This window comes from Molossus molossus, unplaced genomic scaffold, assembly GCF_014108415.1.
Source record: "Molossus molossus isolate mMolMol1 unplaced genomic scaffold, mMolMol1.p scaffold_m16_p_5, whole genome shotgun sequence".
Lineage (NCBI taxonomy): Eukaryota > Metazoa > Chordata > Mammalia > Chiroptera > Molossidae > Molossus > Molossus molossus.
In genome coordinates, this window is record NW_023425388.1 from 71,926,801 (window position 1) to 72,034,964 (window position 108,164).

General features: G+C 39.1%; 2 protein-coding genes and 1 pseudogene across 5 annotated transcripts; all 3 read right to left on the reverse strand.

Moving 5' to 3' along the window:
- Positions 1-1,683: 1,683 nt before the first annotated feature.
- On the reverse strand, positions 1,684-9,595 carry ZDHHC23 (zinc finger DHHC-type palmitoyltransferase 23). Of its 2 annotated transcripts, XM_036243315.1 has the most exons (5): positions 9,477-9,595; positions 8,702-8,896; positions 6,006-6,713; positions 4,165-4,332; positions 1,684-1,951 (listed from the first exon to the last, which is right to left on the reverse strand). In XM_036243315.1, the coding sequence occupies exons 2-5, from the start codon at positions 8,860-8,862 to the stop codon at positions 1,684-1,686; spliced, it is 1,305 nt and encodes a 434-aa protein (XP_036099208.1). In that variant the 5' UTR covers positions 8,863-8,896; positions 9,477-9,595. The 2 variants fall into 2 exon arrangements, with proteins under 2 accessions (XP_036099208.1, XP_036099209.1); XM_036243316.1 differs by lacking the exon at positions 9,477-9,595 and having other exon boundaries at positions 4,165-4,323; positions 8,702-9,098.
- Positions 9,596-10,471: 876 nt separating this feature from the next.
- Positions 10,472-85,730, reverse strand: GRAMD1C (GRAM domain containing 1C). Of its 3 annotated transcripts, none has more exons than XM_036243459.1 (16): positions 77,262-77,293; positions 74,878-74,958; positions 56,001-56,042; positions 53,173-53,291; positions 44,033-44,165; positions 40,576-40,738; positions 32,495-32,632; positions 28,836-28,907; positions 28,513-28,631; positions 26,317-26,459; positions 25,464-25,567; positions 23,946-24,122; positions 22,794-22,851; positions 17,983-18,093; positions 17,653-17,758; positions 10,472-11,977 (listed from the first exon to the last, which is right to left on the reverse strand). In XM_036243459.1, exons 4-16 carry the CDS (start codon positions 53,214-53,216, stop codon positions 11,897-11,899), a joined length of 1,449 nt encoding a protein of 482 aa, XP_036099352.1. In that variant the 5' UTR covers positions 53,217-53,291; positions 56,001-56,042; positions 74,878-74,958; positions 77,262-77,293; the 3' UTR covers positions 10,472-11,896. The 3 variants fall into 3 exon arrangements, with proteins under 3 accessions (XP_036099352.1, XP_036099353.1, XP_036099354.1); XM_036243461.1 differs by lacking the exons at positions 28,836-28,907; positions 56,001-56,042 and adding exons at positions 77,921-78,024; positions 85,647-85,730 and having other exon boundaries at positions 10,493-11,977; positions 77,262-77,357; XM_036243460.1 differs by lacking the exons at positions 74,878-74,958; positions 77,262-77,293 and adding an exon at positions 57,786-57,808.
- LOC118617497 lies at positions 47,237-47,722 on the reverse strand (annotated as a pseudogene).
- Positions 85,731-108,164: the final 22,434 nt, after the last annotated feature.

Here is a 108,164-nt window from a genome sequence, read left to right on the forward strand (position 1 = left end):
ATTTTATTAACCAATGTCACCCCAATAAATTCAATTTTAAAAGAAATACAGGTACAAAACCAAATATTTCAGGATAGTTTTTTCTCCCCATCTGAAATTGCCTCATCTTAATTCTGTGGCAGAATAAACCCATTACACATTAATATTTAATCCTTTATACATTTTCATTTTGGGGATAGGATTAAAACAACTTGCTATTTTAGGAAGAACTAGGGAAGAACAGTAATCCTTTAGTGGAAACTACATATACCCTGTTTTTTCTCTCTTGGTGAGATACTTTTATCTAGGGAAAGGTGAATGAGAAGAAATGTCAATCAACCCCTTAAAGAGAGTCCATGCCCCAACAATGTGAACACCGGAAGACAGATGATTGCAACTTGGTGCTGGAGCTGACATGTTTGAATCACACAGACAAAAACATCAAGCCCTTGCCCTGGCCAGTTTGGCTCAGCGGTTAGAGCATCGGCCTGCGGTCCCGAGAGACCCGGGTTCGGTTCCCGCTAAGGGCACGTACTTCGGTTGCAGTTTGTCCCCGGCCCTGGTTGGTCGTGCGGGTGGCAGCCACTCGATGTGTCCCTTCACATCGATGTTTCTCTCTCTCTCTCTCTTCCTCTCTCTCCCTCCCACTCTATAAAAACAAAAACAAAACAAAAAAAAAAAACATCAAGCCCTTGATATTAACCAGCAGCCCTCCCCAGGAAAGAGAGTCACGTATTCCCTGGAGGAGCGTCTGCTCTCCTCTTCCAGCCATCGTCAGGAGTGTGGCTAGCACCTCACCAGGTGAGACATGGAAAGAGGAAAAATATTAATGCCTATTGGAGTGATTTAGAGTAAATCTAAACAATAAATATCTAAGAAATAAGATACATATAAGAACTCATCACCCAAACTCTTGACCATTATACATTACACCAGCGATAACTATTTTCATAATTGGTATCAACTCTCCTTTCAAGACTGGATGACAGTGTAGATCCACCTGGCCGTCTGCTACCCTGTCTTGAATTAGTTACTAAGACTTCTGAAAGAGAGGTTCCCATAACTGTACACACAGTTTTTGGGGATCTTTTTTTCACTCTGAAATGCCTTAAGAGGTTACTCAAATAATATTGGCTTCAATATTCTGACCTACAAACATTTTTTTTCAGGCTAGGATTTCCCTAATTATACTTCATACCTCTCTCTGGTGCTTTAGTTATTTCCCAGTGCTTCGCACATACCTCACCTGCCATGTGACCCCTACGACCACTGGGAGGCAGCCAGGGCAGGCGTCAGAACCCCACTTTACAGATGAACCTGAGACCTGGGGAAGTGACTCGACAAAGGCTCACATGGCTATTAGGAGTGAACAGAGGACCAGATCCCGAACTCTCCCTCCAGTAAGGGACGGAACTGCTTCGATCAGTTTGTGCATCAGCAATCCACATCCTCCTCAACTTCTGGTGACTGAGTTAGCTAACAAGGTGACTGGAAAGGAATGGCTCTGCTTTTACTGCTTCAATATAAAAATCTTAAATTGTGAAGTCAGAAAAACTCACTTCTCCAGTCCAGTCTAAACCTGAGCGTGGCCCTATGATGCCTGTAAGAACTAGGGATGAAAGCGAACATCCCGCGTGGACACTGGAGTGCACAATGGAAGGAAGCGGAGGGAGGCGCCGCCCTCACAGCCGCACAGAAGGCACTTCAGACGATGTCCTCGGCAGGGTGCTGGGAGGGGGCCGTGCCCAGGGTGGAGAACTGGTGCCAGTTCCGCAGGAAGCCCCTATTGTACTGGCCCGTGTCCACGATGAGCCCACAGAGGAGCCGGCGCCCCGTCTTCCGGCGAAGGGCCTGCTGCACTTCCCTCTCGGTCACGTTGTAGCTGATGTTCAGCAGCTGGATGAGGAAGATGTAGGCCATGCCCGCTGTGATGATGGCAGAGTACCACACGCAGGTGAAGGACAGCGCCGAGCTGGGGGGGGAGGGTGGGTCAGGGCTGCCATGTTTCACGCTCAGAGAGCTGTCCCTCTGCTAGCATGGTACACGAGGAGTACTTATTCCCAGGACGAGGGCACCTTCCCCAGTCATCCCACTGGAAGACACTCGCCTATCCTCAAAACACCAATAACCTGCCTAAATGATGACTGTCAATGAACACGTTCTGTTCTGGGTTTTAATTATCGGTGCCTCTTCCTCCAGCCCTTTTTCACTGGAACAGCAAGGACTGTTTTCTGCATTCTGTATGCCCCACAACCAACACAGTGCCTGACGTAACAGGGTTCGAGGGCTGTTTGTTGAATGAGTGAATAATTCCTAATTTGTTCTTAACTCAGGAGAAAATGAAGGCAATAAACATCCTCAAGGAAGCTGTGGGTGGGAAGTTTCTTAATTTCCATTCTTTTTCAGTCCAGTGCTGCTGAGCACAGAGACAGAGACAACGCCCAGCACCAGAAGCCCTCCCCGTGAGGGTGTGTGAGGGTGTGTAGGGGCACCGTCACTTTTCAGATTCTGCTTCCTAAAGCCAGACAGCCACACAGGACGAGAAAGCTCCTTTCAGCTTATTCACAGGCTGGAGAAGAGGCTACGGATCCGTGTCCGCCCCTTGATTATTTTCATTCAAACATTTGCAAATGGGTTAAGGGGAAATAAATTCATTCAGAATCTTCATTTGTTAAACTGAAAGGACCTTAGAGATGATTAAATCACCACAAAGAGAAGGAAAACCGAGGCCCAACTGGGAGATGTGAACTGCCTGTCCAGGGCAGGGAGGACCCATGGCAGGATATTTTGTTTAAGTGGCCCCCCAGGAAAGTCTCCAGAACTCATGCTTTGCAATATACAGACATGCTCTGCTTTAGGACATTTGTCACACCTGCTAAGAATAGTAGTTCCTGAAGAATTTCAGTGTTACTGAAGAATTTCACAACCTACTAAGACTCTCAACATGGGAAGAAATAAAGAGGAATCTATTACCCCCACGGAGGAGGACCGATCTATTCTAATAATGCCCTTAAAGGTCTAGCTCTCTAATGGCAATGGGGAGATCTGTCCACAGACCTGCACTAATGCCTGCACAGGGGCACTATGTAGAGAAAGCGGGGACTGTTCTGAAAACAGAAGAAAGGAAAGGACCATGGGGCAGAGCTGCCCCAGCTCACAGACCAGACACCACAGACACCCACGTCACAGAAAATGGTGGAGGGAACAAAGAACAGAGGCAGGGGTGGGAGAGAAAAATGTAACCTTCAGTGGCTCAGGCCAAAGCTGAAAAATCCCAGCTTCTTCAAAGCATGGAAATCTTCACAATCTAGAAAGGTGCCCAAATGAACAACGCTGGAGGAAAATTTGACCTAGATACCACAGTGATCATGAGTGGTAATTAAAAAAAAAAAAAAAAAAAAAAAAAAAAAGTAGAACGGGAAAAACCAACAGAGGTTAAATAGAAAAGGAAGGTCATAGAGATTGCAAGCACTTCACAAAAGGGTCAGAAGCAATGAATTAAGACTGGACTGAGCCCTGGCCAGTTTGGCTCAGCGGTTAGAGCGTCGGCCTGCGGTCCGCAGAGACCCGGGTTCGGTTCCCGCTAAGGGCACGTACTTCGGTTGCAGTTTGTCCCCGGCCCTGGTTGGTCGTGCGGGTGGCAGCCACTCGATGTGTCCCTTCACATCGATGTTTCTCTCTCTCTCTCCCTTCCTCTCTCTCCCTCCCACTCTATCTGTACAAAAAATGGAAAAATGTCCTCAGGTGAGGATAAAAAAAAAAAAAAAAAAAAAAAAAAAAAAAAAAAAAAAAGACTGGACTGAAAAGCGCCAGAAAGCAGCAATACAGTGAGGAGTTCGCTGGTTATGACGAAATGGACCACATACATACCCTGGGACTGCTAGTTAGTTTCAGTTTCATTGTCACTTGCTTGGGCATGTGAGTGGTCATTTGACCCTGGAAGTCCCTGATCAAGCCAGTTGGTCCTACTTACATAGTACTAGTTCTCACTTTAAAGGGTCAATGATCCTTTTGACAGCACCCTAGAAAAATCACCTACCCACTGCACAATTTTCTTGGCAATTTCAGAGATACCCCAAAGCCCCATAACCTGTCCTAACCTAGTAGCAAACCATAGCCCCTCACAGTTATGACAACATCCTTCTCCTCTTCCTGGGCCTCCATGCTGGGGTATTCGCATCTCACCTGTAATCTGCATAAACTCCAGGACAATAGAAGAGAGCGATGAAGACACTTCTATCTCTGCAAATGGTGTCCAAGGTCAGCGTGATCCCATACACCGAGGTGAGCAAGAAGATCAAAAGGGCAAGTATAAATGCTTGATGATTTGATTCTCCGACACAGCTATTTATCCTCAAAGCAGCACAGGGGGGAGAAAAAGAAAACACGTTTTAAAAAGTTCTCTATATAACTCAGACACTAAACAAAAAAGGAATAGTGTGAACTTTGGTTTTTAAAAAGTTCTCTTATTTTTCAATTTTAGAGAAGTAAAAACGTGTCCACTGAGAGATGTAGTCTTATAGTCTCTGCTCTTTATGAAGTGAAATCATATCATTGGTTTAAGTACAAGACGAAGTAAAAAGCAGAATCTGGCTAACAAATCTTTACCCAACTATGAAGAGTTAATATTATAATCACCACGATATGGAAAGGGTGATAGCAGAGTTATGAAAACTTAAAAATGCTAAATCAGAAGTTTTACACAGGCCCTGGCAGGGTCACTCAGTTGGTTGGAGGGTTGTCCTGCTACACCAAGGTTGTAGGCTCGATCCCCGGTCAGGGCACATAGAAGAATCAACCAATGAATGCATAAATAACTGGAACAACAAATCCATGTTTCTCTCTCTCTGAAAAAAAAAATCAAAAAAAAATCAAGAAGTGTTACACAGTATCGAAAAATATATGTTAAAAACATATTAATAAAAAGATCCGATTAGAAACATGGTGTGGGATGAAGAACAACTCAGTGATATGCAGAGAGTGTGTCACAGCCATCTGTAGAGCATGTATGGTGGGGTGTGCAGGAACACCTGGATGCCCTGTTGGTAGAGATCCCCTTTTGGGCGAGATTGTCGAGCCTTCTGCACTTGTAAATGGGCCAAACGCTCAGAGAGAGAGAGAGAGAGAACAAAGTGGAAAATCTAAAAATGAAACACCTGTCTACTCCGAAAGACAAAGCCCCAGAAAGAGCTGTGCTGTGCTTGAGCCCACACCTGATGCCCTTCTGGCCTTTCTGCACCTCACCCTCTCTGACATCCCCTCCGAGAGGGAGCCATGCTACATAACCAGAACCCTAGTCCTAAAAAGGGGTAATTCATTGACCTCGACTGCCTTAAGAGCAATAAAGTTGCAAACATGCTACTTATAGCAGTCACATCTGAATTAATTATATCCCCTTTAGAATGAGTTTAAGATTTACTCAATAAAGCTGCAACCTTAACTTTAACAGTTTCACTTTACATCTTATAGGCCTTAGGTGTCCTCATTTGTCACTGGCCAGAGGGTAGGTACCCAAAAAGCCTCTCTCTCCGCCAATAACCAACTAGGGAGTTATCTGGCAAGACCTTACCTCAATGATGTAGACTAGAATCATCAGTAGCATCAACATGATTGAGGACAGATAGTGAGAGGACAAAAGAGTCACCTAAAAATACAGGAACACTTGCTTGAACTGTGTCCAAAAGGAAATATGCCTATACTGATTTTGATGAATTCTTTAAAAAAAAAAAATCATTCAACTGGAGATGTTTTCCTCTTAGAAAGAAGATAAATGAGGGGCAGCTCAAAAGAATAGCAAAAAAAAGGAAAAAGAAAAAAACACCTTCAGGAAATGACTGTGAAAGAACTAAATTTGTGAAACTCGGAAAATCTGATGACTAAGTGGGAACATCCTAACAGCCCACAAATATCCACAAGATGTAAGTCTGGGAAGGAGAGAGATTTAGGATGATACAAAGGAAGATTAAACACGGCTGGAGTCTCACGTGAATTTACACTTTGCAAGCCTCCAAATTTTTCCCACATACCAGACACAGTGATGATCCATTCTCCTCACACAGATGCCACATATTCGGCAATGCCATGCCCGGGCTGGTCGCACCAGCTGGCACTGGGCACACCAGTCCTCCTTCACCTTGGTGGGACTTCCAGCCAACAACCTGGAAGAGCCCTTCTGATCATCCCTCAGCGAGCGGTTGTTGAGAATGCCCGACATATCCGCACTGGGGAGCCCTTTGGTCTTCTGCCCTTTTCTGGTCAGGCACTCAACTTGGCTGCTGCCTAGAGAGGTATCCTCACTTGCTGGATTTCTGAGGTAGCCTGGATTCTTCTTGGCTCTGTACAAAGCTAAGAGGATCAGAAATAACCCGCAGGTAAGAAGAGCCAGCTGAGTGGGCCCCACATGCCCTTTGGGGACTACTTCCTGCAGGAACACATAGTACATGTAGCCCAGAGAGAACAGCCCGAGGCTCAGGAAGAACAGAGTCTGTTCTTTCCTTCTGTGAGTGAGGTAGTAGTACCACAGAGCCAGCACAGGAAGGGAGGTCAAAACCACCACCCCCAGGAGGAAATGCCAGGAAGCCACTCGGAGGAAGACGGGCAGGAGGATGAGCGGGGGAATGATGCTAATGTTAACTTTTTTGGCTCCTCTAAGCCAAGGAATTCGGAGGCGATCAGAGATTGTTTCCATGATTCTTTCACAAGTCTCTGGCTGCACGGATTTACACGTAATCCATCTATTCAGAAAGAGCACAAAGAGAAGGCATTTCATATGGATTTGCTGAACTAAAAACCACTGAACACTGTAGGCCAAACAGCAGGATAAATGATAAAAGAGGCCAAAGGCCAAATCTATCTACTTCCTGACTACTAAACATGCTATTTTCAAAACTGTGTATCATTTTTTAGTATGAACCAGAAGATAATGTTTAGATATTTAAGTTAAAATGCTTTCTCCATGAAACAAATACATATAAATACACTCATTCCATACAAGTACCGTTTAGACTTGGGTGGGTGTAGACATAAAAGTCTCAAAAAAAATTCACAATGTAGTTGTGAAGACAACATAGGAACTCAAGAATTATTGGGTAAGTGACAAAGCAGCAAAACCACCCAATGAACGGTCACAGTCAAACATCATAAGGAGTACTCAAAGGAGAGAGACTTCTGGGCGGAGTCATTGCAGTCTTAGTGGAAAAGGTAGGATCTGTGCTTGACCCTGACAGCTTGCTAGCATTTGTACTTGTGGAGAAGAAGGTGGGTAGTGGTCCAGTGGACAAATCCATGTATGGCACCAAACCTGTCCTGGGCCCAGGGAGTGAACCAGTTTAGTGGGGGCAGGGATCTGCATGGGGGAGAATGGAGATCAAACTGGTGTGAGTCAAATGACTGAGCATCATTGACTTTTTTTGCATCCTTCAGCTAGGAACAGTTTAAGGAATGATCATAGTGATTTGAAACCATTAAAAAAAGTAGGGCTAGAACTTGAAAGTGGGAGATAACCATATGGGAGTCATCTCGAGCCTCGGGAGAGTGGAAATGCAGGGATCTCCAGAGAAGGGTATGGAGACAGCAGAGGAGAGAACTCTGGGACAGCGTGGGTCTCAAGGGCTGGGAGGGAAGAAGAGTTAGAAGGTTAATGGAAGAGCTGCAGTCTTGAGTGATGATTATGGAAACAGTATCCTTTCTCCATTCATTAGCACAAAGTGCTCCATTTTCTCATGGATTTTAGACTAAGTCTAAAGAATCTATATTTAAAGACACCTGGGAAAAAGACTATAGACACTGTCAAGTAAGAATTACAAAAGGGTTACGGGATATTCAGGTGTCTAGGTTGGTACTAGACCACAATGGTCCCCAAAAATGCTTTTCATGCTAAATTAATGCACCAAGCTCTAAGTCAGCAATTTGTCATTGCAATGACTTTTTAAGCAGAAGTAGTTATTAATGGGAAAAGCAAGTTTCCAACATCCTTACTCTTCCCACATTATGCTTTCCATATGGCAACAATGGTTAAATATATTACTTAGAAAATGGGTAAAAGCCTGGCTATTACTGTTTGATACCAAAAATTTTCAGTGATGTTAAAAATGATCTTTCTGGATAGTAATTTCCATCACTTGGATTAATAGAGAAAATAAAAGCCAAATATAATAGCATTGAACAAAACAGTGTTGCCACGCATGTTGAAAACAGCCAGTCTGGGAGAGGAATGTGTTTCCTAGCTGGATTTACTCCCCTAGAAACAAGGGGTGAAACCAGTGCCAACAGTAGGAAAATGATCTTTCAACCCTCAAGGCCCTTTGTGGCCAGGTGCAGTCTAGTCCCAGGTAGTCAGTCTCTAAATGCTGAGATCACTGAGAACATAGGAATTTTCTGGTACTGTGTTCATTCGAAAATTAGATTCTGCTGGGCTGCATTTTATTTTTTCACACATTTAATTTGCCTACTATCCCTTTATCTGCCTGTTCTCTCCATGCATCTTCTCCCTTTTAATGAAAAATTAGGTCCTAGAAAACTGAGCTGAACAGACAGTTGTGCACGACAGAGTAATTCATCTTTATAAAATCCTTACTCTTGACATAGAAGACAACTCTCAATTTTCAATCCTTGGAAATAGAATCACCAGTAAAGTCCAGAGTTCCGGAAGGCTAAGGTGAAAGTATACATGGCAGTTCTCAAAAGGACCAATGGGGTCAGCATCAAGAAACACTGCTCTTACCTCTCACACCCTTCATCCAGATCTTGGCAATCGCACAAAAAGGCAGCCACGTGGTTCTTTTCCCCATTTCTATCTATGTACTCGCAGCAGCACAGGGGCTCCAATTCAGGTTCTTCCGCTTTGTTGTTCTTCGCTGACTTCAAACTGCCCTTCTGTGTCATGATTCCCACCTGTCACCATAAGGCTTAAGAAGCCCTCAAAGGATAAAGGAGGGAAAAACACAACTCACATCTTGTAAACACATTCACGCCTCTCTCTGCTCAACCGCCAACGCCTGAGAAATAAAAAATGAGAAGAGGGGGCGGGGGTCCCATTTTCATCAGAGCTGCCCAGGCGGGGAGCACCGGCGCTCTAGGGGCTTTGAGCCGCCTTCACCGCCCCATCCCACCCAGTGGGGCTCCTGGGCACCGGCCGTTCCCATGGCGACAGCCGACCACGCTGCCCGGGACAGCCGGGAAGCGGGTGGCGGTGCGCCCCTGCTGGTGCGGGCTGAGCGGTCCCCACCCGAACCTGGGCGCGGATGGAAACTCACCCTCCGGGCTGCGAGCAGAGACACAGCGTATATCCGCTGCAGCCGGCGACCACTCCGGCTGCAGGGGCCGACGACCCGGCTCTGGGAAAGCCACCAACTGCCCGGCCAGCGCTCCGGGTGGCCGTCCAGCCCGCTTCTCCAGCCCCGCGCAGGGCTTGCCTCTTCCGCCGCCACCAATCGTGAGGACGCGGGCGGGACGCGAGCACCGCCCCGCCATGAGAATGACCTTGGAAGGGAAGTTACCTGCGCTCCGGGCGGAGGTGCGGCTGCAGCCAAGGAAGCCAAGGCGGAGGGAAAAGGGTCGGCTCCGCCAGCGACGCGGACGCGTCCCCCGTCTCTGCTCTGCAGGACTCCCAGCGTGACAGCTGGAGTCCCGGGCACTCCGGCTCCGCTTCGCTGCGTCCTCGCCGCCGCCCACCTGTGACCACAGCGCCGCGGCCGGGCGGTGAGCCCACCTCCCCACGCCGTCCTCGCAGCCTCCCGCCAGCCCGGCTCGGGCCGCAAGTCCGCGCGCTTCCGGGTGCCCCGCCCCCGGCGCCGGGAACCCCGCCCGCCGGCACGTGCACCGCCCACCGCCCCGCGGAGCCCGCCGGCGAGACCCCTCCCTCGCCCGGCTCTCGGAGCGAGTCCCGACGGCGGGAGCCTGGCTGGCTTGCACCTCCGCCCCGCCCGCCCGAGGCGACTGCGGAGACCCTGCCCAGCCCCGCCGTTGCCTGCGGGTGGCGCGTGGGCAAGGCTGCCTCCAAAGCCTTGGCCAGGGGAGGGGCCGAGACGGAAACCTGGGAAACCCGAGAGCCCCAAGGCTTTCCAAGTACGAGAAACCCGTGGGTCCGCCCGCCGTCATTCAGACGCCCGCCACAGGCGTTGCGGGAGATCTCCACCGCCAGAGGTTACCGAGATACCGCTCCAAATTCGCTAACCTTCCCGTAAAGGCCGCAACTGTCCCCGATCTGCTAATGACCCAACCTACTCATTTTTTTAATTTCTGAGAGCAGTCTCCACCTTACACCCGCAGGCCTAGCTAGTGTTTTTGTTCCAGCAGTATGCATACAGTATTTGAAATGAAATTGATCTGAGAGTCCTCTTTGATTTTTACACAAAATTTTACAAAGAGTGTAAGCCCATGCACATGTTTTCACTACAGTCGGCTATTCTTTTTTGGGTGTCTCCCCAACCCCATCCCCCCAACAGAAAAGGAAGAAAAACAACAACTCAGATTTTGGGTTTTACAGATACTCAATTTATTTAACACTCAAATACAATAGGCTGAATTCGGCATACATAAATATTTAGTCGTAATTTATCAAGCAACTTTGGTCATTTTCTTTGAGGTATGTAATGAAGTACATTGATCATTTTTGTGAATTTAAGAGAACAAGGTTTCACGTTTATAATCCAGTCACTCTTGCTCACAGCCAGACACTTCATAAACCCTTATTTAAAAACAAACAAGCAAAAAAACCCAGGTAGGTACACTGGTTCCCCAAAGTAGGTAAGTTGGGAGTCACTCAGAGAAACCCATTTTCCCTCTAATCAAGTCAATGCTTTCTCTACAGGCATCTCAAAAACAACTTTAGCAATCTCATGTGGCTGTGGTGACTCTAGGGAGAAAAAAAGAAATTTAAAGGCAATAGTTGTTAAAACAGTCCGAATATACACCAGTTATTTTGCACTGTCTTTCTCTTTTTCCAGAGACATCACCTGTACTGAGATATACATGCCTAAAACCCAAAGAACTAAAGTTTGTGTCTTACAACTTTTAATGAGTAAAACCAGCCACACACATGAAGGAATAAATGAAGCTATAGGTGGCTACTGAAAATTAATCCACAAATTAGACTGCTAAGCTGAAGTAACGCTTAGTTCAAGTATTTATTTGATCACTAAATGCCCAGATTTTAACCTGATCTTCTAGTATTTAAAACTCAGAGCATGGTTCTTCATTTTGAGTGCTGATATCCTATGTATTTCCTTTTCTGAAATTGACTCAATTCATTTGATGTATTAAGAGGCAAGATAATCTCACCTCTGATAGCTACCTGAAAAAGAAAACTGTCATGAAGGTGAACATGGCTGAAGAACCTTTCAGATAATTATCATCAATGTGCAGAGTCAAAAGTCTATTACATTTGCATGCTAAATAAATGAAGACATTGTAATATTTACAGTATGCAAATCTAGAAATGTAATATGCCTAAAACTGATCCTTCAAAATTCATAATGGTTTAGAGGTTTCTTCTTATATTGATTGTCTTTAGCATCTAGAATGTATCTCAACTGTGAAAGCAGCCAACTGGATACACACTGATTCTGTGCTAACAGATAAAGCATCAAACTTCAAACCTCACTGTAAAAACGAGGCCAAGGTGTCATTTTCTTTTCATATCACAGAAATTCAATTCCACAATATAGTTCATGCTTCACTGGAGAAATTCACAGCTTAGATTTATGTATAAGAAGCAAAAGGATGGAGTCTTAAGGCCATCGAAGCCTAATTACGAAATAAATGTTATTAAAAAGAATGTTTAAAAAAAAAAAGAATGTTCAATAATGAGAAAATATGGAAATGTTCCTATTACAAATAGAATCCTTCATTCTCTGGTTTTCTCCAAGATGTTTTCTGTTAGTTTCAAGGATCTCTCCAATTTCAATCGTTTAGATCACTAGCTCTCCACAGCCATGCCAGTCTTGTTCTTATTTAGTAGATCAAATGTTCTCTGAAGCATAATGAGTGAGCTCTTCAACTGCAAACAAAATAATTTTCAAGACAGACTGTTTAAATTTTTCTGATCATTTTTATGCCATAGTTCACATTTACATTTAATATAATTTCATTTATACCAAATGCCCAAATAAAAGACTGAATATAAAACAACTGGTTCTTTGGGGTACTTGTCAGGATTGCTACAGCGTCCTTCCCATTTGCTCGAGGATTGCTCGTCTTCCTACAATGTATTGCTATGCATTCTACCTCCCATCCGGTCCATAATCAAATTATCCAAAGGGAAAGGCTGGCTTGTTTTCTTAAATGGTTTCTGAAGTTGCAGTGGTCTCACTATCTCCTAAACAACTCAGGTTTCACTTCCAGGCCTGTGCTTGCTATTATGTTCATGTTTGTCTACATCCATCTAAAACTGACCCATCCCACTGTCTCCATGTAGTTTTCCCTAATCATCCTGCCTCTAGACTCCCAAAGCATTACTACTTACTTTGACACTTGATTTTGTATTTTTTTACAGTCTTTAACAGTACACATGGACATCTGACTTCTCCAATAAAATTGTAGGCAACTTGAAAGAAGAACTGCATTTTATTCTTCTTTGTATTCATCACTCAAATATGTTTTGCTTATCTGTTACATGCACTGTACGAAGCACTGGATGCTCAATGGTGAACCAAGGAGCCACTATCTCTGCCTTCACAGAGCTTACAGACTAGTAAGCAATACAGAACTAAAACACATCATCACACACATAAATATAGTCAGTTAAGTATATATGTTTGTTACTTAAGCAACTGGAGGATGGTAATATTGTTTTCTAAAATGAGGTCAACTAGAGGAGAATTGGGTTTGGCGTAGGATGAAAACGGAATTCTGTTTTGGACATGATCAGTTTGGGATGCCTGCTATCATGCAGGTGAAGATGCCAAGTGGGCAAGTGACTGTATGAGTCTGGAGCTCAGGAAAGAGGTCAGGGTAAAGATGGATCTGGGAGTCACTGGCACATGTGGAATTCCAAGTTAGGGCAGTGGGTGTAATCACCCAAAGGGAAGCAGAGGAGAAGGGAAGAGAATCTAACAGAGCCCGGAGCACTGGGCCAGGAAGAGGTCAGGTACGGGAGATGGTTTTAAAGCAAAAAGGAGTTTCCCGTTATGCTATGTGAAAGAGGCCAGTCACAAAAGATTGCATTTATAGGAAATGTCCAAAATAGGCAAGTTTATAGAACTAGATAATAGTAGATTAGTGACTGCCAGGAGCAGAGAGAGTGAGGGATGGGAGTGACTATTAATGAGAATGGGGTTTCTTTTGGGGGTGATGAAACTCTGGAATTAGTGGTGATGGTTGCATAACCTTATAAATATACCAAAATCCTCTTAAGGGCTGAATTTTATAATACATGAATCAATTCACAATAAAGCTGGGGTTTTTTTTAGATACATTTTAAGAAAAGAGTGGTCAGTTCTGTCAAAATGTTGACAGATGAAAACTAAAAAAAGGTGCATTTAGGTTAAAAGCTAAGGTCACTGGGGATCTGAGCTCAAGGAGTATCGGTGGAAGGTAGAGAAGAAAACAAGGCAGGGGAGCTACAGTGAGGAAGTAGATTAAATACATGCATCCAGTTTTGCTCCCTCCTGAAACCCCACTAGGGGATTTTTTTTTTTTTTTAATCCTCACCCAAGGACATTTTTCCATATTTTGTTCAGATAGAGTGGGAGGGAGAGAGAGGAAGAGACAGAGAAATATCGATGTGAAAGGGACACATCAAGTGGTTGCCACCCACAGGACCCAACCAGGGCCGGGGACAAACTGCCGAGGTACGTGCCCTTAGCGAGAACCGAACCCAGGTCTCTCTGGACCGCAGTCCGATGCTCTAACCATTGAGAAAACCGGCCAGGGTGGAGATTTTTTTTTTTTAATCCTCACTGAGAATATGTTTGTTTGTTGTTTTTTTAATTGATTTTTTAGAGATTGAGGAAGGGAAAGAGAGAGAAACATCAATCAGTTGCTTCCCATATGTGCCCCATCTGGGGATCAAACCCACAACCTAGGTATGTGCCCTGACTAGAAATTGAACCCACAACCTTTTGGTACACTGGATGACGTTCCCACCGGCCAGGGCAGGATTTTTTTTTTTTTTTTTTAAATACATAAACCACAAGGGGAGGACAGAAAAAGTGAATAGCAACACAACTTGGGAGACTAGAAAGCAGATGGATGACTCCGCAGACCTGAAAAAGCTGAATCCTAAGCTAACAGCAGAGAAAGCTGAGAACCAACTGAATTTATCCTGAAGAATCCCCAAAGCCTCAGGAATTCATGGCCAGGGACCTCTGGAAGTGGGCATTAAGAAGAAGGGGCTAAAATAAGAAGTGGATGAACCTTTGGGCATCTGACCTCTCCTACTCCCTGGGCAGAAGTCTAAAATTTTATTTTCTGGAGAGGATGAAACAGAGGGGCTCTGGCTCTCTGGCTCAGAGGTACCATACCAAAAGTGGGGGGATTATACAAACAATGTATACTGAATGCTGAGACTATCCCCTCTGCTCTGACCTCCCCATCCCTCTTTCACTCAGCTCCTGAAATGCTGGCAGCCAGTCCTCAAATCCTTCAGATAGGAGACCGGGAGAGTCTTCTCTGTGGAAACTGACCCATCCAAGAGGAAACACCTAAAGGTACTAAGATCAAGATTTCTCAACCAACAGCCCAGCCAAATCTAAGGAGAATTTCAGGAGAGACCAGTCTGACCCACATGGTAAGAGCTTCTGATCCACACAAGCAGACAACCAAGGACTACAGACATCTAAAGAAATTCTCGGGATAGAAATCAAAACAAAAGGGAAAGGATTTTCATGGAAAGTGAGTGTGCAAGAAGAAAAAAAATTGTTTAACTATCAGTAATATGGTCAGAGAGATAAAGATATAGCTATTTAAAAATACCACAATGTCATAAAAAATTCAGAGGAATAAGCTCTTTGAAATTAAAAATTTGCAAAAACTGAGAAACTCAATAGAAGAATTTAAAGAATAAGTTGAAGAAATTGCTAAGGAAGCAAAACAACAAGAAAAAAAAAAGCAAAAGAGATGGAAGTTGGAAAAAAAAACATTAGGCAACCTGTCCAATTGATTGAAAGCCAACATCTGAGTTTTAGGAGCTGTAGAAAGTGGAGGGAAGAAAACCATCAATTGTATAATTCAATACTTCCCAGAACTAAAGGGCATGAGTTTCCACATTAAGGGATTAGGAATGATAACATCCTCCAGAATTCTCAATAGTAACACTGGAAGTCAAAAGACAATGGAGCAATGACTGAAACATCCTGAAGAAACACTATTTCCAAGTTAGAATTCTACCCCCAGCCAAACTATTAACCAAAGAACAGAATAAAAAATTTCCAGACAGGTGAAATCTTAAAATAATTACCTCTGTACTCTCTTAGGAGGCTACTAAAGGATATGCTCCATTAAAAAGAGGAAGTAGCTCAAGAAAGCAGGAAACATGGGATATAGGAAAGAGTAGATGGGCAACAGGAACCCCGTGGATGACAGCTGTACACCCACACTGAGGGCCACAGGACCTGACAAGCCAGTCAGAGGCTACATTGGTGGAATGCCTGAGGCAAATGACGATAAGAGATTTACACAACAGACAGAGGATGAAATACTTATAAATAATATGGATCAACTAATCAACCATAATGAAATTCAGGGATAAGAAAAAGCACAGAAAAGAAAAAGTCATGGTTAATTCTATGATGCAGCTCAGAATAGCAAACTTGGTCAAAACAAAGCCAATGCTAATATTGATCTAACCAAAATTGTAACTTTATTTGGGAGAATGGATTAGAAATGGGGGCAGGATGAGGTCAAAGGAAAGAAAACAAAATCCCTGTTTCTTTTTGTCTTCCCTGGGGTCCTAGGATTGCTGCTTTCTGAACAAACCTTATAAAACAAGTTAACTCATGAAACTACGTGAACAAGTGATTTTGGAGAAAATAAAACTTAAACAACTGAACAGGTTATGAAGGATAAAGCAGTGATAGCCAGAGTAGGCAAGTGTAAAAGAGCTCACTGTGAAAGGGAGTAGAGAGATGATGAGTAGATAGAGAAAGGATGCGGATGGTGTAGGTTTTTTAATGTAGGAGATAACAAGAGCAGGGTCAAGTGCTGACGGTAAAGATTCAACTGAATGAGGGAGACTGAAAATGGGGAAGCTAGGAGGGGGATGTGTGGAGTCTCCTGCTAACATGTGCTGGGACACTGGCTGAGGAGGGTGTTTAATCGGAATGGAGAAAACAGGGTGCAGCTATTGGAGGGTCTGTAGACCTGGTTACAGAAGGAAAGGGAAAGTCTCTTGACACAGAATCATCAGTTGAGAGTGAGGGGCATGTGGGAGGAGATGAGGAGGAGAAAAGTGAGAATATAATCCACTCCTTGCAGAGAGTGGGAGGAGAAAGTCACTGAGGAACTGCAGGTACTGTGCATCTGAAGAGCGCCTAGTTGAAGTGTAACCTTCAGTGTCCCACCTGATATCCTAAGAAATGCTCAATAGTTGAATCTTCTAAAAAACAAACATAGAAGAAAAGAATGAAAAGAAATAAAAGATTAACAGTGATTATGTCTGAATTCTAGAACTATAGGTCTTCTATTCTCTATTTTTCAATTTTGAAAAGCAAGCATATATATATTATAATGGAAATATTAATCTCTATTTTTCAAAGGGAATCCTAAGTTTTGGTTCATGGAACTAAGTGGCACATAATGATAATACTGTGTTCAAGAGATAATGTGTAGCCCTGGCCAGTGTGGCTCAGTGGTGAGGGCATCAGCCTGAGCACCAAAGGGTCTCGGGTTCAATTCCCGGTCAAGGGCAGTACCTGGTTTGCAGGTATGATCCCCTGAGGCATGTTTGGGAGGCAACCAATCGATGTCTCTCTATCTCTCTTTTCTCTCTCTCCACCCCCTTCCACTCTTTCTAAAAATCAATGGAAAAAATATCCTTGGGTGAGGATTAACAAACAAAAAGATAATGTTTATAGCAAAACACTGAAATAACCTAAATGTTCATTCTTCAGTGGAGAACTGGTAAAAATAATTAGGCATGTTCATATAGTTGAATTCTATGCAGCTATTAAAAGAATAGGAAGTTCTTTATATACTGAAATGGAAGTTTCTCCAAGACATATGGTCAATAGAAAAAAAAATAATAATGAACAGTGTATACAGTATCTGTTAACCAAGAGTTAATATTAAGCATAAAATTTCATATAGAAGGATCAATAAAAAGAATGAGGCAGGAGGGATTAGTTAAAAAAAAAACAACAACACAGAGAACTCATGGACGTGGACAACAGTGTGGTGATTGCAGGGGGGAGGGTGTGGGGGAGGTGGAAGAGGGCATGAAGGGGATAAATGGTGATGGAAAAAATAAAATAATATATAAAAAAGAATGAGGTAAATGTTTATATGATGATACGGAAACATCTTCAAAATACATTACTAATTGAAAATGAAGACATGCAATGGTGTGTGCAGTACATTTCCATTTTGTAAAAAAAAAGTACAAGTGACTATATACATAATATACATAATACAGAAACTGGCAAGGGTAGTGGTTTCTTCAAATAATGGTATACAAAATGTTATCTTACAGCCGGAGGAGCACCGGATTCAGGGGTGCGGGCACACACAGCTGCCTACCTCCTCAAGCATCACGATGGAGTCCCGGAGCACGCCTTTCAAACGATGGGCCTGATCCTTATGCTTTTGACTGTTTTCTGCTCGTGACACCACATCAGAGGCTAAGCTGAAAGAAAAATACCATCTTAAAAATCAGGGGAATAGATGCTAATCTTTTATTTTCAGAAATCACCAGTGTTCCATAATTTACAAACAAAACAAAAACTTAAGAAACAAAGAAAGTGTGACTACAAAATAGTTGGCAGAACAAAATCTCCAAAACAGGGATTAAGTTTTCTGCATTAGAGAACTATTGAAATAATAATAGGCTGAAGGGAAATAAAGACTTACTTTAAAGATTTCTCTTCCTGGAGGTGGAGACGGTAAAAGGTCTGAGCAGCATATTCTATCTTTGACAACTTCAGAAACAGTGTCACATTCAACAAAACTAGCAACAGCAAGCTAGGCAGAGCAAATCATACCTGGTTAATCCACTCTTGTCTAGACCTAAAGCACTGCTAATGCAGAATATACATACAAAACCTTCAAAAATGTATATTACTAATTATTATTAGTATTTAAATCAATTATCCCTGTTATATAAAATCATTACTTTTAAGTTTTAAATGGACACAGGAAATAGTTAGCAGGTAACTACAGTGACGGTCAAGTTCTCAAAGAAAGTAGGGTGGGACTGTCCCTGACATATCTCCTCTCTGCACATCCCAGCCAGTGCTGATGTGTGACATCCCCCAGCTTAGACATCTACCAGGCATGCTTTCAATATCTGTTTTTGGATGCTTTTTGGCTTAAGCAGTTATAAACCCATAATGCTGAACTTCAAACAGAAAATGAAGATCAATATGGACTAATCTTAGGTAGATCATGATGTACCTGTTATTCCCAGTAGAAGCCAAAAGAAATTTTTAAAAATTACCATTCAGCCCTGGCCAATTAGGCTCAGTGGTTAGAGCATGGGCCCACAGACCAAAGGGTCTTGGGTTCAATTCCTGGTCAAGGGCACATACCTGGGTTGCAGGTTTGATCCCCAACCCTGGTTGTGGTTGTGCAGGAGGCAATAAATCAATGTTTCTCTCACATTGATGTTTCTCTCTCTCTCCCTCCCTCCCTTCCACTCTGTCTAAAAGTCAATGGAAAAATATCCTCCAGTGAGAATTCAAAAAAAAAAATTACCAGTCAGCAAAAATTTCAAGTTCATCTTGGACAAAGAAAGTATCAAATCCCAAATATACATTAATGGTATCATATATAAAATAGTACATGCTAGCCTGGCTGGTGTAGCTCAGTGGTTGGGCATCGACCCATGCACCAAGGGGTCGCAGTTTGATTCCAGGTCAAGGCACATGCCCAGGTTGTGGGCCAAATCCCCAGTGGGGGGCATGCAGGAGGCAGCCAATCGATGTTCTCTCTCAAATATGTTTCTGTCTCTTTCTCCCTCTCCCTTCCTTTCTCTCTAAAATCAATAAAGGGAAAAAAAAATTTTTTTTAAATAGTACATGCTAAATGAACTTATTCTGTTGGTTCTCACAACAGCCTTTCAAGTGAATGGATATATTTCTTATTACAAATATATGGAAATATATAGGTGGCATCTATATCTCATTTCTTCTGTTAAAATACTGACTTGCCCTTAAAAGTCTACAGTATTCCCCTTTATCCATCCAGAAGAGGATATTTTAAAAAATTAAAACTAATGTAGTAGCAAGAAAATCAAATCTATGAAGTTATTATGGGACTGAAATGGTACATATACAGATAAACATCTCAACATTTGAGTATAAACTTCTTGCGAAGTAATGTAAAAGACCACTGATAATACTTAGTATTCAAAATTGTCACGGTAAACAGATGTAGCCAGAATATGAAGCCCTTTTTATAAAACTCAAAGACAAAACAATCATTTTCTATGTTCTAAAATCTATAATTAGAAAAAAAGCTGATAAAAGAACTTCATTCCAAAAAATTTCTAGACTATATCACCCAGCCAGAACCAATTCAATGGGATCTAAAGGACTACTTCAAGATTCACATACCGCCATGTAGATAATAGTAGTCTAAATATGACTGGCTAAATGGATTCCTCTAGAATACTGAAATTCAGACTAATTGCCCCAGTATTTCTCTTCAGGTGATCCTCAGATAACTTTCATCAGAATAACCTACACAGTGTATTAAAATACTGATTCCTGATCTCTACTCAAGACCTACTGACATCTCTGGAATTGAGGCCGAGAAATTTGCATTTTAGCAAGTGATTCTTATGCATAGTAAAGGGTAAAGACTACTGGTCTAATCAAGAAGAGTAATATAGCATTACTGGAATTTCACCAGTCTGCATATGTAAATACTCTCTTTAAATTTATGGGACATCCCATAAAAATATATGACAGAAGAAATAAATCAAATTAGTTTAAAAAATAAAAACATTTATTGAATATGTACTTGGTATTGCATCTAATTTAATAATTCTTCTGAAAATCATACATAAAAAATTATCAGTCTAACTACAAAGAAAGAAAACTGCAGGCCAATATCCCTGATGAACATAGACGCCAAAATCCTGAATAAAATACTAGCAAATCGGATCCAGCAATACACCAAAAAAATTATCCACCAAGTGGGATTCATCCCGAGGATGCAAGGTTGGTAAAATATTCTCAAATTAATAAACGTGATACACCACATAAATAAAATGAAAAATAAAAACCACATGATCATATCAATAGATGCCAAAAAACCTTTGACAAAATCCAGCATCCATTTCTGATAAAAACGCTCAGCAATGTGGGAATAGAGGGATCATATCTTGACCTAATAAAGGCCATATATGAAAGACCTACAGCCAACATCATACTCAATGGGCAAAAACTAAAAGCATTTTCCTTAAGAATAGGAACAAGGCAAGGATGTCCACTTTCGCCACTCTTATTTAACATAGTACTGGAAGTCTTAGCCATAGCAATCAGACAGGAAGAAAAAATAAAAGGGATCCAAATTGAAAAGGAGGAAGTGAAACTGTCATTATTTGCAGATGACATGATACTACATGTAGAAAACCCCAAAGACTCCATCAAAAATTTACTAGACTTAATAAATGAATTTGGAAAAGTAGCAGGATACAAAATTAACATTAAGAAATCGATGGCATTCTTTTACACCAATGATGAACTCACAGAAAGAGAAACTAAGAAAACAACCCCATTTACCATTGCGGCAGAAAAATTAAGATACCTAGGAATAAACTTAACCAAAGAAATAAATTCGCAGAAAACCACATGTCGTTGAAAAAAGAAATGGAGGAAGATATAAAAAAGTGGAAGCACATACCTTGTTCATGGATTGGAAGAATTAACATCATTAAAATGTTCATATTACCCAAAGCAATCTATAGATTCAATGCAATCACCATCAAAATACCAACAGCATACTTCACAGAATTAGAACAAGTACTTCAAAAGTTCATATGGAACCAAAAAAGACCTCAAATAGCCACAGCAATCTTGAAAAAGAAGAACAAAGTTAGAGGGACCACACTACCAGATTTCAGGTTATAGTACAAAGCCACTATAATCAAAACAGCCTGGTACTGGCACAAGAACAGGCATATAGACCAGTGGAACAGAACAGAGAACCTAGAAATGGACCCAAGGCAATATGCTCAATTAATATTTGACAAAGGTGGCAAGAGCATACAGTGGAGTAAGGACAGCCTCTTTAATAAATGGTGCTGGGAAAATTGGACAGCTACATGCAGAAAAATGAAACTAGACCATCAACTTACACGCTACACAAGAATAAACTCAAAATGGATAAAAGACTTAAATGTGACTCATGAATCCACAAAAATCCTAAAAGAAACTGTAGGCAACAAAATTTCAGACATCATACGCAGCAGAATTTTCACTGATACATCACCTAAGGCAACAGAAACAAAGGAGAAAATGAACACATGGGACTATAGATCAAACTCAAAAGCTTCTGCACAGCGAAAAATACAATCATCAAAACGGAAAGGCTACTCACTGTATGGGAGAGCATAATTGCCAATGATATATCAGATAAGGGGTTAATTTCCAATTCATATAGAGTGCTCATACAACTCCACAAAAGGAAGACAAAGAACCCAATTAAAAAATGGGCAGAGGAACTAGATAGACACCTCTCCAAACAAGACATACAAATGGCTAAGAGACATATGAAGAAATGCTCAACATCACTAATCATCAGAGAGATGCAAATTAAAACAACAATGAGGTATCATCTCACACCTCAGAATGGCCGCCATCAACAAATCATCAAACAACAAGTGTTGGCGAGGGTGTGGAGAAAAGGGGACTCTAGTATACTGCTAGTGGGGATGCAGACTGGTGCAGCCACTATGGAAAACAATATGGTGTTACCTCAAAAAATTAAAAATTGAACTTCCAGTTGACCCAGTGATCCCACTTCTAGAAATATACCCTAAGAAGCCTGAAACACCAATCAGAAAGAATATATGTACCCCCATGTTTGTAGCAGCACTATTTACAATAGCTAAGATCTGGAAACAGCCCAAGTGTCCACCAGTAGACGAATGGATAAAAAAGCAGTGGTACATATATACAATGGAGTACTACGCAGCTGTAAGAAAGAAAGATCTCTTATCCTTTGAGACTACATGGAGGGACCTGGAAAGTATCATCCTAAGTGAAACAAGCCAAACAGAGAAAGACAAGTTATCATATGATCTCACTTATTTGTGGAATATAATGAACATAACAGTCTGAGGAATGGTGTAGTCCCAGAGACGTGGAAGTAGGGTATAGACTGACAATCGCCAGAAGAGGGGTTGGTGGGGGAGAGATAAACCACAGAACTTATATGCATGTATGCATGAACAATGGACATGGACAGCAAAGCTGGGGACAGGGCAGGGAGGGAGGGGGAGGGGGAATCAGTTGGGGGTAAAAGGAGAAACATCTGTAACAAAAATTAATAAAAAAAAATTTATCAGTCTAAAGAATATAAAATTACTGTTTTTGCAGGCCCAAACTGGTCAAATAGTAACAAGTCCTACATAATATACAAATGTATTCAAATCCTTTTGTAAACTGTTAAAAGTAAAAACACAAGCTAAATAAGCATTCAAAACAAATACTTACAAAATACTCATCACCACAATCAGGATGAAGTTATAGCTTTCCATTTCTTTTTTCTTTCCTACAGATTACACACAAAAAAGGCTGCATTAAAATCAGGATTATGATTACAACTGATAAAATTTTAATTTCATTTGAAAAGAACTAGAAAAGAAAAATTTTAAATTATTTGTAAAGACAAAGTGATTTAGGGTGAACTTCCTGCACCTTTTTATGGTTTCTGACATCAAGAGTAATATGAACCAAATCTATAAAAAGAAAAATTACTTCAGTCCTTCAAATTTGGCCCATATTACAAATTAATTTACTCTAAAATTAAATATGCAATTCAATACATCATGTATGATTTCTAGCTAAGTTCTATCTCTGCAAATAATTTTGAGCTAGGTTTATGTATAATACTTCCCTCCTTAAAAAAATGTTTAAGTCATCTTCACCTGTTCTCTATTGCCCACACTTCTAAATTCCAAAATTAGAGCCATTAACTTAAACATATTTGAAGTAAGAAGTAAGGAGGCCAAAGGAGAGGGAGGTAGGGGTGAGTGATGGTGGCAAAGTCAGGGAGAAACAGGGGACACCTGCAATAATGTCAACATTAAAAATTTTTAGTGAAAAAAAAAAAAGGCTTAGAAGGGAATTTTATAAAGTAGAAGGATGAGAAGGTATTACAGCTTTATAGTTCTGAGAGGGAGAGAATAACAGTAGAGGCAGGATGTCTTCAAATTTGAGAGGATAAAAAGTCAAATTCTATCTTTGCGATTTTGCTGAACTGGCCTTAACGGTATATAAGGATTAAAAACAATCATTGTAGTACGATCAAGGGTAGAGATCAACTGTCTGTACATGCTGGGCAGGGAATGAATGAGCGAAGCGTCCAGCAGCCAGGAAAAATGGTGGATACTGGTGGCCTGCGGACTTGGTCTAATGAAGCAGCTACTGTTAAACTCCAACCAACTATTGCTCTGAAAGGATTTGGGTCCAGAGCTATCAGATCTGAATTTATACACAAAAATTTTCACTTTTTAAAATACCACATGGCCCAATAAAATACTTGTATTGACCATAACACCTGCCCTTTTGCAACTGCTAGAGTCATTTCCTGCTTCATATAAGTAAACTAAAATCTTCCATCTCTGTTTGCCAGATGACAGCTACCTGCAATGTCCTCTTTGGCATCTAAACCCCCATCTCCAGAAGAACGCTGGGAAGAAAGTTTAGGAACTGTTTCTGATGTCCGGTTGAATGTACGCCTTCTCCTTCGTAGGCCACTAAGTTTTCCAGGGTCTTCAATGGACTGACTTAATATAGATTCTTCCATTAACAAATCTGATTCTGAGAAGGAAAAAAATCTTTAGGTGTTGGAGAAACCTTCTCAATTGTAAGATACAGGGGGTTTGGTGGTTGTTTCGTGTTCTATTTGTGTTTTTAAGCCTTGGAAACTTTCTTTAATAATTACTTAGGTTCTTATGGCCTAGATTCAAACCTTACTCTTAATGAAACGTTTTGGAGAGTACAGTGATCCCACAATAAGGCTTCATTATTCTAGGAAGAATGAACTGTATTAATAAATGATGGGATCATAAGAGCAAATTTGCCATGTGCTATATTAAATATTAATGATTTCAGTTATAGAAACAACAGGCTACCCACTTATATTGGATCATTAGAAAAATTTCTAAGATAGATTATGGTACTTGATGGTCAATTTCAAAGGAGTAGCATATAACAGTTCTAATTTACAACAAGGGTTTGCAAAAAAGGAAGCCCTAATAAAGAAAATCTGCAAAAACCTTCATTTTTGTCAATTATTTCAACCTTTTCCTTTACCAGATTTTTTCATTAGCAGCTCATTTCCAGTGTCCAAACTAATTTTTTAGTTTCATTTTCTTTGTTCCTGATTAGGAGTTTAATAATGAAATAACCAAAGAGAAAAGCAAGGAAATTAAATAACCAACAATCTGGAGGATGATAGAGAAATTAACCTGAGTTGACTGACCACCAGCTTTTCTTTAACTAAAATTAATAATGCTCATGTAGGTATTTTTTTTTCTCATGTATATTTTAAGGAATATCCAAACAGAACTACTGTAGTACTCCCCGCAGTCTAGTACCCACCTCCACAAAATTCACACATGTACATGATACCACTGCTTAATGGGCCTGCATAAACCTAGGAAAGCTGCATTGGTAAGGCAGGTATGGGCCTGAGGACTCTCCAAATATTAGCAAGCACAGGCGCATATTTATGATCCAGTACGTAGGCCCTCGCTCCAGTCAGCTTCCTTGGCTCCATGCAGAGTCAGGCGAGTGTGATATCTCCTAACTGTGAGGTTGGGCAAATCATTTAACCTCTTTCTCTGTGTTTCAACATTTCTTATTCAGTAAAATGGGAAAAAAAAATATTAATAGCACCTACCTCACAGTTTTGTAATGAGTTAATATTTATAAAGCACATAGAACAATGTCTGGCATATAGTAAAAAATATATAAGTGTTTGTTAGACCAATGAAAATTAAGTTTGAAGTTCCAAGTGGGGTAGTCACAACCACACTTCAGTGTGAGGCATTCTAACATGATCTACCGGTTTCTGCTATGAATCCAAATGAATAATTAGTCCATTTTGTTAATAGATGCCATTTTTACAAAAATAGATACACTGAGAAATTTACAAACCAAGCTGTTTGAAATAGTCTTCCAATGAACTCCAGGAATTCTTCTCAATTACAGATTTGATAATGGCCCATGGTTGTTTTCTGTATTTCAAATCTGTGGAAACTCTAATAGGATAAGAATAATATTTATTTAAAGAACAGAATTTAGTTATATTAACATTGCAATTTAATATAAGATTGTATTCAGTGGGGAGCTTAAAAAATTCAGTCATTTAGATTATAAAAGAAAATTTGTTTACTGATAATGACTTCTTTCAAAAATTACTGTGTGCTACTAAGAACTTCAAATTTTCCTTCTAAGAACTTGACATTTTATTTCTTTTCTTTCTCTAATCCTGAATTTTCTTTATTTAAATAACAGAAACATCTCAAAGTAAATTCTAAATTTGCTAAATACCTTGTATAAAAAATCTCCAGTGGTCACAAATTAGTTGAAAACTACATTAGCTAAGACTAGGCCAAGCATTTGCTGGCCCATCACTCACTTCAATGAACCAACATTTCTTGTTTCCCACTGCAACAGAGTCGCTCCCTGCTCACTGTGTGCCCCTCAAGAACTCCCAGCCCCCTTGCCATTAAACAGGGTCTGGTGACTAGTTCTGGCCTCTGCACTGTGAGCACAGTTCTACAGCCCTCTCTTCCTGCAGCAGCTGAAACGACACATCCGGGATTGTGTGGCTCGAGGATGTCAAAGCATTCGTGGGCTTGGGCCTTGAGGGAGGAGCCCCTTCCCTCTGCTAACCAACGGTGGACGTGTACTTTGGACAAAGTATAAAGCTTTGTTGTTTAAAGCTACCACTAAGATCTTAGGGTTACTAATATGCTGACTAAAGCACTCCTTTGCAGTAGCTCACCTCAGCCGACATTTCTGCTTTGAAGATGGGATGATATAGTATCTGTTCAGAGTGTAGAAGTAGTCGTGGTAGGGGACATCATGTGTCAGCACTTCTGAATCTACCAAATAAAATTGTGCTTCCCGACTTTCTTTATATAGTGTCTGCCAAAATAAGATAATTTTTTTTGCATGTACATGTTTAATATATCAAATTCCTTGCCCATTCAGAACCTATATATTAGAATTTCTTCTCCGAAACAACAAAAGACATGCAAAGCCTACGTTCAAAGCCAGAAGAGCCTCCATGCTGGCTGTGCTGTCTATGAACTGAGAAGAAAGGACCTGCAGAAATGGTATTTGCTGCCTCTCCATCATTTCATAGTATAATTATTTTTCTTTCTTTCTTTTCTTCTTTATTTATTTTAGAAAGAGAAGAAGGCAGAGGGAGAGAGAGAGAGAAACATCGATGAGAGAGAACATCAATTGGCCACCTCATGCACATCCCCTATTGGGGATTTGGCCCACAACCTGGGCATGTGCCCTGACTGGGAATTGAACTGGTGACCTCTTAGTGCATTGGTTGATGCTCAACCACTGAGCCACACTGGCAGGGCTATTTTTCCTTCTTTTAGGGGAGAGGAGGAGAAAGCAACCATATAATAATCTCTTGTGTTTATTATTAGTTTATACAGAATTTTTAATGTTTCTGTTAGGAAACAATTAAAAAATTACATGAATAAATTAAGGACCCCGCCCCAAAATTCATCAAAGTTTCATAAAACCACCCTTCACCAAAACAAAACACTACTTTCCCTAAACAGGATTTGAAGTGGTTGCTGGCCAAACCTTTCTCATTGTAATCATACCTTTTATACCTATCCTCCAAGATTATCAAAGAATCTCATACCAAAATATCAAAGGTTTCTTAATTGTCTGAAAATCTTTTTTAAAAAAAGTAAGTCCTTTTTAACACTGATGGACAAAACTACAACAGCATGATTAGTTCAGATGTTAATAGACACTTTCAAACTTTTTGCACAACAAATAGACTATACTTCTAACACAAATTGGCCAAACACAAGCTCCACTCTAAAACAGTGCCACACTGGCCCAGAGGAAAGCATCAAATCTCTTATCATCTCTTCCCCATGTCTCACAGCAGCCACCTAGTTATTTGACCCAAACCCTTGACATGATTCTGCAAATCCAAATTCCAGTAGCGTTTTTATTTTATTATTATTTTAATGCTCACCAGAGTACATGCTTCGAGAGAGGAAGGGGAAAGAGAGAGAGAGAGAAACATTGATCGGCTGCCTCCCATATGTGCCCCTACCAGGAATCTAACCTGAAACCCAGGCATGTGTCCTGATCAGGAATTGAACCAGTAACCCTTTGGTGCACAGGACAAAACTCAACCAACTAAGCCATTCCAGCTGGGCCAATGGTGTTCTTTTAAAAACCCATTTATTATTTTTTAAAAAGGTTCAAATATACACAAGAACAGAAATAAAGTATAATGACCCCTCATAAGCTCATCAACCAGCTTCAACATTAACTCCTGCCTGGTCCTGTTTCATCTGTACCCCATTCCCACAATCCCTCCCTACACTCTCCTCCACCACCCTCTGCCTGGCTACATTACTTTTGTTGTTATTGTTGTTAATCCTCACTGGAGGATATTTTTTTTGCATTGACTTTTTTCAGAGAGAGTGGAAAGGAAGGGGTGCCTCCCACCGAGCCCTGACTGTGCCCTTGACTAGGAATCAAACCCAAGACCCCCTGGTGCAAGGGAAGGGGAAGGCAACACTGAACCACTGAACCGTGCCAGCCAGGACTTGGCTGGATTACTTTTAAAGGATATCCCAGACATCAATAGAATTTCACCCATAAACACATAAGCATATCTCTTCAAATTCTTCAGTATGTCTCTTTAAAAGATAAATATTCTTTTCTTTAAAATATAGCTACAATACCATTACACAAACAAAAATCAACAATTCCTTAAATCCCACAAATACCTTTTTTACAGTTGGTTTGTTTGAGTTAAGATTGGGTTGATATGCCTTTTAAAGTCTCTTTTAACCTGTAACAGTTTCTCCTCCCTTTTTTCTTGCCATTTATTTGTTGAAATTGTTTTGTAAGTGGTGACTGGGACAGGCACCTTCTCTCCCCCCACATGCACGATTCTTCTGAACACACGGCAGGGGGGACATACCTGCTTTTCAGTGGCAGCGGTGTACTTGCCAGTGAGCGGATTATTAAGAATGATAGTGTAGGTCATGGTTCTCAGCTGATCACCTCCAGGTTCCACATTCCAAGGGGTGGACACTACATCTAATCACAGCAAACATAAAATGAGTTACTTCTAGAAATTTGAAGGGTATAACTTGAAATGGCATCAAAGAGGTAGTTTTCGAATTATTTAAATTTTTATTTTTGACCAGTCCAAAAGTAAAATTAAATGTTAGGCACTCTTCTTATATGTGATATCCCCCATCGCTAATCTATTTACTTTTAAATTATTGTCTATTAATACACTTTTTGCTTTTCTTGAGAAGATAAAAATAAAAGTTGGTTCATCTGCCGGCTTCTTTTTCAAGTCTCCAGTACCTACAAAGAGAAGTAATGGCACCAGCCTTATCAGAGACCAAACAACACTTCAGCATTCTCATCATTGAGGACAAAACCTTGAAAGACATTTGTCATTATACAACAATGTGGCCTTGATCCCAACTTGTGGAGAAAACATGTCACTGAGAAATCATATAATGTTAATGGCTTATCTGCTGAACTCTTTAATTAAGGAGGGGGTGATAGAATATAAATAACTATATAAACCTATATAGCACAAGCTATAGGATAATCTCTCTGTATTTATGGCAAAATCTTGGTCAAAATTTTCTTTCATTTGATTAGCAACAACACAGTGAGTAAAAACCACACTTTGAACAGAAGTATAGCACTTTAGAACATAGTGCTATACAGCAAAGCTCATTTTACAATCCAAAGACTAGGAAAGTATAGGTAACAGCACCATGAACTCTATTCAAAGATCTGACTAAATCATCTAGTGCTGTTAACACAAATGGACTTGGGCGATTAGTATGTCTGGCTGCTATTCATCAGCATCCTTAAATATAGGAGCCCTCATCTAACCCATTACCTATCATCAAAGGAATGAAGCCAGGCATTATGATCTATCCAATTTTACTCCATTTCTGTCATATAACTAGGCCTCGGGATTTAATAAGGGTTCCTAAAGCTGCCTTTTGAGTATCTGGAAAAATCTTACAACTAAATTTAAAAAGCAGCATCACAAACCATGAAATTTATCATCTAGAATTTGCTATACAAATGGTTTATTTACATGAAAGATATAAAATTCTAAAATACTATTCAAAGGTTACTTTGGTCCTATGTCAACCTGTTTTAAACAAATAATCCATTGTGAATCAGCAATAGAATTTAAAGATATTGTTGAATTCTGCTGTTAAAAACTGCACATTATTCAACAAAGCAGTCATCAACAAGGATAAAAGAATTATCTTCCACTAGTAGTATCACCAATGTTATCAACAAGCCTTTTGAACATCATGCACCATGACATCATCCAATTAACAACTTGGAAAAGTCAAGCCCCCCAATACCTGAGTAAAGCTCATCAAGGTATAAAAAATTAGGGATGAAATTTTAAGAAAAATGGCAACAGCATACAAAAAAGACACATGAGCCATTTTGATATATTGAATTGAAATAATAAAAATCAGGAATTTCAGAACAAATGAATAATCCTTTGATGTAATAAAGTTTTAAAACTGGTGAGTCTTCACACCCATTAGGATGGCTATTATCACACACAAAAATGAAAATACCAAGTTGTCAAGGATGTGGAGACACTGGAACCTTTGCATTGCTGGTGGGAATGTAAAATGATGTCACCACTCTGGAAAACAGTATGACAGTTCCTCAAAAAATTAAACACAGAATTACCTTATGATTCAGCAATTCCACTCTTAGGTATATACCCAAAGAAACTGAAGGCAGGTACTCAAACAGATACGTGTACATCAGTGTTCGCAGCGGCATTATTTACAACAACCAAAAAGTGGAAACAACTCAAAACTTCATCAATATAAGAATGGATAAGCAAAATGTGGTCTATACAGACAATGGAATATGACTCGGCCTTAAAAAGGAATGAAATTCTGACGCATGCTCTAACATGGATAAACCTTGAAGACATTATGGTTAAGTAAAACAAGCCAGTAACAAAGGATTCTAGTTATGGGAGGTACACAGAGGAGTCGAATGAAAAGCGAGAGAAAGTAGAAGGGCGGTCGCCAGCAGCTGGGAGGAAGGGACAATGGGTAGTTCTGTTTAAAGGACACAGAGCTTCACTTTGGGAAGATGACAGACTTCTGCAGCTGGTGGTGGTGATGGCCGCACAGCAATGTAAATGTCGGATGCCACTGAATTGTAAACTTCAAAATGGTAAAATGGTATGTCTTATCTTCTGTACATTTTACCACAATTAAAAAAAATTGGTGAATCTACATGATAGGTATATGCGATTTATTATACTATTCATGTACTTTTCTGAAGATTTATACTTTTTTCAAAGTTAAAAAGTTGAATAAAAAGACAAAAGTGAGCTTTGAAGTACAGAAATAGTCATACAACTGTAAAGAAAGAATACCTATTTAAAAGCTCCCTAATTAAAAAATAATAATTAGCCCTGGCCAGTTTGGCTCAGCGGTTAGAACGTTGGCCCTCGGACCAAGGGGTCTTGGGTTCGATTCCAGTGAAGAGCACGTACCTCAGTTGCGGTTTGGTCCCTGGCCCTGGTCAGGGTCATGAGGGAGGCCACCAATTGATGTGTCTCTCTCACATCGATGTCTCTCTCTCTTTCCGCCCTCCCTCACTCCCTCCCACTCTATCTGAAAATCAGTGGATGATGATTAAAAATAAATAAATAAAATTATTAGATCCAGTAGTAACCATATTAGTGCTGAATTAGATTAAATCTACAAATAACTACTGAAAATTTTTTTCACTAAATCCATGATATTTTTTGAAAGAAGCATTTGAAACCCATTGTTGAGAAGTATAACTGATTACCATGTAACAAGTTCAGAAGGCAGCATAATGGTATGCAATCATAAGCACATTATCTCTTTTGGAAGAAACCTTCTGAGTAATTCAGGTCTAAATAACAATATGCCTATAACTGTTTAGATTTATAATTAGCCAGGAGACTTTGCTTCCCAAAGCCACTTATACCACCAGAGAGCACATATATTCATCTACACTGAAGCCAGATGTGATATCGGACACTAAATGCAGTCATGATTCAAAAAGCAAACTTAATTTAGGAATAACATGCTAGCCCCTTGTGAACCTTTGCAGCCATAAAATAGCAGTGCAGTATCAACAGGCTTCATCTTAGAAAATTTAAACAAATAATGTATCCAACTCTTCTGAAATATCAAGTTCCCCAGGTAGACATGAATAGCAAGAAAATACAAAATAGATTCAGAACAGATATAATAAATGATTTTTAACTATGAAGTTCTTAATATAATCACAAGACTATAATAGCTATCAGTAGAAAATGCTTTGCTACTTTACTATGAATAATAAACAATTATTTTTTGTACCGAGAATTGGTGGATATTTGGGCTTTTTTTTTTAGTTTTGGGGCATTATAAATAATGCTGCTCTGAATAATAGTACATATCATTCAGAGTACATATGTACCCATTTGTGAAGGATATATGCCTCGTAGTAGAATTGCTGAGTCAGACAGAATGCATGTGATCAGCTCTAGTATATTCTGCCAAACCATATTGCAAAGCGATTTCACCAATTTACACTCTACTAGCATCCAGCTGTTCCACAGTGCAGCCCTTTACAATGGGTTCAACCCAACTGAACTGCTACATTAATAAATAAATGGAGTTCTAGTTTTCAAAGGGTCTGAACTGAACTGTAGGTAGGATCTGACTAATTGGACAACTATATTGTTTACATGTGAGTTTAACCAAAACACATAAATACTAGTTTATATATCATCAAAATAAAGTCAGAACCTGCTAAACTTTCCTCCTGACAACATAAACCAATTTATATAGGCTCAACCCTCTAAAGATAATAAAATCTTCCCAAATTTGTCATTAGATAAGAATGCAAGAACCAACCTATTATATTTCTAGAATTGGCAAATCTCTGCATAAAGCGTGAACTGGTGAAGAGCAATTCAAACATTTTCTCAGCACTGATGTGAAAAACACGGTTGATATAAAGTCTTCCACGAAGATCTTTCTCAGGAATATTTTCTGGGGGGAAAAAAAAACACAACATAGAACCAAAAGGGAAGAAATCCAGGAAAGGTAATTTCAAGGTTTGGTTTTGTCCACTTGTTTTTGATACAAAATAGTTTTTTAAATGTGATTACAGTGATCAGCACATTCAGGGCACTAATAAAACTCTAAATTGGTGTTACATACATATGTATGATGAATAACTAACTATACATAAGAGGATATAGTTAACTATGATGATCAATATTTCAGTTGTCAATACCCAAAAAGATAAAGAAATATTTAACTTGAATGACATCAAACTCCCATAATGTATCGCTCAAAAGACTACAGTGATACCTCGGTTCTCGAACATAATTCGTTCCAGGAGGACGGTCGAGAACCAAATTGTTCGAGAACCGAAGCAATGAAACCCAATAGGAAATAATGGAAACTGGATTAATTCGTTCCAAGCCCCAGAAAATGCCTATTTACTGGCCTAATTTGTATATAATATGTAGAAAAACATAAGTCTCAACAAGAAATAAAAGTGTACAGTATGTCTAAGGGTTAAATTCAGTGTAAAGCGTGACTCTCTCCACAAAGCGTGACTCTCTCTCTGCACTCACACTGAACACGCAAGCAAGGCGCGCTGGGCCGAATGAACGCCATTCGGCTCAACTCGGCTCATCTCGGAAGTTCGAGTTCCAAATATTTGTTCGGATTCCAAGACAAAAGTTTCTCGAATCCCCTGGTCGAATACTGATTTGGTTGAAATCCGAGGCGTTCGAGAACCGAGGTATCACTGTATTTCAAAGGGGACAAGGGCAGGACTGATGCACAGAACGGCACCCGCCACAGCTCTTAGGCCCACTCTGAATGCTCGTACATTCAGTATGCACACATTCACGAATGGTTCTATCTGCTGCGCTCACTCACTTGCTAGCCTCGAATATGATTTCAAACTTGACTTAAAGCTGCTCCCCAAGGCAAGTAGCATTGTATTCACAACCTATTCTTAATATCACACATTAAAATAATAAATCCTTCTGGAAAGTACGCTTCAAAGCTAAATCATGTTCAGTGGAATATTACATTTTTCTGGGAACCTGATAATGACAAAGAGGTTGAAAACTACTGGCTGCCACTGAAGCAGCAGTGTCTGCCACCTCTCCTCATAGTCCTAGGAAACATTCAATAAAATAGCTCATGCTTGCCCTGGCTGGCTTGGTTCAGTGGTTAGAGCATCAGGCCGTGGACCAAAGAGTCACAGGTTCGATTCTGGTCAAGGGCATGTACCTCCGTTGCAGTTTGTCACTGGCCTGGTCGGGGTCATGTGGGAGGTGACCAATTGATATGTCTCTCTCACATCGATGTCTCTCTCTCTCTCTCCCCCCCCCCCTTCCTCCCTCCCTCCCCCTCTATCTGAAGATAAATGGAAGAATATCCTTGGGTGAGGATGTTTTTAAAAAGCCCATGCTTGTATGGCGCTCACTATATGCCACGCATTGTGCTAAGCACCTTACAAGTATCCACTCACGCTCAGAACAACCCTGAGAGATAAGTGGTGTCACCATCATTTCCACTGTATAGATGAGCACACTGAGGCATGGAGAGACTCGCCAAAGCCCCACGGCTAGTGACTGACAGAATTGGAACTGGAATTCACTCCAGCTTCCAAGCACAGATACTTAAACTCTATTTTATACTTTCAGGAGTTTGACTTAGAAAAATCAAAAAGAAAAGAAAAGATAGCTAGAAATAGGAGCTTAAAGTAAAGAAAACACAGCAAAGCAATCCAATATGAAATTTGAGTGATTTCAGGACTGGGGTTATTTGTTACTTCAAGGATTATGCCCCATCAATACAGAATGGGAACTGTGACCAAGTATTTCAGAAATCAAGCTCTAAGAAGTGTCTGTGCAGAGCGCCTGTCAGTATTACACCAGGGGACGCAGTCTGGGAAAGTAAAGGACTGGTCTAAGAATCAGAAAAACTCTTCTAGCTCTGCCTTCATCCCAACTATTGCTTTTTCTCCCTCATTAAATCATTTGTGTCTCTCTACTTTGCTACGGGTGCACAGAACTTAGAGATATCAAGTAAATATTGATTTACCTTCTTCTTGCAACAAAGCTATTCACCGCAACTTCAAATAGTGGCTCCTTCTGCATAGAAATGAATCACGGAAACTAGGCAATTTGCTGAGGTTTTGTGAGGCAGCTTCCCAATTAGGCTTGATATATAGCTTTTCTGACATAGAAGTACTTATGTTCATTGTAAAGGTAATTCAGATGTTCACAAAGAAAGCAAACAAGTACAAGTGATTTTATTGGTCCTGCTCATTTCTTCACAGAACTTATTCCAACTTATCTATCTATCTATCTATCTATCTATCTATATGTTTATATAATTTTTTTTTTTTTTTTTTTGGTACGTGCCCCTAGTGGGAACCAAACCCGGGACTCTCTGGTCTGCAGGCCAACACTCCAATCACTGAACCAAACCAGCCAGGGCTGTAATTATATTTTTGTCGGCTTATTGACTTGGTCATTGTCTTGCTCCTGCATTGAACTCTAAGTTCCATGTGAGTAGGGACCATATTGATCTTATTTGATTTTATTTATGATTATTATTATTTTGGTTAATCTTCACTCAAGAATGTTTTTTCCACTGATTTCTAGAGACAGTGGAAGGCGAGGGGTCGGGGGGGCGGGCATTGATGTGAGAGAGACACATCAATTGTCTGCCTCCTGATGGCTGCCTCCTGATCATGCCCCACCTGGGGCCAGGTATTGAACCTGCAACCCAGGTATGTGCCCTTGACCAGGAATCAGTCAAATCTGAGACCCTTTGGTCCATGGGCAGACAGTCTAACCACCTAACCACACAAGCCAGGGCGGGTCCATGTTGATTTTAAACACCAATGTATGTATGTGCTTGGCACATAGTAAGTATTAAATAACTATTTTTGATTGAATAAGTGGTTATTATGGTCTATTTTTATTTATATAACTTTGAATTTACAACTATACTTTTTAACATTGGTGAGTAATTTTAGATGTACAATTAACTAAATTAGGCTTTAACCCCACCCCCACCCCGGTAATGTCCTTTTCTGTACTAGGATCCAACCTAAAATATCACGTTGTATTTAGTTATATCTCATTAGTCTCCTCCAATCTATGACTGTCCCTCCTTTCTTTCTTCTTTTTCAAAGGCCTTAACACATTTGAAAAACACTGGTCAGATATTTTATAGCATGTCACTCAATCTGGGTTCATCTGAGTTTTTTTCATGATTAAAACAGGGTTGTGGATTTGGGGTAAGAACACCACAAAGGTGAAGTGCCCTTCACATCAAACTGGGGGTGGGGGTGGGGGTGGGGGTACACATGTCAACATGATTTGTGATGATGCTAACTTTGATCACTTGGTTAGGGTGATGTCTGGCAGGTTTCTCCATTGCAGAGATACTATTTTCCCCTCCCATATTCTGTCTATTAGAAATGAGTCACTAAGTTCAGCCCATACTCAAGGACAGGAGATTTAAAGCTCCAGCTCCTGGAAGGGGTAGTACCTACATACATTGTTTGGAGCACTGTGAGAAAGATTTGTGCTTTATTCAATCATTTATATCAGTATGAACTCAGGAGTAGTTATTTTATTCTCTAGGTTATAATCCAATACTATAATCATTTATTTTGTTGCTCAAACATTTTTACTTGGCTATCAGGAGCTCTTTCAGGTTGACTCCTGTGTCCGTTTGTCATGCACTATATGTTCTGGCACTACAAGACAGCCTAGGCTCATTTCGTATATTCCCCACCCAGCCCTAGAAGCAGCCATTTCTCTGAGGAACCCTGGAAAAGTAAACTTCTTGTTCACATTTAAGAAGGAAACAAATCACACTCAAATAGGTATTTTAATATAATATTTTCATATTTCATTTAAGCTTCCTTATGAAATAAACTATTCTGTATTATAACAGATACAAATAGAATTTGTGGTATCACTAAAGGAAATTAACAATAATACCTCTTGTATGTAAATGTGTTCAAAGAAGTAAGGGTATAAACTAAACTATTTCTACCTGGGATTATTTATGCATGAAATTCATATTTCAAAGCTTCCTATCCAAGTAACATCACCAACAGCACTGCTGTGACATATTAAGCTAGCAGCTGATATTTTAAATGGGGAATGGAACACAGCTCAACGTAGTAGCGGCTACCTTTTCCAATAAAGAAAAAATACCATTTCAAACACATCAGTTTGAAAGTGCCAATGGAAATGGTAGGGGAAGTGAGACAGATACATCTGAAAAGGACGTGGACATAAATAAAACTGAAACAAATGGTGATAGTGTTTTGAAGGTGCTTGGAAAATGTAGTAGGTAGGTTTGCAAGAAAAGCAGGTGATTTGGAGTTTAACCGAGTGACTGAGGACACAGTCTGTTAAATCTTCTTCCTTTTCTAAAAACTGGTGACCAGCTGTCTTCTTGACTCGATTGAGGGCTTTCTTCACACCTGGACAACCACATTCGATTTGAGAGCACTGTTCAGAAACCTGACTTGGGTAACAGTGCCTGGGTTACCCCTGCTCAGCTGCTCCCTGACATGCTAGACTATCTCACGGCTTTTCTCTGGCTTTCCCCAGAGGTCTACTTGTCTTCACCTTTATTAATTAATAAGCACCACTTGATATTCTGATTCCTGTTTCTCTTTGCACGGCTTTGCCTCTAATTCATCTTGTTCTGTCAGATGTAGATCATGGATTCCAATTTTGCTATTTTTAGGCACTCCTCCCCCCACTTAATCTTTGCCTTAGTTTCCATTCTCGGCATAAGTCACTTTGGTTAGGAAACCCTATCACACCAAGTTCTTACCCCAGCTATACAAAACTAAATTTAACTTCCATCACATGACACAGGCCAGGTTTCTCAAGCCATGAGCTAGTTTGTCCCCTTCCACTCAAGGCTCTACCTCCTGGGGCAAATGTTTCACAGACTGCCCTTGGCATGACAGAACAGGGCAGGTAGATGTAAATCCTGATAGCAACAGAAATATTAGATCCTTGGAAACACAACCATAATGTCCTTGTACTTGTGGATGTAGTCACACTGTGTCTACTCATATTCATTTGCCAGGAAACTCCCAGTATCTTCTCAAATGCTCTGAACTCCTCCCCCAAAGTAGGCAAATAGTAAGCTAAGGAAAGTCTATTCAGCAACAACCCTGCGAAACCAAGTTCTGTGGCTTTTTCTGTGAATTATTACATATCAAAGTTTTAAATGAGTAATACGTTTAACACAATGCTTAGCGTTTTGTTCTGCAGCTGGAGGCCCAGAACCCACTTCTGGAAGTACAGAAATATCCCTAAAAAAGGCACCCTTCATTCTTGGTGGGTCTGAACTGCCCAGTGTACACTAACAACAAGAAAAGATAAGCTATGCACAGCAGATTCTCGGCTTTCCCTATCTGGGCTCCAGTTAAACTCCACTTCAAGGGAACTGTGCTAGAAATTACTTCAGGTCCCTCCACGAGGTAGTTCATGGTGCTTTGTTGATTCCTCTCAAGTTTACATGGGTCTAAGAAGTCTCTATATCAAAATAGTCCATTACCTCCCTCCCAAAGATTATAGGCTATATGTAGTAGAAAAGAAATCCTCTCATTTTCTCATTCAACCTGCTCACAATAGTAGATCAAAATACTATTATTTTAAATTAAGTGAGGCTTGGTTTAAAGTAATCTGCCATTTACTTAGCTCCCTCAAATCCCCACACACATTTCCAAATTTCTTGGCATGGTTTACTCCTCTTGACCTTTCCCATCATCTCCTCAGTTCATGGACTTCAAGCATTCTCTTAACCTCATAACTTACAGAAACAAAACAAGAGTTTCATTATAAAACCCACTTAATATGTTTGATAAGCCCGAGATTTTGGAACCTGCTTAGGGAAAGCAACAGGAATACTGGATTTATCAAGTGATGATCTAATAAAAAAAAAATGCCATCCCATACACCTTCATGAAAACCTGTACAAACAGAAGGCTGAATGTTGCTTGGAAGATGTCACTGCTGGAGAGCCCAACGGTATCTTTAAAGAAGCGCCAGCAAGGAGCAAAATGTGATCGGGGTTCACTGTTACTCTTTATTTCTAGATATGAACACAGCTGATACAAATTTTTATGTTATGCTTTATGTAACCTATCATTAATGTTAATTTTATAGGAACTCAATAAGGAAACTACTTTTTTTGTTTTTAATCCTCACCCAAGGATATTTTTTTCTCTTTATCTTCAGATAGAGTGGGAGAAAGAGAGAGGGAGAGAAAGGGAGAGAGAGAAACATCCACATAAGAGGGACACATCGACTGGCTGCCTCCCGCACCACCAGGCCGGGGATGAACTACAACCAAGGTACTTGCCCTTGGCTGGAATCAAACCCACGACTCATTGGTCCACAGGCCAACACTCTAACTGCTGAGCCAAATCAGCCAGGACAAGGAAACTACTTTTGAAGCACTATTGTTATAAAAGAGCAAATGAGAAAGGGAAAAAGAATCCTTGTTTCAGCGTCACTTACCTATCTGGCCACTGGGTGCCAGAGTAGATCTTCCTAAAGTCAGGGGTTCAGCTAGGCAGGGGACAACTAATTCATACCTGCTGTCTACCAAAGCATGAATGGTAAGAACACCAGGAGTCTAGTCATTTCTGGGGCTGGATCCATTTAAAATCCTCTCAACTATCTTTTCAAAAGAACTCAACAACTGTCTTCTTAATGTAGCCTGTGATGTCTAGAAAATAGAGCAGTTTTATTTATGTTTTGAAGAGCATGGATTAATTTTATTACAGATACTTCAGGCCCAGCAGTGTGGCTCAGTGGTTGAGCGTCGACCCATGCACCAAGAGGTAGCTGGTTCCATTCCTGGTCAGGGTATGTGCCCAGATTGTGGGCCCAAACCCCTGTGTGGGGCATGCAGGAGGCGGCCAGTCGACATTCTCTCTTATAGCATGTTTCTCTCTCTCTCTCTCTCTCTCTCTAAAAAATCAATAAAGAAAAAAAAAATTAAAAAAACAAACAAACAGATACTTCACGGTTCCCAAACCAAGGTCTAATCTGATTTGGATTGGGTTTTCATGGACTTAGTATTGGTTTAGTTAAATTTGGATTTGTTTTTAGATTTGGACTTGATTTGGATTGGATCTAGATTTGACTGGGATTCAGTCTAGATTTTCACAGATTTGTTTTTCATGATAGTAAAAGACGTCAGGTCTAACCTGAACCAGGTCTAACCTGAACCAGGTCTAACCTGAACAGCAACTAGACAAGCACATACACCATGTCCCGCAGATCCAAACTGCACTGTCCCCGGTACTATTCTGAGCCCAGCTGGTAGGAAAGCAGGCATGGAAAAAACCCAGACATCGTTCCCATTCCTGAACTTCAAAGTATTTCCCAAAGTATCCCTTCTCCACTGGCTTCAATGTTAATCTTACAGTTAAAAGAAAAAAAAGTCCTTAAAATGCTCCCTTAATAACAAGCCCCTGGTTATTGGTATTAACTTAGAGAAAGTAGAGAGAACATGATTTGCTATAATTCCTTTAAGCAACTGCTTTTTATTTTTATTCTCTACTTTCACACCTCTCTCTCCCTCTCTCTTATTTTGGGTGGTTAAAAGAAAGTATAATCATAATGTAACAGATTTTTATTGAGCTTTGCTTTCCCACTGCCGCTCCACCTACCTCCATTGACGTAAGCCTTGGAATTTAAACAGCTAAATGCGACAGAGATTTTCAAATTCCAGGCTCTGGAAACTGGAGATGAGTGAGATTTCGCAGCCTCTTCCCTTTTTTTAGTTATTTATAGAGAGAGACTGTACCTAATGCAACTAAATTCTCAATCTGCATACAATGAATACAAAGATTAACATTAAAAGACATACTGAAATTTTATTAAACTTTCTAAGAAATTCTTTACCTTCATCAACAGAATCTGAAGTGCTGCTTTTGTCCAGAGAAAGATACTCGTTTTTATTCAAGTCCAGTGATTTTGAAGGCACTCCACTTAACCTCTTTTCTGAAGTTAGTGAAGGACTCTTTTTGGTCTGTTTCTCATTTTGGGCTTCCTCTTTCCCTAACTCCTAAAAGACAAAGAATCTAGTTAAAAAAAATAAAACAAATTATAGCCTTAGATTTTACAGTGAGATCTTTAATAATAAAGACACTTTGAAATACGTTTGAAAATGTATTTGTTATTTTTGCATCACATTTCCAATTCAGTCCATAAAACATTGGCAAATATTATATGTTATTCTAAAGTCATCTTCTTAAACAGTAATGAATAATAAACTTATGAAGAACATCATATAAAAAACTTACAGAGAGTTAACATCATGAGAATCACTTAATCGGAAGGGAAAGAAGGCCAAGAACAAAATAATGGAACTTTCGGTTCTTTGGGGTGGGCAAGGGAGAGGAGTAAAACCCAGTTAGTTTCCCCAGATGATACCTGCCCCATCATCTCAAGAAGAAAACTCACCCATCTCTCAAGACCAGTAACTAAAGGGGAAAGAGAAAGAAAATAGAGAGATAAAAGTCACATAAGGGTACAGTGGGGGAGAGAGGATTAAAAGGAAAAATTAATTTCACTGCAAACTCATAACATGGCTGTCTCTGCTGTGAAGGGACTAAGAGATTGGGCATTAAACTATATTCAAAATATGATGCTATCTACATTTTCTGGGAATGGTTTAATAAAGATATATCATTTCTATAAAAAATTTAATAGTAGGCATTAAAGTATCAATGCTATTGCTAAGTTAGCATTTAAGTAGAATAGTACTACAATCAGGCTTAATAGAACAGTGTAAAAAATATAAACGATACAGCAAAGTATTTTCTTGCATTGTCTGTGTGTAAGCAGGCAAAAGAGAGTAAACACATAGACACGATCCTTCCACTTCCTGCCCATGAGATCTCTGAGCAGCACTGAACAACAGAAGCACCAGGGAGGACACAGGTTTCCATTGACCACTCAGAAAGCAGAATAGCAAGTGGGACTCAGGACACAATTTAATAAAGGATTAGAATACCCTAGTCGTAGGACTGATTCTTCAAGCAGAGGTTAATGCTAAAATCAAGACATGATTTATTTGAGAGTCCTACTCTGCAAAGCAACATGTTTCTTCAGCTGAACCAGGGTGTCTTTAACAGATGCTAAGTAGAGTAACCTTCCACACATTTTTCTTCTGTTGTTTCTAATTAAGATATAGTTCCTATTATAAAGAATATACATAAGATACTTACAGGAAAAGTAACATTCAATATCTTTGAGTGATTAACATCTGGACAACTTTTATTTCTTTGTATATTTGTCTAATTATCTGAATTTTTTACACAGAGTATTAATTTTGTCCTGGCCGAGTGGCTCAGTTGGTTGGAGCATTGTCCTGTGCAGGTTTGATTCCCAGTCAGGGCACATACCTAGGTTGTGGGTTCAATCCCCAGTTGGGGCGTGTTCAGGAGGTAACTGATTGATGTTTCTCTCTCACATCAATGTTTCTTTCTCTCTCTTTCTCCCCCATCCTCTCTCTCTAAAATCAATCAAAACATCCTTGGGTGAGGATTTTAAAAAAGAGAATACTAATTTTATAACTTAAAAAATATATTTTCATTTGGGACAAATGTTATTTCTAACTTTCTATTATTTCTAATTTAGTTGGAAGTGAAAATGAAGTAAAGTGACATATTTGTTGATATCTGAGACTCTCACCATACTGCTCTTAAATGCAAAAGGACCAAACTTCTACACTGTATTCCATAACCTGAAAACATCTACACTAAACATCAATGAATGTATGATCAATCTTAAAACATTAAATTATTCCTCTGCATTCCATTCCCTTTCCTTAGAGAAAATATGACTTCCTTTAGGGACAAAACTAGAAGAAAAAACCAGCGAGTTAACTATTCCAAGAGCAGGTACACAAGACATTGTTAAGGAGCCTATAGGAAACACTCAGGTAAGACTCGTAGTTCTGAGAACAAGCTGTCTAAGTCAGACCTTTGTAAGAGGGTGAAGAAACCATGAGAAATCCCCTGTTCTGTTACCTCCCCCAAATTGAGTGATTTGGTCTCCTCAGTGAAAACATACAAACAAAGCAGTATCCCAAATCACCTCCCTTGTATCAGTAGGAAGTTCCTCATGGTCTCCAGAAGAATCAGTTTTGCAAGAAACCCACAACACAAAATCAGACTGAGATAGATGCCTGAAACAAGTTGATAACTTGGTGGGCTTTCACATAAATATGGTCTGTTTCAATGTTTTCCCAACATTTATTCACAGGAGATGCTGGGACCTCCACAGGAGAAGGTAGAGAAAGTCCACTGCTGGCCACACATAGATTTGCCTTCAATTATCATATCTTATAGTTACTAATACTTAATGTGTGCCAGGGACTGTTCAAAGCACTTTCACATAAATTAATTGATTCAATCCTTATAAATAATAGCTGTATAAGATATTACTGTCCTCATCTTCTAGGAGTTGAGAAAACAAAGAAAGTTTAAATAATTAAATTAACTTAGGTCATACAGCAGATGGCAGAGGTAGGATTCAAAGCCAATGCTCTGCTCTAAACCAAGACAATCAGCTTTGGTCCCACACTGGCATCCGCAATCGGAACAAAAGTTCTACAGTAGGCCCAATGTTAGCATTCAGAATGTGGTCTCTAAATACCATTCTTCACTAACAACTGTAGCTCATTAGGAAAATGACTGATACTAAGTCTAGGACAGAAAGTATACAAAATGCACCTGGGACGTGTTCTTGTACCAGAAAGAAAGGAAGCCATCAGAAATTATTGATCATTTCAAAAGGATAAAGGAGCCAATCTGAAGGACTCAGAAGGGACAAACTGAGTATTAAAAAAAATGACTCCAATTGATAGAAACTCATGGCAAAAATCAATGGGCTTACGATGATACTCAAAAAAACAAAGGAAGAAACTACCTAACTATGAAAACCAGTGACTAACGGGATGTGCCTGTTTTCAGTAGTTAGCTTAAGAAGCATGTCCTAATCATGCTGCTCAGGGTTCTCATCCCCCTTCAAAATAGACTACCACATACACCATCTACTCTGGGAAAAATTCTGCTAACTATGACTTTCTCCACCTTATTATATTTTCAGGGATGTCCTCCCCTATAAACTGATGCTCTGTCTGATAGCTCTGCACCATATCCAGCTCTGAACAGAACCACACGTGTATGTAACCTCTGCTGCTTACAGACCTAAAAATCTTCTCTGAAAATAAAGGAGCAGGCGGACATGTTAAGTTTTTAACATTTTGTATACTGTATTTTTATTTGACCTTATGTTATGATTAACACATAGCAGCATCAAATATGTTTTAAAAGGGGTATCACATACTAACCACTTTTGGTAGATTTCCATCAATTGACTCTGTTTCTGAAACCCGACTAATTGATTCATGGGTAAAACTGATTGACTTGGATACTTTTTCCTCTCTTTCCCCACAGTCATCCAAGCTGCTTCTTTCTGGACTTCTGTAAGAAATACATCATTATGAAAATATAAACAAGGTTGCTGCCATACAAATATGTGATTTAGTCTCCTCACTGAGGGCCTTTTCTATTATAAAGCATTATGACAACAAATGGTTTTTTCTAATATAACAAATAAGCCTCTGCTTATAACACAGCTATCTTCTTAAATCACATGCATATTGGCTTTATTTCTGAAGATAAGATAATGCTCATATGCGATTTTATACATTTCAGAAACCATTAAAATAATTAACCAAGTACAAGTGGCCATAACAGCAACTAATAAAATGAATAAATATTGCTTGTCTGAATTTCATTGTGGACAACCACAAAGCTTCGAAAGGTACAGGGTGGATGTTGGAGTTGGACGCCAGCCAGCGCCTGAACGCAGGTGAAGATGTTCCTTCCCATCCCATCCCAGCTGAGACAGCATCCTCCCTGGAGGTGGAAACTCCTGGTGTCTGAGCACAGAGCCATCAGTAAGTCCATGCCCACTTCTTGCTCTTCTTATTCCTGAGAAGCAGGTTTAAGGAACAGCTTTCAAATGGTCATTGGGACAAGACTACAATAAATGTCCTGGGACCTGCTTTTCATCTCTTAGGGAGCAAAGAGAAAGGAAATCTATTAAATATAAACAGAACACAACTGATCTAATTTCCAGTGCTCGATCTTACTGAGAAATTATCACTCCTGTGTAATCACTGCAACACATAGATTTAGAGCTCTTCTAAAATAAAGTAGCAACCTGACATCTTAAGCCATATTATCCAGAGGAAGGAACAGAAACGTCAAAGGGTCTTTCAACTCTATTCTCCTCCATCCAAATAACGCTTCGGTCTGCTACCAAGTCACCTTTGGCCAGAGGAACGGCAGGGCTCTGAAGGAACCAAACAAGAAAAATGGCTCCTTGAGACATACCCACCACCTGAATGTCTGAACTTAAGGATTTTTTTTTTTAATATTCTCACCCAAGGATATTTTTCCATTTATCTTTGGATAGAGTGGGAGGATGGGAGGAAGAGAGAGAGAGAGAGAGAGAGAGAGATCGATTTGAGAGAAACACATCGATTGGTTGCCTCCCACACGACCCTGACCAGGGCTAGGGACGAAACTGCAACGGAGGTACATGCCCTTGACCAGAATCAAACCCGAGACTCTTTGGTCCATGGGCTGATGCTCTAACCGCTAAGCCAAATTGGCCATGGCTGAACTTAAGGATTTTAAGGATGGAGTTGAGTTGTGGAAACAGAAAGAAAAAAAGGAGGAAGTTCCTCTTAAAGGGGCTGTACAAACTAACTAGGACTTGCTCCCTCCAGGCTCCAGAATGGGGGAGGCAGCTTGAAGGGTGACAGAGACAGCCAGAGCTGTTTGGCATCGGGGCAAGAGCTGGAGAGGCAGCTTTGTCCTGGACAGACGTGCTGGCTGAGACCTTTGTTCCTTTGGTGAGCCCTTCCCCCATAAGGCAGAGATATGGCTGCCATATCTGAGACTCCAACAACCTGGCTCACATTGTTTGCCCTGCCCTGGTGATTCCCTGGGGCCCTGCACCATCCACCTTTCAGCCCATCCAAGCTGTTTCCAGTGGCTTAACCATAGGATTGGCCTGTCTTGGATCCTGCTTCAGAGTTACCTAAATTCTCTCAAACAAACAGCATCTGGCCTCAGAGAGCCTGATACCTCTCGTTAAGTGGCCCCAGGCCCGGCACTGGAAGCAGCCAGCTTTGGTTCACAACTTGGCTTTTCCTGGACACTTCCAAGCCCAGCACAAGCAGCAGCCATCGGCAGATCGCTTTGTAGCTTATGCCTGGTGGTCCCAGTTAGAACACAGGCAGTGGCTGACCTTGCCCCAGACCAGCACACCCAGAGGACAGCTTCAGACCACATCAAAGCACCATCACCCAACCACCTCCACAAGTGAGACACTCAAGGAGTGGACTCAGTGGGTACCAGAGCCCTGATGAAGTAAGCTTTGCTCTGTGTGATGGGCCCTGCACAGCTGATCCTCAAAGGGAATCAGTGGTCAGTGCACACAGCCAGTCCTTGCAGCTAATTAACCTGAGTAAATACCTCCCACTGATGTGCCAACAGCAATCAAGACTGAGTTACAATAGATGGGTGTATAGTCCATATGAGGGGTGCACCTCAAGGGCCCAGTTCAGGTGATCAGGGAGGCTATGCCACTGGACCCTATAGGATACCTACTATAATAGGCCATCCTACGAAGCCTAGAAGACATAGCAACTCTACCTAATACATAGAAACAAGCACAGGGAAGCAGCCAAAATAGGAGACAAAGAAACATGTCCCAAATGAAAGAAAAGAACAAAACTCCAGGAAAAGAACTAACAGAATGGAGATAAGCTATCTAACAGATGCAGAATTCAAAACACTAGTTATAAGGATGCTCAAGGAACTTAGTGAGAACTTCAAGAAACTTAAGGAGGACTTCAAGGAACTTAGTGAGGTCCTCAAGAGCATAATAACGGACCAGTCAGAAATGAAGGATGCATTAAATGAAATAAAGAATAATTTACAGAGATTTAATAGTGGAGTAGGTGAAGCTGAGAAGCAAACCATGGATTTGGAATATAAGGAAACAAAAAACACCCAATCAGAACAGCAAAAACAAAAAAGAACCCAAAAAAATGAGGAGAGTGTAAGGAGCCTCTGGGACAACTTCAAGCGTGCCAACATTCGCATCATGGGGATGCCAGAAGCAGAAGAGAGAGAACAAGAAATCAAAAACCTATTTGAAACAATAATGACAGAAAAATTCCCTAACTTGGTGAAGGAAACACAGAGAGTCCCAAATAAGATGAACCCAAAGAGGCACACACCAAGACACATCATCATCAAAATGCAAAAGGTTGAAGAAAAGAGAGAATCTTAAAAGCAGCAAAGGAAAAGCAGTTAGTTACCAGAAGGGAGCTCCTATAAACTGTCAGCTGATTTCTTTTCTTTTTAGGACACCAAATTTTCTTTAATTATTTTTTGGGGTTAAGGGACATCACACTTCTACTCAATTAAGAGAAACATTTTTGATCAGTACAGCGGTCTTCTTTTTACACTTATCATGCCATGAATTCATAGGGAATGGGTTCTAGCAGCTCAGGCTCCTTTCCATTGGTTCTCACAAAATGTGCTTCTGTGGGTGGAGCAGGCTCATGCTTCAGTTGAACCCAGGTACCTTTCTCTTTGGCTTCCTTCTTTTTCTGATCATTTTCCTTCACACGTTTCAGGAAGCTATCTTGGCTCTTAGAGTGCTTAATATGCTTGATACGTACATTAATTCTCTTGGCAAGAATCTTGCCCTTGACTTGTTTGTTCACAACAATGCCCACAGCATGCTGGGTGACACTGTAGACTCTTCCAGTTTTGCGATAGTAACAATTGTGGGGCATTCCTTTTTGAACAGTGCCCATTCCCTTTATGTCCACAATATCACCTTTCTTGTAGATTCACATGTGTGTAGCCAAAGGAACAACTCCATGTTTTCTAAAAGGCCTAGAGAACATACAGCGGGTATGTCTCCTCTTTCCCTTTGTGTTCGTCATTTTGGCGAATTACTGGAAGATGGAGGTTCCGGCCAAAAAAAAAAGCATCAGCTGATTTCTGAAAAGAAACTTTGCAGGCCAGAAATATTCAAAGTGATGAAAAGCAAGGCCCTATAACCAAGATTACTCTATCTGCAAAGCTATCATTTAGAATCCATGGACATATCAAGAGTTTCCCAGACAAGAAAAAGCTAAAGGAGTTCATCACCACCAAACCAGCATTATATGAAATGTCGAAGGGTCTTCTTGAAGGAAAAGAAGATAAAAAATATAAACAATAGCCCTGGCTGGTTTGGTTCAGCGGTTAGAGTGTCGGCCTGTGGTCCAGAGAGACTCGGGTTTGGTTCCTGCTAAGGGCATGTACCTCGGTTGCAGTTTGTCCCCTGCCCTGGTTGGGTTGTGTGGGTGGCAATCACTCAATGTGTCCCTTTAATGTCGATGTTTCTCTCTCTCTCTCTCACCCTCCCACTCTATCTGAACAAAAAATGGAAAAATGTCCTTGGGTGAGGATTAAAAAAAATATATGGACAATAAAATGGCAATAAATACACGTCTATCAACAATTGAATGTACAAAGTAAATAAACAAGCAGAACATAAAAAGACTCATAGATATAAAAAACTTTTTGTTGGTTGCCAGATGGGAGGGAGTTTGTGGGGGATGGGTGGAAAAGGTAAAGGGATTAAGAAGCACAAATTGATTATTCACAGATGACATGATATTATACATAGAAAACCCTAAAGACTCCATAAAAAATCTTCTAGACTTGATAAATGAATGTGGCAAAGTAACACGATACAAAATTAACATAAAAAAATCAACAGCAGTCTTATACACCAATGATGAACTCACAGAAAGAGAAACTAAAAAAACAATCCCATTTACCATTATGACAAAAAAATTAAGATACCTAGGAATAAACTTAACCAAAGAAGTAAAGGACCTATTTGCAGAAAACTACAGGACATTGAAAAAAGAAATAGAGGAAGATATAAAAAAGTGGAAGCACATGCCTTGTTCATGGACTGGAAGAATTAACATCACTAAAATGTCCATACTGCTCAAAGCAATCTATAGATTCAAAGCAATCCCCATCAAAATACCAATGACATATTTCACAGAACTAAAACAAATACTTCAAAAGTTCATATGGAACAAAAAAAGACCTCAAATAGCCACAACAATCTTGAAAAAAGGGACAAAGTAAGTGGAATCACAATACCAGATATCAGGTTATACTATAAAGCTACTGTAATCAAAACAACCTGGTACTGGCACAAGAACAGGCATAGAGATCAATGGAATAGAACAGAGAACCCAGAAACTGACCCATAACATTATGCTCAATTAATATTTGACAAAGGTGGCAAGAGCATACAATGGAGTAAAGACAGCCTCTTTAATAAATGGTGTTGGGAAAACTGAACAGCTACATGCAAAAAAATGAAACTAGACCATCAACTTACTCCATACACAAGGATAAACTCAAAATGGGTAAAAGACTTAAATGTGACTCATGAATCCATAAAAATCCTAGAAGAAACTGTAGGCAACAAAATCTCAGACATCATGTGCAGCAGAATTTTCACTGATACATCACCTAAGGCAACAGAAACAAAGGAAAAAATGAACACATGGGACTACATCAAACTCAAAAGCTTCTGCATAGCAAAAAACAACCATCAAAATGGAAAGGCAACCCACTGTATGGGACAGCATAATTGCCAATGATACATCAGATAAGGGATTAATTTCCAAAATATATAGAGTGCTCATACTCAACAAAAGGAAGACAAAGAACCCAATCAAAAAATGGACAGAGGAGCTAAATAGACACCTCTCCAAATAGGACATACAAATGGCCAAGAGACATATAAAGAAATGCTCAACATCACTAATCATCAGAGAGATACAAATTAAAACAACAATGAGGTATTACCTCACACCTGTCAGAATGGCCGCCATCAATAAATCATCAAACAACAAGTGTTGGCGAGGGTGTGGAGAAAAGGGGACTCTAGTACACTGCTGGTGGGAATGCAGACTGGTGCAGTTACTATGGAAAACACTATGGTGTTATCTCAAAAAATTAAAAATTGAACTACCATTTGACCCAGTGATGCCACTTCTAGAATATACCCTAAGAAGCCTGAAACACCAATCAGAAATAATATATGTACCCCTATGTTCATAGCAGCACTATTTACAATAGCTAAGATCTGGAAACAGCCCAACTGCCCATCAGTAGACAAATTGATAAAAAAGCTGTACATATACACAATGGAGTACTATGCAGCTGTAAGAAAGAAAGATCTCTTATCCTTTGAGATGACATGGAGGGACCTGGAAGGTATTATCCTAAGTGAAACAAGCCAAGCAAAGAAAGACAAATATCACATGATCTCACTTATTTGTGTAATATAATGAACATAACAGTCTGAGGAACAGGGTAGTCCCAGAGACATGGAAGTAGGGTACAGACTGACAACCTTCAGAAGAGGGGGTGGTGGGGGGAGGGAAGAGATAAACCACAGAACTTATATGCATGTACGCATAACCGATGAACATGGACAAGAAAGCTGGGGATGGAGTGGGGGAGATGATGAGGAGGATGTCAATGGGGAAAAAGGAGAAACATCTGTAACAAAAATAAATTAATAAAAAAAAAATTGGGAAGAAAAAAGAAGTACAAATTGGTTTTTAAACTGATGAACCTCAAAGGTAAGTGGGAAGGGGGGCTGGAAGAGATCAACCAAAGAACTTATATGCATATATGCATAACCAATGGCCACAGACAATAGTGTGGGGAAGGCAGGAGGTGGGTGGGAGTGGCGAGGAGGGGTTCAATGGAGGCAAAAATCTGTAATACATTCAACAATAAAAATAAGTTAAAAAGAAAAATCGAGGAGAGAGAATGAAGGAGACATTGAAAATGAGAGAAAGAAGATGGAAAAGCTGAGGAAGTAAAGATTTGAGACAGATACACTCCTTTCAGAGTCTGGAAGAATGGAAAAAGGAGAAGAGGGAATGAAGATGTTGCCACCTCTTTTCTTAGAAAGCACTCAATCACCAAGAAAATAGCAGCTTTTCTGCTGACTTCAAGAACTTGCACCTTACAGAATATAAAGCAGCTGGCCAAGAAATGTTCCTGCTCTAGTCGGTTTGGTTCAGCAGTTAGAGTGTCTTAACCTGAGGACCAAAGGTTCACAAGTTCAATTCCTAGTTGTAGTTTTGCAGGGAGCAACCAACCAATCGATGTGTCTCTCTCACATAGATGTTTCCCTCCCTCTCTCTCCCCTTTCCTTCCTTCTACTCTGTCTAAAAATTAATTAAAAAAATATATATTCTCGGGTGAGGATTAACAACAACAAAAATTATTATTCTTTCTTCAAAGACTAGAAACTTTTTGAGTTGGCAGCAACCTTGGAGATCATCTAGTTTAACTGCCTCATTTCCCAGAGGAGAAAATTGTGGATCAGAAATGGTTAAGTGATTTGGTTGAGTCTGCTCAGTGCCTTGGTGGCAGAGTCCAGACTAGAATCCAGATTTTCTTTACCAAGGCTCTTTGCATTGTTATCAATTGCTTTTCTACCCAACTCCAGTACCTGAAAGAAACTAACAAACTTGACAATAAAAGCACTACAATAGAAATTTTTAACTTTACAGAAAACTAATAAAATATGCATGTGTGACCATGTAAAAAAGACTGTAAAATGTTGATGCTGTTGGCGAGGGTGTGGAGAAAAGGGGACTCTAGTACACTGTTGGTGGGAATGCAGACTGGTGCAGCCACTATGGAAAACAATATGGTGTCACCTCAAAAAATTAAAAATTGATCTCCCATTTGACCCAGTGATCCCACTTCTAGGAATATACCCTACGAAGCATAAAACACCAATCAGAAAGAATATATGTACCCCCATCTTTGTAGCAGCACTATTTACAATCGCTAAGATCTGGAAACAGCCCAAGTGCCCATCAGTAGACGAATGGATTAAAAAGCTGTGGTACATATACACAATGGAGTACTACGCAGCGGTAAGAAAGAAAGATCTCTTATCCTTTGAGACTACATGGAGGGACTTGGAAAGTATCATCCTAAGTGAAACAAGCCAAACAGAGAAAGACAAGTATCATATGATCTCACTGATTTCTGGAATATAATGAACATAACAGTTTGAGGACAATCCCCTAAGGAGTGGGGAGGTGAGAGAGGGATGAACAACAGAATTTATATGCATGTATGCATGAACAGTGGACATGGACAACAATCGGGGGAAGGGGGAGGGGGGAATCAGTGGGGGAAAAAAGGAGCATCATTTGTAACAAAAATTAATCAATAAAAAAAAAAACCACTTAAAAAAAAAAGAAACACTATAAATAGGATCAGCATAACTAGAACACTAGACAGAGTAAAAATCAAGACTTTTAAAAGATTTCTATTTTAAGATTTATTTGGTATAGAATTTTTAACAACAGTTTTATTGTTATAATCCACAAACCATGAAACTCACCCCATTGAAAGTACACAATATAGTGGTTTACAGAGTTGTGCAACCATCACCACCATCCATTTTCAGAACATCCTCATCACCCCAAGAAGAAACCCTGTACCCATTCGCAGTCACTTCCATTCTCCCTTCCTCCCTGCCCCTGGCAACTACTAGTCTACTTTCTGTCTCTGTGTGGATTTAATGATTCTAGACTCCACTTCATATAAATGGAATCACACAATATGTGGTCATTTGTGACTGGTTTCTTTCACTTAGCATAATGTTTGCTTTAGAATTTTAATGTATTATCCTCAGTTGTTTTCATTCCTATGACCTCAATTACCATTATACAAAAATGCACTTTTACTTGTACAGGTTAATAAAAATGTCCACTCTTACAAATGAATTCCCATTAGTCAAAAATAATTTCTCTCTACGCTGAGTTTCTTCATCATATTATCTATTGTTCCTTTTGGCCCTTATCATTTTCAACCTTGTATTATAATTATTTGCATTCCCCATAGTACTATAATCTCCTTTCATTAACACATTCTATATTTGTTGAGTGCCAACTACATCCCAAGCACCATGCTAGGGCATCCTTAAGGAAAAGTTGCAGTATCTTTATATGCTTCAAAATACCTACCAGCTAATTTACTTTCCTGTTCCCTATAACCACAGAAATTTCACTAAGTACTTCTCCAGATCCTTAATAAAAATGTTTACTAAAACCACACTTCAAGTAAATCCTAGGTGACACAGTTACAAAGATCTATTTCCTTATATGTCTCGTATTTGCTTACCAATTTAGTGAAATCTTCACTGCCCTCGCCACTCACACCGTTCCACTACAGAGAATGGAGGCAAATTTCACCCAGAAATTCTGAATTAGTAAAGTTTAAAATAAGTCTGCTTTGATTAATGATTCACAAATCTTGACATTTCAAAACATCGTTGTACCTTGGTTGCACGTTATCCTCGACCGATACGGCCAGATTTTCCATCTCTTCAGCATTTAAGCCCAGTTCAGTGCCATAGTTCTGCTGGAGCAGCTGCCAGAACTCCTGTCTGGTCAAGTTCTGAAATGACAGAAAAATTACAGTGAGTACTGGAAAATGTAAGAAGTGTAACATAGTGATTCAAACATGAATTCTGAAGTCAGGATGACCTACTGTGCAGCTATCAGATGTATGACTTTGGTAGTTATTTGACCTTCACAGATGTCAAGTTTCTGTATCTATAAAAATATGGGTTAACAGAACTTATCTGGCAGAGTTGATACTGGGAATAAATAAAATAATGATGTTAAAGTATGTAATATAATAACTAATTAAAATGGAAGGAAAGATGTTTAACATTTTCTTTCTATAAAATAATGTGTTCACGGTTTCTGGCAATTACTAATCTGCAATTTAAATTCTGCAATCCAACCAGTCTACCATAACCACTGGATCACCATTCAGAGTTCTAATCATCAAACAGAACACATATTCTTAATCTATAATATATCTGAATATTTTAACTACTTTACTTTATTTTTCATATGTTTTTTGACAGAGAGGAAAGGAGAGAGACATAGAAACATCAATGTGAGAGAGAAACATCAATCAACTGCCTCCTGCATGCCCCACACAGGGGATCGAGCCCACAACCCGGGCATAACCCCAACTGGGAATCAAACCAGGACCTCTCAGTCCACGGGATGACGCTCAGTCCATTGAGCCACACCAGCCAGGCTATTTTAATTATTTTTAAAACCTTACATAGCAGTAAACTTTAATCTAAAATATAAAATGCAAGAGGCTGGAATCCAGGATATTTTCTTTGATATATTTTTAATAAAGCCCAGCTCATTCTTTCTTTGTAGGTATCATATCAGTGTTAAAGTTATTTTATACAAAATAATCATATTACGTAGCAAAATAAAAACAATACTAGTGTGATGACCAATAGTTTTGTGTCTAGAAACATTACTGATGGTTAATCCCATGATTAAGCAAGGTAGGAGGAGGCAGCATAACACTAGAAGCAACTGATGGCAAGATTCTTTCTCTCTCATTCACTCAACAAATATTTACTTAGAACCTATCAAATGTGTAACACTGCACTAGATGCTAAGGAGGATAAAATGCTCCCAAACAAGTTACAGCATAGTTGAAGAAACACAGGAGACTTTTAACTAAATTAAATATGACAAGCTATAATATTATTTGGTACTCAAGTACCGGTGGAATCAACACTGTAGTAAGAAATACTGTTGTGGGTCAGGGTGATCAGATAAGGCTACATGTTGGAGAAGCATCTTCAACTGAGCTGAGAGAAGGACATGAATGGGGAAAATGGAGAAATGAGAAAATCTGGGGAAAGGAAAACCAACATACAAATATAGAATTAATATATGAAAAACCTAAGTAACTTTGTTTTGAAGTCTAAAAATTTTAAGTGGGGAAATAATAGGAATAAATATATAGAGATTCAATGGGCCCAAAACATACATGTGCCTTGAATTCCTCCCTGACATTCCCTATGACAAATACCACTTCTTTTTTTCACTCTCCTTGTTTCTTCTCTCTGTCTAGTAGCTATGGCATCTTTGTTTGTTACATTACACTTGATGGCCTTCATTACATTTCATGGAACCTCAAAAAGATTAAGAACAAAATTTCTGTGCTTTAGACCACTAGTTCCCAATTTGCCATGCCCAGACTACTAGGATTCCATAAGAGTAGTGGATGAAAATTCAGATTATATTATGAGTATTTCAAAAGTCAAAAACATCTAAACAGTTACCTACAATACAGTTACTCAAGCTAAGTAAAATGTCAGGCCTCTCTCTTTGTTAGGGGCTGAATTATATTAACCTAGAGTGGTTATGCCAGACTGTAAACTCTCATTGGAAATAATGTACGACTAATAAACAATAATGTTCCAACATTTTATTACTTAATATACACCACTTATTTGGTGGACAATAAGTCTTTTGAAGCATACTGTCCATAGGGAAAAAAAATGAAAAGGATCACTGATGGTAGAAAAAGTTAAGGAACTATTGTTTTTGATCCTAAAAGCATCCCACACATTTTTTTTTTTTTTTTTACTTCCACTCCAGAAGAGCCATTTTGAACTATTTTTTCACAATAGCAGGTGGCGTTTACAAATAATTAACTCACTCTTCTAAAGACATTATCTTTGAAATATTTTTAGTGTCATAAATGGATGGTTAACATAATAAAGAAAAACAAGCAATATTTCAATATATGTGTGGAATATTAACCTCTTTTAAAAACTCCTCTGAAATAATAGATATTAAACTACATCAAGACAGACTGAAGCAAGTAGTTAACAAATAATAAATATTCAGACAACTTCCTAAGAGTGAAAAAAATGAAACTTATAAGTAAAAAAGTAACAACAAAAATTCAATTTTATATGACTACACAAATAGGTGATTTAAATATATTATTAAATACTATCAGGAAGTTAATAGCAGGGTAATTTCAATATATTTTTTAATCTATTAGTTTTAAAAAATACGTGTACATATAAAAGGTTAATGGAAAACAAAACAGAACTTACAACTCACCAGATTATAGATTTGCTAATTTGTTAAAAATGACTTTTTCTTCAAAGTCACAAAAATGTGGTTACTGACAGCCATGCTGAATATTCAAACGTTGAAACATATACCCAGGCTGACATTCATTGTTCTTTCAGTAATCAGCAGCAGAATCAGAGTTAAGTAACCTTAAAAAACAACCTAGATTTTTAAACAAAGGCTGACCACCTACCTGCAAACAGTGGAGAGTCTCCCCGGTTCAGCCTGCAGAGTACTTTAACAAAATAAAGATGAACCAAGCAGTAATCAGATAAGGCTCAAAAGTCAGAAGATCAATTTCTGGCCCAGAAAGCTTTATATTCTAAGTATGCTGCAAAGTCTTTATACCACAGCCGGGTTCCAAATACTCAGTGACAACTATGTAAAATCACTGCCTCAATCTCCTAGTTTTGTTATGAGCATCTTTTCCTTATGAAAGACAAGTTGTATTGTAGTTTAAAGCACATTATTTGTCACTTCCTGGTTTGTAGTATCAGCATTCTTTCCAAGGTGGCAGGTCAGAATGCAGAATTGGAAGTTATACCTCACTCTACAGGTTCCTAAGCCACGCCTACTAGAAGAGATAGGTAAACAGGGTTTCATTAAAGGGACAGTCCCCAATTTCTTCTGATTAGAAACACTAAAACGCAAATGCAACTATCTTGCTTATGCTCAGTTGTGTAGAATGCCTGTTGCAATATTATTTTAAACTCATTTAAAAATTAAATATATTAAGGGTTAAATTTTCTTCTCCATGCTAATACTTTCTATTTAATTCTGGTAATGCCATTATTACTTCCTCTTATCCCATTTCTTCAGTACTGATAGAGCAGCCCCACCAGACTCCTTCACCATTATCAAAGATTAACCTCTTGAGTATCATGTATGAAATGTCAGAAAATAGCAAGAAGACGGGGCAATTCCAATAAGCACACAGCACATCTTTCATCACTGAAAAGTTTACATCTTGATTACTCAACAATTCTTTCCTTTAAAAATATTTTTTACTTTATTCAGAATAATTTTTATCAGGAACCTGGGCTATAAAAAACACTACAGAGAGTCTCATCTAATAATTCCAATTTAATTCCCAGAAGAAAAATTTTCTTCTAAATGAAAAATCAAAGCTTGCCCTAATTTCTACGTAGTTGCTCCATTTAATTTAGTAAAGTGTGTAGACACGACAAATGCTACTTGATGAACTGAAAAGATCTATTTTTTTGAGGGGGATTTTGAGGAGGGGTGCTAAAATCTAATCATCTTATTCAACAGGATGAGGAACTAAGGAGACAGTGGAGAATAGCACTCATTCAAACTGAAGAAAGCACACTGGGGGAAGGGTCAAGGGGGGGCTAGCTTCCACTGTCTAAAAATTCATGCTTTTGACATATTATGGTAGTCATCATTGACTAAAACTATAGATAGATAACCTTATCCAACTATGGTAACCAAACAGCTATGAGAAAATGTACATTAACTGTACTGTAAATAATCTGTATACACTTTTGCTAAATATAAAAATTCTTACAGTAAACCACTGGTGTATAGAGCAGAGCTAAATACAGAGTAGCTTTAAGAGGAGAAATAGAACCCAAGCCTGAGCTTCAAGAAAGCCTGGCATGCAAAGGCTGAGTAGAAGAGGAGTGGCCAGCAAAAGAATGAAGGAAATACCAGAAGGTAAGAGGAAATTCCAGAAGGAATGTCATGGGAATCAAGGAGAGAAGGTGTTGCAAAATAGAGGGACTGAGCAATGGTGTGAAATGCTGCTGAAAGATGAAGTAAGATAAGCACAGTATACAGAGGAGTGGAGCAGCCTGGCAAACCAGTTCACCATGACTAATACTAGTGATGGGGCAGGAGGGGAAAGGAGAAGAGAGGAGTGAGTAGGGAAGAGAGAAGCAGCCACATCACAAAGAGCCGCATATGCCATGCAAAAGAATACGGGGTTTACATCGTCAAAATATAAAAAGCCACTTACTAGTTTCGCATAGATGCATAACAAATTCAGAATTGGGTTGTTCTTTTTTTATTAATTTTTTTTTAGAGAGAGAGAAAGGGAGAGTGAGAAACATCAATGTGAGAGAGAAACATTAATAGGCTGACTCCTGCACACTCCCCTACTGGGGATCAAGCCCACAACCTGGGCATGTGCCCTAACCAAGAATCAAATTGGGACCTCTCAGTCCATGGGATGACACTCAATCCACTGAGCCACACCAGCTGGACCAGAATTGTGTTTTTAAAAGATACACTTTTAATGGGTATTTATCCAAAGAATATAAAAACACTAATTCAAAAATATTCATTGTGGTATTATGAGCAATAGCCAGGAGATGGAAATAACCTAAATGTCCACTGACAAATGAACAGATAAAGACATGATATATTACTCAGCCATAAAAAGATAAAATAGATGTCAAAGTCAGGGAGTGTGATACTGTTGACTTTGTTCTTTTTTTTTCTCAGAATTTCTTTGACTATTCAGGGTCTTTTGTGGTTCCATACCAATCTGATGATTTTTTGTTCTATTTATTTAAAAAAATGCCACTGGCCCTGGCCGGTTTGGCTCAGCGGTTAGAGCGTCGGCCTGCGGTCCTGAGAGACCTGGGTTCGGTTTCCGCTAAGGGCATGTACCTCGGTTGCGGTTTGTCCCCGGCCCGGTCGGTTGTGCGGGTGGCAACCACTCGATGTGTCCCTTCACATCGATGTTTCTCTCTCTCTCTCTGTTCCTCTCTCTCCCTCCCACTCTACCTGAACAAAAAATGGAAAAATGTCCTCGGGTGAGGATAAAAAAAAAAAAAAAAAAAAATGCCACTGGGATTTTGATGGGGATTGCATTAAATCTCTGTATTGCTTTGGGTAATATGGCCATTTTAACCATGTTGCAATTACAGAGTTGTTTATTCATTTCTTTTTCTGAAATTTCATTGTTAGTATATAGGAACACAGTGAATTTTTATACATTAATTTTGTATCCTGCGACTTTACAGTATGTATTTATTGTTTCTAATAGTTTTTTTAGTATTTCGGTGGAGTTGTTAGGGTTTTCTACATAAATAATCAATTGTAACAACATGGATGGATCTTGAGGGTATCATACTAAGTGAAATAAGTCAGATAGAAAAGGACAAAAACTATATCATTTCACCCATATGTGGAATATAAAACAAAAAAGTAACAAACTAACAAGACAGAACAAACTCATAGATACAGACAACAGAATGGTGGTTATCAGAGGGAAAGTGGGGTGGGAAGAGGGCAAAATTGGTAAAGGGGGTCAAAAAACAGTAACAGAAGGAAATAAGACTTTTGGAAGTGAACACACAATAGAGTATACAGATATAAAATTATAATGTTTTACACCTGAAATTTTTTTTTCTCACCCGAGGATATGTTTCTATTTATCATCAGACAGTGTGGGAGAGAGGGAGAGGAAGAGGAAGAGAGAGAAACATCGATGTGAGAGAGACCCATCAATTGGTTGCCTCCTATAGGACCTGACAAGGGCCGGGGCCGAACCGCAACAGAGGTTTGTGCCCTTGACTGGAATCAAACTCGAGACTCATTGGTCCAAGGACTGACGCTCTAACCACTAAGCCAAACTGGCCAGGGCCACCTGAAATTTATATAATGTTACTGACCAATGTTACCTGAATAAATTAATTAATGAAATATACACTTTTAAAACTGCTAGCACTTTGATAACAACTTAAAAAACCAGATTAGAATGCTAAAAAGAGGCAGGGAACTATTGTAATGGTACAAGCTGAAAACGATGAGGGCTTTGGTGACCAACATGATTTGCTTGGCAAAGAAGAGGTGAGAAACAAGAATGCATCCAGGTTTCCAGCTTGGGTGACGAGGTGACGAGGTAGGAAGCATACTTCACTGACAAAGAAAAAATAGGTGGAGTACTGCAAACCAAAAAAAAAAAAAAAAACCAACAAAACAGGAAACAATATAAGAATACAAATATTTCTACATTGCCAGGTTATTATATAGAAAATGTAACTGGAATAGCAATTTAACATTTATTTTTCCCAAGTAGGTTTGAATGCTGCCCTTACTAGATTTATACTACTGGAAAACTTCTAGATTTCCAAGTAACTCCCAAAGAAGTGATCACTGGAGAGGGGCATAAGGAAGAAGAAAGGAATTAGATAAAGCTGAGAAGTCTGCAGGAGAAGACGGAATGACACTCTTCCGAAATGTCTGCAAAGGTGATAACTTTGTAAACTGACCACTATTTGGAGAATGGCCTCAGCACTGTCAGTGTCCTAGAACTGCACTCAGAGCAGCTGACTTATGCAACACTCAGAAACGGCATAAACTCACTCCGTGGTAAATACACTAACACACAGTAGAGGAACGGTCCTCTCTAGTTGTGAAAAATCTTTCACTTCTCATCTTTTGTCCAGAGTGCCTGGATATCTTGGAAGTCAGAGATTAGTAATCAGAACTTTGCATGATAAGCATGGAAGCAGAGTAAAGGTAGACAGTTTTAAGGGATAATTACTTTGATGTTGGTGGGGCCCGATGATTCATCTCTGTACATGTCTCCAGTGATCAAAGTCTGGTCTGCCTCTGTGACTCTATTTTTCTGTCCTAAATCCTAAATTCTTGGCCTAAGTCTAGCCAAGCCCCCTCAGACATATTCTTTATTTATACTAATAAAATCAATCAACATTTTAAATTCTTTTTTTCTCCAAGACACCTGAGGAATGCTAGCAATTCCCAAAATAGAAGCTGGAGTGACATGTATCAGAATTTGAAGAGGGTGGGTCTATGTACACTGAAAAGTCTCCCCTCATCACCTCATCCCTAATTCTGACATGTGCCCCCTCCTCTGTCCTTAGCAAGTGAGTCTGAGAGCCATTCTGTCCCTTTACCTTAGAATTAAAAATGAGCCCTGGGTAGTTTGACTCAACAGTTAGAGCATTAGCCTGCAGACCAAAGGGTTGTGGGTTTGGTCCCCGGCCCTGGTCAGGGTTGTGCAGGAGGCAAGCAGTAGATGTGTCTCTCTCACATCAATGTTTCTCTCTCTCTCCCTCCCTCCTTTCCTCCCACTGTGTCTGAAGATAAATGGAAAAAAATATATATCCTCAGGTAAGGATAAAAAAAAAAAAATGCATATTTCTGCTCTATTAGGTCATAGATTTAAATATTCATTCTCAAAATATACTCTTTTTAAAAAATATATCTTTATTGTTGAAAGTATTACAGATGGGTTGACCTCAGAATAAACTGCGGGCAGGACTGGAGTAAGGGTGAGTGTGTGAGTGTAAGCGAGTGTAAGAGAGAGTGCAAGTGGATGTGAGTGTGGATGAACAACAGCACAGCAATATGGAAACTTAGAGCAGATGGTTCTGGTGCTGTGGATGGGGAGCAGCTGGCTACTGCTGTGTGGTTTTTTGGCAGGGCGCTTCTCCCTGCTTGGGGCTAGAAGGTCCCATCATTTTGAAAGATCTAGTGGGTTATCTCTGGGAGGAGGGTGCAGCTAGGGCCCAGTGACTCATGGCCACCAGTGTACTTTGTACCATTGGACCAGTGGCACCCACTGTCAACGCAGGCCAGCGTAGAGTAGCCGCACTGTCAAGGCACCTGCTCCTGGCAGCAGCAGAGGGGCTCTGGAGCCAAGAACCGCCCCAGCAGCAGCATTAGCCAGCTCGGGAGCCAAGCACCATCCCCCGACAGCAGCAGCAGCAGTAGCTGGCCCAAGAGTGGAGCCCCACCCTCAGCAGCAGCAGCAGAGCCATGGGAGTCCAGAACCACCCAGCTATTTGGGAGCAGAGACCCTCCATCAGCAGCAGTAGAAGATCCAAAGCTAAGACCCATCCCCCTGTAGCAGCAGCAGCAGCAGCAGCATCAACGTGGATCAGGAGCCGAGCCCCGCCAGGCAGCAGCAGTACCTGCACACCTCAGGAGCACACCAGCTGGACCTATGTAGCCCAGCAGTGCCCACACAACAGATGAACATGAGCTGCCAGCCATCAATCCTCCCAGACCCATAGCACAGAAGAGATGCCAACCAGAGAGCCACTCACCAGAACAGATTGGGAGGCCTAGCAGTATTACCTGATACATATTGACCTACTTACACATCCCAACATGCCTCACCTGGCCTCAAACTACCAGACTGCTAAAATGGTGAGAAAAAGAAAAGAACCCCTAAATGAAAGAAAAGGAGGGATCACCAGAAAAGCAACTATATGAAATAGAGGCAAGCAGTTTGTCAGATAAAGAATTCAAAGCAATGGTTTTCAGGATGTCTAAACAACTTAGTGAGAACTACAAGCAACTTAATGAGAACTATAGCAGAATTAAAAAACAGGTAGAAACTATAAAAAAAAAATCAAGTGGTAATGAAGAATGACATAACTAATATGAAAAATACCTTGGAAGGATTCAATAGCAGATTAGAAGAAGCTGAACTGAATTGGTGAGTTCAAAGACAAGGTAGAAAAATAACACCAATTACAGCAGCAAATGGAAAAAAAATTAAAAAGCAGGAGAATTTAAGGGAGATTTGGGACAATATGAAACATAACAACCTTTGCATCACAGGGGTACCAGAAGAAGAACTAGAGAAAGGAATAAAGAACCTGTTTGAAGAAATAATGACAGGAAACTTCCCTAACCTGGTGAAGGAAAAACGTACTCAAGTCCAGGAAACACAGAAAGTCCCAATCAAGATGAACTCAAAATGACCCACAGCTAGGCACATTATAATTAAAATGGCAACCATTAAAACAAAGAAAGAATCTTACTGGCAGCAAGAGAGAATCAAAAGTTACCTACTAGGGAGCTCCCATTAGACTGTCAGCTGATTTCTCAGTAGAAACATGGCAGGCCAGAAGGGAGTGGCATGAAGTATGCAAAGTAATTAAAAGCAAGGGTCTGAATCCAACACTACTCCATCCAGCAAGGCTATCAATCAAAACTGAAGGTGAAATAAAGATCTTCACAGACAAAAAAAGGCTACAGGAATTTACTACCACCAAACCAGCATTGCAATAAATGCTAAAGAGACTGTTGTAGAAGAAGAAACACAGAGAGAGAAACTCAGGCATAAAGAATAAAAATGGCAACAAATAAGTACCTATCAATAATAACCTTAATTATAAATGGCTTAAGTGCACCAATCAAAAGACATAGGGTAGCTGACTGGATAAGAAAACATGACCCATATATATGCTGTCTACAAGAGACCCAACTCACAACAAAAGATTCATGCAGGATGAAAGTAATGGGATGGAAAAAATTTCCATGCAAATGAAAATGAAAAACAGCTGGTGTAGAAATACTCATATCTGATGAGATAGACTTCAAAATGAAGGTCATAAAAAGAGACAAAGAAGGTCACTACATAATATTAAAGGATCAATCCAACAAGAAGATATAACCCTGGAAAGCATATATGCACCAAATATAGGAGCACCAACACATATTGTAAAACTTGTGGAGGACTTCAAGAGAAGAGATCAACAGCAATATAATCACAGTAGGGGACTTTAACACCTCACTTATATCACTGGATAGAACTTCTAGATAAAAAATTAACAAGGAAACAGAGACCCTAAATGATGCTCTAGATCAGCTGGATTTAATTCATATTTACAGAACATTTCACCTCAAAGCTTCAGAATATACATTCTTCTCAAGTGCACACAGACATTCTCAAACATAGACCACATGTTAGGACACAAACTAAGTCTCTACAAGTTCAAAAAGATTAAAATCATATCAAATATCTTATCAGATCACAATGGCATGAAACTATAATCAGTTACAATAAAAACACTCAGAAACTCAGACACATGTAGTTTAAATAGCATGTTATTAAACAATGAATGGGTTTACCAATAAGATCAAGAAAGAAATCAAGGGAATTTCCGGTCAAGATGGTGGCATAGTTAAACATGGTATCACCTCCTCCCACAACCATATCAAAATTACAACTAAACTACGGGACAACCATCACTCAGAACCACCTGAAATAGAGCTGAAGGAAGTCCTACAACTATGAAATTAAAGAAGAGGCCACATCGAGACTAGTAGGAGGGGCAGAGACGCAGATGGGCTAGTCACACACCTACATATGGCGGATAAAAATCTTCCTGGGTACCTCAACTGTGAAGGTCCTCTCTGAGGAGTGAGGGGTCCCCATCCCATACTAGGCCCCTCAGCTCGGGGTTCCAGTGCTCGGGGTTCCAGGAAGAGAAGTCTCATTACTTCTGGTTGTAAAAACCACCATGAATTGAGGCTGAAAGAGGCTTAGGCTTCTAGAGTCCCAGGCAGATCCTCTTAAAGGGCCCACGCACAGACTTACTCAGACCCACCACTCCCTCCAGGCTCCAGCATTGGGGAGGCAGCTTGAAAGGCACCAGAGATATACTGGGAAGAACTGAGTTGTTTGGCATCGGGGAGAGAGTTGGAGAGGCAGCTTTCTCCCAGACAGATGTGTTGGTAGAGACAGTTGTTCCTTTGGTGAGCCCTTCCCTTACAGGGCCAACAGACAGGCGCCATAGCAGGGACTCCAGCAACCTGGTTCACACTGTTTGCCCCACTCTGGTGATTCTCTGAGACCCCGCACCACCCAAATTTTAGGCCCACCCAAGGTGTTTCCAGTGGCTTTACCATAGGATTGGCCTGTCTTGGGTCCTGCTTTAGATTTTCCTAAATTCTCTCAAACAAACAGCATCTGGCTTCAGCGAGCCCCATACCTCTCACTGAGTGGCCCCAGGCCTGGAACTAGAAGCAGCCAGGCTTGGTTCACAGCTTAGCTCTTCCTGGGAACCTCCAAGCCCGACACAAGAAGCAGCCATCTGCAGATCACTTTGTAGCTTATGCCTGCTGGCCCCAGGTAGAACACAGGCAGAGGCTGACCTTGCCCCAGAACCAACCCACCCAGTGGACACCTTCAGACCACATCGAAGCACCACCACCCAACTACCTCAATAAGCAACACACTCAAGGAGTGGACTCAGTGTGTACCACGCCCCGCTGAAGTAAGTCTTGCTCTGTGTGGTGGGTCCTTGCACAGCTGATGCTCCAAGGTAGTCAGAGGTCAGTGGTTAGTGGGCACAGCCAGTTCTTGCAGCTGATCAGCCTCAGTGAATCCATCCCATTGATGTGTCAATAGCAATCAAGATTCAATTACAACAGAAGGGTGTAGATTACAAATGAGAGGTGTACCTCGAGGGCCCAGCTCGGGTGATCAGGGAGGCTGTGCCACTGGACACAAAGTAGAACATATGTCATTTTCATTTACAGAGGAGGATATTGAGATTTAGATAAGTTATTAGGCCAAAGGTACATACCTAGTAAATGGCAGAGGACTTTGGTTAACCATGCAGTCACTAGCAAGAGTCAACTAGTTGCAGTTAAATCTGAGAATCCATGTGACCAATAGATAAATATAAAGCATTTTTGCTGGTGAGGATGTGGAGAAAAGGGAATCCTAGTATACTATTGGTGGGAATGGAAACTGGTACAGCCCTATGCAAAACAGTATGGTATTTTCTCAAAAAATTAAAAAACAAACTGCCATTTGACCCAGTGATCCCACTTCTAGGAATATATCCTAAGAATCTTGAAACACCAATCAGAAAGAATATATTCACCTCTATGTTCACAGCAGTGCTATTTATAATTAGCTATCTCAAAATATACCCCTAAATTTCCAGGAAGAGCTCGTTTTCCAGTAGCCCCCATGTACTGGCAAGAGAGACCACTAGTATCTGAGAAAAATAGTGCAAAAAGAACATTTTGATTCTGTACACACCCTGCCTATATAATTAGTATTAGTAATCCTAAATCCAACAATAATACCACTAGAAACATAAAAGGAGTAAAATTAAGGACTGAGCTTTAACCAAAAATCTTTTAAGTTTTAAGCCCTGTTAAAACAACATGGACTTCCGGTCAAGATGACAGTGTAGGTAAACGCGGTATCGCGTCCTCTCACAACCACATCAAAGTTACAAGTAAACTACAGAACAACCGTCATTGAAAGCCGCCTGAAACTGAGCTGAATGTAAGTCCTACAACTATGGAATTAAAGAAGCAGCCGCATCGAGACTGGTAGGAGGGCAGAGGCGGACAGGCTGGTCCCACACCCACGTGTGGTGGATAAAAATCAGGAGGATACCTTGGCTGGGAAGGTCCTCCCTGAGGACTGAGGGGTCCCCATCCCACACCAGGCACCCCACTCAGGGTTCCAGTGCCAGGAAGAGAAGTCCCATAACTTCTGGCTGGAAAAACCAGCAGGAACTGAGGCTCAGGGAGGCTGAGGCGGCTGGAGCCCCAGGCAGCTCCTCTTAAAGGGCCCGCGCACAAACTTACTCGGACTTGCTCCCTCTAAGCTTGGAGGGGAGGCAGTTTGAGGGGCGCCAGAGACATACAGGGAAGAACTGAGCTGTTTGACATTGAAGTGAGGGCTGGAGAGGGGGCTTTCTCCTTGACAGACCTTGCTATCAGAGGCCTTTGTTCCTTTGGTGAGCCCTTCCCTGGGGCAGCAGACAGCCACCATATCTGGGACTCCAGCAACCTGGCTCACACTGGTTGTCCCGCCTGGTGATTCCTTGGGGCCCCGTCCCCCCCCAACTTTCAGACCCACCCAAGATTGGCCAGTCTTGGATCCTGCTTCAGATTTTCCTAAATTCTTTCAAACAAGCAGCATCTGGTCTCACCTAGCCTCATACCTCTCGTTAAGTAATACATGGAAACAAACACAGGAAGCCAGCCGAAATGAGGAGACAAAGAATCAGGTCCCAAATGAAAGAACAGAACAAAACTCCAGGAAAATAACTAAGTGAAATGGAGATAAGCAACCTAACAGATGCTGAGTTCAAAACACTGCTTATTAGGATGCTCAATGAACTTAGTGAGAACCTCAGTGAACTTAGTGAGGGCCTCAAGAGCTTAAAAAAGGACCAGTCAGAAATGAAGGATGCACAGTCAGAAATGAAGGAGGCATTAACTGAAATAAAGAATAATTTAAACAGATTCAATAATTGAGAAGATAAAGCCAAGAAGCAAACCATCGATTTGGAATATAAGGAAGCAAAAAACACCCAATCAGAACAGCAAAAAGAAAACAGAATCCAAAAAAATGAGGAGAGTGTAAGGAGCCTCGGGAACAACTTCAAGCGTGCCAACATTCGCATCTTGGGGGTGCCAGAGGAGAAGAGAGAAAACAAAAAATCAAAAACCTATTTGAAACAATAATAGCAGAAAACTTCCCTAACTTGGTGAAGGAAACAGACATACAAGTCCAGGAAGCACAGAGAGTCCCAAACAAGAAGAACCCCTAGAGGCCCACACCAAGACACATCATCATCAAAATGCAAAAGGTTCAAGACAAAGAGAGAGTCTTAAAAGCAGCAAGAGAAAAGCAGTTAGTCACCTACAAGGGAGTTCCCATAAGGCTGTCAGCTGATTTCTCAAGAGAAACTTTGCAGGCCAGAAGGGAGTGGCAAGAAATATTCAGAGTGATAAAAAGCAAGAACCTATAACCAAGATTACTCTATCCTGCAAAGCTGTCATTTAGAATCAATGGCCATATAAAGAATTTCCCAGACAAGGAAAAGCTAAAGGAGTTCATCACCATCAAGCCATTATTATATGAAATGTTGAAGGATCTTCTTGAAGAAAAAGATAAAAAATATGAACAAACAAAATGGCAATGAATATATATCTATCAACAATTGAATCTACAAACAAAATGAACAGGCAGAAGAGAAACATTCTCAGATACAGAGAACATTTTGTTGGTTGCCAGATGGGAGGGGGTTTGGGGGATGGGTGAAAAACGTGAAGGGATTAAGAAGTACAAATTGGTTGCTAGACTGACAAACCTCAAAGGGAAGGGGGGTTGGGGAGTGGGAAGAAATAAACCAAAGAATTTATATGCATAACCAATGTACACAGACAACAGTGTGGGGAAAGGCAGGAGGGGGTCAACGGGGAAAAATGAGGAACATCTGTAATACATTCAACACTAAAGATAAGTTTAAAAAACAGAAACAAAACAAACAAACAAAAAACCAATAACCTTATATATACAACCTATTTTCTCAGTAATTCAAGTATGTAGAAAATAAGATTTCTTTGGCAACTGAAAATAGTTTAGTGTTTCAAAATAATCATTTGTTCTCACGGCAAATACAGGTTTAAGAAATTGAGTTAAATGAACAATGCAGTTAGAGCATACCCTCAATGTTGTTTCTACAACTAAATTCCTGTCTGTTTTCTCCCCATCCTTTGCCTTGTCCTTGAGTAGAGAATTGAAAATGTCTTAAGTGGAGTGATTATCTGGACTCTAAATCATTGAGATTCCACTAAACTGAGTTACTCAAAAGCTATTTACTGAGCACTGGCTATGTGTAATACAACCCTATAACTTACGTCCAAACTGGCGTACTTGAGAATAAAGGGAGCACTGCTGGTATTAACATTGACAGAGGCTTAAACCCAGACAGTCCCCAACTGGACTAGGTAAACCAAGATGAATGCCAAACCAGCTATGCAGTAAACACTGAACTTGTCACTGGACACACACATTCATAGTCCTTACCCTCAAGGTGTTTTTTGTGAAGCAAGAAGAAAGAAATAGAACAGTGAATTATCATTGCAATGAGTGTCATAAAGGAGAAGTGTAGGATGTTACAGGAAGGTGAAAGAATGGACCTGACTTCAGTTTTACTAATGAGTTTCAGTTAGAAGTTGGGGTGGGAAAGAACCAGGCAGAAAGATTGTGCAGTGGAGAGGGGGTGGGTGGTTGGGGGTGGAGCAGGGCAGAAGATTTAAGAACAGGGAAGGTGCACTGAGATGAGGCTGGAGTAGTGGGCTGGTCCCTATACAAAATTTTAGATTTTTATTCCAAGGAAAATGAGTATTAAGCAGGAAGCTAATATTAGCATACATTAGAATACATTTTTAAAAAGAGATACATTTGGTTCTTATATCATTCAGAGGTCAAAAAACTGTTTCTACAAAAGGCCATATAGTAAATATTTTAGGCTTTGTGGGTTATTGGGTAGCAACTCCTCAGCTCTCTCTGCTGTTGCAGTGGGAAAGCAGCCACAGACAATACATAAACAAATGAGAGTGGCTGTGTTCCAGTAAAACTTTATTGTTGGACACTGAAATTTGAATTTCATATAATCATGCCATAAAATATAATTCTTATTTTAGTTTTTTTAAAAACCCATTAAGAATGTAAAACCAGCCCTGGCTGGTTTGGGTCAGCGGTTGGACCTGGTGCCCTCGGACCAAAGAGTCTTGGGTTTCATTCTGGTCAAGGGCACGTACCTCAGGCCCTGGTCGGGGTTGTGCAGGAGGCAACCAATCAATTTGTCTTTCTCTCACCTATGTTTCGCTTTCTCTCTCTCTCTCTTTCCCTCTCCCTCCCTCCCACTCTATCTGAAGACAAATGGAAAAATATCCTTGGGTGAGGATTTTTTTTAAAAAAATAATGTAAAACCATTTTTACTTTGCAAACCATACAAAAACAGGTGGCGAGACTGTTTGGCTGTGGTACAGAATATAGAAGGGGCAGGCTTACACTAAAATTAGCTGAGGGGGTAGGATGGGGAAGGACCTAGAGACTTCTCTTAAACCATGGTTGCACAGTTCTTTACAAAAGACAAAATATCAGTTGTGTGTATCAAAGAATGGAGTTGCCACTATCCTCTGGCCTCACAAATCCCAGATACTCAATGTCTAGAAAAAGGATGCTAAACTCAAAGATTGTGAACTAAGCTTAAGTGCTAGAAATTACTGCTTGAATGACCACAGTGACAGTTTAAACACATCTACACATTGAGGACTTATGCTAAGCTAAGTTGGATATCTAAAATAAACTATACTTTCTGAAGCAAAGCATCAGAGGTATTTCATAAATGAAAAAAAAAATTACTTTTAAAGGCATTATTTCTCAAAGGCACCAAATTTGCCTCCAGCTTTTCCCCCTATTGTATATTTATTTTATTGGAGAAATACACACACGTGCATGTGCGTGCGCACACACGCACACAGAATTTTAAAATAATTTTGTTGCATTTACCTTAACTGAATAATCTTTTTCTAGATTAATTTGCTTTGTATTTAAGGCCTTTTCACATAAAAAGTAAGGAAAGTAAGACATATTTACTTTTACTCTGATTCCCTAAGTAAACATGAATAGAATATTTTGACATTGAATTCTCTAAAAATATTTTGACTATATATAAAATGTATTGTTCAAATTACTTATTTTTTTCCTTTATTAATTTTAGAGAGAGAGAAGTGAGAGGGAGAGAGAGATAGAAACATCGATGAGAGGGAACATCGATTGGCTGCCTCCTGCATGCCCCACACTGGGGATTGGGCCCACAACCTGGGCATGTTCCCTGCCTTGGGATAGAACCTGCGACCTCTTGGTGCATGGGTCCACACTCAACCACTGAGCCACACTGGCCAGGCTCCAAGCCATTTTTTGAAATAAGTTCTACTGAGCTATAATTCACATACCATAAAATTCAAAAGTTTTTAAATTAAAAATGGAACTGCCATTTGACCTAGTGATCCCACATCTAGAAATATGTCCTAAGAAGCCTGAAACACCAATCAGAAGGAATATATACACCCCTATGTTCATAGCAGTGCTATTTATAATAGCTATGATCTGGAAACAGCACAAGTGTCCACCAGTGATGAGTAGATAAAAAAGCTGTAGTACATTTACACAATAAAATACTATGCAGCTGTGAGAAAGAAAGATCTCTTACCCTTTGAGACAACATGGAAGGACCTGGAAAGTATTTTGCTAAGTGAAATAAGCCAGTCAGAGAAAGACATGAACTCACTTATTTGTGGAATATAATGAACAAAATAAGCTGACAATCAAAATAAATCCAGAGACATGAAAGTAGGGAACAGACTGACAAACCTCAGAGGGAAGGGGATTGGGGGTGGGGGGGGAGCCGGGAAGAGATAAACCAAAGAACATACATGCATATATGTATAACCAATGGACACAGACTATAGTGTGGGGAAGGCAGGAGGGGAGCAGGGAGGAGGATGTCAATGGGGGAAAAATGTGGGGACATCTGTAATACATTCAACAATAAAGATAAAAAGTTTTTTTAAATATAAAATTTCAGAAGTTTTTAGCATATCCAGGGTTTAGTATATACAACTATCACCACTAATTTTAGAAATTTTTCATCAACCCAAAAGATACCCAAGTCCATTAGCAGTCATTCCTCATTCCTCCCTTGCCCTGGTAACAAAATTATTTAAAAAATTTCTATGAATCTACCTATTCTGGACATTTCATAAAAATAGAATCATATAATGTTTTCTTTGGGGCTGGCTTTTTTCACATGAAGCATTATGCTTCATGGTTCACCTCTGTTGTAACATGTATCAGTACTTCACTCCTTTTTATAGCTGAATGGTATGATTATACTTTTGTTTATTCATTCATCAACTGATGGACATTTTGGATGTTTCCACTTTTTGGCTATTATGAATAATGCTATGAACATCTGAGTGCAAGTTTCTAGTAAACATATGTTTTCGACTCTTTTGCATAAAGTGATGAGGGTGGGGCTTTAATGATGAGACTGGGGCCATATATAAAAAGACACTAGAGAGTTTGTTCTCTCCCTCTCTCTCTTTCCCTAACAGGTGGCAGCCAGAAGGCAGCCATCTCTAAGTCAGAAACTGTTCTCACCAGAACCCAACCATACTGGCATCCTAATCTCAGACTTCCAGACTCCAAAACTATGATAAAATAAATTTCTGATGTTTAAGCCACTCAGCCTATGACATTTTGTTATGGCAGCCTGAACTAAGATAAAGGTCATAAGGGTGAGGCCCTAGTGCTATAGAACTGGTGTTCATACAAAAAAAGGAGACACCAGGAGTGTGCATGAACAGAGGTAAAGCCATGTGAGGGCATAGTGAGAAGGCTGCAAGCCAATGAGAGCGGTCACACCAGAAAGTCACCCTGCTGGCACCATAATCTTGGACCTCTAGCATATAATCTTTTCTGATGTTGCTGGATTTGGTTTGCTAACATTTTGTTGAGGATTTTTGTTTCTATATTCATAGACATAATGAACATAAACATTGTAGTTTCCTTGTGATGTTCTTTGTCTGGTTTTGTCATCAAGGTAATACTACTGGCTCATAGGTAATACTAGTTTGGAAAGTGTTTGCCCCCTTCCATTTTTGGAATACTTTGTGAAGTGTTGGTGTCAATTCTACTGTAAACTTTTGGCAGAATTCACCAATGAAGCAAGCCATCTGGGCCTGGGCTTTTCTTTGTGGGTAGATTTTTTTTTTTAATTGATTCAGTCTCTTTCCTGCTATCAGTCTATTCAGATTTTCTATTTCTACTTGAGTTTAGTTTCAATAGTTTGTGACTTTCTAGGTTTTTGTCCATTTCATTTAGGTTAACAAATTTGCTGGTCAATTTAGCTAAAGGTTTGTCCATTTTGTTGATCTTTTCAAAGAAAGAACTTTTGGTTCTGTTGTTTCTATTTTTCTACTATCTATTCCATTCATTTCTGTTCTAAAATCTGTTAGTTCCTTTCTTCTATTTACTTTGAGTTTAGTTTGTTCTCCTTTTTTAAATTTTTAATTTTGTTTTAGAGACTGGTAGGGAGGGAGGGGGAGAAAAAGGGATAGGGTGAGAGAGAGAGAGAGAGAATAACAATGTGAGAGACAAACGTAGATTGGCTGCCTCCTGCACGTGCCCCAACCAAGGATCAAACCTGAAACCTAGGTATAAGTACTGACTAAAAATCGAACTCGCCACTTTTTGGTGTAAAGGATGACACCCAACCAGGTGAGCCATACTGGCCTGGACTTCTTTTTCTTTCTTAAGGTGGAAAGTTAGTCTATTGATTTGAGATCATTCTTTTTTAATATAGGTGTTTTTTTGTTTTGTTTTTTATGTTTTAATTAATTTTTGAGACAGAGAAACATTGATGTGAGAGAAATACATGCATCAGCTGCCTCCTGCATGCCCCCTACTGGGGATTGAGCCCACAACCCAGGCTTGTGCCCTGACCGGGAATCAAACCAGGACCTCTTAGTCCATTGGATGACATTCAATCCACTAAGCCATACGGGCCAGGCTAGGTGGTGTTTTAAAAACAACTTTTAAGCCCTGGCCAGTTTGGCTCAGCGGTTAGAGCGTCTGCCTGTGGTCCGGAGAGACCCAGGTTCGGTTCCCGCTAAGGGCATGTACCTCGGTTGCAGTTTGTCCCCGGCCCTGGTTGGTCGTGCGGGTGGCAGCCACTCGATGTGTCCCTTTCACATCGATGTTTCCCTCTCTCTCTCTCTTCCTCTCTCTCCCTCCCACTCTGTCTGCACAAAAAATGGAAGAAAAAAAAAAAAAAACAACTTTTAAAATTGATTTTTAGAGAGAGGAGGAGGGGAGAGAGTGAGAGACAGAGAGAGAAACACTGATTCCTTGCTCCACCTATCCATGAATTCATTGGTTGATTCCCTTATGTGCCCCAACCAGAGATCAAACCCACAACCTTGGCATATAGGGAGGATGCTCTAACCAACCAAGCTACCCAGCCAAGGCTTAATATAGGTGTTTATAGTTATAAATCCCCCTCTAAGCACTGCTTTAGCTGTATCTCTTAAGTTTTAGTATGTGTGTTTTTGTTTTCATTTAACTCAAAGTATTTTCTAATTTCCTTTAAGATTTTTTTCTTTCAACCAGTTATTTAGGAGTATTCTGTTTAATATCGACTTTTTGTGAATTTCCCAGATGTCCTTTTATTATTTATTTCTAACTTCATTCCATTGTGGTCAGAGAGTATATTTTGTATTATTTCAATCCTTCTGAATACATTAAAGCTTGTTTTATGACCTGGCATATAGTCTATCCATGTGTACTCGAGAAGGACGTGTATTCTGTTTTGTGTGGAGTGTCCCACAGATGTCTTTTTATTAGCTCTAGTTAGCTTACAGTTTTGTTCAAGTCTTCTATTTCCTTGTTGATCTTCTGTCTGATTGTGTTATCCATCACTGAAAGTGACGTATTAAAAGCTCTAACTATTATTGTTGAATTATCTATTTCTCCATCCAATTCTGATAGTTTTAGTTTCATGTATTTTAGGGCTCTGTTATTAGGTGCATATAAATCTATTAATTGTTATAAATTCTAGATAGATTTATTCTTTTATTATTATAAAACATTCTTCCTTGTCTCTATTAATTTTTGTCTGAAAGTCTATTTTGTCTGATATAGTCCAGCTCTATAGTCTAGCTCTCTTTTGGTTGTCTGTACGGTATATATTTTTCCATCCTTGTATGTTCCATCTGTTTATGCCGTTGAATCTAATGTGTCTCATATACAGCATATAATTCAATCATGTTTTTTTCATTCATTCTACCTACCTCTGTCTTCTGTTGAAGTGTTTAATCCATTTAACAACTTAACGTAATGCCTGCAATTTTGCAATTTTTTTCTCTGGGTTGTGTATTTTTTGCCCTTCTATTTCTCCATTACTGCCTTGTTATGTGTTAAATAAACAGTTCTAGTGTACCATTTAAATTCCTTTAATGTTTCTTTTACTATATTTCTAAAGTTATTTTCTTGGTGGTTACCCTGGGGATTACAATTAATATCTTAACTCATAACTATGGATTTTGTTTTGCTTCAAGTTTCTTCTTGGAATTTTTGTTTTTTAATCCTCACCTGAAGATATTTTTCTATTTATCTTCTGGTAGAGTGGGAGGGAGGGAGAGAGACAAGAATCAACATGAGAGAAACACATCTACCGGTTGCCTCCCGCACGACCCCGACCAGGGCCAAGGACGAAATGCAACTGAGGTACGTACCCCGGACCGGAATTGAACCGCAACTCTTTGGTCCGAGTGTTGACGCTCTAACCACTAAACCAAACCACCCAGGGCTCTTCTTGATATTTAAATAGTCTAGTCAAAATTAACTCCATAACAAATAAAAAGGAGCTTTTCAACTCACAAACAGTGTTTAGGTACACTCTGGGAAGTTGCTATTATAACAAGTACCTGCCTCTGGTATAAACACTTACCTTGTCTAATAGTGCATTCTGCCACAATCTAAAGATACTGAGGTAACTTCTATCCCTGGCACCAAAAGATGTAAAGAAAAACTGAAAAGAAAAATAGTAGGATAACTTTAGTGTCATTTTAAAAAGGGGAAAGTATCTGTCATGAAGGTCTGTTAGCAGTTGCTATGGTCAAAGCTAGTAGGTCACCATTGCCTACTTGATATACTATTTTTGTTTAACTTTTTGCTGCAATAGACAAAATAACAGGTACATGGTGCATGAACCAGGTGTCTTTCAAACTGTATCTTACAGCAAATACAATTTTATCAATATTTACTAGGGATAGGAGCTGGAAATAGGTAGCTTTTTATGTTCATCATAGTTTAACTATGAAAATCAATCTAAATTTATGAAAAAAATTAAAATTTTATTAATTCTGAACTTTGCAAAGAAATGTGATTTGGTAGCCATTTGAGACAAGTACATAGAAAGAATAAGAAAAAATGTAGTGGATTTCAGAGATAATTTTGTTTTTTAAATCTTCACCCGAGGACATTTTTTCATCTATCAGCAGATGGAGGGAGGGAGAGAGAGAGAGAGAGGAAGAGAAACATGGATGTGAGAGCGACACATTGACTGGTTGCCTGCCACACAACCCTGACCAGGGCCAGGGATGAACCGCAACCGAGGTATGTGCCCTTGACCAGAATCAAACCCACAACTCTTTGGTCCATGGGCCAGTGCTCTAACTGCTGAGTCAAACCGACTAGGGCTTCAGCAATTAATTTTAAGGATCTTAATATAAAATTGTATCATCTTTCATAGTCTTCTCAAAAATCTAAAAATACCTAATCTCTGCTAATTATAGCTATAAAACATCCATATTAACAATAAACGATGCTTTGAATTTTGCACAAGAAAAACAGTATGTTTCAATCTATAATTCTATGTTTGTGCTTAGCCCATTTCTTCTTATGCATTTAAGTGGATTTTTGCAAAGTCACATTTAAAAATTTTTTTTTTTTTTAATCCTCACCCGAGGACATTTTTCCATTTTTTGTTCAGGTAGAGTGGGAGGGAGAGAGAGGAACAGAGAGAGAGAGAGAAACATCGATGCGAAAGGAACACATCGAGTGGCTGCCACCCGCACGACCAACCAGGGCCGGGGACAAACTGCAACCGAGGTACGTGCCCTTAGCGGGAACCGAACTGGGTCTCTCAGGACCGCAGGCTGACGCTCTAACCGCTGAACCAAACCGGCCAGGGCAAAAGTCACATTTTAAAATAGGCTTTTACTAGAAAATCAGACAAGTGGCAGCACTAAATACAGTTTCTCAGTATATCATCTCTTCCATTTCCCTAGTTAGTGACTTTTTATGATTAAATGCTTATTTTTAGGTATGAGAATGCTTAGTTCTATGTCTGACTTATTAAATAAAATATCAAACTAATAATATTTCAGGTGTTTACATTTTTCATACAAAGATGTTAAAGTATAATTTTCCAATTAATAAATTGAAACCTTGCTATATAATAGTCTCTCTAAAACAAAACTTTTTTAACAAGGATATAGCTAAGAACTCTTCCAAACTGGATTATATATACATTATGTCACCTAATGTCGCACACAGAGCCCTAATCAATTTTCCAGGTGGGTACAGAAAGATTCTTCATATATCTTCACTAAGAAATGGCAAATATTATTGGTGGTGATAAAAATGATGGCAATTAAAATAACGGCCATCCTAAAAAAAATTATAATGATTATGTGTGTTTACTTGTATGCTACCCAAACCTCTGTTCACCAGGATCATTTGTTTTTGTTAGTTGCTACTGTGCATAAAAACGCTTATAGAATTATTAAGGTATTAGAAATAATAAGGATGTTTTGCTAATGTTTACCCTATCTCCTTCTGATAATGAAGAAACGATAAAGATGGGAGAAAGTTCTCTTTAAACTATAAAGTACAAAAAATGTTAGCAGTCATTTAAAGTTAATCATCAAGCCTGGTCAGTGTGGCTCAGTGGCTCGAGCGTTGTCCCATGGACTGAGAGGTCCTGATGAATTCCCGTCAGGGCACATGCCCAGGTTATGGGCTCCATCCCCAGTGAGAGGTATGCAGGAGGCAGCCAGTCAATGTTTCTCACATCGATGTTTCTATCTCTCTCTCTCCCTTCCTCTCTCTCTAAAAAAAGCAATAAAAACATATTTAACAACAAAAAATTAAAAATTAAATTAATCATTAATACGTATTTAAGTATACAGAAATCTAGTATGAAATTCAATGTATCTCAATTAGATATTCCTAACTCCAAGAATTGCTTATATTCCCAAAGCCGGTGATCAGTTCGAGGCAGATTTTCTCCACATTATGTAATAAAGGAAAGGCAGAAATGTTTTTCACCTTTTCACCCTCTGTAGCAATCTGGATAGCATTTGGGATGAGTCGGGCAGTTTTCTCCTTGGTCATGAAGGTTATATTCTTTAAAGCAATAGAAATCTAAACAACACAAAACAATGAAACAATGAAAAATTGCAAAATGGCTATTTTCATAATACAACACAAAATACCAAGTATGACATCAATCTACTTCAGACTAGAAAAATCTAAATGAGTTAATAGTAATGACATGCTTGCCTTCTCAGAGAAAAACAGGGTAAATAGTCACACATTCTTCCTTTCAGTAATTTCCCACATCAACATTAAGATAAAGTATGAAAAGACATGTGGGTGTTCATGTTCTACATTAACACACACATACACACACACACTTCAGTCTGTCACATAAGACATGATTTTGGCAGCCAAAAGGATGTATATTCAAGCTTTTCTGAAATCTTTCTCTGACTGTATTACATATGTTCAAATGGAGCTCAATGTATTAAGAAAAATATATTGCACACCTCTACAGCACATACTGTGTTTATATATATACAAGTATAGATATAGAAATATATATAAATTTACTTTAGAATCTAAAGTATATTACTTTTAAGAGGAATGTATACATTTCTATCTAAGCAATTATTTGTATCAACAAATCAAATCAAAATATGTCTTACTGTAGTTTCCCATCTGAAGATGTTGCTATGGAAACACAGCCAATTTTCTGAAAGGTATAGTCGTCCCTGAAGCAAAATGTCTCTCTGAAGAGCACAAGCATAATCTATATACACAAAAATAAAAACCAGCTTAGTCACAGAAATATGGCAACTTAATAAATCTAATACTACTTTAACACACGGAAAAACAGCACTCTTTGTTCATTAGTTCATTTGTTCATTCATTCACTCAATTGTATTCTTTGTGCACCATACACTAGGGTTACCAGAAAAGAAACTTGCCCTCATGGAACACAGTCTAGAGGGGAAGGCATACAATAAACACATTTATCAGTATAATGACCAAAGCGTAGAGAAAGCTATGAGATAATATAATATCAAGAAGAGTTTTGCAAAAAAAGGTCATCTTTAAACTGAGACCTAAAGATCAATAAAGGATCAGCTGGACCATGAGAGAACAGTATGTGCAAAGATCCCATGGTAGAAAGAAACACAGCACATTTAAGCAACTATACAAAGATAGATCTCGGGCCTAGAAAAGCTAGATCATGTAAGGTGCTTTAGGTCATGGTAAGCTGTGGACTTGATGACAAGCACTGATAAGTTTTAAGTGGAAGGGACATCATCAGTTGTATCTTATTAATGACAACTTTATTCACACTATGAGAATGGATTCAGATAAATTAGTTGGAAATCCAGGGGAAAACTGATGGTGGCTCAGACCAGGAGATGACAGTATTAATAAAAGATATTGAGAGGCAATACTGATGGAGAATTGGTGATTAATTACACGTTAGACAAGGGTGGGGGAGAGAACAAGGATAACTCCAAAAATTGTATGTATGTGTGTGTGTGTGTGTGTGTGTGTGTGTGTGTGTATGTATGTGTACCACAGACACACATATATGTATATGCACATACGCATATATGTGTGTATATGTACAGATATGTGTGTATACACACACACACACATATATAAACTTAGTTTGTTTTAAAATTGACGCTCTCCATCTCAGAACTAAAATCCATTAAAATCAAGAGTGTGCTGGTAAATGCCACTGTCTATAACAAGTTAATACCATATTTCTAAGATTAAGAGCTGGCTCTTTGGCTATTGTAAATAATATTGCTAAATTATCAATAAATCAAGATATAAAGGACTGTTGTGAGAAGATTTAGTTAACCTAATAAATTTAAAAACTATATATACAATGATAAGCAATTTTAGGAAAAAGTTGTGGAGGTTATAAACCTCAAAATATTTAAATTTAATCATTAATATTCTAAGTAAATACTGAAAATTGAGCAAAGGAATGCACTCTTTCAAAATGCTTCCTTCGGCTAAACAAAACTGAGATGCCACCAAACAAAAAATCCTAGCAAATAATTAAGCAGATTAAGTTACTCATTTACTAGTATGCTTTTCTAAAACAGGGATTGGGCTAAAGGTCACCTTGAGGTGTCCTGAAAGTTTTATCTAAACCACTGAAACATTTTATTAGTTTAATGCTTCTCAAATTTCACATCAGAAATATCTGGCAGACTTATTAAAACACAGATTGCTAGGCCCCTCCCTAGAGTTTCTGATTAGATGTTTGGGCTGGGGTGAAGAGTTTGCTAAACAAGTTCATGGGTGATGCCAACATTGCTGGTCTGTGGACCACACTATGAGAACCACTGCATTACTTCACATTGTCTATGTTCAAAGCTACAGTGACCAAATGGATTATTTCAACTGAAGATTATTTAATATAGCCCTGGCCTGTTTGGCTCAGCGGTTAGAGCATCAGCCTGCGGTCCAGAGAGACGGGTTTGGTTCCCGCTAAGGGCACGTACCTCAGTGGCGGTTTGTCCCCGGCCCCGGTTGGGTTGTGTGGGTGGCAGCCACTCGATGTATCCCTTTCTCGTCGATGTTTCTCTCTCTCTCTCTCTCTCTCTCTCTCTCTCTCTCTCTCCCTCTCCCTCTCTCCCTCCCACTCTATCTGAACAAAAAGTGGAAAAATGTCCTCGAGTGAGAAAAAAAAAAGATTATTTAATATAGTTTGACATTTTTCAGTGGTTTTAAAAATGGTTTCCCCAAAACAGCTGTATTGTATTGTAATAAATTTGTACCTCAATAAAATTTAATTTTTATAAAATAGCTTTTTAGCAATATAGCCTATGCAAGAAATGAGCAAAATTTTTTAAAAGCAGAGATTTAATTTCTTTTTGCTCCCAATTTCCCTACTTATACACAAGCATGTAATTATCAGCATTTCACATAGCAATATTCTGCCTGATTTGAGTCATGTTAACAATCTGATTCATATAAAAGAATAAGAAAGTAATGTTCATCAAACATCATGTTATGGGTTTTATAACTTTATAACTGGTTACAAGAAAGTTAGAATAAAATGAAGTAAATTCAATAAGCAACATAGGTCAATTTGATACATGTGTTACATCAATTTACTATTATATGATCAATTTTGTCACAACTGAATGGCTCCAACTCAAAGATTACTTTAATAACTATAATATAACAATAGCTATACCAGCAATATGTCCAAAGTGTTATGGGAATACAGACTGAGTGAACCATATATTTATAAAGTAAGCTTGCACAGTAAGTAGTATGTACATATTTAAATAAACAAGATTGTACTATTTGGTTTTACCAAAGAATTTAGGCATATCTATCCATTAGGGAGATGATAGTGAATTAAAAGAATGTGTTTAGCCCTGGCCAGTTTGGCTCAGCAGTTAGAGTGTCAGCCCAAGGACCAAAGGTTCCCAGGTTCAATTCCTGGAAAGGGCACATACCTGGGTTGCAGGTTTGACCCCCGACCCCAAATGGGGTCATTCAGGAGGCAACAAATCAATGGGTCTCTCTCACATTGTTGTTTCTCTCTTTCCCTTTCTCCTTCCCTCCCTTCCACTCCATCTAAAAAAAATCAATGGAAAAATATCCTTGGGTGAGGATTAACAAAAAACAAACAAAGAATGTGTTTAGCATATTGGACTTCTAACTGAAAGGTTCCAGGTTTGAGTCCCAGCAGAGTCGCAATGCTTGAATTGTGCCCCTAAACCTGTATAACTTTGTTAACCTGTGTCACCCCAATAAAAAAAACAAATGTTTTTTAAATAATCATTCATAAAATTCACATCCAAAAGTATTCTTTTCAGGCAGCAATCATGTTTGGGAGCCCAGTAACACAAACAATGCTTTAAAAAGAACCAGGAACGCCCTAACCAGCTTGGCTCAGCGGTTAGAGCAATGGCCAAAGGACCCAAGCGTCACAGGTTAGATTTCTGGTCAAAGGCATGTGATGGGTTGTAGGTTCCATCCCCAGCCCCAGTCAAGGTCATCCAGGAGGCAATCAATCAATGTGTCTCTCTTACTTCTCCTCCCCTCCCTTCCACTCTATCTAAAAATCAATGGGAAAATATCCCTGGCTAAGGAGTAACAACAACAATAAAAGAACTAGGAACAACATTTTTAGGATTGTTTTCAGATTTAGAACTTAAATTACAAAAGATAACCATTCTCATTTACATTTACCTTACATTTTTCATATCATTTGGTTTTCTTTTTACCTGAAACAACTGTAAGAGTAAATACACATTGAAAAAGAAAAAAATAGCCTTGGCCGGTTTGGCTCAGCGGTTAGGGCGTCGGCCTGCGGTCCCGAGAGACCCGGGTTCGGTTCCCGCTAAGGGCATGTACCTCGGTTGCAGTTTGTCCCCGGCCCTGGTTGGTCGTGCGGGTGGCAGCCACTCGATGTGTCCCTTTCACACCGATGTTTCTCTCTCTCTTCCTCTCTCCCCCTCCCACTCTACCTGAACAAAAAAAGAAGAAGAAAAAGAAAAAAATAGTTTTCCCTGGTGCAAAAGGGAAAAGAATTTCTTTTTTTAATTTTTTTTATTTTTTATCCTCACCCGAGGACATTTTTCCATTTTTTGTTCAGGTAGAGTGGGAGGGAGAGAGAGGAACAGAGAGAGAGAGAGAAACATCGACGTGAAAGGGACACATCGAGTGGCTGCCACCTGCACAACCGACCAGGGCCGGGGACAAACTGCAACCGAGGTACGCGCCCCTATCGGGAACCGAACCCGGGTCTCTCAGGACCGCAGGCCGACGTTCTAACCGATGAACCAAACCGAGAAAGGGAAAAGAATTTCCATTCCCTTTTCCTAGAGCATTTTCTTTAGGAAATTTGTAAATACTTTCTCAGCTCCTTTGTATGAGATTTGTATGAATCTTTTTTTTTTTAATATATTTTTTTTCTTTATTGATTTTAGAGACAGAAGAAGGGAGAGGGAGAAAGAGAGAGAAACATCAGTGAGAGAGAACATCGACTGGCTCCCTCCTGCATGCCCTAATCAGGAATCAAACTGGTGACCTCTTAGTGCATACGCAGACACCCAACCACTGAGCCACGCTGGCTGGGCTGTGTGAATTTTTTTAAAAGCAAATAATCATCATGCACCATTTGTTGAAAAGACTAACTTTTCTCCACTGAATGTGAACCTTCGTCAAAAATCAGTTCACAATATTTATACGAATTTTTATGTGGGCTTTTCTTTCTGTTCCATTAATTTAAGTATCTGTCCTTTGGCAAATCTCATACTGTCTTGATTACACTAGCTTCATAATGTCTTGAAATCAAATACTGTGTATCCTCCAGCTTTCTCCTGTTTCAGAATTGTTTTGGCTGGTCTTTTTTTTTTTTTCCTTTTTCATATAAATTTTAAGATCAGCTTATTAATATCTACAAAAAAACTTGCTGGGATTTTCATTTGAGGGAATCGAAATCTTAACAATATTGAGTCTTCTGATCCATAAACATTTATTGGATCTTCTTTTATCAATGTTTTACAGTTGTCAGCATAGAGAGCCTACACATTTGTTAGGTGTACACCTAAGTACTTCATTATTGGGAATTTCTGATGTAAATAGTATTTCTAAAATTCAAATTCAAATTATTCATTGCCAGTATATATTAATATAATTCTTTCTTTCACCTTCATTTTCAATCATGTGACCTTACTAAACTCACTCATTAAATCTAGATTATTTGAGATTTAATGACATTATCTGAGATTTTCTACATGAAAAGCAAAAATACACACTGAAAATATATCTAGAAAGCTAACTACAAAACTATCTACGGATGATAAGATCCCCAATGATTTAATCTTTTCTTTATTCTATTCTTTATGGCTTTAATATTTTATACATCACCGTGTCATCAAATTAATTTCTTTCAATGAAGCAACGATGAGTATGTAACATTTATAAAGTTTTCCATGAAATGTATTTGATTTCAAGTCACAAACTGGCAAGAAACATATGCAACACACATGGAAAATATCTACTTTTTAAAACATCTAGCAAGCTACTTTAAACTAAGAAAAAGACAAATAACCACTAGAAAAAATGAGCAGTTTATGAAGAGAAGTCTTTATAAGACTTCTTGGTGCATGGGTAGACACTCAACCACTGAGCCACAGGGGCTGGGTGCAACAGTAAACTTTTAATTTTATGTATTTTTTTTTCTTTTAAAATTTTTTATTAATTTATTTTTGTTACAGATGTTTCTCCTTTTTTTCCCCATTGACACCCTCCTCCCCATTCCCCCACCCCATACCTGACTTTGTTGTCCGTGTCCATTGGTTATGCATACATGCATATAAGTTCTGAGGTTTATCCCCCCCCCCCCCCCCGCCTCTGAGGGTTGTAAGTCTGTACCCTACATCCACTTCTCTGGGTCTACCCAATTCCTCAGACTGTTATGTTCATTATATTCCACAAATAAGTGAGATTATGTGATATTTGTCTTTCTCTGCTTGGCTTGTTTTGCTGAGGATAATACTTTCCAGGTCCCTCCATGTCGTCTCAAAGGATAAGAGATCTTTTTTTCTTACAGCTGCATAGTACTCCATTATGTATATGTACCACAGCTTTTTTATCCATTTGTCTACTGATGGACACTTGGGCTATTTCCAGATCTTAGCTATTGTAAATAGTGCTACTAAAAAAATAGGGGTACATATATTCTTTCTGATTGACGTTTCAGGCTTCTTAGGGTATATTCCTAGAAGTGGGATCACTGGATCAAATGGCAATTCAACTTTTAATTCTTTGAGGTAACACCATAGTGTTTTCCATAGTGGCTGCACCAGTCTGCATTCCCACCAGCAGTGCACTAGAGTCCCCTTTTCTCCACACCCTCTCCAACACTTGCTGTTTGATGATTTGTTGATGGCAGCTATTCTAACAGGTATGAGGTGATACCTCATTGTTGTTATTTTATTTTTTGTTGTTGAGTTTTGTTTTGTTTTTCCTCTCTTTCTTTACTGATTTTAGAGAGAGAGAAAGGGAGAAGGAGAAAGAGACAGAAACATCGATGAGAGAGAACATCAATTGACCTCCTCTTGCATGACCCCTCCCTGGGGGTTTGGCCCACAACCAGGGCATGTGCCCTGACTGGGAATTGAACCAGCAACTTTTTGGTACATGGGTCGACACTCAAACACTGAGCCACCCCGACTGGGCAACAATAAACTTTTTAAATGCTTATTACCTTTTTGCCACAATTCTACTTCATGTATATGTGTGATAAAACAAATGTACAAGAAGATTCATTGTAACATTAGTGGTAACAGTAAAAAACAGGAAGCAATCAAAATGTCCATCAATAGGGGATTTGTTAAATAAATTATAGTACAAAATTCATTCAATTGAATATTAAGCAACTATTAAAAGAATGAAGTGAATCCATAAGCAGTGCTAATAGAAAGAGCTCTAAACAAAATTCAAACAGTAAGCACAAGGTGCTCCCATTTAAGTTCTCCTAGGAATATATGTATATTCCCCTTGAAATATAAACAGAAAATTTCTGGAAATATACATAAGAAATTACTAAAACCGGTTATCACCCTGGAAGAATGTTGGAGTAGACTTCATTGGAAGGGCCACTCACTTTTCACTATATGCCCTCTTGTAGCATTTGAACATTTTATCATGAGAATGTATTACTTTTAAATGTTCTTAAAAGTTGCTTTAATTAATTATTATGATTGTTAAAATACTGGGCTTTAAAGTACTTAGCTATCTAGAAATTCAGTTACATTGTATTGCATACTGCCCAACAGTATCAGAAATCTGAAAAATTTCTATGAATACATGGTTTAAATAAAATATATACTAAAATTAAAATATAGTTCTATATTTTGATTATAAAGTATCTATATTAAGCTTATATTAAAAATAAGACACTTTTGTAAGAAAAGTAACTAAAATTTACCTCTTAAAATGTTTCCAAAAAACTTATCTGAAAGATTATATGAATAATGATATAGCCCTAGAAAATTTTATAAAATTGCTCTATAATATGTTAAGGAGTATATTTTATCTGGGGAAAGAATATATATTGAATATAAAATTTAAATTTTCCTTACAAAATCATTTGAAACAAGCACCAGTAGAAATTATGACAAATAATTTCCCATTAATTCTATTTTCTTAGCCAGTACTTAAATATTTTTATGTCAGCAATTGCCCTTCCTCAAATTTCAACTTAGTTTTACATTGTGTAATTATGAATGACAACACTGCTTATATTGAAAAATATTTTCTGTCTAGCACAAAGGCTGAAATTTTGTACAGTATTGTCATTCATCAGTTCTATTCTGAAAATCAAGTGGTAAAGTGGATTTTTGCAACTTCCTGTCTTTTTTTTACCTGCTATGAGCTTCTCTGTATCAGGCAGATGTGTGAACTGTTTTTTGTATTCCTCATTCCTGTCTTTATAGGTGGAACTTGAAATCTGTAACAATGAAAAGATTAAATTTTGTTTAATTATAATCTTCATTAAATGGACTGAAATGTAGCATCTTAGAAAATAAATTTAAAATGCTTTAAAATAATATGCTTTTTTATACACTTTTTATATGTCTTTGTATGAAAAACCACATAACATTTCAAAAACATCAAAAGGAAGCTATAGCATGGTGGAGTGAGGAGTTTGGCAAGTCCTCTCTGTAAAAGCAAATATATAGATAGAAAAAGAAAAAAAAACTGTCAAAAACAATCACCTCAGCCCTGGCCAGTGTGGCCCAGTTGATTGGAACATTGTCCCATACACCAACGGGTCATAGGTTTGGTTCCCAGTCAAGGCACATACCCAGGTTGTGTGTTCAATCCCCAGTTGGTCACGCAGGAGGCAACCGATTAATGTTTCTCTCATATCAATGTTTCTCTCTCTCTTCCACTCCTTCCTCTCTCTAAAAATCAATGGAAATATATCCTCGGATAAGAGTTAAAAACAAACAAACAAACAACAACAACAAAACCCATCACCTCAAATTACTGGAAGTTGACCAAAGGCATACAATAAACTAAAAAAAATATTTATTCCTGAAAAATCTACTGAACTTGGAAATAGCAGAAGTCTGTGGCACTGTTTCCTTAGCCTGCTCCCATTACTCTTCCTACCCTATCAGTGAAGTCAGTGTGGTAGTTCTATGAGGGTGGAGCAGGCCATGAAAACTAGTAGCTTTGCTAAGAGAGCAGGCTAAGTTGATTCTGAGTGAAAAGCAGAAAACCCAGAAGTGCAAAGGAAAATTCTGAAGCTATCCAAGTGAATGTGAGATTGTAGTCCTAAATGGGGTAAGAACCAAACAGGCTGGCAGGTTAAAAGGGGACTTAACAAAGAGATCTGGGAGGACAGACAGCTTGTAAAGATCCAATGTATTGCATGCATAATAGCAGAGAGATCCCAAACTACCCACACATTCCTGATTAGACACAATCAGTCTCAGGGCAACATATCATGAGACAAAGACGGTCACAACATAGTATTAAAGAGACCGATCCAACAAGAAAATATAACCCTTAGAAACATATATGCACCCCATATAAGAATACCTAAATATGTAAACAAGACTCCTGTTGGACTTTAAGGGAGAGGTTGACAGTAATACTGTCACAGTAGGGGGGACTTTAACACTCCCACTAACATCACTGGATAGATCTTTCAGACAAAAAATCAACAAGAAAATAGAGACCTTCAATGACACACTAGATCAGATGGATTTGATATTTACAGAACATTTCATCCCAAAGCTGCAGAATATACAGCTTCTTATCAAGTACACATAGAACATTCCCAAAGATAGATCACATGTTAGGACACAAAATAAGTCTTAACAAATTCAAAAAGATTGAAATCATATCAAACATCTTCTCAGATCACAATGGCACAAAACTAGAAATCAACTACAATAAAAAAACTCAAAAGCATTCAAACACATGTTAGCTAAATAGTATGCTGCTAAACAATGAATAGGTTATCAATGAGATCAAGGAAAAAATAAAAACTTCCAGGAAACTAATGAAAATGAACACACAACACAAAATCAGTGAAGCAGTCCTGAGATGGAAGTTCACAGCATTAAAGGTCTACCCCAGGAAACAAGAAAAAGCTCAAATAAATAATCTAAGACTTCCGGTCAAAATGGTGGCATAGGTAAACATGGTATCAACTCCTCCCACGACCAAATCAAATTTACAACTAAGGTACAGCACAACCATCATTCAGAACTGCCTGACATTGACCTGAATGAAAATTCTACAACTACAAAATTAAAGAAGCAGCCACATCAAGACTGGTAGGAGAGGTGAACTTGCAGAAGGGCTGGTCCCACACCCACGTGTGGTGAATAAAAATCAGAATGGACACCTTAGCTGTGAAAGTCCTCCCTGAGGGTCCTCCCCATCCCACAACAGGCACCAAGCTCAGGATTCCAGTGCCAGAAAGAGAAGTCCCCATAATTTTGGGCTGTAAAAACCAGTGGGAACTGCCCTGGCCGGTTTGGCTCAGCGGTTAGAGCACCAGCCTTCGGTCCGGAGAGACCCGGGTTCGGTTCCCGCTAAGGGCGCGTACCTCGGTTGCAGTTTGTCCCCAGCCCTGGTTGGTCGTGCGGGTGGCAGCCACTCGATGTGTCCCTTTCACATCGATGTTTCCCTCTCTCTCTCTTCCTCTCTCTCCCTCCCACTCTGTCTGTACAAAAAATGGAAAAATGTCCTCGGATGAGGATTAAAAACAAAACAAAACAAAAAAAAAAACAGTGGGAACTTAGGTTGAGGGGGGCTGAGGCTGCTGGAGCCCCAGGAAGTTCCTCTTAAAAGGTCCACACTTGGACTTACTCCCTCTAAACTCAGAGGGGAGACAGCTTGAGGGGCACCAGAGACATACAGGGAAGAACTGAGCTATTTGGCCTTGGGTCAGGGCTGGAGAGGCAGCTTTCTCTCAGACAGACATGCTGGTGGAGGCCTTTGTTCCTTTGGTGAGCCCTTAACTGGGGCGGCAGACAGCCGCCATATCTGGGACTCTAGCAATATGTCTCACACTGATAGCCCTGCCCCGGTGACTCCCTGAGGCCCCGCCCCACCCAACTTACAGGTCCACCCAAGCTGTTCCAAAGGCTTTATCATAGGATTGGCCTTTCTTGGATCCTGCTTCAGAGTTTCCTAAAATCTCTCAAACAAGCAGCATCTGATCTCAGTGAGCCCCATACCTCTCACTAAGTGGCCCCAGGCCTGGCACTAGAAGCAGCCAGCCTTGGTTCACAACTTGGCTTTTCCTGGGCACTTCCACACCCAGCACAAGAAGCAGCCATCTGCAGATCACTTTGTAGCTTATGCCAGGTGGCCCTGGATAGAACACAGGCAGTGGCTGACCTTGCCTCAGAGCCAGCACACCCAGTGGACAACTTCAAACCATTTCGAAGCACCACCACCCAACCACCCCCACAATGACACACTCAATGAGTGGACTCAGTGGGTACTAAAGCCCTGCTGAAGTAAGTCTTGCTCTATGTGGTGGGCCCTTACACAGCTGATCCTCCAAGGTAGTCAGAGGCCAGTGATCAGTGGGCACAAACAGTCCTTGCAGCTGATCAGCCTTAGTAAATCCCTCCCACTGACGTGCCAACAGCAATTAAGACTCAACCACAACAGAAGGATGTACAGTTCATACTAGGGGTGCACCTTGAGGCCCAGCTGGGGTGATCAGGGAGGCTGTGCCACTGGATCCTATAGGACACCTACAACAATAGGCCACCCTACAAAGCCTCGGAGACATAGCAACTCTACCTAATACATAGACACAATCACAGGGAAGCAGCCAAAATGAGGAGACAAAGAAACATGTCCCAGATGAAAGAAAAGAACAAAACTCCAGGAAAAGAATTAAACACAATGGAGATAAGCAATCAATCAGATGCAGAGTTCAAAACACTGGTTATAAGGTTGCTCAAGGAACTTGGTAAGACATTCAAGGAACTTAGTGAGAACTTCAAGCAACTTAAGGAGAACTCCAAGGAACTTAGTGAGAACATCAACAACATAAAAAAGGACCAGTCAGAAATGAAGGATGCAGTAACTGAAATAAAGAATAACTTACAAGGAATCAATAGTAGAGTAGGTAAAGCCAGGAAGCAAACCATCAATTTGGAATGTAAGGAAGCAAAAAACATCCAATCAGAACAGCAAAAAGAAAAAAGAATCCAAAAAAAATGAGGATAGTGTAAGGAGCCTCTGGGACAACTTCAAGTATGCCATGCCAAAATTTGCATCATGGGGGTGCCAGAAGGAGAAGAGAGAGAGCAAGACATTGCAAACATATTTGAAAAAATAATAACAGAAAACTTCCCTAACTTGGTGAAGGAATCAGACATACAAGTCCAGGAAGCACAGAGAGTCCCAAACAAGATGAACCCAAAGAAGTTCACACCAAGACACATCATCATCAAAATGCCAAAGGTTAAAGACAAAGAAAAAATCTTAAAAGCTGCAAGAGAAAAGCAGTTTGTTACCTATAAAGACGCTGCCATAAGACTGTCAGCTGATTTCTCAAAAGAAACTTTGCAGGCCAGAAAGGAGTGGCAAGAGATCCTCAAGGTTATAAAAAGCAACGACCTACAAACAAGATTACTTTATCCTGCAAAGCTATCATTTAGAATCAATGGACATTCTACAGAGTTTCCCAGACAAGAAAAAGCTAAATGAAATGTTGAAGGGTCTTCTTGAAGGAGAAGAAGAACAAAAATATGAACAATAGTCCAGCCGGTGTGGCTCAGTGGTTGAACATCGACCCGTGCACCAAGAGGTCACCAGTTTGATTCCCGGTTGGGACACATGCCCAGGTTGTGGGCCCGATCCCCAATGGGGGGCATGCAGGAGACAGCCAATCAATGTTCTCTCTCATCGATGTTTCTATCTCTCTTTCCTTCTCACTTTCTCTCTCTCTAAAAATCAATAATGGGAAAAAAAAATAATATGAACAATACAATGGCAATTAATACATATCTATCAACAATTGAATCTACAAATAAAATTAGCAAGCAGAACAGAAACAGACTCACAAATACAAAGAACTTTTTGTTGCTTACCAGATGGGCAAGGGCTGAAGGGTTGGATGAAAAAGATGAAGGAATTAAGAAGTACACATTAGTTGTTAGACTGATGAACCTCAAAGGGAAGTTGGGAGAGAGGGCAGGATGAGATAAACCAAAGAACTTCTGTGCATATATGCATAACCAATGGACACTGACAATAATGTGGGGAAGGCAGGAGGGGGGTGAGATTGAAAAGGAGGGGGTCAATGGGGAAACAAAGGGAGGATATCTGTAATGTATTCAACAATAAAGATGAGTTAAAAAAAAATCTAACTATACAACTAAGAGAATTAAAAGGAGAACAACAAGAAAAACCCAGAGTAAGTAAAAGAAAGGAAATCATAAAGATCAGATGGGAAATAAATGACATAGAGACTAAAAAAAAAAAAATACAAAATATCAATGAAACCAAGAGTTGGTTCTTTGAAAAGATAAACAAGACTGATGAGTCTCTAGTCAGACTCATCAAGAAACAAAGAGAGAGGACCCAAATAAATAAAATCAGAAATAAAAGAGGAGAAGTAACAACTGACATCACCGAACTACAAAGAAGTAAAGAAAACACTATGAACAATTATATGCCAACAAGTTGGGCAATCTGAAAAAAATGACTAAATTCCTAGAAATATACAATCTTCAAAACTCAATCAGGAGGAATTAAAAAAGCTGAATAGGCCTATAACAACTAATTAAATTGAAGCAGTAATCAAAAAACTCCCAGCAAACAAAAGTCATGGACCAGATGGCTTGGCAGGTGATTTATACCAAACATTCAAAGAACTAATATCTATCCTCCTCAACCTAATCCAGAAAGTTGAAGAGAAAGGAAGACTTCCAAGCTCTTTTTACAAGGCCAGGTTTATCCTAATTCCAAAACCAGATAGACACTACAAAGAAAGAGAACTACAGGTTAATATCCCTGATGAATATAGATGCTAAAATCTTCAACAAAATATTGGTAAATCAGAGCCAGCAATACATTAAAAATCCCATGACAAAGTGGGATTTATTCCAGGGATTCAAGGCTGGTACAATACCTGCAAAACAATAAACATTATTATACACCACATAAATAAAATGAAGGGTAAAAACTACATGATTATATCAATAGATGAAGAAAAAGCATTTGATTAAATGCAGCACCCATTTTTGATAAAAACTCTCAGCAAAACGGGAAAAGAATGAACATGCCTTAATGTAATAAATGCCATATATGACAAACCTACAGCCAATATCATACTCAAGGGGAAAAACTAAAAGTGTTTCCCTTAAGATCAGGAACAAGACAGGGATGCCCACTTTCACCACTCTTATTCAACATAGTACTGGAAGTCCTAGCCACAGCAATCAGGCAAGAAGAAATAAAATGCATCCAAATTGGAAATGAGGAAGTAAAATGGTCATTATTCACAGATGACACAATATTGTACACAGAAACCCTAAAGACTCCACCAAAGAGAAGCTAGATCTAATAAATGAATTTAGCAAAGTAGCAAGATACAAAATTACTACCCAGAAATCATTGGCCTTTTTATACACCAATAATGAACTGTAAGAAAGGAAAACTAAGAAAACAATCTTATTTACTATTGCAACAAAAAAATAAGGTACTACCTAGGAATAAATTTAACCAAGGACATAAAAGACCTGTACTGAAAAAACTATAGGACACTGAAGAAAGAAACTGAGGAAGATACAAGTAAATGGAAACATATACCATGTTCATGGATAGGAAGAATTAACATCATTAAAATGTCCCTATTACCCAAAGCAATCTATAGATTCAACACAAGTCCTATTAAAATATTAATGGCACTATTTCACAGATCTAGAACTATTCCCAGAATTTATATAACACCAAAAAAGACCCCGAATACCTTCAGCAATCTCGAGAAAGAAGAACAAAGTTGGAGGTATCACAATACCTGATATCAATCTATATACAAGGCCATTTTAATCAAAGCAGCCTGGTACTAGCATAAGAACAGGCATATAGATCAGTGGAAGAGAATAGAGAGCTAAGATACCAACCCACGCCAAATTAATATTTGACAAAGGAGGCAAGAGCGTACAATGGAGTAAGGATAATCTCTTAAATAAATGTGTTGGGAAAATTGGACAGGTACATGCAAAAAAATGAAATTAGACCACCAACTTACACCATACACAAAAATACATTCAAAATGGATAAAAGACTTAAATGTAAGTCATGAAACCATAAAAATACTAGAAGACGACACAAGCAGTAAAATCTCAGACATCTCTTGTAGCAATATTTTTGCTCATATATCTCCTATGACAAAGGAAACAAAGAAAAAAATAAATGAATGGGAGTATATTAAACTAAGAAGCTTCTACACAGCAAAATAAACCATCAACAGAATGAAAAGGGAACCCATTGTATGGAAGAGCATGTTTGCCAGTGATACATCTGATAAGGGGTTAATTTCCAAAATATATAAAGAACTTATACAACTCAACACCAGGAAGACAAACAATCCAATTAAAAAAACGGGCAAAGAACCTGACTAGACACTTCTCTAAAGAAAACATATAGATGGTCAATAGACATATGAAAAAATGTTCAACATCACTAGTCATCAGAAAGATGGAAATTAAAACTACAGTGAGATAGTACCTCACACCTACCAGAATGGCTATTGTCAATAAATCAACAAACAACCAGTATTGGTGAGGTTGTGAAGAAAAGGGAACTTTTGTGCACTGTTGGTGGAAATGCAGACTGGTACAGCCATTATGGTAAACAGTATGGAGTTTCCTCAAAAAATTTAAAATAGAACTGCCTTTTGACCCAGCAATCCCACTTCTGGGTATATACCATAAGAATCCCAAACCACCAATTTGAAAGAATATATGAACCCCTATCTTCATAGCAGTATTATTTATAATAGCCAAGATCTGGAAACAGCCCAAGTGCCTATCAATAGATGACTGGATAAAAAACTGTGGTACATTTACACAATGGAATACTACATGGCCATAAAAAAGAAAAAAGCTTACCTTTTGCCACAGCATAGATGGACCTAGAGATTCTTATGCTAAGTAAAATAAGCCAGCCAGAGACAGACAAATATCATATGATCTCACTTATATGAGAACTCTAATGAACAAAATAAACTGACAAAATAGAAACAGAAGCATTGACACATGGAACAGACTGACAGCTGTCAGAGGGAAGGGTGCAGGGATGGGATGAAAGAAGGTGAAGAGGTTACCCAAAGAACATACCCATAGACACAGATACCAGTGTGGTGACAGCCAGAGGGAAGGGGGGATGTGTGGGGGCAGGCAAAGAAGGGGAAAATGAGGACACCTGTAATAGTGTCAACAATATAAATAATATAAATAAAGTTATTCCAGCAAAGCAAGGCAAAAATAGAATAGATGGTAGGAAAAAACTTTCTGGAAGGGGTGGCAAAAACTTGAGCACCATAAGTGGTTCCATTTAGTTTAAATGTAAATGTAATTATTTATAAGAAACATTACTCTGAGTTATATAATTTTTCTTTTTTTTCTTCCTGTATGTAACAAAACACATTTCAGGTTGTATTTAATTTAAATATTTGTAAATAAAAGCAAACGTCTGAATGTTTAAATGTGGCCTGGATCACGTTTAAATATTGTTGGCTCATATTGATTATGGTGCCTAAGATTTACATACACACACACACATATGTAAATATGTAAAGTTTAAAAAAAAGAAAAAAGTATATTTACCATTTCCACTTCTATTACAATAATGTCTCTGCTCACATATTTTTTAAATTTATCCTGTGATTCACTGTACTTGCTGATTCTAAAGTCTTTTGTCAAAAGTAGAAAGTTTTCATGCATATTCTTTGATATTGCCTCTTGCTTATTCTCTATGTTCATCTTCTGAGACTCCTATTAGATTCATAATAAACTTCTCACTTTTCTCCTTGTATCTTAAACCATTCTCTTTAAAATATTCTATCTTTATCTCTAAGTGGTTCAATCTCAATGATTTCCTCATATATATCTTTCAGTTTACTGATTTTCTCTTTAGCTGCTATTTCCCATGTCCATGAATTTTTTAATTATTATTTCAACAACCGTATTATTCATTTCTAGAAGATGTATTCAGTTGTTTTCCAAATCTGCCTAGTATTTTTTGAGAATGTCTTTTCGGTTTATCATATTTTTAATTCCTTCTATTAAGTCTTTAATAATATCAAATGAAGCAGGGAGGAAGGTGTCAATGGGGAAAAAAAGGAGGGATATCTGTAATGCTTTCAACAACAAAGATAAAAACAATAAAAATATCAAATGATTGTTTTTTAGTCTTTTTCTGGTAGTTTTATCTGAAGTTTTGGAGGGTTTAACATGCTATTTATTTAATCTCCTTCTGCTTTCTCATAAAGCATTAAATTCACATCCCAAAACTTCATGAGAGATGAACTACAGTTACATACTCTCAAGAAGATTTCTCTCCCCCCACCACTCCATGCCCAAGCTTAGACAGATAAGGTTCCTTGTTTTCAACCACCAAAAGATGGGTTTTTCTTCCTACTCTGCCTTTCACAGAGAGTAGAACTCTTTAAGAGTCGTGGCTTTATAAAACAGTTCTGTTTCACGTCATACAAGTCCAAGGCACCATCTCCTATCCCAGTGTGGTCATGAAAGCTTTAGTTACTGAGGCTAATAAACTCCTCAGGGCTGCCTCAGCATTAAGCTCATATGCTTATATCTCTGGTAATCAATTTCCTCTACTTTAGCCCTTAGGTTTTCCCCTTGCTGTTCTGTGAGCCCAGACATGCATTTCAAAAAGATGTTTATAACATTTCACCCAGCATCTCTAAGGACTTTGTAGAAAAAGAGCTTTTAAGTTAAAGAGTCTTATCTCCGTATTTCTAAAAATCTCAGTTCCTATTCCTTTCTAATTAATTCTGAAAGTATTAAAAGATATCTAGGCTTTCAAACAATATTTATCTATAATTAAAAATTTTAATTGGATAAGTTTTTTTTTTTTAATCCAACAGACATTGGAAACTGAGTTTATTCTTTTTTATCAGTTACCAAAGTGAAAATCCGAAATATCTTTTCCAGTTTGAATAAATCCAAGATATGTTGTGCAGGACAACATATGATTATAGAAAAGCCTCTTCTCCAAGTTGCCCAAGTGTGTTACAAATGTACTAATTAATCCTCTTGGGTTATTTTTTAATTTAACAGTGCAACATGAATTAATCCTCATGATGTACCTCTAAATCAGGTTTGTGGCAAGTTTTATCCAACCCCCCTTATAAGAATAAAAGCTACCTGTGAATAACATGACTATGATCATGTTACAAGTGAAGAATCAAGTACAAGAATCAAGGTTTCTGATTTCCTGTACAATAAGAAAAAACTTAACTATGATCTGGAAAAATTCAAATATAAATACTTTCTGTTAAAACATAAATATATTAGTTATTATTTGTTCATATATAATGTTTCAAATTTTAAATTTGTTTTATTTTTGCAATGTTTTAGAACAAATGTATAAAAGAAATGACAAATTTGAACTCTAACGTCTTCTAAAATTCTCCCGCTCCATCTTTCTTTTTTCCTATTTCTCTTCCTAAATCAAAGATCTTAGGGAGCTGAGATTTCATATCTTTACTCTATGTACATTTGTGACAATTTTCAAATACACAATTATTCAAAAAAACACACACCCTAAACAAATTTAATTTTAGCTGCACAATCAAAAAACTTTATAAATCCTTCCACTTTTAAAGTGTAATTATCAACTAAATCAGCTATTAATGAGAAAAGTATAAATAACTGACATATATTTTTAAGCAAAACTTATTACTAATGAAATGCCAAGGTATAAATGAATGCTTAATATTAAATACCTGACCCAAAGTACTTTACTTTTATCACGTATACAGATAAGTATGTCATCTCCTAAACATACACAACAGAAAATCTCAAAGGCTTTTCCTCCTACCAACAGTTGCTAGCTCTACATCACCAAGAGAAGTTACATTAAAGAAACCTATCTATGCAGATCTCTGTAAGCTTTTCCTCTGGGACCTTAATCCACCAGGAATACACCATTATTTTAATCGGGAAAACAAAAGTTTTTTGTTTGAAGTTTCTTTTTCTTTTGCTATGTATTTTTGCTAACAATTAAAGGGCAAAATCATGAGTAGTTATTTGCCATTAACTTCATTTTAAATTTCATTTCTTCATTTCACATAATTTCTATTGTGACAATAGGATTTAAAAGTTAATAATGAAACTCATTTTCCACACACTAGGATTAAATATTTTCATTTTTTAATAAAAAATAAAACAAATATAACAATATTTCTATCTTTATATTACAGGATTGAAATAGAAAAGCAGCAGCTGTTGCCTGGCTGGTGTGGCTCAGTGGACTGAACGTCATCCCGTGGAAGGAGAGGTCCCAGTTCCATTCCTGGTCAGGGCACATGCCCAGGTTGCAGTCTTGATCCCCAGTTGGGAGCATGCAGAAGGCAGCTGATCGATGTTTCTCTCTCACATCAATGTTTCTCTCTCTCTAAAAAAAATCAATAAAAACATTTTTTTAAAGAAAATCAGCAGCTGTTGATCTCGCTATGAATTATTATGGTAATTTAATCATATTGCTTTAAAGTCCTACTGTCTGAAAGACATTAGCCAATCTGTTAAGTAGCACAAGATTAAATGGATAGGGTCTAAAAGAAATCAACCTCAGCAAACAGCAACAACAAAAACTTTAGTAAACTTTGGTTCACTTTCTTGTATCCTTTTAAGTTTTCACAATTTTTTAATTATGGGGATTCATCAAAATATATTTTCCAATATTACAAATAGAAGGTCCTTTTATCCAGCACTTTTCGACCTTTTTATCAGTGGGAGAGCCTTAAGGAAGGGTGTTCCCATGTAACATATTCCTGTTGAGTATGCCCAGAGCTTTTTATGACTTATATAGATACCAGGACTGTAAGTTATGAGCATTTGCTAGCCATAACCCCCCTTTTGTCTCCTATTGATTCAAAACATACCAACTTTGCATTACTGTGTCCCAATCTCTAATGCTATGAGTCATCTGAGGCCAAACAGGTTAAACAACATACTCAAGAGCACCACAAAATGAAATCACCAGGGACAGAGTATATACTCTATCCAGATGTTTTCTTCCCAATCTCCAATTTGTTCAATTATATTATGCTGCCCTCTAAATTCACTACTGTGATCCTGGCCAGTGTGGTTCAGTGGTTAGAGTGTCAGCCAGCACACCGAAGGGTCACAGGTTCACTTCCTGGTCAAGGGCACATATCTGGGTTGAGATTCAATCCCTGGGTCAGGGCACATATGGAAGACAACAGATCAATGTTTCTCTCTCTCTTTCTCTCTTTTTCTCTCTCTCTCTCTCTCTTTCTCCCCCCTCTCTCTTTTCTCTCCTCTCTCCCTTCTTCTCTCTAAACATGTCCTCAGGTGAAGATTAAATAAATTCCAAATGAAGACTTGAGGAATTCTCCTCTTATAATATATACCAGCATGAACTTTGATTTAGCTAGTCAGGTTCTTTATTTATTTTTGTTCATTCCTGAGTTCTCATAGTTCTGGTTTCTGGGTAAGTGACCTCTGGAAAAGTCAGTAAAACTTCTGAGATGTATTTTTCTTTAAATCTATTTCATGTGAATCCATATAATAATTCCTCAAAATAAAGGCTTACCATCAGCATAGAAACCTAAACTGAGCCGAAGTAGACCTTCAACACTCTAAAACAGCACTTCTCAAACTTGGATGTGCACACAAATCCCTTGGAAATGTGAAAATGAAGATTCTGACTCAGTAGGTTTAAGGCTGGGCCCAGGATTCTACATTTTTAATCAACTGACATGTGATGCCGAATCTTCTAGCTCCACATTCTACACTTCGAGTTGCAAAGCTATAGAACACAAAACGCTTTTTTTTTCTCCCTCCTTCTATCTCTAAATCCTCATTCCCCAGCTTTTTCTTTTTCTTGCATCAAGTCTTCCAAGAGTAATCCTAGTAACTCTTTAGCCCTGTACATAACCCTTGGAACTATAAAGGTTCCCAATCTGTGACATAAACTATAAAAATCAGAGTGCAGAAGGGTCAAAACACTACAATAGTCATAAACTTTCTCTGGATGTGTCCAAAAATAATATAATCAAATATAGATGATAAAATTTTTAAGGTGTGTAGTTATTTTTATATATTACTTAGCAATAAAATATTTTCCTTCTTAACAGGAAAAAGAAACCTGTTATTCACCTGAAGATTTAATGACATTCAATAATTGAGCTGCTAATTATGAACAGAATGATGGTACTTGTACTAATCCTTATAACCTGTTAATGATGTCTTTTTTGATCTACTCTAAAATTATTAGAAATTCTGCTACCAATTATACCTAATCCTCAAGAGATCAGCTTTCTAATGAAATAATATTAAAACTACATATGCCTTATAATCTTATATAATTTTCACTTATAGTTTCATTGTTCTATCAAATGGCTCATAATTCTCACAGGAACTGTTTAATTTAGAACGAGCCCTTTAATATAATAAATGTTAGCATTCATATGGCAACAGAAATGTTCTTACCAAAGACTGCGCCTGATCAACAAGCAGCAGGCTCGTTTTACAGTGGGGAAACCTGAAGCATATCCAGGTTATGCAACCATGTGAGCACAGTACAAACAGACTATGAAACGCCTAACTTAAAAACCTATCTTACAATCATTATACATTACAGGTCAAACATAGTTAAACTTCCTTTTAGGTACAGGAACTAATTCTTTAAATCAAAATTATGTAAAATATCTGGCTTCTCAGAAACATTCAGAAATACAATTTCTGTAAAATGTAAGTCTCTTGCCAATACAGTGAACAACAGTGTAAGTGGAATCCAATTCTGTGGTGTAGTTTTCTCCCAGGAAAATTGAAGCAGATAATTCCACTCCATCAATCCAGACAACAGTGCATTCTAGTGGCCAAAGGAGGGCATAATCGGAAATGCCTTTGGGACTCCAGACTAAAACAAATATCTAAAAATCTAGAAGCTAATAAAAAATATTATAAATAATATATAAATTGCTGTAGACTTACAAAAATTTGAATTTAAGATTAAAATGAAGATATAAGAAAAAAATATTACCCAAAAGCTCCAGTCACCACTCCAGTTATGTACTTGTGGCGCCTGTTTTTTAGCTGACACTATGTTATTCTCATCCACAACTGGACTAGGATTTTCCTCTAATTCTTCCTGTGACTCAGTGGCAAAGCTTGAATCCCCTTCGTTTATTACCTGGAAATAAGTATCAATCAACTTAAATGATTTATTGAGAAATGCCCATTTTAAAAAGAAAAGAGTTAATGTTCAAAACATGTCAATTATTTTGAAAAGGACAATATTTAAGCTTTAGAAAACAGTAATTAGTACGTTTTTGCTCCCCTAGTTCATACATTTATACATGCAATAAATACTTTCCAATTATTACTATTTGTTAGGTAGTTTAGTTGGCACTAGGGATTCAAAAGTGAATAAAACAAAGTCTTTAGTCTCCAGCAGTTCAGTCAACTAGAGGAACAGTTAAACAGTAAAAATAATAATAATGATAATAATAATAATAATGGGTATGACGACTGGTTCACCCTCTTAGGAAAATAATGTTCAATGCCTAAGATGGGTACATACTACAACCTAGCAATTTAATGTGCACATGGAGTCAACAATGTTTGTAATACTAAAAGACTACAAATAACCTTACTGTCCATTGATAGGAAATTGGTAAATTAATCCTGGTTTATTCAAACAATGGAATAGAACAAATCTGGGCCCTCTGGCATTCCCACCTGCAAGAGGACATGGTCTCCCTTATCTTCATTCTTTTATCAGAGATCATGGTGTTGGAAGAGGTCACCTCTCTTCTAAACCCCTTGAGTACCTGGGTAGCAACTTGGGTTCGACTGAGTGAACAGCAATAGGAGTTCATACTCTTCAAACTCCCATTTGAAGTCGATGGACAAACTTGCTATTTGGTGGATGGCATCATTGCCATTGCACATGACGAAGCTCACTGGGATCTACTGCTTTTTTATTTCTTAACCAGACGTCCCTGATAAAGGAAAGGACCCAAGGATCAGCACAACTGGCTGAACGTCCCACAGTCACCTTAACAGAATACTCTGGTCAGCAACTGGAGCCATCTGCACATTTTTACAGGCTCTTGGGCCACTGCCTAAGAGTTGTACCCTTTGGGGTAAAGAACTCTGGAACTGTCTTGCTTCTGAGATACTCAAAATACAAATCGAGGTCACACATGTCTCTACATATACTAAACCATAATAAAAGCCCTTGCCAAGACACTCCTTATCCCCATCAGAGTTCTAAACATTACTCATAGTGACCAAGGCATTCATTTTATTTCGCAAAACATACGTCATTGGGATCCTGAACAAGGCATTCAATGGATCCATCTTCCTTACTATCTAACTTCAGGCTGCAAGCCTCGCAGAGAGCCACGATGGCTTACTGAAACAAGTTCAAAGTCAACTAAGTGAAGAATGGTACAGTCTGTCATCAAGTATCAGGGGTGAATTATAATAAAGAGTCTCATTCAATTTTTTGTTTACGTTTGCCTGCTGACAGCTTTTAAGCCTCATCGCTCCTTCTTCTGTCCCTCAAATGAGCATGTTGGTAAGAAAGCCTGGGTGCTCTTCCCTTTGGTGTGGGTAGGAGAGTCAAACCAAGCAAGCTCTATCCACACACAGAAACCCTCCCACTGACTCTACCCCATAACCACAACAAAAACCTGGAGCCTCCTTCCCTTGCCCTTGCAAGTCATTTCAGATCTGCTTGAGAAGACTGCCCTGCTCTTCCTTTTTCATTATGTGGTTATATAAGTAACAAGTCTTTAAATGTAAGTAATAAACCTCTTCATACCTTCATGGTGTGTGAGGAGCATCATCACTTTCTATATTCAAATCAAATTTTGGGTAGGGGTCCATTCTAGCTTTGTGAAGTGGCTACTACAGAATCCTCTCTCTCTAACTTATTTAGGTGTGTGGTCATTAACTATCACTCAGTCTCTCTAAATCTCTTTTCTCCACTAGCCAGTAAGAGTAATAATTCTCGCCCTGTCCGGTTTGGTTCAGCAGTTAGAGCGTCGGCCTGAGGTCCAGAGAGATCCGGGTTTGGTTCCTGCTAAGGGTGTGTGCCTCGGCTGCAGTTTGTCCCCGGCCCTGGTTGGTCATGCGGGTAGCAGCCACTCGATGTGTCCCTTTCACGTCGATGTTTCTCGCTCTCTCTCCCTCCCACTCTGTCTGAACAAAAAATGGAAAAATGTCCTCCGGTGAGGATAAAATAATAATAATAATAATAATTCTCTCCAGTCTAGACAATAAGCTCATGGAGAGCATGTCATGTCTGTATTGTTGACCATCTTATCCCAAACACCCAGTGCCAGAGATATATAGGGGTTAGCAAAAGTAGGTTTACAGTTGTGAGTACACGAAAGCTTTTTCTTGTTTTATTAATTATTGTATTATTTGTCTTATTATTGTTATTATTTCACATCCTTACTTGTGATTTAGGTAATGGTGGCTGGTAATTTAACCTACTTTGCCCACCCCGGTAGTAGAATGAATGACTGATTAGGTTCACCAGGATCTATAGTGCCTATTTCAAAGCATGTATTGAGATTCGACTGAAACAGTACATTCATCATTTGTTCATTCAGCAGTTGGAAGTGCCTCCGCCGTTTTGTAAACTATCAAATGCTATGACCGCATTTCTCCAAAAGTAAAATATATACACAGAACCAATGTAAAAGTAACGAGGGTAGTGTTCAGAAATACAGGTACTCCTGCAACAAAAGTAGGCTTTCACCCTTGCAGATTAATCAACAAGTTCTTCCGTTTAACCAAGAAGATACTCAACAAAACTAGTTGAAACCAAAAACGTGGTTGACAGCACAGTGATTTAAACTCTGGTCCGAGCCCTTTAATCAGCAGCTAACAGTTAAGGGAAGTGGGTGAGGCTGGATCGACGTGATGTCGGGTGGGAAGCAGGACACTGGAGCCCGCGCCACGGGGCCGAGGCCGAGACATCTGGAACAGGGCAGCGCAGGACCGAACTGCCGCACCCCACGCCCGGGGGAGCGGACCTGCCCACCGCGGCACAGACGGCAGGGGCTCGCAGGAAGCACAGGAAACCGTTTCCTCCGTAACAACTTTCCACGTTGACTCCAAAAAGCACCAAGCACGGGAAGGGAGGAATTCATTCCCATAGTGTGAGAGGTTTCAAACAACCATCGCGACGAAAACTGGGAAAACAGCGTTCGGGAACCCGACCCGGCGAGGCGCCACTTACCTGGCGGACACTCAGAGGGCCCTCCATCGCGGCTCCCTCGGCCGCCCGAGCGGGCCCGCGCACGCGCGCCCGCCGCGGGGAGGGGGCGGCCAACCGTGCGCCGCGCGCCCACCCCCGCGCGCCCCGCCCGCCCGCCCGCGAGGGCCACCTGGGGTCTCGCCCGCGCTTCGCGCCCTCTGGCGGCAGTTGAGGACCCCTGCCTTTGGCCAGCTCCCAAAGATGTAGTGTTGATTTGTTAGCCTGGAAGTCAGTCTTCACAGGGATCCCGCTGAGCCTGTCCTTACCTACCTACCAACCTCAACCCCGTACCTACGGTGAACTGGTTTCCAGGCCCAAGTCACTGCCCGCAGAGGCCCTCCTCTGCTCCAACCCGTACCCTGCTCCAACGCGCGCAAAAGCGAATTGCATGACCAAGTCTTGTTCCTTCAAGGAAGGCGTTGGAGTTACTTGCAAATCCTGGATCCCCGAAATGCAGCTGTAAAAGACTTTCTAGAACAACTGGGGAAGATTGAATATGAAATGTATATTAGAGTTGGCTTTATGGAATAATGATTTATGGATAAATGTATTGATATTTATGAATAATTAATACTTTGTTATGTTGGAAAATATATTTATTATTAGAAAATTTGTGCTCAGGTATTTAGGTGTGAAGTGTTACGATGTCTGCAACTTGATATCAAATGCTTTAACATACATGCCATAGATGCTGAATGTGCTAACCCCCCACACACCCCTCCGAATTCATGTTTGCAAATCCCCTTTCTCCCTGTGAGGAGTGAGAAGACTGCATTCGAGGAATAGCATGTGGACTCTTGCCAGACACCAAAGATGCTGGTGTCTTGATCTCAGACTTCCAGGCTCCAGAATCCTGAGAGATAAATGTCTGCTGTTTAGGCCACCCAGCCTATGGTCTTTTTGGTATAGCAGCCTGAACAGACCAATATAGATGGATGATGATGATGATGATGATAGATGATGATAGATAGATAGATAGATAGATAGAAGACAGATGATAGCAAAATATTAACAATTATTGCATCTATTCAATGATTTGGTCCACTGAATCTCATTCTGTTCACCCAAGAAATGTTACCCCTTTATCTTAGACCTCTTTTTCTCTTTCCAACACTGCCTATTCTGTGCTTGCATTTGTGCAATTGTAGCAAAACACACACCTGAGCAGGCTAGTTTCACTTAAGTACGATTTTAATGTCTATTTATTATATTCAGAGTAAAATTGAGCATCTCTATATTTTTTAGAGACATTTTTATTTCATTTTCTGTGAACTTTCTGACTCAAGTATACTTAATCAGTTTTTTACTTGATTGTAGTTTTTCCATATCAATTTCTAGGAGCTGTTTATATATTAGTGTAATCTCACTTTAAATACGTGGTCATGCCCAGCCAGTGTGGCTCAGTCGTTGAGCGTCCACCCATGCATGAAGAGGTCGCCAGTTCGATTCCTGGTCAGGACACACACCCAGGTTGTCGGCCTGATCCCCAGTGGGGGCATGCAGGAGGCGGTCAATCCATGTCCTCTCTCATCGATGCTTCTATCTCTCCCTCCCTCTCCCTTCCTCTCTCTCTAAAAATCAATAAAGAAAAAAGTTTTTTTAATGTGGTCATGATCTCAGTTAGGAATCAATGTTGCCAAGCAATCCTGCTGTTTCCTTAATACATTAGTTCATTCATTGTCCTATGGTCCCAAGGAGATATTTCATAATTTCTATATTCTCCTCAAACTCCCAACAACTTATGCTACACATTCATTTTTAGGCTGTATTCTATTTCACTAAGAAATATCAATGCCCTTCAGCCAAGACCACTAGGAACACACCTGTAGATGAACAACATTGGGTTTATTGACTCGTTGCAACAAAGGTGAAAGCACAACATGGAGAACCATGCGGACATCTCAGTTAAAGGGTGTTAGAAAGAGACTCATAAAAGCTAAGGATAAATGTGAAGTAGAAGATGGTGATAGGGTAAAAAGAGGGAGGTGCAAGCTGAGAGAGTACCTATGTCACTTGCTAAAGGTATTGGATTTCTAGATTTCATTTCATTGAACTGTGAATTATTTAAAACCACCTTGAGCCAATTTCTGAAATGGAATGCCTTATATTATCTAATGTAGCACTATAACCTATGGTGTTAAATAAATAAACACATCTAAATTTGACCTCTCCCCATCCCTTTGCCTTAATGATACCTATTAACCTCACAATTTTAGCACTGTTATTTTAATTAGAAATGCTTTACTTTTACAAAGAGCTAAGCCAATGTTTTCTAACAGACTGTTGATAGTGTAATTAAATTCATAGATTATCAAACATGTTGAGACAATGTTTTCCTTTATATAATACTCTTCCTAGCAATTAGAGACATTTAAAAATTATCTATTTTATTTAATCTAATAGGCCATAAGAGTATTATTTTTAAAAAATCTCTAATGCATTCATTTACAATTTAGCAGTTGTAATTCATGGATAAGTGCTCTAATTCTCCCTTCTAAAGATAAGAATAGAAATTACCCTCATTGTGAGTAGAACCCAATACTAAAAATATATAAGTTGTAAAATATATAGCTATGTTTGTTGGAAACAGAGAATACTAATATTAATGAGTATCTTGTGCAGGACGATACATTGTGCATTTAAAACAAAGCACAACCCCTGGAAAACAGCATCTATATGTGATTCAGATCCTAGAACAGAAGAAAGGCATAGAAGAAAAAGATGTGGACTTAAATTTTCAATTCTCTCAAAATGAAGGCTACAATTTTTGAAGACCTTCTTTTAGTGAAAACTTCTCAGAACAAGATGCTTGTTTGACCATATTCAACATGGCTGGAAAAATTATAGCAGTTATTTGTATTCAGTGAGAGTTTCTGTGGAAGAGAAAAGGGTACAGAGGGAGAAAGTGGATGGTAATGTGCTCAGTTCTCCAGAAGATGAGCCTGAGAGAGATTCTGGTGAAAGTGACTTATTGAGGGAGAGCAGTGTAGATGAAACTTACAAGCGAGTGAGGGAAGGAGAGAAGTAGACACTGATGTGGATGCAGCTGAAGTTTGTCCTCAGCCTGATTCTACTGGGAGCTCTAGAGCATGAATGCCATTACAGACTTGTCTCACCTTGAGGAAAGAGGATTGGTCTTTGTCACCCTCATATTGTCTTGTGACCACTGACAAGTGTGGGGGCAGACACACAGCACTTAACCTTCCAGGCATTGCCAGATGTGGCACCTCCTGTTGGTTTAGGACAAGTTTCAGTGCGAATGTTTTGCTATGAGCTCTTAGTAGCCAACATTCAATTGGAAGACGGGTGACTGGATTGGCAAGGGGCTACAGGCAGTTCACCAATAGGGTCAAATATATGTAGTATTTTTATTTGTGATCTTTTTAAATTTTATCCTAACACCTCACCATTTACTTCAATTGCATATTTTTTATTGGATTTATTGGGGTGATACTGATTAACGTCACTTGCATATTTTAACTCCAGAACATTTTTGGTAGTAGCCATTAAAAATAGAACTTCACTCACACCTGCCATCAACAAATCATCAAACAAGTGCTGGCGAGGGTGTGGGGAAAAGGGGACTCTAGTACACTGCTGGTGGGAATGCAGACTGGTGCAGCCTCTATGGAGAACAGTGTGGTGTTTACTCAAAAAATTAAAAATTGAACGGCCATTTGACCATGATCCCACTTCTAAGAATATATCCTAAGATGCCTGAAACACCAATCAGAAAGAATATATGTACCCCTATGTTCATAGCAGCACTGTTTACAATTGCTAAGATCTGGAAAAAGCTCAAGTGTACACATGCAGATGAGTAGATAAAAAAGCTGTGGTACATTTATACAATGGAACACTATACGACTGTAAGAAAGATCTCTTATCCCTTGAGACAACATGCAGGGACCTGGAGAGTATTATGCTAAGCGAAATAAGACAGTCAGAGAAAAACAAGTATGACATGATCTCATTTATTTGTGGAATATAATGAATAAAATAAGCTGATGAACAAAATAGACCCAGAGACATAGAAGTCAACTTCGTGTCAAACTTCAGAGGAGGGGGTGGGGAGGAGGGAAGAGATAAACCAAAGAACTTATGCATATAAGCATAACTAATGGACATAGACAACAATGCTGGGGTGAGCAGGCTGGAATGGGAGGAGGGTGTCAATGAGGGAAAAAGGAGAAACATCTGTACCAAAAATTAATTAATTAAATAAAAAACTATTAAAAAATAAAACTTCATTTTAATATTTAAACATCTTTTCATTTAGCATCTGGGTTCCTTGTTACCTAATGATTTAAAAAAGCAAAATAAAAAGGTTAAATTACTTTTCATAAACATCACTAATAAAAGTCTTCAATTTAAATAAAGCATGTAATTGGGTGGTTAAGAGAAAAGGCTTTTAGTAAAATAGAAGTGGATTTGAAATCTGGCTCCAATGTTCACTAGCTATATGACTGGTTGCAAATTTCTTCTATGCTTCTCATCTGTGTCTTTATCTGGAAAAAAGAGGAATAATAACAATAGTAACTCTTTCTTAGAGATGTGAGGTTTAAAGAATAGAGGCTAGGCTTCCATTTCTAGTTCTGGAAATAGGATGGGCCACATAATTAGACGAACCTTCCCACTAAGAATAAATAAAAAGCATTACATTTTTCAAAGATCTTCTGTAAATCAGCAGACAGCTAACAGAACAGTAAGAATTATCAAGCCAATGTCTAAGGAACCCAGAAAAATGAATGAAGTAATGAAGCTGCTTTCTCCCAGAATCTGGCCACACTTTAAGGTTTTGTTTACAAGGCCTGGGGAGGAGAGTGACAGAAGACAAAGTCCCAATGTGGAGCCTAATGGGAAATCACCTTCCTGTTAAGCTGGTAGTGAACATGAAGAAAACCCATCCCATGCTCTCACCTACAAGAGATTAGAAGGTGGGTTGAAAAGCGCATACCTGAAAATTTATAATTCTAAACCAACCATTATACCGCTTTGCAGACCATATTCACACTACCTAGGTATTCCAAAGACACTTCAAGCTGTGAATTTAGTTGAAAGCCATCCTGGAAGTCCTTTTTTATAGAAGAATCCTAGTTAATAAATATAGAAGGAATGATAAAATTGGATATCCATGAAAACATGGGTCTAGACCTGTGCTTTTCAATACAGTAATCACTAACCCCAATTTGCTATTTACATTTAAATTAATTACAATAAAATTCAGTTCCTCAGTCACACTACCACTTTGCAAGTGTTCTTGCTCACCATGATACGTATTTTGTCCTTGCTCTTAGATAAAGAGGAAACAGATTACTGGGACATTGATGATTTTTTAAAAAAACTTATGAGAAAGAGAGAGGAAGGGAAGGAGGGGGGAAGGGAGAGAAAGAGAGAGAT

Coding starts and splice junctions, on each gene's coding strand:
- ZDHHC23 (XM_036243315.1), bottom strand. CDS start 8,862: ATGACACAGAAGGGCAGTTTGAAGTCAGCGAAGAACAACAAAGCGGAA. Junction 6,714..8,701: donor CTGGATGAAGGGTGTGAGAG/GTAAGAGCAGTG, acceptor CTTTCTGAATAG/ATGGATTACGTGTAAATCCG. Junction 1,952..4,164: donor GGAGTTTATGCAGATTACAG/GTGAGATGCGAA, acceptor CTCCCCCCCCAG/CTCGGCGCTGTCCTTCACCT.
- GRAMD1C (XM_036243461.1), bottom strand. CDS start 77,327: ATGACCAAGGAGAAAACTGCCCGACTCATCCCAAATGCTATCCAGATT. Junction 40,739..44,032: donor ATGGAAATCTACCAAAAGTG/GTTAGTATGTGA, acceptor TTTGTCTTTTAG/GAGTTAGGGAAAGAGGAAGC. Junction 25,568..26,316: donor AAGCAGAAATGTCGGCTGAG/GTGAGCTACTGC, acceptor TTATCCTATTAG/AGTTTCCACAGATTTGAAAT.